Source organism: Solanum pennellii, chromosome 7 (assembly GCF_001406875.1).
Source record: "Solanum pennellii chromosome 7, SPENNV200".
Lineage (NCBI taxonomy): Eukaryota > Viridiplantae > Streptophyta > Magnoliopsida > Solanales > Solanaceae > Solanum > Solanum pennellii.
In genome coordinates, this window is record NC_028643.1 from 72,685,442 (window position 1) to 72,818,062 (window position 132,621).

At 31.8% G+C, this 132,621-nt stretch overlaps 19 protein-coding genes across 35 annotated transcripts in view; 9 read left to right on the forward strand and 10 right to left on the reverse strand.

The window, feature by feature from the left end:
• The first annotated feature begins 11,469 nt into the window (after window positions 1-11,469).
• On the forward strand, window positions 11,470-12,485 carry LOC107025404. Its single transcript, XM_015226191.2, has one exon. The coding sequence runs from the start codon at window positions 11,547-11,549 to the stop codon at window positions 12,261-12,263; it is 717 nt and encodes a 238-aa protein (XP_015081677.1). The 5' UTR covers window positions 11,470-11,546; the 3' UTR covers window positions 12,264-12,485.
• Window positions 12,486-13,710: 1,225 nt separating this feature from the next.
• Window positions 13,711-19,057, reverse strand: LOC107026496 (chaperone protein dnaJ C76, chloroplastic). The gene is made up of 9 exons (XM_015227476.2): window positions 18,702-19,057; window positions 17,588-17,716; window positions 17,385-17,514; window positions 16,738-16,858; window positions 15,866-15,947; window positions 15,108-15,161; window positions 14,691-14,729; window positions 14,131-14,230; window positions 13,711-14,057 (listed from the first exon to the last, which is right to left on the reverse strand). The coding sequence occupies exons 1-9, from the start codon at window positions 18,924-18,926 to the stop codon at window positions 13,930-13,932; spliced, it is 1,008 nt and encodes a 335-aa protein (XP_015082962.1). The 5' UTR covers window positions 18,927-19,057; the 3' UTR covers window positions 13,711-13,929.
• A 1,705-nt stretch (window positions 19,058-20,762) lies between these two features.
• LOC107024322 (probable endopeptidase p60) lies at window positions 20,763-22,132 on the forward strand. Its single transcript, XM_015225280.2, has 3 exons — window positions 20,763-21,140; window positions 21,246-21,350; window positions 21,765-22,132. Exons 1-3 carry the CDS (start codon window positions 20,874-20,876, stop codon window positions 21,843-21,845), a joined length of 453 nt encoding a protein of 150 aa, XP_015080766.1. The 5' UTR covers window positions 20,763-20,873; the 3' UTR covers window positions 21,846-22,132.
• Window positions 22,133-25,756: 3,624 nt separating this feature from the next.
• Window positions 25,757-26,263, forward strand: LOC107025255 (probable transcription repressor OFP9). Its single transcript, XM_015226050.1, has one exon. It carries the CDS (start codon window positions 25,757-25,759, stop codon window positions 26,261-26,263), a length of 507 nt encoding a protein of 168 aa, XP_015081536.1.
• Window positions 26,264-26,669: 406 nt separating this feature from the next.
• LOC107026569 (60S ribosomal protein L11-1) lies at window positions 26,670-29,048 on the reverse strand. The gene is made up of 5 exons (XM_015227583.2): window positions 28,912-29,048; window positions 28,708-28,815; window positions 28,575-28,617; window positions 27,491-27,686; window positions 26,670-27,139 (listed from the first exon to the last, which is right to left on the reverse strand). Exons 1-5 carry the CDS (start codon window positions 28,912-28,914, stop codon window positions 26,944-26,946), a joined length of 546 nt encoding a protein of 181 aa, XP_015083069.1. The 5' UTR covers window positions 28,915-29,048; the 3' UTR covers window positions 26,670-26,943.
• A 1,176-nt stretch (window positions 29,049-30,224) lies between these two features.
• On the forward strand, window positions 30,225-36,569 carry LOC107024262 (putative pentatricopeptide repeat-containing protein At4g17915). Of its 11 annotated transcripts, none has more exons than XM_015225208.2 (9): window positions 30,225-30,336; window positions 31,294-31,335; window positions 31,510-33,147; window positions 33,467-33,613; window positions 33,705-33,784; window positions 34,202-34,323; window positions 35,236-35,421; window positions 35,496-35,594; window positions 35,988-36,569. In XM_015225208.2, the coding sequence occupies exons 2-3, from the start codon at window positions 31,320-31,322 to the stop codon at window positions 32,700-32,702; spliced, it is 1,209 nt and encodes a 402-aa protein (XP_015080694.1). In that variant the 5' UTR covers window positions 30,225-30,336; window positions 31,294-31,319; the 3' UTR covers window positions 32,703-33,147; window positions 33,467-33,613; window positions 33,705-33,784; window positions 34,202-34,323; window positions 35,236-35,421; window positions 35,496-35,594; window positions 35,988-36,569. The 11 variants fall into 11 exon arrangements, with proteins under 11 accessions (XP_015080694.1, XP_015080691.1, XP_027774530.1 ...); XM_015225205.2 differs by adding an exon at window positions 33,270-33,344 and having other exon boundaries at window positions 30,226-30,336; window positions 31,294-33,147; XM_027918729.1 differs by having other exon boundaries at window positions 30,226-30,336; window positions 31,294-33,147; window positions 35,988-36,152; window positions 36,249-36,569.
• LOC107024263 lies at window positions 35,353-37,125 on the reverse strand. Its single transcript, XM_015225209.2, has 3 exons — window positions 36,662-37,125; window positions 36,305-36,489; window positions 35,353-35,534 (listed from the first exon to the last, which is right to left on the reverse strand). The coding sequence occupies exons 1-3, from the start codon at window positions 37,000-37,002 to the stop codon at window positions 35,353-35,355; spliced, it is 708 nt and encodes a 235-aa protein (XP_015080695.2). The 5' UTR covers window positions 37,003-37,125.
• Window positions 37,126-41,393: 4,268 nt separating this feature from the next.
• LOC107026389 (aspartate aminotransferase, mitochondrial) lies at window positions 41,394-45,710 on the forward strand. Its single transcript, XM_015227343.2, has 10 exons — window positions 41,394-41,684; window positions 42,045-42,130; window positions 43,238-43,444; window positions 43,568-43,673; window positions 43,795-43,899; window positions 43,970-44,142; window positions 44,704-44,863; window positions 44,965-45,060; window positions 45,155-45,249; window positions 45,364-45,710. Exons 1-10 carry the CDS (start codon window positions 41,508-41,510, stop codon window positions 45,434-45,436), a joined length of 1,278 nt encoding a protein of 425 aa, XP_015082829.1. The 5' UTR covers window positions 41,394-41,507; the 3' UTR covers window positions 45,437-45,710.
• Window positions 45,711-46,338: 628 nt separating this feature from the next.
• On the reverse strand, window positions 46,339-51,275 carry LOC107026341 (shaggy-related protein kinase eta-like). Its single transcript, XM_015227274.2, has 12 exons — window positions 50,991-51,275; window positions 49,999-50,091; window positions 49,781-49,840; window positions 49,433-49,705; window positions 49,282-49,356; window positions 49,149-49,205; window positions 48,531-48,671; window positions 48,379-48,429; window positions 48,200-48,295; window positions 47,983-48,066; window positions 47,783-47,884; window positions 46,339-46,833 (listed from the first exon to the last, which is right to left on the reverse strand). The coding sequence occupies exons 1-12, from the start codon at window positions 51,171-51,173 to the stop codon at window positions 46,738-46,740; spliced, it is 1,311 nt and encodes a 436-aa protein (XP_015082760.1). The 5' UTR covers window positions 51,174-51,275; the 3' UTR covers window positions 46,339-46,737.
• Window positions 51,276-56,775: 5,500 nt separating this feature from the next.
• On the reverse strand, window positions 56,776-59,275 carry LOC107025466 (peroxidase P7-like). The gene is made up of 3 exons (XM_015226253.2): window positions 59,041-59,275; window positions 58,376-58,567; window positions 56,776-57,607 (listed from the first exon to the last, which is right to left on the reverse strand). The coding sequence occupies exons 1-3, from the start codon at window positions 59,254-59,256 to the stop codon at window positions 57,056-57,058; spliced, it is 960 nt and encodes a 319-aa protein (XP_015081739.1). The 5' UTR covers window positions 59,257-59,275; the 3' UTR covers window positions 56,776-57,055.
• A 4,720-nt stretch (window positions 59,276-63,995) lies between these two features.
• On the reverse strand, window positions 63,996-67,975 carry LOC107024452 (probable serine/threonine-protein kinase PBL7). Of its 2 annotated transcripts, none has more exons than XM_015225440.2 (6): window positions 67,640-67,971; window positions 66,099-66,346; window positions 65,639-65,774; window positions 64,926-65,184; window positions 64,645-64,777; window positions 63,996-64,522 (listed from the first exon to the last, which is right to left on the reverse strand). In XM_015225440.2, exons 1-6 carry the CDS (start codon window positions 67,794-67,796, stop codon window positions 64,247-64,249), a joined length of 1,209 nt encoding a protein of 402 aa, XP_015080926.1. In that variant the 5' UTR covers window positions 67,797-67,971; the 3' UTR covers window positions 63,996-64,246. The 2 variants fall into 2 exon arrangements, with proteins under 2 accessions (XP_015080926.1, XP_027774061.1); XM_027918260.1 differs by having other exon boundaries at window positions 64,459-64,574; window positions 67,640-67,975.
• Window positions 67,976-69,812: 1,837 nt separating this feature from the next.
• LOC107025473 (DNA repair protein XRCC3 homolog) lies at window positions 69,813-71,289 on the reverse strand. The gene has a single exon (XM_015226258.2). It carries the CDS (start codon window positions 70,744-70,746, stop codon window positions 69,889-69,891), a length of 858 nt encoding a protein of 285 aa, XP_015081744.1. The 5' UTR covers window positions 70,747-71,289; the 3' UTR covers window positions 69,813-69,888.
• Window positions 71,290-71,454: 165 nt separating this feature from the next.
• LOC107024310 (phospholipase A1-IIdelta-like) lies at window positions 71,455-74,313 on the forward strand. The gene is made up of 3 exons (XM_015225270.2): window positions 71,455-72,576; window positions 72,729-72,949; window positions 73,926-74,313. The coding sequence occupies exons 1-3, from the start codon at window positions 71,605-71,607 to the stop codon at window positions 74,140-74,142; spliced, it is 1,410 nt and encodes a 469-aa protein (XP_015080756.1). The 5' UTR covers window positions 71,455-71,604; the 3' UTR covers window positions 74,143-74,313.
• Window positions 74,314-80,080: 5,767 nt separating this feature from the next.
• On the forward strand, window positions 80,081-85,502 carry LOC107024355 (plant cysteine oxidase 4-like). 2 transcript variants are annotated; one of them, XM_015225319.2, is made up of 6 exons: window positions 80,081-80,188; window positions 80,830-81,111; window positions 83,642-83,787; window positions 83,982-84,129; window positions 84,840-85,046; window positions 85,135-85,502. In XM_015225319.2, the coding sequence occupies exons 2-6, from the start codon at window positions 81,012-81,014 to the stop codon at window positions 85,251-85,253; spliced, it is 720 nt and encodes a 239-aa protein (XP_015080805.1). In that variant the 5' UTR covers window positions 80,081-80,188; window positions 80,830-81,011; the 3' UTR covers window positions 85,254-85,502. The 2 variants fall into 2 exon arrangements, with proteins under 2 accessions (XP_015080805.1, XP_015080804.1); XM_015225318.2 differs by having other exon boundaries at window positions 80,087-80,188; window positions 80,749-81,111.
• A 2,096-nt stretch (window positions 85,503-87,598) lies between these two features.
• Window positions 87,599-87,928, reverse strand: LOC107025256 (glycine-rich protein 5-like). Its single transcript, XM_015226051.1, has one exon. It carries the CDS (start codon window positions 87,926-87,928, stop codon window positions 87,599-87,601), a length of 330 nt encoding a protein of 109 aa, XP_015081537.1.
• Window positions 87,929-90,247: 2,319 nt separating this feature from the next.
• LOC107026481 lies at window positions 90,248-94,824 on the reverse strand. Of its 3 annotated transcripts, none has more exons than XM_027918600.1 (4): window positions 94,425-94,824; window positions 91,739-92,803; window positions 90,931-91,617; window positions 90,248-90,582 (listed from the first exon to the last, which is right to left on the reverse strand). In XM_027918600.1, exons 2-4 carry the CDS (start codon window positions 92,786-92,788, stop codon window positions 90,544-90,546), a joined length of 1,776 nt encoding a protein of 591 aa, XP_027774401.1. In that variant the 5' UTR covers window positions 92,789-92,803; window positions 94,425-94,824; the 3' UTR covers window positions 90,248-90,543. The 3 variants fall into 3 exon arrangements, with proteins under 3 accessions (XP_027774401.1, XP_015082942.1, XP_015082943.1); XM_015227456.2 differs by having other exon boundaries at window positions 90,931-91,620; window positions 91,739-92,865; XM_015227457.2 differs by having other exon boundaries at window positions 90,931-91,620; window positions 94,425-94,823.
• Window positions 94,825-103,263: 8,439 nt separating this feature from the next.
• Window positions 103,264-116,098, forward strand: LOC107026049 (probable serine/threonine-protein kinase SIS8). 2 transcript variants are annotated; one of them, XM_015226885.2, is made up of 17 exons: window positions 103,264-103,484; window positions 106,097-106,493; window positions 106,721-106,924; window positions 107,351-107,542; window positions 107,724-107,983; window positions 108,209-108,325; window positions 108,484-108,573; window positions 110,247-110,342; window positions 111,626-111,712; window positions 112,023-112,137; window positions 112,526-112,811; window positions 114,209-114,332; window positions 114,418-114,437; window positions 114,525-114,681; window positions 115,204-115,492; window positions 115,643-115,715; window positions 115,843-116,098. In XM_015226885.2, exons 2-17 carry the CDS (start codon window positions 106,245-106,247, stop codon window positions 115,923-115,925), a joined length of 2,442 nt encoding a protein of 813 aa, XP_015082371.1. In that variant the 5' UTR covers window positions 103,264-103,484; window positions 106,097-106,244; the 3' UTR covers window positions 115,926-116,098. The 2 variants fall into 2 exon arrangements, with proteins under 2 accessions (XP_015082371.1, XP_015082372.1); XM_015226886.2 differs by lacking the exons at window positions 115,643-115,715; window positions 115,843-116,098 and having other exon boundaries at window positions 115,161-115,381.
• LOC107026050 (F-box/LRR-repeat MAX2 homolog A-like) lies at window positions 115,835-118,564 on the reverse strand. Its single transcript, XM_015226888.2, has 2 exons — window positions 116,095-118,564; window positions 115,835-115,940 (listed from the first exon to the last, which is right to left on the reverse strand). The coding sequence occupies exon 1, from the start codon at window positions 118,429-118,431 to the stop codon at window positions 116,296-116,298; it is 2,136 nt and encodes a 711-aa protein (XP_015082374.1). The 5' UTR covers window positions 118,432-118,564; the 3' UTR covers window positions 115,835-115,940; window positions 116,095-116,295.
• A 10,285-nt stretch (window positions 118,565-128,849) lies between these two features.
• LOC107025409 (protein PATRONUS 2-like) overlaps window positions 128,850-132,621 on the forward strand; it is a 4,841-nt gene continuing 1,069 nt past the window's right edge. The window contains exons 1-5 of one of the 2 annotated variants that reach the window (XR_001457405.2): window positions 128,850-128,951; window positions 129,879-129,971; window positions 130,058-130,339; window positions 130,725-130,768; window positions 130,882-131,120. Coding sequence is in view for 1 of the 2 variants with exons in the window: in XM_015226196.2 (XP_015081682.1) it covers window positions 129,905-129,971; window positions 130,058-130,339; window positions 130,725-130,768; window positions 130,882-131,070 (582 nt within the window). In the remaining variant the exon portion in view is untranslated. Of the gene's footprint in view, window positions 128,952-129,878; window positions 129,972-130,057; window positions 130,340-130,724; window positions 130,769-130,881; window positions 131,326-132,621 lie in introns of those variants that run through there. The other variant, XM_015226196.2, reaches the window with a different exon arrangement.

Sequence of the window (132,621 nt, forward strand, 5' to 3'; positions counted from 1 at the left end):
TGTGATATGGGATCGTGATTTGTAATCAGATTGATTTGATGTAAAATTCTGTTTGGACATGCAATTTTAATTTTTTTTAAATCGTGTTTTTTCTTATAAACATGAAAATCAAATAAACTGTGAAAACTAATAAAACTTTTCCAATTCATAAATAATTTCACCGAATGAGTAAACTATAGGTTAAAAAAAAATCATATTTCAATACACAATTTAAAAAGTTCAAAGAATATAAACAATGAAACTCGAACTTTAAATCAATATGATTTCAAATCATGAATATTCAACCGACTTATTTCACTTTGACATAAAGTTCATAAGAAACATGGAAAAAACATGTAATTATTCAGTGGACAGATGAATCATTTTTGGAAGTTCTTGATAAGACATATACGTTTAGTAGGTCTAATCGATTCTAATGGTTGGGTAACAAAAATTATATAAGCATTATTATTTTTTCTCTTTGGAAAAAAATTATGTGAGACGTTAATTTTAATAATATGCTAATATAAATTTAAATTAATCGAATTTACTAAACGGGTTCTTTATAGTATAACAATCTACTCATTATTATTTCTTGGTATCTTGTTGTTTTTAATTTTGAGACATCTCTATTAGTATATATATATGTATATGGTTGTTATAACACAAATAATTAAGTTTTTAGGTCTGATAATTAGTGGCTTAAATTAATTTAGAAAAAACAGCCTAACCTACCAGACATATTCCAGCTAATCAAGATTTGTTTTAGACAGAAAAGTAGAGTTATGTATGCCATTTTTTGGTTTGATTTTGTATTATTCAGTTTTAATTTTTTCGAATTTAAAAAGATGTCGTTCAATTATCTAAACGAAAATACATTTTGTTTAGTTTGATTTTTCTAAAAATTCCATGTATTGGATATATAATATGAATTCAATATAATCGTTATACTTGAATGATGAAAAAAAATAGTTATTACGAATAAAGAAAAAATCATAATATCAAATATCTTAAATGTTTTTATTGATTTACTTTCAATTTGAATAATTGAAATAATGGACACTATTGATAAGATTAGATAGTAATATATATTTAAATAATGAGATAGTCAAATACACTACTCATAAGTATAAGCTTGCACACCTAATATATAATTAAAATATAATGTAGGTAGTTACTATGTGCTTAAGAATCAAATATGGTTTGGACAAAGAGAATAAGCACATATATTATATGCATATTTTTAATAATTCATTTTTTTAATGTTCACTAAATATTATTTTTTTTAAAAAAAATTCATCCAAATCAAATACTGCACAACCTAGAGAAAAGAAACATTCCATGTATAATAATTTATTAAGGCAAGTTATAGAAATCATGAAGTTATAGTTCACATTAAGTTTTGTCATTTGATTAATTATTTTGACATAAAGAGTCAAATTTTGATGACATGCTACTTAGAGCACAAGATTTTATTTTATTTTATTTTTAAAAAAAAGTTAGATTAAAGATGGGTCATTTTTGGGCTGATTTTTAATTTTTATCTCTTAATTTTTTTTTATTTTATACTTTAGCATTTTGAGTAATAAAAAAGAGACAGAAAATGTTGAAATCCGGACGAAAATGCTTGACATAAATATATATTTTTATATTATAATATAATAAAAATTATGTGGTGCAATACATACGAGCAACGACGAAATTAAAATTTTTGTTAAAGATGTTCAAGATCTAATTTATATACGAAAATATATATTCCTTATAATTTTTTCATGAAGGATGTACAGTTCACCATCTTTTACTAATTATGATCGTGTCACTGATAACAAGCACGATACTTAATTTCTATACACATTTTATGCTATTTCAGACCCTACAAATTATGTCGTAAGAGGTATAACTTAATTTTCTTTTAAGTACTTATACTTAACAAGGCCAAAGTTATGACACTTAATTTCTATATATTCATCTTATGCTATTTTGAGACCTATAAATGATGAAAGACCTATAAATGATGAAATAACTAATAGTAAACAGGGCAGAGTTAAGTGGAGGTTCGTGGATCGAATGAATCTATAAATCATGTATTTATTCTAGAAAATTAAATAAATATATATGTATATCAACTCATAAACCCCTAAAACTAAATTGATTGGCAACTTAGTGATAAAAAATAGATCATAAAAACGCGTTCGTGTTAGAGTTATGAGTACAAATTCTACAACTTCCAAACTCTCACTCTGACTCCGTCTCTTGTAAGAGAGAGTGTTCTCTACATTAATAAACAGCCAAAAACTAAACTAACCATGCTTCAAACCGTGTCTTATATGTGTGTCATCGTCTACGTGTTGAAATTGACAGTTTTTATAAATAAATTACAAACATCGACTAATTGTTAATAATAGTTTCCTTAATCTACTATACTATCATCCTTTAACTTATAAAATTATTTTTTATATATATATAAAGATTAAATAATAAAATTATCTTTTTTATTTATGATTTTGAAATAGTGTAAAATAAATAAAAAGAGTAATAAGTCTTTTTTTAATTGCAAGTTTAGCATATTTTTCCGATATTTGCGCAGATCTAATAAACAGCTTAGCTAAGATAACAAATTTTATTATTCATATTATATCTTAAAGTCAACTGTTCACAACATGCGCTTATTTATTTATTATTACAGATTTGGAACAGCCAAATACTTGAAGAATAATAATAAGGCATAAATATAACAAATTTCAAATTTAAAAAGATGTAATTTATTAAGGTTTAAAATATAATCAAATAAGATTAATTCAATAAAAATAAATGTTTTTTTAAAAGAAAATGTTACGTCATTATGAATCAAATAAAATGAATGAATGAAAGAAGGCAATCGTCGAAGATTAAATAATTTGATTAATAGAACATCAAATAAATAAAATAATATCCACCAATTACATATTTTAATGGTTACTGAATTTCATAAACATGTAAAAGATAACTTTATTAATTATAATATTAGGAAGAAGGTTGTTATGCGGCAAACTATTTTTTATAGAAGAAAAAAAAATTAAATTACAAAAAAATAGAAAACTATATATAATGGCAAATTAATAAATTAAATTAAATGCTATAAACATACTTTAATTTAATTATGGTCTGTAGCAAGTGTTTGTCAGTCACCTCTCTCCCTCAAACTCTCGCTTGCTCCCTTTCGCTTTTATAATTAAACACAAACGTATAAAATGTGTTTTTGTTTGTATAAAGCGAGACAAATGTATATATACATATATTTTCGTTCCCCTTTCCCAGATCTAGCTCGCCACCTTCACCTCTATCGCTTATACAAAAAGAAACGAAATGTATACATTGCTTTTCCGTTTGTATAAAGCGAGAGAAAATTGTATATACACATATACACATGCAAATACATAAATTTTCGTCCTATACACTTATAATTATACAATATAAATATTTCCTTGCCCAATTTTCTTTTGTCTTTCTCTCTTTCTCGTTTTATACATACACAAACTATACAATTGATCTGTATACAACTGCTTTCTTTTGTATATGTATAGCGAATTATATAATTGATTTCTCTGTATGTATAACGAATCAACTGTTTTTTTTGTATATGTATAGTGAAATATACATATTTACGTTTGCTATGGAGCGCAATTATGCAAAGTTTGTTACATACAAATATAAATTTTGTGTTTGTTATATATGAAAGTTGTTAAAAAAAATACATAATTAAATGATTTTTGTTTTGCAATATTTGTTAACAACCAAATTATTGGATGATTAGTTCTAGTAGGATCAAAATATTAGACTTGTGTCAACTACTTCATTCCAAAAAAATTACAAATTTTTAATAAAAAATTATCTAAATTCGATATTTTTACGTAATTAATAATTATATCATTCAACATAGTCAAGTTTATAAATTAAGGTGAAATTGTATATTAGTTAACTATAATTTATGACACGGTTGTATGTAAAGATATACATGGGGGGAGTCACCTTATGTTGTATTTATAATCAGAGGTTAGATACTTAATCATTATGATCGAAGACATATGTCATGTATTTGTTAGATTGATATAAATAACGGGTCTAAATAAATTTTTTTCTATGAATCTATCGATCTAAGATGCATTTTTCATGCCCTTCTACATTTTGTAACCAAAATTTTAGATTATTAAGAATTTGTTTATACAACTTCAAGGCCATAATAAACTTCTAAGAATATCTTTATTAATTATACAACAAATTTTTAAATGAAATATCTCAAAATTAAAGTACTAGATAAAACAAAATGTGATTTTAGCAACTAAGTGAAAGCATAAAATATTGTGGCTAAGTTAATTAATTAACAAATAAAAGATATTCATTAGAGCTTTCATGATGATAAATTAACAAGTTATTTTTCTAATTTTTTTTTTTGTTTAAGTTGAATTAATTAATAATTTGTTGGGTAAAAGTCAGAAAGACCGGTTCTTGCTCCGCTTAATACTCCCAAGGAGAGAAAAGACGTCAAATTATTATAATTAGCTAATTAATTATTTTTCATTATTCCTCAAAGAAAAGATTTGATCTTCTTCTTTTTAATAATAATTATATTATATTTTTGTATTAAAATGATTACCGTCATCAATAGCGATAGGATAATTCGATATGTTCAAGTCTTAGTCTTTCTTTAAAAAATTATTTTCATTCATGACTTGATATTCGTAATATTGGAGTCAGATAAAATTTGGATTTGTGATAGACAATTTCAACTCAAAGAATGAAGCATTTTTTTTTAAAAAAAGTTAATTATGTATTTAGATTTTAAACCTGAAACTTCTAATCGAAAATGAAAGATACTGACCTCTCCATTAAAAAATATTTCTAGACCTCTATTGGTATTTTGATTTGTTTTTTCGATAGAAATATACGTAAGCCGTTGCTTAAATTTATTAAGTACGTGTGAATTAACGGAGATGAGGATGTAATGTAGATTAGAATAATTAGATAGATGTGCGAATATACTAGGAAAAATATGATTAGGAACGAAATTTTACAGTGAGATGAAGTATGGTGTGCAGGGGTGGGGGATGATTACACAAGACATGACACAAATTCAGTTTACTATAAATATTACGAATAAAGATCCAGTCAAGTACAATTAGATCAAGTAATATTCAATGACCTTATAGATTCATGTCATGTGTACTATATAATAATTTATGGTTGAGATTCATTTAAATTATATACTCATCTTAATAATAAAAATAATAAAATTATCATCTATTTCACTATAATTCCTACTATTTCATTAAGTAACAATATTTTTATTCAAATCGTGATAGTAACTAACTTTATATTAACGTTCTAGAGAATAAATATTGATTAATTTTTCCCAACTTTACTTTTCGAAAGTTAAAAGACATTCCAAAAATACAACGAATTTAACTCAAAGAATTAGTAGAAAGCCAATGAAATAATAAAATGTTAATAGTTAAATGAGTACCTACCAAACAAAATAATGCATATTGAATTATAATGAAATGAGTTGACTTCTTTGTTGTTTTTATCATTAAGATGAGTATATAATGTAAATGGATTTCTATCGTAATTATTATATAGTACACATGACATGAATTTATAACGCTATTGAACATTATTTGACCTAATTGTACTTAATCAAATCTTTATCCGAATATTACTTATAGATAAAATAATATGAAAGTCGAAAATTGTGGTAGAACGTCAGTAGGTGACTGAGTGTTGTCGTAGGAGAGGCAGGGGGGCTAGTCATATCTCATCTCCTCTATATTAGTAGCATTAGTCAGAAGTCGTGTTGTTTCTTATTCTCCAATGTATATTATTGTTTCTTGCTTTATATTCTTCTATTTTGCTGTCATATTTTTTGCAACACTGCTTTAATAACTTCTCTGTTGAGTCGACGGTCAAGCAGAAATAATTTCTCTATCTCACAAAGACAGAGGATAAATAAAATTTATATACACCCCATCCTTTCCAAACTCCACTTATAAAATTATATTCTTCTATCGTCGTTTTTTATCGTAATTAATTTAATAAAAATAAGTACCACTTTTTTTTTTTGAGTAAATTAAACGTTTGAAATTGGTTACTTGACTTTGACTCTCACTAGAAAAGTAAAATTGTAAATGACAAAGAAAGGGATAGGATATTGAATGACAAGGGATAAAGAAGAATCGACCTAAATAATTGTCCATCTAATTCTAACGGATTAAATTGAAAATAATTGATAGGTGTATAATATATGTTTGTTTCTTTGTAAGTAATATATAATTTATATACCAATCGATTATTTGTGTAAAGATCCCGAAGAAAAAGTAGTTGAAATGATGGGAAAAGGCAGAGATTGGCTAATGGGCCAAAACAATCAGAAATGGGCTGATAACTTGGGCCTATAAAGTTGGAAAATGCCAAAATATGGTCATTTCAGGCCCTTTTCCTCGTGCTTAAAGCCCACTAATGTGGAGGAGTGAAAGTAAGACGAAAAAAATTAATCTATATATAAATGGACATTTAAATTTGTCATCGACTATAAGATAGACATTTTAACTACAACATATTCTTAGAAAAATCATATCTCGTATACACTTTATATTGACATGACAAAATGTATGAATTTCGTTTAAAATTAAGTAACTGAAGTCTTAAAAACTTATGTATTTCTTTTTTTTCTTACAGAATAGAACATAACTCTATTACCGTCATTCATGAAATAAATATTATTTCATATCTAACAAAACTAATGTTTGTCATATGATCCTTCCCATTGATTGACAAGTGACACTGTTTTTCTCCTACCAAAAGAATAGAAAAAAGAAATAATGATTTTCCCTTTATTTTTTATTATGAAATTCTTTTTCCGATTCCTTTAGTAAAAAAGGAGAAATTTATTGATATATTTATTGAATATGTGAAATTGTAAGATGTAAACACAATGTCTACAATGATCTTACCCTTAATAGGCTCATTTTTTTCTATACTACACAAAATATTGTCAATGTTTACTTTTTTCTAAGTTCTTCCTTTACTTATGTCCAAATTTTATACAAGTGTTTCTACAAATGTAATGACTAATCTTTGAAAAATAAACATATAAAAACTCTATTAATAATGTATCCTACATTGAACCGGCTCATACTAGTCCAAGTTATGTAGTCTATAAGGGTATCATTGTAATTTGGACTTTAAACTCGAATTTTCTTTAATAAATTACAAAACTTTGTTATTGGTCGATGCCTAATTAAAAATAATATTTACTAGCGGAATAACTTTTGATAAGGAGTGCTCAACTCAACAACAACAATAAGAAAATGATATATGCACCGTAGTTTACAAAGTATATTCAGTGTACGCAGATCTTATCCATACCTAAAAAATATAAAAATTGTTTTGTAGATCTTTAAAAAATATTTAACTTTTAAAAGAAAATTATTTAATATAAATTATATTTAATCAAATTTTAAATTGAGTATCGGACATTATATTGAAAGAAAATTTTGATGATGAATATTCATCCTAATAGAATAAAAGAAAACGGCACATTAAACAAATAAATAAATGAATAAATATGTAAAATTCTAAATTCGATTCGAAGTGTTTCTTCGACAGTTGGACTAAATCAGGGACAGTACATAAAAGGGAGAAAAAGTTAGTCTCTATCACGTGGTAAAGTTTAGTATATACTTAGATTTGAAAGAAAAAGAGAAAAAATAAAACGTGATAAATATTTTGAAACGAACGAAATGATGAGAATAAGGTTACTAAACCTCCTCAAAACGATATTATTAAATATGAATTTTATTATATTAATACTATATATATACACGTCACATGTTTAAATTTACAATTTATTTTACTCAATTTTAATCAATTAACATGAATTTTACTTTATTAAATCACATAATAATAAATAGAATAAGTTTTTTCCATATAAACAATGTATAAATTTGATTTCCAGAAAGTTACTCCTATCACATGCTTCACTTCTTTTTACATGCTACATGTGAATAATTATCACAGATTTACCTTGGCTTTAATAATTCACATGAGTATTTTAGAATAAAATTTTGAAAAACAACAAAAAAAAATATAGAGAATCATTATGAATCATGTGAATGATAATTTATATGTTACCTGTCCTCTTCACGTGAATGTCATTTATTTTGAAATATTATTTCATGTTTGTCTGCTTTTTGGTACATGATATTTAGCCTAGAGTACAGCCAATCAAAAAAGACATATAAAGTCAAAATAAATTAATATGGAAGGTGAACCTACTTAATTAATTTTAACTTCTTTAAAAGTTTTTAGTCAAATATACACGTTTTATTAGTGGCATTATTTATCTCACGTGTAGTATATTATATGGGCTCCTTTGTTATTTTTATTTAGAGAAACGTGTAAAAATATAAGTATAGTTTAAAGTTTAATTTTACGGGTGATTTAAATTTAATATTTTATAAATTTAACATAATTTGTCGGAGTTATTGTTTGACTTTTTTTTTTTTTGACTAATAACCAAATATTATTATAATCGTTCCATGTTGAGATAAAGATTAAAAATTTAAAGGGTAAAATAGGTATTTGGTCTATTGAATGACCTTTTGAAGTGATTTTTCTTGGTCACAAACAAAAGGCACATCATTTTACTAGATAATTTTATACAGTAAAAAATGAATATTGCGGAAATAAAGATGTATTGAAATGGATGTGCGAGTGCATATAGAGATGAAACTAGAAATGGAGATATCCGAAACAAGGTCGTGGGATGGGAGTGACCTTGTTGGAGGAGAAGATGAGGGAAATAAAATGAGATATATGATTTGGACATGTGATGAGGATCAGAGATGCAATATTGCTCCAGTGTGGAGGTGTAGGAGGTTGACTATGAATGATTTTAGGAGAGGTAGAGATTAGAGATAGATCAAATAAGTATTGGGGAGTGACATGACAAAATTTCTTCTTATCGTGGACATGATCTTAGATAAAAAATTACGAAGGATACAAAGGTAATAAATTAATTAGTAGGTAGTTGGGCATTGTCAAGCTTATATCCTTTGATGTATATACTACTAATCATAATATTATTTATGTAATTTCTTGTCCTTTGAGTTCTCGTTATAATATGTTGTTTTCTATACTTCGATTGCTCCATTATTTTATAATATATTTTTGTTCCTCTTTTCATATTGCTTTATCAAGCTTTATATATGATAATATCAAAGACTTTTTCACTTTTGTTTTTTCTTTTTCAACTAGTTTGTTTTGCTTTTTCTCGAGTAAAAAAAATTTATCGAAAATAACTTCTCTACCTTCCAAGATAAAAGTATAATCTGCATACTAAGTTTATTATATTTCTTTCGATTCAATTTTTTAAATTATATTGAGTATACTTTTTTTGTTTAGTTTTTTTATGCTAGGCCTAGACCCTAGTAGTGATTAAGAAATGTAAATTAAAGACTTATTCCATGACAATAATTGACATGCGGCATGCTTTCCATGCATTCTATTTGATAATAACAAAGAAGAAAATTATATTCTAATCATATTAGTTGTTTTGTTAATTGCTATTAATAATAAAATACTCCTAGTAGTACATTGTTTTAACAAATTTTCACAAACTCCCAATTTGGAATCTTACTTTTCAAGTATCTCAAAGGCTAGTTTTAATTTGATAATTAAAATTTTATAATCCATCGCGATAATCACCACCAACATTTACGATAGGTTAATTACCTAGTCTAATAAAAAAAATCTGATTTTAGTTTTCGTAATATTTGATTATGTGTATATTTAATTTTTCATTTTTTTTATATATCCTTTTTCTTATGAATAATCGAATCTATTTTGAAGTATTAAAAGTTTATGTGAAACTTGTATATTTAACTCTTAGAAGGCAATATATATCTTTTAAAACATTCTAAATATTTAATATCATTCTTACCTAAAAAGATCAAAAGTATATATTTTTATTCGTGTAAAGTTAAATATGTTTAATCAAACATGCTAAGGACCAAACAAGAATCAGTTTAGAGACCAAAATATTACAAGTAATATATATATTTTTATATTAAATATTAATTGTTCTATTTATTCTTAATGAAATGATTTATAACTACACAAATTTCTATTATTTTTCAGAGTTCAAGTTTTTTTTTAAAATTCTTTCATATTTAAATTTTATATTGAGTCAAATTAACTCCTATATAATTAAACGAAGAAAATATATTACTAAAATGAGAAAAGGAAGTGTTTACATTACTTTTTTGTGCAGCTTTATAGTATACATATAAGATCAAATATAGGTCATAGTATATATTACCGTTTGAGCAGTATAATGACTTATTTTAGTTATAAAACAAATCTTATTTGGAAGAAATATCACCAAAAAATACGTTGCGATGGATATGACTACTTCTTTCATAATTACAAATCACAGATTTAAGCCTTAAAAATAGAAAAATCCTTGATAGAAAATGATTCCTCTCAAATAGAATCCTCCTCCGTATAAATTGTAATATCAATATCTGAATGGGAAATCAAAAAATATATTTACAAATTTTGTGGATTTTTTTATTTATTTCAAAAGATTTATCCACTCTAAATAACACCAATAAAATGATCTATTAGTGATGAAAAAAAGTTAAATATGTGGATGAACTCTTTCCTTACCTACTCCCGCGCCACAATCCCTTTGAAATCATCAAAACTTAGAGGGAAAAAAAAAGAGATTTTGTAAAATAATATAATACATAAACGGGCTCTTTAAATTGATGTTCATATATATTCTTTTGATGTTCATATATATTCTTTGATTTTGTACGTAAATAAATAAATATATAAATTTGTATATAATTATATAAGTAGGTATGCGTATCCTACATAGCATAATACTGATCAATTTGAATATATCACATCGTAACATATATCGAACATTAATAAATACTCCATATTTCAATATTATTAGCTATTGTTGTTCGATTTATTTATTAATACAACAATAAGTCAACATAACAATTTCGAACATTACTAATACAACATATTCAATACTATTATTATTATATTTACGTTACCAAACATCCCAAAAAATTGTGTGGAATAGAAAAGGTGGATTTTCTTTTATGACTGTGACTTACGAGTCAACTTTCGTGCACCTTAATCAATTTCAAGAGACACTTGCTATCACCTATCCCCCACCAGCAATAGATATCAGATAACTCTATCCAACAAGACTAAAACAAATGGAAAAAAACACCTAGTATTTTTTTTTAAAATTTTTGTTAAATTTTAAACCTGAAACGAGTTCTCAATCTCTTCATTAATCACTACGCCACGATCCGAGAAAATGTGGATTATACTTTAATAAAGTGAGCATAATTGCAATTTGCTAAAGTTTGTTTTTTTTTTTTACAAAAAATAAAATAAAAAAGATACCCTTTATATAATGTTCCCCACTAGTAATTTACCATTTCATCAACTTCTAAAACCTATCTCTAAACCCCCACAAATCTTTTTCCTCCTTTGAGCCTCCATTAATGGACGTTGAAGAATTCCTTAACCTCTTTGATTTTCACTGGTTTGAATATCAAATTCTCAAACCCAAACACCCCTTTTCTACAACAACCCCAATTCTTGAACCCAACAAACAAATTCTTGAAGAAACCCCAAAACTTTCAAAAACTCCAACTTTTATGGTCAGATCTCAAAGTGACCTCTGTTTAAGCTCTAAAGATTACATCTTTGATTCTATTTCAGAGAAATCACAATCCCCATCTCCAAAATCTGTTCTTGAAGCTAAACTTCAGCCAATTCTGTCTGGTAAAGAATACAATGAACTCAAATCTTCCCCTGAAGCAGCTGTTAAAAACAGAGCAAATTGCAGAAGCAGAAAGAAGAAGAGTAATAACAGTAAAAGTTTATCAGAGCTGGAATTTGAAGAGCTAAAAGGGTTTATGGATCTTGGATTTGAGTTTTCAGAAAAAGATAAAGATTCAAATTTGGTTTCAATAATTCCTGGATTGAAAAGATTAGGAATGGAAAATGAAAGGGGTTTTGATGAAAATGATGAAAGTGGAGTTTCTAGGCCTCATCTTTCAGAAGCATGGGGTGTTTGGGAAGAACAGAAAAAAATGGAGGACTGGAAAAAAAATTCACTGAAAATTTGGAAGTTTGATTCAGATTTTGGAAATGAAATGGAAATTAAACATCAGTTGAAGTTTTGGGCTCATACTGTTGCTTCTACTGTTAGATAGTAACTCGGGTTCGACTCCTAGAAAAGTTTTGGTTGAGTATTGGCCTCAGCGCGATTTGAATTTAATTAGAACTCCAGTACGAGTATCGAACTCCGAGTTTGAAACCAAGAAATATCTTCAAGAAGATGAAATGGGATTACCTTTTCTTTTATTGATCTAACTGTAAATATTTGTTATGGCTAAATTTTTTCCAATTAATCATAGAAAGCTTTTTATTTACTAGATTGATTTGTTATCTAACATATCATCATTGATGATGATATAAATCGAGGGATAAATTCTAAAATTTATTGAGACAAAGCGAATAATGTATGTCATGTGCTTAAAATCATGACAAGTGCGATTTCAAGTAAAAGTAAATTAACATAGATGAAAGTGACTTTGATTTCCAACTAACTGGATAATGATTGGAGTAAATTAACAATAGTGGTGCCAAATTACTGTTTATATACACTAACGATATTTGAAGATAAAAAAGCTCACCAAACATAGGCATAAAAAATGATAACGATCATAGTGTAAAAAAGAATAATACTTTGATTTTTGATGACCTACGAATAAAAGTCTGTATATAACTTAAATTTCGTTTAAAATCGGAAGAAGAGGCTTTAACACATTATGATAACAAAAATATAGTTATAACCCCAAACCACCTACCCCCCACACACACACCAAGAAACACCAAAAGAGAGTATGAATTATGATGACAATATTGAAAATAGTTGCCAAACATCAACTAGGAGTATACAATAGTCAACTAAGTATTGTTTACATGGAGAATAATAAAATATGATGTAACAAACATTGATTAAAATAATGGTCATGCAAAGATTATGGATGAATTTTTTCTTATAATATATGCCTACCAAAGTTGTGAAAAGAAATTAGATTTGAAAAACATGTGAAAAAAATATAGAATAATTAGAAGGTACATATTATTCTCACCATTACCAACTTTTGTTTTCTATGCAAAAAAGTCAAGTTCATACAGAAAGCAAGGCTTTTTTTAAGGTATAGCAGAAGAGTAGGGCTGAAAATATACAATCAATTTATCATGTCAAATGTGCTTCAATAGTACTTATCATGCTAGAGTTGTGGTTTTCGAACCCCACGCCTCTGCGCGTGAAACAAGAGGATCAATGCAAATATGCCTCCAAACTCCTAATCATGGCTCTGCCTCTGCTGGTGAAACAAGAGGATCGATGCAAATACGGGGTTATGCAGAACACTGTTAGCTTACTGCAGACTAAAATAAGTACTTATTCATGCCACAAATGAGTTTCCTTTGTGCTATTCAGTTATCAAATCCCAGAGGTAACAGATAATATTGTGTTGTCACAACTCACAGGGGATTTTTCCCACTTCTGGTGCTAAAATGGAAGATCTCATTCAAATGCACTCTTAGGTAATCAGATAGAACCATCAATCATGAATATTAAACAACGAATACACAGGTTGAATAATTGTTTTCTCCATACAACTTTTATTGAATTATGAATGATCTTACATACAGATAGATGTACCCGAGGTCAATTTTTAGCTATATAATTACATTGATATGGGAAGGAACCATGACTAATAACGAATATACTATATCTAAATGTACCATATTTTACAAAGGGAGATGCATGTACCGTGCACTGCAAAGTCGGTTAGGAAGTATATGTCAATTGTCATTAGAGATGGCCTCGGGAAGTTTAAAGGTAGGAGGTTTGTCAGCACCTCTCCTTGAGTACTCTCTCCATTTTCGAGCAGCTGCTGCAGCTCGTTTTGATCTATCTTCCACTTCCTCCTCTGCAGAAACCGAATCAAATTAGCTACATAGATAATATGCATTTGCAAGTTTATCTAGGCTTGTTTTTTCTACCTGTCTTTGTGTAGTCTTTACGATCGCCCCATAGGTTATCCCAGTATGATTCAGTTTTCTCAGAATTTTTCTTCTTCATCATTCTGACTTTAGCTTGTTCCTGCAGTAACTTACATGTCATACAAGTTTTTTATCTAATCACAATGCTACAACTATCAATAGGAGGAAAATCGAGAAAAATATCCCGTATAGAAACAACTTTATGTATCCCTCTACCGTTAACTAACAATATTCGAAGCAATATCTAATGTCATAGAAATTTCTCTGCTCAAAAGGAGACAAAAATGAACAACGAATAGAGGAAACTGCAGCACCATGTCTAAATTTACTAGAACTTAAAACTTCTTAACGCATGAAAAGCCAAAAGAAATCTGGAACATGCATAAAAGTAAACGATTTGCAACACGTACCATGTGCGCTATGGCTTATATAAAATACCACTGTCCTAAATATTGTTAACAAGCGCTTCAATTTGCACATAAGCAAAACAAACCAACTGAACGACGAATATAATAAGGTAGGTAGACGTATATTTAAACACTTGAGCCAAGAGTTCATACCAGAACTTTAGATTGTCGTTTTTCCCACCGTGTGCTCGCCTGCATCATAAAGTATTTTGACATAATTCAAATGTGCGAAGGGGAATTGGAGAAGAGAAAATCATTAGCTGAACTTTATATGCAAAGAGCTTCACTATCAGAACATTTCTTAAAAATAACGACTTGCTAATTCAGCCGACTGTACAAATCATTCCGAGAGTGTGCACAAACCATCATTTCACTTAGAAGTCCAAATGAAGAAACAGAACTAATGGTGGTCTCGAAAAAATAAAATAACAGAATAGTTGTAGATAACATGTGGAACACTGTAAGCTGCAACAAAATTATGGACATCTCAAGGACAAAATATCATGATAACATCAACTAGAAATTAAACTCATACGGACAAAAGAGACAAAAAATGGAATTAGGGTTTACCATTCTGAATACATCCATGGCTCCACTGCCCATTCCTGATAGCATCAAGGCAACCTATTGACACATGAAATACACATGTTACACTCAATACCAAGCTAAAAAGAAGATCAAACAAGATTAAGGAATTTGTAAAGTTTAGCAGCATATGTTTTTTAGTTGATAGTCATTTGAAACTTGTTAACTCAAACTGAAGCAAATTTTTGGATAATCTAGATGGATCACAGAATACCATCTCCAGACACGACAAGAAGCAAGTAGAATCTATATTTAATTGAAAGCAATACATCAAAGCATTTCTCCACAGCTAGTGAATGTGTTATCCTTGCTGTAGATGGAAGATCATATTCCATTTATTAGGCCACCAACTTAGATAACTCTTCAAAGGAGTAGTCTGTCGCATACTCTTCTAACCCTTGGCCTGCCTGATTAGTTAAAGGCAGTTTACTACACTTTAAGGAGAATGCAAGGTACTTTGAATACTACAACTTTTTTGGTCGCGTAGAGTTCAGTCAGCAAAAAGCATAAATTTAGGTTATTGATATCCAAAGTACTACATGAATTATTAGGTTATTGATATCCATAGTATTACATGGATGTATTAGGTTATTGGCATCCGGAATATTCAGCAAAAAGCATACACTTAGAATTGATCTGGCAACAACTCGTGAAGTCGTCGAGCATTTTAGAGCAGCAAAAAGAATATAAACTGCATAAGTGATGGACAAAAATCACCAAGATAAATGAGAAATGTAGCTCACATTTACTCTTTCTATTCTTCGCATTTCATCCTCAAGCAAAGACAGCTGTGCAGCAGAAGTCCAATGTATGCAATCCACTGGGCTGCAAAGAGAAAGAACTAGTGATTTGACTAGCTATATCATTCGATCCTACAAATCCCGTGAGATGGATATAGCAGAAGTACAAGTTAAAACCAAATAAACAAATTGAAACGGAGGGAGCATGTAATTTTTTTCCAATGGATGAACTCAAAGTCATCAGATGATAAGACATAAATCAAGTTTCCTTTCCTCTCCTTTTGGAAATGTAGCCTTAATATAGCATAAGAATCTTTGATAAAACTAATAATGCAGATATTCCCAGAAGTTGAAGCAAACTTACTTACATCAGTCTATCACAAATGACACTCTTCCATACTCAGCTAAAGTTCAAGCTTATTTGACCAGCTTATAACTACTTATGGGAGGGAAAATAGCTAGAATAAACATTGCGGTCTAAAGGAGATACACAGTTGAACTATACTCTAGTGACTCAAGTCTCAAGTTGTTTTTTAGTCACACTTAGTATGTGTCATAAGCATCTGATAGAGCAAGAATATGATAGTTGAAAGATCTCATAGCAGCATGATAAAACAAATGAATGGAACATGATAACATAGGAAATGCATCACATATATAAGCTCCAGCATTGCACTTCAATTGCCAATCTGCAATATCATTTTTGCAACTTTATTTGCTATGTATCGTGGTTTTACCACATTGAGAGACCAGAAAGGAAATAATAACTGTATTTTCTTACTTGAAACTTTTCAGTGCAAAATTATATTAGGTCATTACCAGAACGGATATATAAGTTCGAAACAAGCAACTACATCTATGAAGCAAGAACCTACCAGCTATCTATAGCTTGTTGAATTAAATCAGGGTGTCCACATTGATCGTAAACTCTAGCTCTTCCAAAGTCTTCCTCAATCCCAAACACTTTTGAGCAAACATTGGCACAATTTTTGCAGCCTGTGAAGGAGAGAGATGTGTTCTAAATCATATTTTTTCAAGAACGATCTGCAACTTTTTTTTTATTTCAATGAATTGACAAAACATCCGTAACATAGTTCAACAAATTTCGAAAAAAATTAGAACTGGAAGTACATTGCTTTGCACTTAGACTATACAAAAGCTATGCACTTCTTTCTATATACTTTAAGCATTCATACACATTGCGACGTGAAACATTCTCGCTTTCTAGCCTTGTAAAAAAGCATGATTTGGTGAACACAAATGTGTTGGAGGTGATTAGATGACAACTAGCTTCTTTAATTAGTACAAACACGGCCTTTAAGAATTCAGCATCAGGAAAAAGGAAACTGAAACTATGGAAGATGTGTGTTTCAAAATATAGTTAACCAACAAGTTAACTAATAGATTATGGTTAACTATCAACATATTTTAACTGGAACTACAAAAAGGACAGCTACTTGAAAAAGACATGAAGTGGAACAAAAAAAGATTAACAAACAAATAAAATGTGAGACTATAATACCAATGCAGCTAAACTCGTCAACAAATACATGATCTTTCGGCGATGAATCGCTCAGGAAAGGGTTAATTGCTGTGGCTGTGTACCCATGGATCTCATCATAAACTCTCCTTTGCACTGGATCACTAAGAATCTACAGTATTATAATGATTAGAAATTGAAGTTCCAGAAAAAACACATGGATTGTCAAATTGTGAAGCACCTACCTCATAGACCTCATTGATAAACATGCAAAAATTTGTGGTCTCGGGATCATCACCACTCAAATCTGGATGGCAAGCTTTCATGCAACTATAGTATGCCTTCTTTATTTGAGCAGGTGTAGCATCAGGAAGCTAGCAACATAACGGACATTATAAGTTAACGAGGTATCCTTTAGCATGACCAAAAAAACACAGAAAAGAAAACAGACAAGAGAAAAACAAAACATACAAAATTATGCTAGAAATGTGCATTTTCATGTCCTGCGCCGGGCGGATTTAGAGGGTGATCTAGGGGTTTACGTGAATCTAATAATACACTAAATATCTGTAAATATTTTATCATGAAATCAATTGTTATTATATGTTAACTTGAGGTCATTATAGGAACTCATAAACTTTAAATCCTAGATCCGCCTCTAGATTCCTGCAAATCGAGCTTCTTGAATCTTGATAAAGTACAAACAACTGACATTCTTTTGTTACTATAAACTCATGGTGTATCTTCCTTAAAAGTATTAATGATGCTTGGTAGCTGATTAAAATTATGCACGTATTAGTTATTCCATCTTCTCCCTGCATAAGATTTTTACCAATTCCCTCATAACTTATACATGTATTAGTTATGCGAGTTTCTAAATTGCAAGACTTGCATCATATCAATTTTTACATGAATAACTTACTTCCTAACTAGCTACCGAACATTATACAACTTACACAAAAATATCATATCATTTTTCACATGAATAATTTACTTCCTAACTAGCTACCGAACATTATACAACTTACACAAAAATATCATATCATTTTTTACGTGAATAACTTACTTCCTAACTAGCTACCGAACATTATACAACTTATACAAAAATATCATATCATTTTTTACATGAATAACTTACTTCCTAACTAGCTACCGAACATTATACAACTTACACAAAAATTACTACATAAATGAATTAACTCTTTACTGAGAAATTCACTGCAAGTAATCACAAAAACAGAAACTACAACATGAAAAGCAAAAAAACAGCTTCAAATGACCTTACCCCATACACCAAGCAGCAATAAAAATTTGATCTTTGAGAAGTAAAATGCAAAAAAAAAAAAAGTTGTAAATTACCAAACCCAAAACAGCATAAAAATCATCAGCAATTTCCTCAGATGCAGCAGCAGAATCTTGATAAGCAACTTTAATTCTCCCTAATCCTCCTCTCTTCTTTCCAAAAACACCCATTGAGCTAAAATTATTACCCAAAATTGGAAGTTTACTTCTTGTATAGAAACACTGAACTGTGTTCTGTAATTTTAGTGAATCTGTACAAACAGGTGACAACAATTGAGCCATTTTTTTTTTACAGAAAAATCAAGAACTGACCAAATAATGGATCAAAATAAAAACAGAAATAGTGGATTTGGGATATTTTTATGTCAAATTAAAGAATATATGAGGAGGGAAAATTTTTGTTTTTTTTTTTGTAAAATAAAAATAATTAGTAAAAATGATGAGATGGTAATGTTTGAACCATTTATTTTGCAAGAATCTAGAGGGACCTTTGGCCCCTTGTGAGAAAGAATGAATCTTTGTGCAGTTTGGCGTATGATGGAACGTGAAATTGTAAGCAATGACACGTGGAGGGTTTTACTTGCACGCTTCATCTCTAATTTCTTTGTCCAAAATTAGTTTTTATCTTCGGATAAAATATCTTTAAACTATGTAAAAAAAAACACAACGTCATTCGTTTATAGTTTGACTCAATAATATCTTTATCGTTAATATTTTGATTTAAAAATATTCTTAAACTATACGAAAGGAATAAAAATGTCTTTCCATTTGTAGTTTGATCCAAAAATGCCCTTATTGTTATTTAATAGGTCAAAAGAGTTTATTTTCTAAATAAATATATTATTATTTTATTTTTGACACATTTTTTTTCAATTAATGTTTTTTTTAAAAAAATTAGCAAATCATCTTACTTTAATTCAGAAAAAAATAAAAAATAAAAATATTTTTTATATTATCATCAATATTTTTTATCGTTATATAAATATAAATTAATGATAAATATACAATGATCTTATATATATGACATTTATTATCTACGAAAGAGTATATGAAATTATTCTATTTTAATTAATAAAATGAGATTAAGAAGAGGAAAAATATTTTCTACATTTTTATTTGTTAAAGTGACTTTAGAAGAAAGAAAACAAGAATAGTGTTTCTTAATAATATTTTAATTAGGAAGAAGATGTGTTTAAAATAATAATAATATATTTATTCGGAAAAATAACATTTTTGGCCCATTTTGTAAATAGGGGTATTTATGGACCAAAAATATTGACTGCAAGTGTATTTTTTAGTCAAATTATTGACGATAAAGACATTTTGAGCCAAACTATGAACGGAGAACATTTTTATTCCTTTCACTTAGTTTAAGGGCATTTTTGACCCTTTTCCCTTTATCTTTTAATGACAGTAATCCATAGAGGAGCAGTGGCAGAGCCACCTAACGCCATTTGGCACTTCTCGTTTCATCACAATGGCAGAACATCGAAAGAGTGATCGAAATATATTTTCGATCAACTCTTTAAATAACATCCTGCTACTGATCGGAGTTCTTCGAAACCTCTTTGACGAAAAATTATATGATTAATGATAAGTATATACTAATATGTTTTTTATTTAAATAAGAATTAAAAGTACCCTTTTAATACTATTTCATTGTTCATTTTGCACTTTGCATGCCTTTAAAATATAATTATTAACCCGAAATATTTTATCAGAATATCTATTAATTGACGTCATTATATTTATTAAATATTGAAAATAGATTATTAATATTAAAAGTATAATAAAATTTTATATGCTAAAAGTGATAGATAAAAGTACAAAAATATTTTTATTCATATAATAATAAATAATATAAGTAAATATAAATGATGGGAGCATCATTTCATAATTATGTTATTAATGTATCTCCAAAATTGGTTACAAATATTGTAACCAATATCTTAAAAGTTTTTAGGGGGGCTACTTTAGAAATATTCAGAACTTAAAAGGGGAAGGGAGAGAATTTAGAAACTTGAAGGGGGAAATATTGCAATGAATCAACTATAAGGACCTTTTATTGCAAAAATAATTAGGTGACTTGACTTTTGAGAACAATTATGAGGGAAGCGCGCGTGATGCAAACGCGTGGTGATTTCCCTCGGAATTCAAACCTCAGTCTGAAATCCCTAAAACCCCTTTCCACTTTTCTTCTTCCAAAAATCGAACCAGATCGATCGAGCGATGTGGAATAATCGACGGCCGCCGGAAAATGGCTCCGGTAATGAGGAAGACAACTCCGATCAGGAGAAAACTATAGCAAAGGCAGCTGGTTTCGTGGTCGTTTCGGGAATCGCGATGAGCATTCTCAAAGCACTCAATCCATTCAACCATCAAGACATCAACAGTAAAACCAGTGAAGTAAAGGCAACAGTTTTCGAGTCAGCTCCATCTCAAACTCAGCCTCAAGTGCTTCAACAATGCCAACCAGAGCCTGAGCTCATAGTCAAGGTTGTGACTAACTTGCTTGTAATTGCATTTTGTACATTTACAAAAATTTGTGTTCAACCATTTTAAGTTTTTCGCATTAATGTATTTGCTTTGTTTTCTCTTTAGAAACCAAATTGTTGCGTGGAGAAAAGAGAGAAGAAGGAAGTTTCACCAAATGTGATAGAGATTGAGCGGGGAGACACTCTTTGGGGACTCTCTAGAAAATATGGGGTATGCATTCGCGCTTCTATTAATTTGACTTGATACTGAGTTTAAGAAATAAAAACTTTTTAAAAAAGTCTTTCTTTTATACTGACTAAAAAGTAAAAGGAACTGTATAAATTGGGACAGATTGAGTATAAAATTATGAATGATACCATTGATATTTGGGAAGTTTAAAAATAATACTTTTCAAATATTTTGATTAGTAAAAATGAGACGTTTATATCAGGAAATCATTGTCCAATTCCTTAGATGTTTTGATCTTTACACTGGAAACTCAATATTCTTTTCTGGACAAATGAAGTATCTTGTTGAATATTTGGTTTCTCATTACCCATGAAAAAAATATATCAGGAGGAAGTTTCTTCTTTTACACATTTAATGGCATGGTGATAAATTGAATGTATGATTGGATTTCATTAGGTGTCAATCGAGGAAATTAAGGACGCTAACGGGCTTGAAGGGGACACCATCTATGCTGGGAAGAAACTTGTAATACCCTAACGTGCTCCATCTTGTTGATTCTTGTTGTTATATTGTTGGTTATCCTGTGAGGTTTATATTGTTTTTTTTGTTGAAATATTGGGTATGTTGTATTAGGGGAGAGATTTTGTATTTTGAAACCAACGGTATGGCTTCCACTAGAGATACGGATGTGAGATTGGTTTGAGCTAATGTAAAATGGAAAATTTTAGCTGCTATGATGAACTTGTATCTCGTCTCGCAATATTCTATCATGTAGAAGAAATGATGATTCTCCAAATTCTCTATTGGTTAGTTGTCCTTTATCATGAGTATGATTCCAATTCTCTTTGTTTAATTGCGTCTTCCATGGAGTTATATTAGGTAGCAAATCAAGCTTCCAATTTCATTTCTGTTGCAGAAGTAAGGGAAATGTTGAAAGCAACAAGAAAGAACATTTTATTTTATAATGAAAGCGACGAGAATAAACTGAACAAACAACGTAAACAGGAATGAAAAGTGAAGGGTTACGAACTACCAGTGCAGCATGTGGTACAACTATTGCATGCTACAAATGCCAAGTCGTGCTAATCATTTTGTGGGGCTCTCCCCTCTTATCAGTTATCTACAACTTTTTCTGTACACAGCTTCTAATATGTTATTATGTGGGCTTAATGTTAAAAGTTAACATGGATTGGTCAACGACATTGAGGGTGGACTGGATGAAAGAAATACAGGCGTAAATCTTTCCTAATTTATGCAGGAATTAAAGCTTCAAATCTACTGAATCTCTCTCATATGGGAAAGCCTTTATTGCAGTTGCTCTGCTTTACCATTTGGTGCATGAACTTACTGAGACTTCACTTAATTGCAAATTGTAAAAGTTAGCTCATATGATTTCATTGTACAGTGACAGTAGGATGTTTATCATTCCAAAGTAGCTATTTAATTGCATTTTGCTAGAGGAGCGTTCTAGTGTGATAATAGGATGTTTAACCAGCAAGAAAAGTAAGTAGTTGTATGTCCTCAATCTTACCTATCTCAAATTCAAAAAGTCTGCATAATAATGCATTTTTCACCATATTATCATTTTTCCACTTGGCGACATCTATTACTATGTTCTGAGCTAGTAATGGCATGCTCTGCTTCTGCCAGACTAATGCTATTTTGTAGCATGGGGGACCTGTCAACATGTAAATATTATATTTTGCAGCATTTACCTAAAACCAGTGACTATCCTTGTTCAGATAGAGAGACTAAATGTATGTAAACTGACAGTATCATGGTAATTAGACTATGAAGCAAGGGATGTGTCTTCAAGTTACCTCCACTCTGTAACAGTGAAAGCTCATTATTTCTCATCGTGGAGTTTGAGATCTTACTTGTCCATGAAATAGTCGCACATGCATCTGCTCCTCTTCCACTTTACTAGAGGCCTCTTTTTATTTGGTGCAAGTAAGGCGCATTTCTTCTACTTAGTGTGGTTCTTATTTTTAATAATGTGCTGGCTTCTATTCCGGGTGTTTTTTCTGTTACTTGATTGAATTTAGCCTCTTAACTTCGTTTACTTCGTTGAGAATTTCTTAGTATGTGGTGTACATGATGATCTTGTATGGTCTTGAGATGTGAATTTAATGTGTCAAGCATCATGATTGTGTAAATTATGAGTCAGTCAAAATGGCATTTTCTTATAAATGCATATACTTAATACTTGTTTGAACAACTTTCCTGGCACCCTAACCTCCCAGGAAAAAACCCCTTTCCATTGAATGGTTTTACTCTCGTAAATTGACAGAAACAGTGCTTGATGAGCACACTGATCTTCCTTCTGGTTTGTCAATCTACTAATCAGTGGTAGTGTGAAATCAGAACATAATTTGTAGTTTTCCCCATATTTTAAAGTTAACTTGATCTCTTTTTGTCTCTTTTCTTATATTATATAACCATTATACAGTTTAAGATTTCATGAAGTTCAGTTCTTTTGTACCAAAAAAATGATAGTGGAGTAGTTTATGTTGTAAATTTTGGAGCTTGCATTATAAACTTAGAACCATAAATTGTGGATATCAGAATAGTTTATGTGATCATAAGAAAGACTGGAATGTTTCCCTCGCTGCAGAAGTTAACTTTATCTTTGGAGTTCTCAAATGGGGACCCATAGTAGGAACACATTGGAAATTTGTAACAATGAAAACACATTGGAAAAGGTTAACAAAAGTGAAGTAGAATTGAGTTTTGAGCTTTTCTTGTGGGCTACTCTTGAATTTCCTCCATAAGAGAAGGAGGATGTCTAATCATTAAAGGAATACCTATTATAAGAAGTCTATTATTTGGGCTATGCTTTGTAGTTTATGATTTTGCATTCACCAACTTGCTTTTAAGTGGATAAAGAAGCCTAATGCTTAGCATCATGCATACTATATTCCCTAGACTACAGATTAGCCTTACTTTATGATTGAGTTTATATTTTTTTAACATGATTTCATAGGCCCTACTGTTTTTTCATGCTCCCTTGCAATCATTTTGTATCACAGGTCCTACTTGCAAATTTATTATTTGTGTTAATGGAAAAAAGCAAACCTGAACTATCACATTTTTGCGAGTTTCATACCTCAACTATCACTTCTAACACCCCAACTTGGCAACGAATATGTTGTTCAATTCACACCGGCAGGGTGGTTGAGGTGTGTGTTTTGCAAGTTCTATAGTTTCTTCACACAACAAAACAAAGGTGTGACAGTATTCTAGAATCTATAATATATGTTCACTCTCTTTGTATTAAAGCGCACCTTGGTACTGAATTGACATATACTTTGTTGTCGATTGGAACAAATAATTTGGTCAATTCAATATCGAGGTGTTTTTTAATACAAGGAGAGTGATAGTTTAGGTAGGTTGAGAGAACAATGGATAATTGAGGTATGAAACTCGCGTAAAGGTGATTTTTTAAATATGTTTTGTCCATCAACTCTTATTATTGTGTCATTTCTACATAATTGGCGTTTATGTTGTGTAGAGAAAAGTTCTGTTTTTTTATGTGAGTTTTGCATTTGCTTATTGATCTAATTCTGTATTAACCATATTAAATTCACCCTGCAAGTCTCAGATCAAATCTGAAGTAGCCAACTAAGATGAGCTATCTAAAGTAACTGTCAATTATGGCAAAGAAAAGTTAAATCTGACTCACATTAAACTATAGGTTAAACCATATGCATTTTCTTCTAACCTGTTCCAAATGAAGACCAATCTTGCTTATATTCCAGCCCATAGAGCTTTAGTTTAGTGGTAAGAGCGTCGCAAGTGATGTGTAGATTAGGCACAGGTCAGGGATGTGAACCCTGTGGCCTGGTATTTAAACTGGACAAGAGTAGAAGGACGGGCCCATCTCCATCGAGTTTCTCGTTTACCTAAAAAAAATCTTATTTTTATTCCAATTGTGCAGGAGCTTTTTCATCTTCCATGATGAGTCCAAGTGGTTCCTACAACATAATGTCTTCCCTTTGTTTCATCAACTTGATATATAGCAGCCATTTCACTAGTACACCACCACCAAAGCTTTTCCAGATTCTTGAAATCAACTAGTACATAGGACCTGGCACCTAGCATGTGAAAACAATCAAAAGTTCTCACCTTTTTTAGCAACTTTTTCTGTTTCTTCAATCTTCTTTTTATGGTGTTTATAATTGTAGAGAAACGTGATTACTTATCTTCTCAACCACATCTTAAAAAGCATGACACCTAACACAAATCTTTAAAGAAAATCAAGAATATCTAATTAACATCATGATCACAAGTTTTTATGAGCTAAAAGAATGTCTCTTATATCCTTAGTGATCTTCATAGGTTCATTAATCTTGAGACATAATCATGATTAGTGAAACCCCACTTTCTAATTGCATAAATTATTTTCCCTTAAACATCTCTCCTTCAAATCATACATCTGTGCTCAAAGAATGCAGAACTCTAGGGCAGCAGCAGCAGCAGCAGCTAAGAAGCAGAAGCTTAAGGGATGCAGTGCCTTGTGTTGTAGCTGTAGGCTGAGTGTTTCGTCGTCTTCAGAAGAAGCTGAAAGTTCCAGTTCTAGTAGATATCCGACTATTTCGAGCCTAACACATGCTATGGTTCAAGAGAGGTTAGACAAGATGATTAGAGAAAGAGAAGAGGCGAAAAACGAAGAGATGAGGAGAAGGAGGAGGAGGGCGGAGCGAGATGAGAAGACAAAGTTTATAGTGATGATAGCTATGGAGAAATCATCTTATGATCCAAGAGAGGATTTTAGGGAGTCAATTGAACAGATGATAATTGCAAATAGGATTTGTGATCCTAAGGATTTAAGGAGACTTTTGAATTATTATGTTTCTATGAATGCTGAGGAATATCGTGGTGTTATACTTGAAGTGTTCCATCAAGTTTGCACAACTTTCTTCTTATCATGTAAACAACCTTCGTCTCAAGTATAAAATTTCTATCAATTCAAAGTTCATGCACCACCATAGCCACGGATCTTATTAGCTCAGTTGGTTGGTCGGTTGCCTGAACTTTCACGTTCACTTAGTTGGTAAGGGTTTGACTCTACCTTGTAATCCCCTGCCACATTTCGATGTACTAATTTTTTTTATTTTTTTTTTATAGAAGTGCACAAATAGCCAATTTTGGCACATAATTTATGAGAATGGTCTTGGAGGTAGCTAGTATCTTCACTATTTTTAGATAGTACATGAACGATTTGGGCTGAATTTGAATAGGGCAAATCAATTAATAAATCATTTAATCAACCTACCTAAAATTAGTTGGGCTGAGTCATAGTATATTGGGTTGCATAATTGCATTTCATGCCAGAGATGGAACAAAAACACACAAATACAATTTGAAAAAAAATGTTGAAAACAACACCATTCATCACCACAATTGGAAACCAATTAGGTATTCATAACATCTCTTGTGATACTAGATTGATGGTTCTACTATGATTGCAACAAAAAAAAGAAAAAAGATTTGAGTTCATCTGATAGACAAAATGGGAACTAACACATTCTCCCTCATACACCAACTAATAGAAATTCCACAAAACTTCTCTCTAGGAGTGATATAGATATCAGTCTACAAAATGCATAAACTTGCTAAGCTGGTTCTCAACTTATCACTGAATGTTTGAGGACTTGTTAAGGATAACACCTTCATATTTGACCTGGAACCACTTCATTGAATCCTCCTTTGTGACCCTGTGCTGGATCCCGACACGAGACTTGCACCTGCGGCGACGAGCAACACGGTATCCAGGACGCTCCAAGACAACATAGAAATCCATACCATAAATACCAGTTGAAGGGTCATACCTGTAAAAAAGAGAAGAAAAAAAACAAAATGACTCAACTTCAGAATGAAGAAGATAACAGTTTATATATGTGTACCGGATTCATAACCTACCGAGGTTAATATGGTAAGATGCAGCAAACATAAGAAGCAATAGAACATTTATAAAAGAGAAATATTTGTAAAATCATTTCCTTAAACTATGCATACTAAGTTTTATGCAGTTCCAACGAAACTCAAACATAGTTTTCTTGTTATGCATTCAAAAAGATAGACCAGTAACAAACCACCACCTAAGTAAAATAAAGCTAGCCAGCTAATTATGTAGATCGTGAAAGCTAAGCACAGAAATTACTAGATGACAATCTGCTTACTTAATTCCAAGATCAATGTGCTCCTGAATACCAAACCCAAAGCAGCCGGTTTCACTGAAGTTCCTTCTCAACAACTCATATTCCTTAACTTTCAGTCCACTCTCAAGCAGCTGCATAGCTTTCTCACCTCTGACAGTCACGTAGCAAGCTATTTTTTCATTACGCCTGATACCAAAGGACCGCACAGTATACCTTGCTGTTGATGAGAACCACACAAGGATGTAAGAAACTAATTAATGTCCACGGACAAAACTGAGATAAAGACAAAGCTAGTTGAATAAATGTCCACAAGCAAAGTAATCGGGCAAATCACTGGGTTGTAAATTCACCAGCCAATTACGCGCATCAATGTATGAACAGAAACAGGAAGCGAGTTAGGTAACCATAAGTCGTGGATAACATGGTTATTAAGTTATGACAATCTGGACAAGTTAGTAACACTAGCTTGAATAAATATCTTGCAAAAACACTTGTACATCTTACATTGGCTAGGAAAAACTACTACTGAAGGGAACAAATCCAGTACAATCACAAGAACCTGCAATAAACACTGCTAATTGCTTGAGGTTTTAGTTCATCAAAAAGAAAAGTCTTTACATATAATTGAGAAGAATGAGAATTACTCCCGTAACCTCACTTTTGAACTGTTTTAATAAGTCAATCAATAAATGACACCTTAATCCCAATACTAATTCGAGCCAGCTATACAATCCTTCTGTATTGACCCAGTATTTTTCAGTGCTGAACTGAATATGTAACTGATAAAAATAAAGCTATTTTAAAAGTCAGCCAGACGAGCAATATTGTTAACCAATAACCACAAGTCCACAAGCACGCAGCTTATGCACAGGCATTGATAAATGATTAATGCGCATATCTAATAATATTTCCAGATTAGACAATGTCCTAACTCCTATATTAGGTCTCCGGTTCAAATGTGATTTCTTTCTATTTGTTCTAGCCTTGGAGGAGAGGACAGAGTTACGTGGTGCATGTTGATGGTGGGAGGTAACGGGGAATAAGTCGAGGGGCGATTCAAACTGAGTATCTGATATTAAAATGCATAGAAGATTCAAAAATTTACCTTTGGAGAAAACAGGTGATTGGCCGCTAAGTTGCTCCAAGACCTTAAGTATCAAAAAACGAAACTTAGTTCAACATCAAAACAAAGGAAAATAACAAATTCATGAGATTTTGTAATAAAAAAAAAGTTTTACCTTTGCTGCTCTTGTAAGCCGATCTCCACTCTCACCGACGGAGATATTGAGGACAAGCTTCTGAACCTTGATGTCCCTCATGGGGTTGCTCAATTTCTTCTCTGAAGCCTGCTCTCATTATAACACAACAAGAAATTAGACGCCATTGGCGTATACAGTAAGAAAATAAGAAATACTGACGGAACAGGAATTGCAGAGCAATACCATTGCTGGACGAAATTGCAGCAGCAGCAGCAAGTAGAGTTGAAGAATACTGAGCCTAATGAAGAAGATGATGAAAAACCCTAATGCTATCTAACTTATGCGATTATGGGCCGTAGTTGGGTCGGGTTTAAGCCATTTGTTCACTTTTGCAACATCAACAATATATTTCGTGTAATCGGCCACTTAGACATTTTTATCCTGTTTTAAACGATTTTAAGCATTTGCTATATAAAATAAATAATTTTTTTTGCGAGATGTAAATTCATATTTTATATCATAATATCTTACAAATCATATCTTGTATCAAAAATTCAACTTATTTGTATAGCAAATTGTGCAATCAAATAAGTGTAATATCATAAATGTGATTTGAAACGATAATATGACTTTTACATCATATCATAAAAATAGAAAAATTATTTTTGATAACAACGTCAGCTCAACTAAACTAAAGCATACATATTGTTTACTTTTGCTAACTGAATTCAGTTTATATTGTAGCCTTTTGCTTCAATTTGTGTGGCATCGAATACATTTTGTCTTAAATATTAGGTATTTGTGCTTCCTTTATGATTTATCATCAACTAGTTATCAACACATATTTCAAAACTTGACTAGACCAAGTATTTGTATATAATTACTAAAAGACGCGTGATAACTTAATTTGCTCATAAAATTTCGTACGCGTGGCAACTGACTCAATACTTTTAAGATATATTTTGATAAATAGTGAATGATCATTTAGATAAAAAAATACAAACACCTAATGATTTTAATTTAAAAAATGGATAAATTTTAGGAATCACATAGTTTCAATATGAAATTTCAATCTATCGCTCTTTACTTTATAATTACATTAATCCCTTAAAAAGTAACACAAATCGGATATATATGTAGAGTATCTCGAATACATTATAACATAAATCGGATACACAATATGTAACTCAAATACATTAAAAACTAGCTCGTATACATTATAAAATAAATCAGATACAAAATATGTAGGTTACATACATTAAATACTGACTCGAATACATTAATATGTAACTCAGATACATTAAAAAAATAAAAGAATTTAAAGGTTTTTAAAAGTACATTGGAATATTGAAAATAATAAAAATATAAGACGTATATTTCAATAATTTTTCTAAAAAAAATACTCACAAAAATATAATACTTTAAAGTTCAAATTTATTATTGACCATTACATAAATACTTTTTTTTAGACACTTAAGTGGGTTAGTTTTGTAAACAATACGAGCTGAGAGAGAGAGCCCAAATGGACAATAACGCGGCCCAGCCCAAAAATGAAAAATGCTTACCATCATTACCCGAATTCAGAAACAGAAATCCACTGGTACTCCGTCGTATTGAAGTTTTCCGGTGGTGGTGTTGCTACCGGCAGAGTATTATTGTATATCCGAGGTGATTAACTGTTCGCTCATCTATCGATAATTAATTTTGTGAAGGTTAATGTTGTTTTACATTATTTTCATTTTGATTGTTGGCTCTAATCTTTTCTTTTTTTTTTCTCGAAAATTACTAGATTTCATTTTTTCCGGCAAATCATTGATGAATTGTATTGTTACTTCTAATTAGATATCCTACAATGGTTGTTAATTCATTTTTGTTTGTTTGTTCCTCGCTTTGTACAGAACGGACAATGGTTGAAAGGCTCATTTCGTTACTTGTGTTAGCTAATAATAGTAATGCAAAAGTTGTTATTCTTATCAAAATACAAGAAAAATCATAACTTTTATAATTCAAACTACATTATTGCTTTCTCCAAGTTCTGAATTTTTAAATAATTTGGCACTGTTTACATTCAAATGGACGATAAACTAATGCAATTGAGAAAAAGAAAGCACCACACTTGTGGTTTACTTGGAGCAGCACCAGTTTGGTGTTGTAAGTGGATTAATATAAAGGTAGATTGAGTTATAATTATCCTTGCTTATGTTGCTCCGACTCTCCAATAATGTGGTTGCACTCTTGTTGGATCCTTCAAAAGTGCATTATTTGGAAGGATCCGACATGCACTCGTTGGCATTTTTGAAGAGTCCGAGCAACGTAGAATTCCTCGCTGATAATGCATATGATTATTTTTTTCATCAATGAAAATCTTTAGTTCTGTGCCAATAGATGATTTCGTGTTTTGTGTTTTCATTTTGATGGATTTTAAGAACTTATAGAACTCCTAACAATTTACCAAGAAGAACAGATGGGGCTGCCTTTCATACAATGATTTGGTATTGCACTGTGCATGTCCATCTATGGATTTGAAGTTTTGAACTGAAAAATACTACTCTTTTGTATTTCCAAAAGGAAGAGTTGATATTTTTGAAAAGGATTTGCCTGATAGTTTGCTAAAAAATGATTCAGGTCACAGGTCTAAACTCCTGGATTAGATGTGGAGTATCAAAGGTAGACTTTCAACAAGGTTAATGAATATTTGTGTAGCATCTCTTTGTAAAGCGAAACAATTGGAGAAAGCTGAAGTTGTAATAGTTGATGGCATAAGAATTGGAGTACAACCAGATGTGGTCACTTATAATACACTGATTACCGCATATTGTCGCTTTGTTGGCATTGATGCAGGTTATTCCGTCCTTTATAGGATGAAAGAGGCTGGAATTTATCCTGATACTATTACATATAACTCTTTAATAGCTGGAGCTACCAGATATTGCATGATATCTCGATGTTTCGATCTGTTTGAAGAAATGCTTGAGATGAGTATTCTTCCTGATATTTGGAGTTACAATACATTAATGCATTGCTTCTTTAAATTGAGAAAGCCAGATGAAGCATACAGGGTTTTTCAGGATATTCTTTTGAAAAATATTTCTGTTCATCCAGCAACATTCAATATATTAATTAATGGTCTTTGTATGAATGGATATACAGAGAATGCCTTAATGTTATTTAGGAGTATAAAACGTCATGGATTTATTCCCCAATTAGCAACTTACAACATTCTTATTCATGGGCTGTGCAAGTCAGGACGGGGTAAAACTGCAAGAGAATTTCTCAACGAGCTGGTAGAATCAGGTCATATCCCCAATGCCATCACTTATACGACAGTAATGAAATGCTGCTTCAGATGTGAACAATTTGAAGAAGGCCTTAAGATCTTTGCAGAGATGAGAAGGAAAGGATATACATATGATGCCTTCGCTTACTGTACAGTTGCAAGTATGTTACTTAAAACTGGGAAGATGAATGAGGCCAACGAGTACCTGGGCTATATAATTACAAATGGTTTTGACCTTGATATGGTGTCTTTTAATACCATTGTTAATCTATATTGTAAGGAAGGTCAGCTGGATAATGCTTATAAATTGTTACACGAGGCAGAAAAAAAAGGGTTGGAGTCTGACAAGTACACCCACACTATCTTTATTGATGGCTTGTGCAGGACTGGTAATTTCAAGGAGGCCCAGCAACATTTGGACTATATGAGTATGATGGGTTTTGATTCTAACTTGGTTGCTTTGAATTCTTTTATTAACGGGTTGTGTAAAGCTGGTCACCTTGATCATGCTCTACGGATGTTTGAATCAATGGATGCCAAAGATTCTATTACTTACTCCACTATGGTGCATAGTCTTTGCAATGCCAGGAGATTCCGTGCAGCATCTAAGCTATTACTATCGTGTATAAGAGGCGGCATGAGAATTCTTAAATCAGATAAACGTGGTGTTATTGATGGCCTTCGTGGTTCTGGATATTCGCAAGAAGCAAAGAAGATCCAGTCTAAAATTCGATTGGCTAAGATACTGCAAAATTAATTAGGGATGATGTTCAACTTTGCCACCCAAGCGTTAACCTTGTTTAATTGCCTAAGGTTTTGCATTTTAAGTCTTTATGGAAGCTTTAAAACCTCAGGGATCATGCAACTGAGTATACAACCTACATTACCCAATTTTAAGTCAAGTTCTTAATCCTCTTGTAAGAGGCAAACACATGACACTGCTGTGAAGAGGTTGTGAATTCTATACCTTTCCTCGTCCAAAAGATAGTGATGACATGCTGTTGAAACTGTGAAGAGTTATTACAACAATAACAACAACATATACCTAATGGGGACCGGGCAGGGTAGATTGTATGCAAACCTTACCCCTACCTCATGGAGGTAGAGAGGAGGTTTCCGGAAGACCCTCGGATCAAGACTTATTATGCGGAAGTAAATGCATTCTTTATTACAGATGCGAAACAATTAGGTGGGCCAAAACTGTAAGTTATTTATACTTCCAGATAATCTCTGTCCACTTTTTCTTTTGTAATGTTTAGTATTGAATTTCAAAGCTAGATAGTAGAGTACAATCAGTTCAATTTAGGACTGCTCTTTTCTGCAGCATGTCATTCTGGGCTTTGAATCTGAAATCATTAAGCTGTCGTTTTTGGCTGAAGATAAATCAAAGGAGAGGATTGTACTGCTCTTTGTCCCTGAGTAGTTAGAAATAAAGTGTTCTTACATATTTGCGCCAGATTTATCTTTTCTGCTCTTTGAAGTTGTTTAAGATGTGTTGACTATAGCCAGTTCCTTTTTCAGGATCTTTTAAATGACCACAATTATTGGTTGCTATCAAATTTATTGATAATTGATGTTGTGGTATGCATATGATTACTTGCGGACTTTAATGTGGTTGCGCAATGGGTTACTACTTGAACAGAAGTTTGCCTATTGAAGCTTGAAGTTGTAAGTTCCCTACATCTACATCTTCATTTTCCGAATTGATCTTCATACCGGTTTCAGTTATGAATTTTTTCCTTGTCTGTCTCTATGACAGGAGACTGAGCAATTCAAAGATTTGGGACAAGTAAGATAGCTTCCAAAGCTTCTTCTATCAAATGCCATGAAATTAGTATGGTGAGTTTAAATTTATATTTTCTTTCTCGTTCACTTAGTTGAGCTTTCCTTGGTAGGAAAAGAAAGGACATTTATTTCTCTCAGATTTTGTTACTATATAGTAATTCTCCTTGACACCTGACATTTTGTTAATTTTCTCGGTAAGATAGCACTTTGCTATCTTGATTTGAGAAACTTATACACCTTGGAGTAAGCAAGTGTACAAGTATAAGTTACAATTTTTTTCCATATCAGGAAAGGAATTAGCAGCTAAATACAGTTAAAAGGGTCAGGTGTAATTTCCGCCTTCTTTTGTATTGCAATTTGCATGTCCTTTCCAAGCCAATGACTGAGTTTAGTAGTATTATATCAAAGCTTTTACATCCACTTACTCTCTAAGTTGATTCTTACATGCAACTTTGTCCTTAAATTTGCAAGAATGACGGTATTTGAGATTGAAAAGATTCAATAACACCAGGAAAGCCCAAGGCTTTAGGAAAAATTAGTGGGTTGGATCCACTTTAGTCACATTCAGTAGCAGCTTGCTGGCGTCCTTTCAGGTCAGTAACTCCTGCAATAGGCAGCTAGGTTACGTGAAACTTATTTTTTGGTTTTCCTGTCCTAATTGAAGGTGAGTGGAAAGTTTACCCTAATATGTCTTTTAAAAGCGTAGTATTACTTGTTGGAATATTAAGGGATAAAAGCAATAAAACACATTTCTATCTTCTTTGGCTAATTGCATCACTCTAGACTTGATATACCCGGAAAAGGTGTCTCTTGCGCAACTAAGTGCAGTATCCCTTCTCTCTTTCATCTACCTTTTACCTTTTGATGTTCTGTGTATGGTTTCACACTTTTGGCTATTCTCTGCTAAGCTTAAGTATAGAAAAGGTTCGGAAAAACACCTATCATTGGTTCTTTATTTGCCCCACATTTAGGGTTTTCAGTAATTTTGAAGGTTCGGAAGTAATTTTGGTTCTTTATATCATTGGTTCTTTATATGCCAGCTGTTAAATCGAAGGCCTAAATCCCAAAACATTAGTTAATTGGCTAATATTTCCATGTATATTTTCTTTGTTCTGTTTCACTTCCATGATCCTTTGCCTCTTAAGGTCCATGATCCTTTACCTCTTACGCTGCCTTTTTCAATATACGGTTCACATTATATCAAGCTGAATAGGCTTCTGAAGTCCTTAAACTCTTCCTGTCATTGTCTATATGAAATCGTGGATCTTAGGTTCAACTATTTACTGTTTGTGATTCTATTCCTGATATTGCCTTCTGCTCGTCTTTCCTTGAGTGTTCTTTTAATATGCTTGGATTAGATTCTTAGTATAAACTGTCCCTGTTTAGTTCACAAGGTAAGATGGCAGGAGGAGACATACGGCCGACTCATCTTTTTATCCTTTCTTTAGTGGTGGGGTGAGGAGTTATCAAGCTGATGCATCATCTCATCTTGTCTTTGGATGCAGAATGATCGTTAGAATGAGTCATTCTAAGGCCATTTTTATATCTAAATGGAAGGGATTATTGGTATTAATCATAGAGAAATTCATCCGAGGATGACTTAACTGAGATGACTCATCCTATCAGGCACAAATCAAACATGCACTTTGAGGTGGCAATTCGTAACCTGGGAACTTTGTGCTCTCTTTTAGGTACTCTCTGTTAAAATGTGTTCCACCATTCCTCCTGAGTTTAATTAATTTGCCTCTTATCATGCTTTTGCCAGTTCTAATAGACTCCTCTGAATCCAAGTGAAACCTAAGAGCTGTCAATGAAGCAGATTAAACAAATGAAGAGAGATGCTAGACTCCAGCCAGACCAAGAGGTGAGCTTCATTGTCGAAAATCTCAAGTTGCTTACAGCACTGGCTCAACCAAACTTCAGACCACAAATAGATCTTTTAGTTACAAAATCATACGACAGTTACTAAAATTCTCTTTTTTTGAAAAAAAAGAAAGAAAGAGAACGAATCATAATCTCCCTTTTTATATATTAAACTTCTATGATATGGTTTTTATCATTTTCCTGTTAGCCTCGGTGTCATCGCTTTTAGATGCAAAAGTTCGTCCTATTTTAGCACTAAAACTTCCATGATATACTGCTTAGTTGTTTCTCTGGTATTGCCTCGTCATTTACTTTTAGATGAAAAAAAGTTCTCTCTCCCTTAACACCATGACAGTGCTCAATAACTTGTGCTGCATCAACTTATTCTTTATAGGAAAAATTATGCAATTCATATATATGAATTGTTGCGGAAGGTGCATCAAGTTGGCTGTGTTGAAAATGACTGGAAGATTTCTGCCCATAATATATCGATGTGAATGACCACATCATGAGATTTGACTTTTGTCATACCAAAAACAGCTGTGAAACATTTCATTTGGTATGGCAAAATGAGTATAATTGACTAACAGTATTGTTCTATATATTACAACATGACAGAGAAATTTGAGAGTGTATTTTGTTATGGCAAATTAAGTCGGAAGAACCATGGGAGAGTGAAGGCAATGACGAAGCAAGCAAGCAGGAAATTACAGCAGGATTGTTGACATCTCCATCTACAATCATCGCGTGTTGCAGCTGAGGAACTGGTTAGATATGAACTTCTTCTGGCTTCTACTGCCCTTTGGTTCCATTCTATCACCATTATTCTGTTCTGTCTTTCTGCTAATGTTCTTGTTTCCACATTTTTTGCTGTCTTCCCACATATTTCACATGATCTGTAAAATCACAAGATAACACTGTTACATTCCTCACTATTCAATATGAATTCACTCTGTTCTAAGGTCGGTTTTATGAATTCTCAATGTTCACATAGATGTCCCCGTCAGTATATATAAGTTAAATCGTAGGCAAAGTATGAAGAACTTCAGAAATATAGAATGGTGTTACCTGTTGCCTCTCTGATTGAACCATGCTTCAGCACAATGGCGATGACAAACACCAAGTTCACCTTTACAATCACAACCAAGCTGCAAAATCTCTATAGATTCATCATTCAAATGACATATTCGACATACAATTTCTATTACTTGATTTTCATCAATACACTCTGTTTTTTTATCAATATCTATTACAACTTCAGCAGTTTTCTCCGTTTTTTCTCCACATTTAGTATCTAAATTGTCGCTCTCTTTAACTTCTTCGTGTGTTATCTCAGTTTCTTGAATTTCTGGATTATTTGAAAACTCCTCTGTTTTCGAGATTTCACTGTTTGCTGCAAATTCCTGCATAATTTGTAATTACTAATTTGTTTAGAGAAGAAATCTATCTTAGAAGGGAAATAAAGGAACAGAGAATAAAGAAAATGAATGGAAAAAGCATATCTTCTTTACAAAATGACGAACATACTTTGCTTCAAGTCGTTCTTTAGTATACAGGAAGCTTTATTTTAGTGGAGACTTTGTATCAATAGAATGTTTTGGTCGAACTTTTAAAATTTGCTTATTTTAAATTTTTCAAAAAATATTTATTTTTCGGAAGCAAATTGTATTTGATTAATTAATTTAACATTGTTTTATAATGTTAGAGCAACAATTTTGTAATTGATCAAAATTTCAAATACCCAGAAAAAATTTAATATTTCTTTCGATTTTTATTTTTGTAAAAAAAGAAAATAAACATAATTTCACTTTACAATTCATATTTGATTAGTAAATTTTTTTTTTTTTTTTTTTTTTTCCGCATGTTTGCCTACTCGTCAATCCTCATTGATAGCAATTATATTTTAGTGAAGTAAAGTTTGTTCCAAATGCTTGATTGATTTGATCATACACTTGTTCTTCTCTATTTTTGAACGAAGATAAGAGCGCAAGCTATTCTTAGTAATATACAATAATATTTTTGTATCTCTTTTTTTTGTGTTCAAGGATACAATGAATTTGGTGAATTTCTAGGATTTTTTTAATTAAAAAAACCATTAATATAATCGGGGAAATTATGCGGATAAATAAGTATATACTAGTTAATTAGCTAACATAGGTATAGGTCGAATAATTATCACTGGCAAGTCGCAACCTCTTTTTAATTATAATTACGTGCGATTCTCTTCCTCTCTCGTCTCTCTCCTCTCTTATACATATACTGATATACATATAAAATTATATGATAGATATACAAATAAAATTTGAATCTCTTCTCCCATTTTCAATCTCGTTCGCTTCTCTCCCCCCTCTATAAATATTATCGAAATTAGTTATTTCAAAATAAATAATAAAATGACAAAAATACCCTCTTGAGATCCCATTCTACTAAGTAAGAGTTGATATTTTGACAAGTCAATTTCTTTTTAGTAGAACAAATCAAATCTTCAATTCAATATGTAATTGGAAGCGCAATACAATATATAGGATAATTATTACGATTTCTTTCGATCTGAATTATTTTGTCATAATAAACTATATTATCTCACTTAACAGTTAACAGTCATAATTACACCTTGTTAAATTTTAAATTCCACACTAAACACTTATTTGACTTCCCAAATTTATTTGAAATACAAGAATCAATCAACTATATTATATTATTGAGTGTTTAATTAATTGATCAGTAATGTTTTTAGATTATCGTTTAACTTATTTCATAGGTAGGATATAAAAATCCACTAGAAATATTTAAACAATAAACAATTATATGCTTCATTAAATATTATTATCACATGAAGTTAAGGGTTCTTTAAATCATTTAGTGGAGGTGGCGATATCTCGTAGAATTAATTAAGGTGTGTGAAAATTGATTCGAACATCACAGTCACATTGATTTACGAGAGATGAAATTCAGATGAACCTCTCGTGATACCTTATCACCTTTTTAAACTCTCCAAAATCACAACCTTTCGTGATAATCAAAGGCTTAACAATGTTATTTTTGGGTGTCTTCTGTCCCTTCAATTCCTTATTGATCAAATGCAATTGCTAATTAACTGATTAGGGATAATATTTTACTAATTTATCTACCCTTTAGGGTCATAATAATTGTTGAACTTATGATTTATTTTAAGAGCCAAATAAGAATTTTGATTATGAATTTAATTCAAATACTTTTGGACGCATATTTCTTCATATAATTTTTATGCAGTTTTGATATTTAAAAAAATACTAATGTCTAAATTCATTTTAACCGTAAAATAACTTTAATTTTTAAAAGTGAAACTCAAAAGTTCTAGCCATCTATGATTGGGAACCTAAGTTCTAACCCTACAAGTTCCAGTCAACAGAAGTTGTTGTTTACGTTCCTATTTCAAATAAGACAAAATATCTCCGTGATTCAAATAATAATTAATTAATATAATAAAATTAAATTTTAAAAAAATTAAGAAAAAAAATATGTATGAGTCGCACCTAATTTAGGCGCTGCCCACTCACTCGGACAATGCTCTGAACACGAAAGTGTGCAGTTCCGCCCCCTTCTCCCATGCTGAGTCACAGGCAGCGCCTCGGAAAGCACGGGCGAGCCACATTAGGAAAATTAGGAAACTAATCGATTAATTAACAAAAGAAATATCTATGAAACAAATAGATTAAGTAAGGGTTCAAGGGATTCCGATGGGAAGGTAGTAAACGCTCTTCAAAATCTACATGTAAATCCCCGATAAATTCAATTTTTTTTCAAATTGAGGAGAAGATAAAAACAATATGTAAGTGTAATAAACATGTGATATATACAAATAATAAAATAAAAGAATAATATAAAAAACGATCTAAGATTTCCTAACGTCAATAACATACACAAAAATAAATATAATATTCAAACTTCATTCATATCGCTTCCTTGGAAATCAACTCAAGGGTACATGTAAATACACTTAAAATTGACGATAATTTTCTTCATCAGCTAATTATAATATAGTATATGAACTTAAACTAAATTCTCGTTATTTAAAATGAGGAGGCCTTTAAACGACTCGGACTTCTCCTCTCGTGTGCAATTTGAACATCTTTTTCCCAGTTCTAGTTGAATTTGGTCTTTTAAGATCATCTTTGTAGAATAAGTTTGTTGTGATTTGTCTTTAAAAAAAAAGGTATAATACATAAATATGTCCTTTAACTTGGCTTCAAATTATATTTATGTCCTTCAACTTTGGGTATGCACAAGTAGACACTTAAACTTGTATAAAATTGAACAAATAGACACACATATCCTACATGTCATTTTTGTTCTACGTGATGTCCTACATGTATTTTGTCATATAGGACTCGTGTTTATTTATTTAAAAGTTAGATAGTTAAAGTGTCTGTTTGTGCATTATGAAAATAGGAGGTCAAAGTTAAAATTTGAAGCTAAGTTTAAAATCTAATATATGTATTATGCCTAAAAAAAAAAAACTCTTGATCTAACACAATGCAGTAACCAAATTTGCACAAAATCACTGAAATTTTTTTTTAAAAAAATAATGCAAATCAATGTTAACCAAGATACTATCTTTGTTCACTTTTATTTTGCCTCGAAAAGCGTAACGCTGTGAAATTATTTTGATATGTCATCTGGTTTTTGTGGAATTATTTTAATTTTATCTTTTACCTTTTAATTGTGGGATTCAAATTGTTTTTTGTTTTGAATTGTGATTCTTCTTTTTTCTCTCAGTTTTATTCCACCAAGGTTTTATTTTGAACAAAGGAAAAAAGATTTCCTTTAATTCGTAAAAATAATATTTTTAATCATTAAATAACTAATAAGATATTAATAGTTAAATTTAAATAATAAAATAATGCTAGTGTAATACAAATTTTAGCAGATTGGGCAGATTATAGTTATAAGGGATGATTTCAAAATACAATATTACGTCTATCTCTCTTGTTTCTATTTACTTTTAACTACTTTTTAAATTTATTTAAGAGAAATATAAATTCTTGTTTCTATTTACTTCTAATCATTTTTTAAATTTATTTAAAATAAATATTAATCAATTTAGATTTGATTACTTTATCCTTTTTAATATTAATTTTCAATATTAATAAATATTATATAAAAAACAACTCATTTAATAAATACTTTAAAAATAAATCAGCATAAATATGTGTTTTTTATCTAACAAAAATCAAAGTCTTCATTCAAGCTGACTCATCATTTTCACCAAATATTAGCCCTTCTTCTCCATTTCCAATTCACGTAGATTTTTTCCCATAATAACCCATCATTTTCCGTCTACAATTTCTTCAAATAGAAAATAAAAATGAACTCCCAATTTGATAAGAACGATCAGATTTTGTTCTAAATAAACATTTTCACAAGCGAAGAAGAAACATAATCTACCGAAAAAAAGATAAATCGTTGAAAAACAGATCTAAACTTTCATATATAAGGATAAAATTGTCAAATCTAAAGTAATAATATTTATTTTAAATAGATTTAAAGAATGGTTACAAGAAAATGAAAATAAGAAATATAGACATAATATCGTAAATCATAAAAAGTGAGTTTTATAAGGCGAAATTTGAAATGACGTCTCTGAAATTATCCCTAATTATAATACCCAATTTCCTTTTGACTCTTTTGCCCCCTAACCTTTGAGCCAAAACAAAAAAGACACTGTCATATTTTTTTACTGTTTCGTCACAGCGTTACGCTTTTCGAGGCAAAAGCCATTAATAAACCATTCACTCACACTGACGGCTCGCTCAGTCCACACTACTCTTACGTCTCTTATTTATATAGTCCCATCTCTATCAACCGCCTCTACAAACACGCCATTTTCCTCTCCTATTTGGCCATTTCTCTATATCCTCTCTCCGTTCCGGCCATGGCGATCCGTGCCGCTATTTCCGGTCGTCACCTAAAATTTAGCTCGTCGTCGTTCGGAGCGCGATCCCTGTCGTCGTGGTGGCGAAATGTTGAACCGGCTCCTAAAGATCCTATCCTCGGCGTTACTGAAGCTTTTCTCGCCGATCCTAGTCCTGACAAAGTCAATGTTGGCGTTGTAAGTTCTCTGCTCTGTGCTTTGATTTGATTAGCTTTATTTTCTACCTTGCTTTCTCATTTTTTGTAATCATGGAGTTAGCTTCTTAATTTGGGAATTGTGTATGCTTAGCTCTTGTTTTGTTTTGTGTGAGTTAAGATTAATTGAATAGAAGTTTAACTGCTGTAAATCTTATAGTTAAACACATAAGTTGATATACTAGTGTAAAATAATCATCCGTTGGCGGAAAATGATGCAGAGGATTCACACAGTGGATCTCAATTGATTTGGATTTGAAATTCCTGTGTGATCTTATTACTTATGAGCTCGATCTAATTAAGCAAAAACAAATGAGTTTGTTTTTGTTGTTGTGATTTTAAGGGAGCTTACAGGGATGACAATGGAAAACCCGTGGTACTGGAGTGTGTTAGAGAAGCAGAGCGAAGGATCGCTGGTGGTTATAATATGTGAGTGAATCTCACCGTTTCTCTATTTTGTGAATTTGAATTTGTTGTTCACATTGAAAGGTCCTTTATTCATTATTTAAATTTGACTTCTGTTATTAAAATTTTGTTAAGTTTGAATGCATATATCATTGAAAAGTTATTGTAGGTGTATAGCAAAATGTAACAGTACAGATATTTGTCAATTACTACAAAATGTATATGAATTTATTAAAATTTTTAGCAGCAGCACCAATAATATTCATGTAACTGAAAAAAAAAATGATCAAACCTATATAGTTGATTTGGTTTTGATAAAACTGAATCAAACCGTGAATACGCCTACAGTGCTGACTGTTCTTTATTTTTCTTTTACTATAGCCACTGATTGTTGGTTATTGTGCATCAATGACTGTATGTGAGTGCATATTTGAATAATAAAGCATCTCTTTTTAGTATTCCATCCGTCAGTTCCACTGACCTGTTTGATTCTTTAGGTTTTCTTCCTTTCCTTCCGCATCTTGATGATATTTGTCCTTTCTATTCTCATTTTTTCTGCTATACGGATGGTGGAGATGGGTCCCTTCACCAATTCTATCTTAATACTTTTGCATAGCCTTTCTACCCAGATGGATTGTTTATATCAAATTTACTATTCCATAGTCTAATGGTGGCGTTTACTTTTGAAATGATCTGTTCTTGTTGTTTTACGAAGTTTGACTTAGATATGGAATACATTTTTATTTGACATGTATATTTTATTCATTGTGATAGAAGAATAATTTAAATAACGAGTGACTTTTTTTTAATGGTTTTGTAAATTGAAAGTTTAAATGAATTGACTTCATAAACTGAAAACTACTTCTGTCAAACATTTTGTAGTGTCCTTAAGTAAAAAGTATTATGCAACTTCTCTATGTAAATCAGTAAATATTCTGATTTTGTCCTCATTCTTTAGAAATCTATTGGATTAATTGACACGGAGTAAAATGCTTTATGTGGAAACATGGCAATGAATTTGAAAGTAAGAATCAAAATGTTTTCAGCATTGCTAAAAAAAGGCCAGGGTGGTTTATGTGGATATCTTTTATTTCAGTAATGTGCTTACGTGGACAATTCATCATTTACCAGGGAATATCTTCCTATGGGAGGTAGTGTCAACATGATCCAGGAGTCGCTGAAGTTAGCCTATGGAGAGAACTCAGACTTGATAAAAGATAAACGCATTGCTGCAATTCAAGCATTATCTGGAACAGGCGCATGCAGAATTTTTGCGGACTTCCAAAAGCGCTTTTGTCCTGATTCACAGATTTATATTCCTGTTCCTACATGGTCTAAGTAAGTACATTTGATGCATCATTGTAGCTTCTTGATTGTTTTTTGCACAGTAAAACATTAGTTTGTGAATGGCTTCATAAATTTCTGATGTCGTGATATTTACTAATATGAGATTCTTGACAGTCATCATAACATTTGGAGAGATGCTCACGTCCCTGAGAAAACATATCACTATTATCACGCTGAATCAAAGGGCTTGGACTTTGCTGCAATGATGGATGATATAAAGGTATGAAAACACACAGTTGAGATGTTTTTTTTAATGCTTTGGTTCTACTGTTTCATGATATGGTGTTTTTCCTCAGATTGCCATTATTTATCCTGACCTATTACAACTTTCTTTTACATAGAATGCCCCAAAAGGATCATTCTTTCTGCTTCATGCTTGTGCTCATAACCCTACTGGGGTGGATCCGACAGAGGAACAATGGAGGGAGATCTCGCACCAGTTCAAGGTAATGACTTGTATATTTTTATCCTCTTTCTTGTCATAAGTCTCATATTGAATTATTGCACTGGTTCTAGGTGAAGGGACATTTTGCTTTGTTTGACATGGCATATCAAGGATTTGCAAGTGGGTATCCAGAGAAGGATGCTAAGGCAATCAGGATATTTCTTGAGGATGGTCATCCGATAGCATGTGCCCAATCATATGCAAAAAATATGGGGCTATATGGTCAGAGAGTTGGTTGCCTAAGGTAAAATACTACTCCAAAGATATATTATTTGGCCTAGTTATATCTGGAAAAAAGGGGTAAGGCCTATTTAAATCTTGAGCCGAGGGTGTAACAGAAACAGACTCTCTATCTTCACTAGGTGTAGGGGTAAGGTTGTATAAGCACCACCCTTACCAAACTTCACTTGTGGGATTACACTGGGAACTGTTCTGTTAAGTTATAATCTGGAGAGTAATACTAATCTTTTATTAATCATAGTTGATCTATCTTTTAAAATTATCTTCTGATTCCAGAATCAGTAGTACTACCATCTTCATGTAGTTTCTAGATCTATTATTTTCTCTTTCGAATGAACAAAACTTCTGTTGAACTTCGTAAATACATTTAGTAATTGTCTTTATTATACCATATATCATATATTGTGTTATAATAAAACCTCATATTCATCTCTATATAGCGTGTACAAGTCTCTTACTAGTCAGAAAGGACTCCTGTCAAACACTGGTCTGATATTTTTAGTCAATAATTGATAAAGCTAAAAGACTTCCAATGTTTTTGCTGTGGTGCCTCAACTCGCTGCAGTGTTGTCTGTGAGGATGAAAAACAAGCAGTGGCAGTGAAAAGTCAGTTGCAGCAACTTGCCAGGCCCATGTACAGTAATCCACCTCTTCATGGTGCTCTTGTTGTTTCTACCATCCTTGGAGATCCAAACTTGAAAACTCTATGGCTCGGGGAAGTGAAGGTTAGTTAATGGTGCTCTGGCTGCTCTTTAGCTTGGTACTCGTTTTCAGAACATCATATGTTAAGCTTAAAATTTCAATGACTTAAAGAGTTTTTATCCAGGGCATGGCTGATCGTATCATCGGGATGAGAACTGCTTTAAGGGAAAATCTTGAGAAGTTGGGCTCACCTCTATCTTGGGAACACATAACCAACCAGGTATTTGAGATCAATGACTTCCTTCACTTTCTGTAGTAGTACGTAACTATAAGAATTCACCTATTGTCCCCTTAATGTTCGATACTTCCTACAGATTGGCATGTTCTGCTACAGTGGGATGACATCGGAACAAGTAGACCGATTGACAAAAGAGTATCACATCTACATGACTCGTAATGGTCGTATCAGGTATAATTATTGAGTCGTCAAGTTCAAGCTTGTAAGCACCTGTATTCATATGTACAAGTTTATATCTGATTATTTTTTTCCCAATCTGTTTCTTTTGCTTCTTGTATGGTGCAGTATGGCAGGAGTTACTACTGGAAATGTTGGTTACTTGGCAAACGCTATTCATGAGGTTACTAAATCTGCTTAAGCGTTAATATCATGGATTCAATAATCAGCTACATAAAGGCTGTGGAAATTCATTTTTTGTGATCGGAAAGATCACAACATGTTGTAAACTTGTAATAGTTGAGTTAAAACTATCGTACTGAGGGGAGGGGTAATAAATAGAGCCATTTTAAGGTGTAGAAGTCATTAGCAACGTTAAGGTGGAGTTGTAGTTATTTTAGGGTACATTGCAGACATTAATCATCTCTTGTGTCAAGTAGCTCCTGTTTTTCATATACAACAGCGTAGTTACATGATATTTATGCCAGCACTTTGAAGTATTGTTGCTGTTTTACAGCGTCATGGATGCCAACCATACTCATTACATATTTACATGTATTGAGCTAGCACAATATTTATTTTTAACTACATAGGAGTTCATCAAATATTCACTCTGTTGAGTTTTACTCCTCAAGAACGCAGTAGATAACTTAATCTACGATGTAGTTACATGTTTTCTTCTAAAATTATACAGAACGTACGTTTTTCTTCTGTATACTGGGCAAAATGGGAGTGACATCACAAGATGAGGGAAGTGAGACTGAAATTGTTCGAAAATGTGAAGAGAAGGTGGCGCTAGTATTAAATTATCATGAAGTCAGTTATTCTTCAATGTGTTTTATTTGTTGCTTTTATCTAGGTATTTTATTATTTATTTTCTTACAGTACTGCATCGGATACCTCACCAAGGTAGAAAGGTATGCATACAACCTACCTTTTTCCAAACCCCACTCATAGAATAAGGTATGTTGTACATTCTTTCTTAAAACCTTTGATTTCTATTGCTAATTTTGCTTTCATAATAAACAATCATGAAACGAGAGAGACAATTCAATGGATCCTTCAAAGGAGAAAAAAATTAAAACTAAGGTTGCACAGAAGAGATAATTCATATATGCCTTACATTAAAAAATAAAAATAGAGCTAAAAACAACTTGCATATAAATATAACTACAACCAAAAGCTACAAGTCCTAGTGCTCCAGAAGGTCTCTCTCAAGGAAATCTGCTTAACTAGACATTACAATATTTATCACTTTATACTCCTATCTGAAATCTTCTTATCAAAAACAATGTACAAAAGAGGCAACAGGTCTGCTATTAGCTAAAAGAGGACATAAGTAGAGACAGGATCACTTCTTGTAAGCCAAACAGCGGCTATATGCATACAACTTTTACATGCATGCATAGCCACTGGTTACGCCAAAATGCATGGTTACATTAATCCACAAGGACTCCCTATATATTTTCTCTGATACACCAACTCTATATTACATTAGTACAATTACGTCGCACCAGGAAATGGGAAATTCAAACCAAGTTGCCTCCACACATGCTCAGGGATCAGCTTGTTGACCAAATCAGGTGAAGTTCCAGTTAACTGCAAGTAACAGCCAGAACATAAACATTACTTTCATGATCCCTAACATCTTACATAAAGGGAAGTTTCGCCTCTGAATCAATTTAAGCAAGGTTCATATGCCAGCCTTACCACACAGAGTCCAATTGGTAATAATAACAATAAATATCTAATACAGCCTCATAACAACAGGGACCTTTGTAATTGGTCAATATATTTCTGACAGTAACTGAGAACCCAAATTACTGTCTAAAGATCGTGGAAGAAAAAGTCTAAAGATCTGCTAAATGTAGGGGAATGAGATTACTTTCTAAAACCACATTTTACTCGAGATGAAGTCTCATAACAGTCAATCACCAAATCAGTTCTATTAAATGGTTACACAATAATTGGAAACACAGTTAATATGATTGCTTGGATCCATGCACATGTAGACAATCTTTAAGTCTCACATTTTGAAGCGGCAGAAGGACAAAAGATTACGTGAGTGAGTGTTATTTGAGAGGGAAAAGACAATGGATTATCAAAAGCAACGGAAGAAAGAAGATAACCGACAAGACGCATGATGCATTTAAAGTACAAGAAAACAAGAAGAACACGAAGAAATCATGAACTAATATGTAACGCACCAATTTCTTGTATTATTCACTTTGAAAATCCTTCATCACAGAAGGATTTACTTTTAATAGTTTGTTTCTTGTATTTATCACTTCACAAGAGAACAAGATGTGCCGCTTCACCGGCAATACCTCCTTCCGTTTTCATTTATAACAAACATCCAAATAATGGATAAGGAAAAAAAATGCTCTAATCAATGAAAAAAATGTTCAGATGGGTGCATAGAGCTGCATAATCATAAATTCAACCAGTGAACCAACACTTACTAAACAACTCAAAAGATAACTTTCTCGATAATAGTTACAGAGAAACATAACAAAGTCAGTAAACTAAGAAGTTCCAAAAATTGTACCTCTTGTTTAAAGTTGAAAAGAGGTGGAAATGGACGTCCATTAGGGAGACGGGCATTGGGCTCACGAAGCTCATCAAAGAACGAATGTGCACATGCTTCTAGCTGCAAGGAGTAGAAGCAGGTAAATAGACTGATACAACAAACGGTTTTGTAGATGAAACAACATTAACGAATATCACTGGTAAAATGAGATAACTCACTGCAGTACAGCGAAGACTTGGTGAATATTGAAGAAGCCGTGAGGCAAGATCAATTGCTTCAGGAGGCATTCTTTTATGGAATACCTGAAACCATGAAAGTCTTTTAGCTCTCGTTTCAAATAAAACTGATTTCAGGGGTAGTTAACCTACACATATTTCAACAAGAAAATGATCTAGTGCAGAATAACTATCAGAATATCACAATAACAAACAATACCTTGTGCCAAGGATGAGCTTTTATCTGTGGGAATCTGAAATCTGTGTAGTTTGGGTTCATACATCGAATTTCTTCCCGAGTAGGAGTACCAAGGACCTGTGGCAAGGTTTCTCATTAGTAAAAAGAGATCCATGTAAAGTGTTGTCTGAGATTTACTACAATGAAATATAAAGACACACCTTGATGATCTCCACCAGTTGATCTACCGCATTTTCGCCAGGAAAGAGCGGCTGTCATAGTTTATAATTGATGAAAGCTCAATAAACTAACAATCTTCACTGAAATAATAGATGGAAATATCCACTTGCAAACAAAGATAAACAACACAAACCTGCCCCAGAAGAAGCTCAGCAAGGACACAGCCTGCTGACCAAATATCAATTGATGTTGTATACTCTGTGGCACCAAATATGAGTTCTGGAGCTCTGTAGTAGCGAGAGCAAATGTATGAAATATTTGCTTCACCATTTACCTGTGCGTCGAAAAGTTCATTAGTATCAAAATGAAATGCTTCAGTTTATGTTATGTGCTAAACAAATCTCCACGAGGAAAGAGCCATGCAAAAAAAAGAAAAAAAAATGCAAGGAAAAGTATTGCAGTTTTTGAGCAGAGAATTCAGAAATGCTAGAAAGTAGAAACTATTTCTGCTCTTGTTCCGACTGTCAAGAGTAATAATACATCCAAACTCGCATGTCAAAACCTAATTGTATTGGTTAAAAACTTCTCTTGTTCTGCAAACAAGAGATCTAAGAACCTGACAGCCAAGGGTAAAAAAAGTATCAAATGTTTATAAACTGAAATGTCTTCAGACAGTGCCTTAATCAGCACAAATTCGTGCAGTCAAGCACATGAAAAACAGACTACTATCATGACACTAAAGCACCTTCAAAGAAACTTTGCATAATGCAGCACTTATAAGGACGTAATAATTATGAAATAACAGACATACCAGGACTTTTGCACTTCCAAAATCACACAGCTTGACTTGATGAGTCAGAGGATCAACCTTAAAATGACATACAATAGAGATTTAGATTGATGTTCGCATACAATAGGAATGAAGTGGACTCCTGTTCACATACCAAAAGATTTTGAGGTTTCACATCTCTATGGCAAATCCTTGGAACATTATGAATGTAAGCCAGCCCTCTGAATATCTGACAGTAACAACTTATCAGAATCACATAATATCCAATTGCAGAAGAGGTATAAAGAGAAAGGAGATATGCAAACCTGATACATGTAAAGTTTGACATATATGAGTGGCATCCTTTGATTTGAATTGCTATAGTGCTTTAAAACCTTGTATAAACTTTCAGGGACATAATCCATGACCAAATTAAGAAAAAGCTCATCTCTACTAGTCGTGGAAAAGAAGCAGTGCTTTAGAGTAATGACATTTGGGTGATCCATCAAGCGCATCAGTTGTAGTTCACGATTTTTATACCGTTTGTCCTGTAAAACCTTCTTTATGGCCACAGTCTCTCCAGTTTCCAAGCATTTTGCCTAGAGACAACAACATCAGGTCTTGCAACGTAGAAGAAGACTGCTGCAAATTTACAATAAAATCAGCTCACAAACCTGAAACACTATCCCAAAGGACCCTGTACCGACAACTCGCTCTGCCATATAACTGATGGTCTGCAGAAAAAGATCACATCAGATTCTGTTACTTAATACTCCCACAAGTCACGACCATTGACGCCAGTGATCAGAATCATAATATCTAAGAACCAAGAAATTACAAAACATTGAATCTCCAAAATAAACAAAGAAACTGATATATATCAGGCACACACCCTTTTTGGTTCTCCATTCTTGCCTCCAATGGTGGTGGAAATTATGTGACCAGTGACGGCACCATTACCCTCAACAACAGCAGCTGACATTTCCTACAATGCAAACCAAGCAAGGTTAATTGCAGTGCCAAAAAGAACTCCATCTCGTTTAGAAAATAGTAAGAAGCTCAACTTACCATAACCTGTCAGAGGACCTTACAGGTTGTTCAACAAAAATAGAAAAGCAGCGAATGGCACTTAAATAGGCTTTAAGAAAGCATCAAATAATAGAGACTTGTAACTAAGACAAAAACAGTACTAAAGGAGAATCAGCCATCACAATTCACATGAAGCAAACCCAATAAAAGATTGAAGCACAATTTACCTAAAGATGAAGAAAAGCAGCTAAATAGCTTTTTCTGAAAGAGGGACTTGCAAGCTACCTAATCAACTCAAGAAAACCTGTCCCTTGTAATCCCAGATACACAAAGTAGATAACAGGATAAAGAAGTCACTACTCCACAAAAGAATCACATGGATCTAACTCTATACATGCAATCTATACCCCCACAATCAGCTACAGTAGAAACTCCAGATAGAACAAACACAAGCAAACAAAGAATCATTTTCTGGTAAATTAAACTAAAAGCCAGAAGCAGAAGCTACTCAAAAATAAATTCAATTTAAAATCTTAAGAGCTACAACAAAAATGTCAAAAAAAAAGGAAATCAAAACTAAAAACACCTCATACTCAAAGTCCACCTGAAAACTTCAAATATAGAGCGAAGAACACCTCACTGAAGCAACAAGCTCAAAAAAATTGCCTAGCCGGAAAATTCTCCGGCGAACTTTCCGATACCGGAGAAGAAATGAACACAAAGAGATCGAGCTAGATCGAAGCACAACGAACAAAAACCGATACTGTCAAACTTCATCAGCATATAGAATTGAAGTAGAACAAGAGTGTGCGACTCTTTAGTAATAGTCGGAGAACATTAAAGTAGTAGAACTACCTTTTCGGATTCCATTTCCGGTCGTGCTCCGGCGTTCCTTACTGCAGCTCCTCCTCCTCCTCCTAGTTCAGGATTCAAAGGCTGTTGCTGCTGCTGCACCAGCTGCGGCGGCGGCTGAAGGTGGTGGTGATGGTGATTTTCCGGCGGATTATGGTGCTGAGGTCCCAGCGGTATCGAGGCCATGTGCTCTCTTCTCCTCTGCTACTCTTCACTCTTTTTCTTACTTCTCTACTAAAATTAATAATTGCTTTATTTTTTTTTTCTCTCAACCCCACTACTATTTTCTCTCTATCACCAAATATTTGTATTATATATATATCCAAATATTTTGTCCCGTTCATATTATTTATCGTATTTCTCTATTATATATAGGATATAAATATAATTGGAATGAATGTTTAACTATTTTATACTCGTATGTTTATATGGATAAAACATACTTATAAAAGAATTTTGTATATTATTTGGATAAATATTATCGAATATGGATATAGAGATAAGTGGGTGGGTGGTGGGAATAAAGAGTACAAGGGTAAAATTAAAATGAGGTGTGTTGGATAATAGCATGTCATAATTAACGTAAAATGTCATTTATAAAACCTAGCTTGTTTCGTTACTTAGAGAAGTCATGTTTTAATCAATCTAATATGAAAATATTGAAAAAAAGAAAATCTTCCAACAAATATTATAAAAGGTGGGGGTAAAAATAATATTATGGATAGATGAGATAAATTAAAATAAGATACGTTAAATAGTGAAAGAACACAATTAATATAAAATGTCATTATATTAATTGTAGAATATATTTTGACTACATTTATTAGAGAGTATTTTTTTCTAGAAAAATCATGTATCAAAATATTTGACCAATAAAACATGCTAAAATTAAAAAAAAAAATTGGAGAATACATTTCTTTTTCATATCAAACACAACCATAATTTATGTTTATTGTATATTTCTCGTGGGTTTTAAATAAATTTTACCCCCTTTCATTGTTGTTAAGTTATTTAAATTTCATTTTTTCAACAGATATCATAAAAAAGGATTAATGTAAAGTAGCAATACAAATATTCTATTCGCTTCTTAAAACTTTAACAAAACTCGAATTAATTTAAATCATAATTATAATAAAAATATTTTAAAAATTACAAATCACCAATGAACATTAACAAAAGTCATATTCGTTATAATTTTTTCTAACGTAATCATTTAAGCATGCGTTATATTTATCCCCTTTTAATGTTTTAATTAAGGTTCCCTCGTATAATATATACTTTTATATATATATATATCTATTGAATTTTAGACGTCATTAGAGCACTCATCAACTTTTGTGGTACATATATTAATGCATATAGTACAATAATCTTTTTAAAGTTTTTAGCTTTTTTGACTAACAATAGTAATAATTATTCACCTTTTTTATATAATAAAAAGATAATTTGCTCTTTTGTTTGGCAGTGGCTGCACACTTTTTTAGCTTTTCAATATTTCAACTCCAATCATTTAATAGCACTATGCTAATAGTTTATCCCTAAAAATAATATAGGAAAATTGAGTAAATATATATTTCGTTAATGATTAATTGTCATGATTTTCTTTTTTAGAATCAAATTATAAGAATTTTGATCAATACTTTATGATGTATATATTTATCATATTGATATGCAAAAAATTGCAATTTATAATATTTTTTGTATAATTTTTAAATATTTTTTTTTTAAAAAATATCAAATTAATGTAATCTAATTTAATTTTAAAAATTAGTCAAATTGACTTCCAAAAAGTATAACATAACAATTAAAAATGCACAGAAAGAGTATATTATATAAAATATATAATTTATCTATACACCCGTATATATATATTTATGATCCGAAAGTATTAAATTTAGTTTCCAAAAAATATATTAGGTAGCAAAAAGTCTTATTGCAACATCTTTAAATATACTTTTTTTTTTCAATCATAATTTATGTTTCCTATTTTTTATTTTGGATTGTACAAATATTTTTTAAGAAAATTCAAAAAGAGGAAAGATATTTATAATGTAATAGTTGATTATTATTTTCAACCAAAAAATGAAAAACAATTGAATGGTAGGTAAAGTTTGATGCAACTTCTTTTTATGATTCAATTGATTCTGTTATTTTGATACTAAATATAAATATTATGCGATAAACCTTTAGCTTATATTAGCTACTATAATTATCACTTAAATTATAATTTATGACTTTAATTTTCTCATTTTTTTCTATTCGCTAGTTTGTATAATTCGATTCTTAATTGTATAATTCAGAATTTTATATATGCTTACTTTAGCTATTTTTATACGGTTTATGAAAAATCATAAAAAATTACCATGATTGTATATTGACAAACGAAATATATAAACAAAGTTCTAAGAAATTCCTAAATGTATATATACAATTTTTGTTTATAATTATCATATTTGTATATCCACAAGCGAAATACACATATAGACAGAAATATACAAACCAAAGCCTCCATAGTAAACAAAATTATAGCTATGAAGCGCAATCATCAAAAATATAAATATAAATCTACATATATCTATTATATTTGTTATTTCTAAAATTTTCTCTATTATAAACTTATAATTTTGAAAATACAAATATATCCAAATTAAAAATCTTAAGTGTTTTAGATCGTGAATTTTCATTTGATGATAACCAATAATAACAAAGTGCAATAGAATCATACGATGAATCTTTTAAACGATAATGAAACTCATATTCTTATGAATCTCAAATAATTATTGCACTACTTTAGTATATTTTCTTCTAACTTATTATCTAAACGCTTTTATATTTCACATATTTTATTTAAAGATCATTTAATTAAGCATATTTCACAGTTCTTCTCGATAGATCAGTAACTATATTTGTTAGAATAGCTAAACTATTTTTCAAAACTAAAATTAAGCTATCTTCTCAAAAAACAAGTGATATATTTGTTAAAGTGTCATAATTTGTCTTAACTAATTTTTGTTTGTAACTAATATTTCTCTAATGAATTTGGGTCAAAAACATTCCCAAGTACATAGGACGAAATTTTATTAGTATTGCATGTGATGTGTTTTTAGAAAAGTCAATAGTTGTTTAATTTTCAAATTTTCTTCCTTTGTTTGTTTTTCCATTTATTATTGGAGAAAATAATTAATGTTACTATGTTTCTTATGTGTGTGTGTGTTTTCCCTTTAAAATTAGAATTAAAAAAGAAAAGGAGACACAAAAGAATTTTTCAAAACATGTTTTTTTTCGATTTTATTTGAATCAATTTTTCTATTTCATAAAAATAACAGAAATAATAAAAATAATAAGATTTATTTATACCTCATATGGTTTAGACTCCAATTAAAAGAGTTATATAAAATTGTTACTTATTTTATACTATATTTATTCTGATCCTATATCTATTTTAGTGAGGTTAGCCAATACTTTAGAAGACACAAATAATAAGGATAATTTTACTTCCTTATTTGTTATTTGATCTTACATTAAACTAATTTATATTCTAATTTATATTTCTATAAATTCTATTTTTATAATATAAGATAGCTGTCATAGACTGATAAAGTTATGTGATTATCAATATAATACTTTTAAAAAAAATTATTACTGAGAGATTAAATATAACATAAAAATTTAGTTTAATTTTAATACTCCATAAATATGGTTATAGAAAACTCTCACTATTATATAACCTTTCCAAAATTAAATAACTATTCTCATGTTAAATTATTTATCATAATTTTCAAAAATAATTATCTTAAATTGTTTCTTATTTTAGAAGTTCAAGACAAAATTAATTATGATTTTCCATTTCATCCTTTATTATTTATTGTTCTTAAACACCATAAATACCTCAATTACATGGTGATGTTATGACCATTTAAATATTAATAAAGGGTAAAACAATTAAAATTCCTACTAATTAATATTACCTAATAAACTTATAAAAGAGAAATACAACAGATAATTTAAGACGAGAAAAATATGATACACGAACCATATATATATATATATATATATATATATATATATATATAATGAATTAGTAGGGAAGTTGAAGTGGATAAAGAGGAGGAGACAATATAGGAACAAGGAATTAAGAGAAAAGTATTAGAGGACGAGTGTTCTTTTAAGGTCCATTCCATGTGCCTTAACGTTGGGCATGGGACCTATAGTTGACAAAGAGTGTGCCTAGTTTTAAATATATAATTCTAAATAAAATCGTTCGGATTAATATTTGATTACAACAGTATAATTATATAGGGTGTTCATTTGAAGCTTTCAGTAAAAAGTTATATTGTATGTACAGTTATAGATGTTTGAATCCCTTAAAAATATGATTAGAGGTTAACTCGATGATTTATGATGTGAAACTTCAAATTCAATAGCTACGTTTTTATTTTTTGACGTTTCTTAATGAAAATTCTGAATTCATCATTATATGTATGTGATTTTAAAGCGGAGGTTGTAAATATGTGAAGACATCAATCATATTTATGATCAATTAGATTTAATATATATATTTTTAAATAACATAATCGTATATATAACTAGCTTTTAAGATATAATATCGATTTTCTAGTGGTCTATAGAATTGCCAAAAAAGATTGGGGGAGTAGTGATGGCTAGGATTTTGATACGCATAAAATATATATTAAGAAAAAAAAAAGTTCTTCCTAAAATCAACCATGTTATAACCATCTTTTTGTTTATTATATATGAATAAAAATGATGATACTCCAATTATTAATATTATTATATATATTCAGGGGAAAAAGGTGAAAAATATGCATTATTAATCCAATTATACTTTTTCTAATTTTCTAGTATCTTTTACCAAAGTGAACAAATAATGAGTTATGACCAAACATAAATAAATAATTATGAGTACCTAAGTATAATTAGAATCGAGTCACTAGTAAAATATTACTAACAAAAGGTCAGCAAAATAATTACTAATAGATCGCTCACGTAAATGAATTTCATAATATATAAATTTAAATTTAATTGATTCTAATATAAATATTCAATTCAAAATAAAAAATAAAATAAAAAGTTGAGTTTTGTTTATTCTATGAAATTCAACTATCAACTCGATGGACATGGTTATTAATTAAGATTGACTTAATCTTTTCAATTGTTTTCATGATTTAATTTAATTTCTTATTAAATTAGATTCCTAGTTCATCGTATCTAAATTAGTTGGCTTATCCTGTCTTAACTAACTATAACATCAGTGAATAATTATTTTAATACATAATATTTTATATTAATTATTTTTAGATAATATAATATTTTGACAAACCAAAACTAAATAGGCGGCTTATTAGTATTGGATTACGACATGTTTGTGTCCCTTTCATTTTAAACACTATTTTGGTTTCTTTTATTTAATAGTTTCACAAAATGCCTTGTGATTGGACAAAAATATGCTAGAATTATGTTGCTTAAATTTTTCAAAATTATTATTATTTATATTAAATTCTTTAAAATAAATTATATTTAAAATATCGGATGTGTATAAATATTTTACTTTTATCATTATTTTTTAATCAATCAATAGATTTTAACAAATTCAATATATTTATTTTCAAAAATATCCTTCATCTCTATACGTACATGTTATCTTCATTCGATATTCATAAATTTATAATATTAATGATACGCTGATTATATTAAAATATTTTTTTATTAAAAAAACTAGAAATAATGAAAGAAATATTAATACTTAAGTATAGATTAAATTGAACTATTATTGTCTAAATCACAACAACTGACATTATTATTATTATTCATACAAAGTTATTATCTTATTTAGTACAGTAACTAATACAACTAGCCGCTAGTAAACCAAGTCTAGAAGACAATTTTATTCGACTTAATACATAAATATATCTTTTTTAACTATTATGTATTTTAATTTTGAATGAGCACAAATAAATAAACACATTTTATAAAACGTGTGTTATTTGTACAAATTCAAAATTAAAAATCATATATATTATATCAAGTTAAAAAACACGTTTATATTATCAATTAATAGCCCTGCAGTTCCTTCTGATCTCACCATTAGTTCCAGTAAGTGGGCTAAGATTCCCCATTTTGACAATAGCAGATGCAAAATCCCTTCTAAAAGCTTCACCATCGCTGCTGTAACTCTTCACTAATGAATCCTGAGATCCGCCGTTAAACAATTCCTGATCCGATTGAAGCAATCCACGCCGAGCCTCTAAGTTGTGATAATATTTATTATCGAATTGGCTCGAAGTCTGGATATCTAACGGGGCTAAATTACTGTCGCCGCCAGATGCAGGGCACGTGGCCCTGAGTGTGGCGGCGAATTCTGAGTTGATGTTGGTGGCGTTGTTGACGCGGTTGCGGAAACTGGCGCATCGGGCTTGGCCGATTGTGTGGCTGCCGGAGAGGGCGGTCATCTCGGCGGCGTTAAGGCCTTTGGCGGAGAACATGGAGATCAAAGTTGAAAGGGTGGAAGTTGGCATAGGGATTTGGGCGTTGGCGGAGCTTAGGCTTGCGGTTCTTGCGTCTCTTCGGCCCAATTGCACGGTCCATGTTGGCCCTCCTAGCTGCGTAATTAAAATACGATGTTATAAGTATATATTTAAATTTGTATAAAATTAATTTTAAAAAAATACTTTATTTGATATTCTACGATGTTATAAGTATATATTTAAATTTGTATAAAATTAATTAAATAAAAAAATATTTTGTTTGACGTTCTATGAGGTAATTTATCTGGAATATATTCAAACTATTTTGTAAATGTCATGTACATACTTGTTGGTTTGAACTATATATATTTTAAAAGTTAGGAATTAACTTACTCCTCTATTCTATTTTTTGTTATATTTCGTGTTGAGTTTAAAAAATAAAGAATTTTTTTAAAAAATAAATAATTTTGAACATGTTACTTTTTGTTTTAATCTATTTAGCGATATTTAATTAGATGGGAAAAGTTTCAAAAAATTTAAAATTAAGATTAAAGTTAAATTGTTCGTAAGGGAGTTTTTAAAACATACTAAAAGAAAGTATGTCAAAGACAAATAATATCTCTGTGGCTACGAAACTTGTTATTAAGGAAAAAATAAAAGTTTAAAGTTAATTATTTATATATAGACCAAAATAAATAAAGTGGGTATTATATATATTGATAATGTAAATTAAATAACGTTTACGCAGTTAAATAGTTACTAATATGAAACGAAGGATATTCTTACACCAACATAAGTATAGTATGAATATTTAAACTTTTATGTCGTAAAATAGTAATATTGATATTTTATATGGAACGATGATTATTCTTGCACCAACATAAGTATAGTATGCATGTTTACCGATGCAACGCCTTTTTGAGCAGCAAGAGCGAGTATATCTGCACAAGAGACTACATTAGGACAAGCAGCTTCAACTTGAGTTTTAATGGTGTCTATCACTTCAAATCCTCTCAAAGAGTTCATGCTTGGATTTGCATTCTTCTCTCCTGTAAATGATGATGTATCATCCAGTAATATTGATGCATCACATCCCTTATTAAGTAACCATACAAAGAAAACAAAAACAATGTTAGAATACTATACACATGTGCATTAATTTGAAATAACAAAAATTAGCCTAATTTATACTTTTTTATTTATAAGTATAAGTCCATCCAAACAGGCAGTAGTGTAGCCACATAGTTTTATCGGAAAAAATTACTATATATATAAATAAAATGATACACGAAATGATCAAATAACATATTTTTGACACCCTTAACATAACAAGTTATATTTTTGAACACCCTTTGTTAAAATTCTGGCTCCGCCACTGTAAACAGGAGTGGGCCCACCCCTGATCAAGGGGTGTCAAACAACACTCCTTCATCGAAAAAATTATATAGTATATAGAGGTTAAATTTTCATTCAATAAATATATAAATATATATATATATATATATATATATTATTTAATCATTACTATTCGTTAATAAAATAATTTCGCTAAAAAATATTTAACTTACGTTAACAAAGCAATCATGGAAGAACAAACGAAGAACAGAGGCACCAAGTCTGGCCTCTCTATTCACAGCTTCTTTCATTGCGTTGCCAACAATTGTTTTTAGATTAGGGCATGAAGCCCCATAATAATTGGATGATAATTGGGCATTGCTAAAGCAAACAAAACCAAATAAAACACACAAAAATGCCAAAATGAGGTTACTAGTTAGGGATGCCATATGCTTAAATATGGATAATAACAATGTTGTTTTTTTTTACTACTAAATGAGAATGTGAATTGTGATGAGAAAGTAAGCATGCATGAGGCCCTTTATATACAAGTTTCTCTTTCTATAAACTACGTCATCGAGTTAAGATTTTTGATTCAAAACTTTCATGAAGCGTTCACACGAATTAGTTAAAGAGAATTCAATATTATATATTATATACATAAAAATAAATTTAATCATGTATAAGAAAATAAAGATTTTTCAATTTTGTAGGCGTAAATTAAAGTTATGTCAAATGTAACAAAATGTCTTTTAATCTTGTGATTTTAGACATGTCACGTGAAATCCTAAAATTTAAATGTTTCCCAAAAAAAAGATCATTCTTTTATAAACAGGCTAAAGAGAAAAAATAAATCACTCTTATTGAAACATAAATAGTATAATTTAACGAAAGAAATTTTGAATGAACCCCTAACAATAAATTGGCTCCGTCATTGAATACGAGTGTATTGAGAAACACAAAATGCTAAATCTGCTTAACTTTAAATTTTATAATTTACTTTTTTTATTAAGTACGTATTACTAGCTAGAGAGTAAATAACATGTGTACAAATTAAAAGTCTAGTATATATTCAAAATTAGCTGCCGAAGCGCGTTAGCGTGATCTCAATAATACATTGTATAGTATATATGTAAGGAACGTATTGAAGTTCTATTTTAACGTAAATTGAAAATAGACTGATTTGAAATTTGGACATATTTATTCTTTCTAATAAATATATTTTAAAATTTTTTATAAATTATTAAAATTATCCCCCCCTAATGCTTATACAGCTTTAAGTATCAATTGATCACAAAGCACAATTCATAAGTAAATTGTAGAGAATATCCTGAAATATATATATATTAATAAATCATGTATATCTTCATGTTCTTTTTATAAACAAATACTTATAATTGTAAACTATTAAATACACTAGTCAACAATAACAACAAAGCTAATTGTTCTTTTAACATAAATATTTCACATATGATATATGCGTAAAAACAATCTCTTCACATCAAGTATGAGTCTTTTTTACTTTTATTTTTTTTACAAAATTTAGAATGATTAGCTTTTTCTTAATACAAAACTTAAGAGGTTGGATGTAGAGAGTACGTGAAAAGGTAGTGATAGGCTGAAGAAGTACTGAGAGAGGTGATTAGTCATGACATAGTGCAACTTTATAACAGAGAACATGACTTTAGATAAGAAGAAGTGGAGGTCGCGTATCAGAATAGAAGGTTAGTAGGGGTAGAGTTTTATCTTACGTTGTCGAGGTTTAGTGTCTGTCATAGGACTAGTGTTGCATTATAAATTTTGTGATATGTTATTTATTATATTCTGATTATTACACTATTTTATTATTGTTAATTATTGTTTTCTCGCTTATGCATTCTTCATTATTTTCTTCTTTTTTTATCTGAATTTGATACACTTGAAATAAAATCGACTAATAATAACTTTTCTATTTCTACAAGATAATGATTACAGAGATACACTTTACTCTTTTCAAATTTCAATTTATGATATTTTTTTAGAATTGTCATGTATAAATCATTTATATATCCAAAATGATTCAATACATTATATTTTAAAATATAAAATTCATAACCTCAAAATTACAACTGTAATATGACTTTGAATTAGATATCACTACTTGAGTATTTAAAACATGCGACTCTGCATGTACCAATTATGTGTCTCTGCATGCAAGAATAGATCAAAGAGGAAGGGGCGGAGCCGCGTGAAGTTGATGGGTGTCGATTAATATTTAGTTAAAAAATTACACTTTATAGCTAGATTATAATTTTTTTTAATGCATATATATTACATATTTACATTACTTAACTTTTATGCGATAATATTATTTCATATTTTAATATTTTTTTGTTAAAATTCTGGCTCTGTCATCGCGGAGGTACATGTGTCCAATTACATCCTTATTAGAAAATATGTACATATAAGTAAAATGATATATAAAATGATTAAATAATATAATTTAGACATATTTAACACAACAAGTTGTTATATAGCCTAGTAATTTTAGACCCCTTAAATGAATTTTAGAAATCTTAAATAAATCAATATTCATATTCGAATCTCTTCTTTTTTCAAAAATTATTATAAAATTACTGAACATTTTTTTATGAAATTTCTAACTCCGCAATAATAATAGGGACATCAAAATTAACTAGATAAGGTAGGGTCCCTTATATTTTTATTTCTATCTTTGGTATAAAATTACAAATTCAGAAAAGAGTAAGGAAAATACATGCAAAAGAAAACAAAAGTTATAGCTGGGTCTCATTTTCTTGTAATTAATGACATGACGTTTTATTCAAAAAATTGCCTCTCCATTTTGATTTCTTCCAATTTTCGTCACTTTATTTCACTTTTTCAAAAAAGAAGTTAATGCAGATAGCCGCCCGGTGCGGTAATAAATTTTATTCAAATAATATATATATATTAAATATGTATTTAAATTCAAACGTCTTAATCTTAATGGAAACAAATGAGACCTTGTCACTACTTGTTAATCAAATTCACAAATAAAATTATCTTTATAATATTTAGGAAAAATGCACAAGTAACCCCTAGACTATAACCGAAATCCCAAAGACACACCTTACTAAGGTCGTATTACCCCATGAACTTATTTTTTTGGTAATTTTGTGTACCTCTTTGGCTTACGTGGCATTCAAATATTTTTGACGCGCCTCAATTGCGTGGAGTCACATAGAGTGCCACAGAAGACAAAAGGTGTATAAAATTACAAAAAAAAAAGTTCAAGGGTAATAGGACCTTAGTTTAGTTAAGGTGTGTCTCTGGAATTTTGGTCATAATCTAGGGGTACTTGTGCATTTTCCTTAATATTTATTAAGTTTTTTTTTTTCAACTAAAAGTATAAATATCTAAATAGAAATATTAACCTAATTATTTTGATTTTGGATTCTCTTTATTTTTAAATTTTAATATTATATTGTATTTTTAAATTAATTTTTATTGGCCCACGGGCCGATCCTACAAATATTTCTCAAGCCCCCCAAATGAGCAGGCTTATTCAGACTGGGCTAAAAAGCCCTTTTCTTAAATGGGCTCCAAAAATCTTAACCCAGCCCTATTAAATCCCGGATTAGGCCTGGATGGCCCAACGGGCCTAGCCCATATTGACAGCTCTAATTATTATTATAAAGTGTCGAAATCACGAGTGAGTTTAGCTAATTACATTTATATTTGTTAATTATTGTCATTTATAATTTATATATATAGTTTTAATATATGTGAAAATAATTCAAAAAAAATAAAATATTATATTTGAATTTATATCAAATCAATTTGATCATCGTATTCCGAATCAAAGCTACACAATTTGAAACAAACAAATGTTCTTAAGCGAAAAAGAGTCTATACTAGTTACTAACTATATATTTGACACAGCAAGAAACGTTTAAAATATTAGATCATTTTAAAAATAATTCTAGATAATACAATTAACTGTATTTTATAGTATTACTCCGGTAACATATAATAAACATAAATAACATATTATGATATAATTCTTATACTATCAAAACTTAAATCGTTGGAAAATGCAACATTATTAGGCAGCTAAAAGCACATTTAAACTTTACATGAATATTACATTGTTCATATATAGTTAATTGATATTTCAAAAATATATGTATATATTACTATTGAACTTTTTTTATATTTTTATACGTGAATTTTTATATTTTGACGTGAAAATTCCGACTCTATACTAGAAGTACATATATTTTGACAAACTCGTGAACACTACTTTTTGTTTTTAGGGACTTATTTATAATAATATATAGTTGGACCAAATCTATTTAATTTTATTATTTGAATAAGCAAATTGGATATGTTCAGTGTTAACAAACTTTTACCTGCTCAAAACATTTTCATACAAATTCAATTGTAAAGATATATTAGTAAAATATTTTTTGTGAAAGAAATCGTAACAACTAGACGTTTTCTTTGTAGTTTCTGAGACTCACTTTATTTGACGCCATTAATTATACTATTTTACATAGTCATTTGATTATGTTTTTTTCAAATATTTTTCGAACATATTTATTTGGAATATGATGGAATTAAGATATCATGTTTTTTTAATTAAATTAAATAAAGTTTGAAGTTTAAACCGATCAAAATATTAAGAAAATAAGTGAAGTAGAGTCGGATTCGAAATTTAAATATTATGATTTATGAGTTCAAATTTAGGATTTGCTACAACATATTTGATTTAGTGATTTAAATTTATTATTTATAGTTATTTAGTAGATTTTAACACATATACATCGTCCTAGAATTAGCATTTGTTAGGCTAAAATAATTAAAAAAATATTATTTGTTTTGTGTCAATCTCGATTTTCTCAAAAAAAATAATAAAAATCTCACACTATTAATTAAGATTATCCCCTATAGATTTCATAAGTAACTTTTTTTTTTCTTTACAACTATTAGTGTGGGATTTTATTCGTACAATTAACAAAAAATAAATTAAAATAATCAGCTAAATTTAGGACCGCTTACTAAAATAGCAACCAATTTTTCCAAAATTCCTCAAGTTTGAACTTCTCAAAACTTAAAAATATTTTTCTACTTTAATTTAAATTGCGTCAGTTCAAAATTGATTTTTTTAAAAAATTAAAATGGAACAAACTCCAAGAACTATCATATAGACTAAAAATATTTGACCATATAGTAACTTCAAATCGTTATAAGAACCATAAACTTCAAATCGTGAATCTGCTTCTAACCAGGAATACTCAAATACAATCCCCATATTAGATGGGAGCTTTAACATATTAGAAAAGATTACATTAGCTAATTTGCTCCATCAAATTTTGTTAAGACTAAAGTTACTCAATGAAAGGGTTCCATAAGCTACATGGTCCATAGATAAACTAAGTGACTATTAGTTATAGAAGTCTAAGCCTTAGGAGATTGTGTAGCATGGGGGGAGGGGGACTGTGTGGCGTGAAAGCTAGACGATCTACCAGGTTTCACAGTTGGTCGCGGTTGTTTCACTAGTGGAACCAATGACTGCACAACGTCTGCCATCAGTGGCCTGTAATCAGACTCGGGTTGTACACACATTGCAGCAATAGCAGCTACTTGAACAACTTCTTTCATTGAATACTGACCCTCCAGCGCTGGATCCATTATCTCTACGACTTTTTCCCTATCAGTGAGACGGGGCAATGCCTAAGAATAGGAAGAGGTCAGCTAGAGAAATGTTTCAATTCACTAGCGCGGCCTATGGGACATTAGACAGAAGAATGTCAGAAATGTAGGATAGTATGCTTACAACATTTACGAGAACCTACCCAAGAAACAAGAACGCCTTCGCCAGGAGATCTCTTCATATCAACTGGAACTCTCCCTGTCAACAACTCTAGGAGGACAACCCCATAACTGTAAACATCTGATTTGGTGGTCAAGTGTCCTGTTAATGCATATCTGCGATGGTTTAATGGAGGAAATCAACATTGCAACGTTAAAATCTCACATAAAAAGGTACTGGTAAGTTAAGAGAAGACATCACCTCAACGATTACACATGGAACTGCTATAATCTAACATAATTCAGCTAAATGAAGGGTTCTTACTCTGGAGCAACATATCCCTGTGTTCCCAAAACTCGGGTAGAGACATGTCCACCAGCTTTATCAGATCCAAGCTTGGCCAATCCGAAGTCAGAAACTTTGGCATGGAAGTTTTTGTCCAAAAGAATATTGCTACTTTTGAGGTCTCTATGTATAACTGGGGGATTGACATGCTCATGTAGATATTCCAAACCTTTAGCAGCCTCCAACGCTATTCTTAACCGGGTCTTCCAGTCCAACTTTGGACAAAAATTATTGGAACCTACAGATTGAAGTGCAACACTTTTATAAATAACTTGATGACTTGAAAAGAAAAACCCGAAACAATGTGAAAAGAAGGTATAAGAATAGGAAAAGGCCATTTGGCACAACTTGGAACAGTACACATTAAGCACGAATTTCACATGCCAGTAGAATTTCAGGAAAAGACTTCTTTTGTTTCCTTTGGAGTTGGTATTAACATATAATTTAGCGTGTGGTTTTCTACACGTCAGAGAATAATCTCAATTACTGACGAGGACACCAGAAATAATCACTCATTTTATGAGTATGACAAACTTTGATATGTCTCAGAATGTCACTTGATGAGGATATCCATTCATCACTGCCATATCTACGAAGTATTTTTTCCACATTGGCTTTTCAAGCAGAGAAGGCAGGCTGGTACTAAATTCCAAAAATGCCCAAAACCATATACAACTGAAAACCAAACAGACCTTTGATTGGATACAAGTGCTCCTGTAAACCACCATTTGCCATGAACTCATAAACAAGCAATTTATGGCTGCTTTCTGAACAATAGCCAATCAATGACAGCAAATACGGTGAGCGCAAGCGGCATAGCAACTCCACCTGATATTTGATAACAGCAATCATTTCACCAAAGTAAAAGAGAGGCAATAAAAAAACATGTAAAAGAATAATCAGAGTCCTTTAACTCTTCTTGGAGTTTTAAAAAAGGGTTCAACTGAAACTCTGTACTTTTTAACTGTTTGACACACGGTCGAAAAATCTTAGAAACTCATATAGCATTGGAAAGACAATTTGCTTTATATTAGATTACATCCTAACGTGAAATCTTTCGAAGATCAGGACTTTTGTGTATTTGTTTTCTTGCTAATGACGACAATATCACATCTTCTTATGGGATTATATTGAATTTATATTTGCAATTACCTCCACTTTGAATTCTTCCTCCCCCTGTTTTCCAGCCTGATCCATCAGCTTAATTGCAACCTTCCTACCATCTTGAAGTACTCCTCTATATACTGACCCGAAAGCACCATTTCCAATCACATTAGATTTTCCAAATCCACCAGTTGCTGAATGCAGCTGCTTAAATGTGAAAACCTGAAGTCCCTTCTCTGCAATAACTTCCAGATTGGAGAAACTATTGCCCTTGTCCTCACAAGCACTCCCCGTATCTGGTTGGAGTAACAAAAATGTATCAAGACTTTAGCTTTCCCAAAACATGGACTGATACAGAAAAACACAATGTGAAGGTGAAAAATTGTGCCTTAGGAAGCACTTCCTATACAGCACAAGCCAAACAGTTTGAGCTAGTTTTATAACAACTAATAGAGCACAGTGTCGAGGGTGAAAAACTTGTGCATTAAGAAACATTTCCTCAGTATAACAAGCCGGAAGATTAGTGCTAATTTTATCAACAACTACTAAAGCATAGTGAGCAGGGTGTAAATTTGTGCATCAGGAAGCATTTTCTCAGTATAATAAGCAGGAAGATTAGTGCTAATTCTATCATCAACTTACAACTACTAAAGCACAGTGAGCAGGGTAATAATTTGTGCATTGGGAAGCATTTTCTCAGTCAACAAGCCTGAGGATTAGTGCTAATTCTACTAACAACTACTAAAGCACAATGAGCAGGGTGTAAATTTGAGCATTAGGAAGCATTTTTTCAGAAAAACAAGTTGACAATCAGTGCTAATTAATCAACTACAATTAAGGCTCAATTCCAACTAGTCATGGTCAGTTAGAGAAATCTTCTCCATTAAGTTGAGGAAATTTAATATGCTTCCAGACATAAAGGCATTTCACTCAGAATTTCAACAATACTGTAACATTACAGCTTTTCCATTTGTCATAGTGACAATGCAAGTTTCTTCTTTTCTTTCCCTAAAAAAACTCGACCCCCTCCCCCAAACCCTCCATCCCATCTACCCTTACCTTTCTTCTTTTCTCCCTTAGCTCAGTGCAATCCCCTCTTGACCCTTATCTTCCTAAAGATCAAAACTTTCTGCAATACATTCAAGAACACAAAAACCACAACTCAAGAATATGTAATGCAATATTTTCCATTAGTCACATTGACAATGTGTGTTTCTTCTTTTCTTTTCCTAAAAGTGGAAAAAACTGAACCCTCCCCCCACCCCATCCTCCCATTTCAACTCTTATCTTCCTAAAGATCAAAACTTTCTGCAATACATTCAAGAACACAAAAGCCACAACTCAAGAATATAAAACGCAATCTTTTCCAATAGTCACAATAACATTGTGTGTTTCTTATTTTCTTTCCCTAAAAAGGGAAAAAAACTGACCCCCACCCCCACCCCACCTTCCATTTCAACCCATATCTTCATAAAGATCAAAACTTTCTGCAATATTCAAGAACCCCCCAAAGCCACAACTCAAAAAATGTACCTAATTCTTGAAAACACTAGTAACCAACTTACAAAAATTATAAAAACAATACTTACAAGTGCGGTTCTTGAGACGCTTGGCAACTTTATTACGGATATAACAATAGTAACTAAAGGCTACAAACAAAGAAGCAATGGCAAGAGAAGCAAAGACCAGTATAGTAACTGCAATGGCCCTTTCTTTCTTATGGTACTCATCATTTTCTGCTTCCATTGGTGCTAGCAAAAAAAAGGGAAAACACCCAAAGAGGGGTTATAGAGAAGCCATTAAAGAGAGAAGTTTAAGAAGTACAATACTAGTCCTGTGATGTTGACAAGACTAAATGGGACTGAGTCACAAAACAGTCTTTTTTTCTTCTTCTCTCTCTCCTCTCTGATTTCTCTTTTTTTTTTCTCAGGTGTGTATTTGTCTTCTTTTGTGCTATGCTCGCGGGGAACAGTGTACAAATAATGTACAATTATTTTTCTTGCTTTTAAGTCCCTAGACTCGTTGTGGCTATACAAAAGAATGTTTGTCTTTATTATTACTAATAAGAAAAATTAAATAAATTATTAAACTACGCCTTTTTTTCGCCTTTCGAGTTTTATATCTCAACTATTTTTTTCCATATATTAGCTTTTAATAACTCAAGAAAAAAATGTACTCCCTCTGCTTCAAGAATTTGTTGTTGGACTTTATTTTCGAGGATGGAGCTAGCAATGATCAATGAAAAATATATTATTTATGTGTGATTTAAATTACTTTTAACTAATATATATATATATTAGAAGTTGGATTCTTTTCTAATGAATCCCTAAGAAAATCTCCGCTTTTTCGCTAGTTTGAATAAATGTTTTTTCCTAATTTGATTACTCTTTTGTAATATTTCATATGACATATTTAAAATTATATAATTAAAAAAATATTTTGATATATTATACCTACTTTCAGTTGATCAATGAATTCAAAAATCATTTTTAATATAATTAAATTTTATGTCCAACCAAATTAAGATAACAACAAAGTGAATAATTAAAGTGATTTATGAAGTTGCAAATGGTTTAAGAGTTAAGACCTCTTAAAGGCGACACAAGGCCCCATGGATTTTATTAACCCTTTGGATTAGTTTGATTAACCTTTCTAATCCACTTTAGTTTTATTAGCTTTGTTGGTGTTTTCACAATCATTACATCACTTAATTATGTCTCAGTCACAAGTTAATTGATGTTTATTGTACGAAATATTTATATCAAACCATTTAAAGTATGATAAGTAAGTTTTTTTTGAAGAAAAAAAAGGTTTGTTTAGATATGATTGTTAATAGCTAGATCCTTGAGTTATTATCTTTCCTTTGGTAGCAACATATTTGTTTAGACCCATTCATTTGAATTCCTAGTGTTTTTCTTTATCATGCTTTCTTGAAGTACGATAACATGGATTATATTACAATAATCTTATTATTCATCAAACAATGACATTATTCCATTGCACAATACCCGTTTTGCTATTATCTAATTACGTGCCTTTTCATGAGTTTGTTAAATTACAATTTGTGCTAAATTTTGGCTTCCATTTACGTGTATCTCATATATATAAGATTAAAATTAAGTGTATTTGTTCCAAGTACATTGTATTTAAGTAGATTTTATCTCGAGTACACTAACTCCCGCTCTCACCTCTCTCGCTTCTCTCTCCTATGTAAAATGCATTTGATATTCTAAATAAATGTATTTAATGTGACACTGTTGTGAACCAAATTGACCTAGGAAGGGCTTATGGGCTATTAGAGAGTTTAGTTTGGCTTTGTTAAAAAGGACCAGGAGTTAGAAGAATAGTTATGCAAATTATTATGTCGAAGCTTTGGCTTTGTGTCTTCTCATCTTTTTTTTTTATGGTCTTGTATCTCATCTCTTTCTGGTTATTTTCTTTCTCGTCTCCTTAGTTAGAGTGTTATTACTTTGTTGCGTCTATTCTACATTGTAACTTGTATTCAATGATCTCTGTAACTGGGTTTCTGTTGGAATCGAGTTTGCTTCAGATACATATGCATTTGAGATAGGCTAAGTCATTTCTTGCTGGCCTCCCTCCTATTTCGCTCGCCTCTTTCCTTTTTCGCTTTCCACTTTCTCTACATGTGTCTATATTTTAGAGTGTATATAATAACCAAAATACATGTATTTAATTTAAGATCTAGTATGAGTTAATAGTGAGATAGCGTGTAACTATTTCAAACTATAGAGAGAATATATATAAGAAGCAATGGCAAGAGAGGCAATTTTTTTGCTGTTAAATAGAATATGTACATGGTTTGTTCAAGCCAATGATCTCATCTTTCTAAACCAAAAATCTTTTCTCTACTAATAACAAACTCACAGTAAGAATCAGGAAGATGAGGAGCAAATGCAACGCGTATAAATCTCCGCGTTAGTGTACCAAAGCAATCGTCTCCATTTACCTCTCGAGCAACTCTCTCTTCTTGCCTGGACAAGAACAATCTTGTATTAACACAATTTGCCCATGACAAGCCCAATGCGGCACATACTTTCCTCTCAGATGTATACCAACAAGTTGAATTCCCAATCCTCAGCCCATCAGTATCATTCATCACATCAACAACTTGATTAATCACCACTACAGCCAACCCAAACCGTCTAGCTTGCTCCTTCAATTTGCTCGAAATCCTGAAAAACAAACCCGATCTCTGTTTGAGATCACGCGGGTTGTTTTCAAATTCAAATCGAAACAAAGCCGCAATGGAGTCGATCACGATGAGCTTAATTTGGGAAGGTGAGTCAAGCCGGGAGGATAATAAGGAGTCTAGTTGAGACAATACGTCGAACAGGTGGTGAGCAGAGTGGAGAGGGTGGGTTAGGATCTTATCTAATGGGTTATGGAGAGTGGGGAAAGAGGAGGAGAGTTGGTGGAGGCGTCGGACGGGGAAGGGTGATTCGGAGTAAAGGTATATAGAGGAACCGGAGAGGCCGCCGAGTGAAGCGGGGAGTTGAACGGAGAGGAGAAGCTGGAGGGAGATTTGGGTCTTGCCACATCCACTTTCGGCGACTAATTCGGTTATTGAGTTGCAAGGAATGCCCCCGCCGAGTAAGCGGTCGAGAACTAGGCAGCCGACGGTGCATTTCTGGGTGTGGGTGGGGCTGAGACGCTGAAGGAGATCCTCTGGTTTCATGGATTTTTGAAAATATAGGGAAGGCGCCAAATTGGTAATGCCTCTCTTCTAGTGTTAGTATTAAAAGGTTGTTTTCAAAAAATACTCGAGTTTAGTAACAGACAATATAACAGTAGGAAAAATATAATGTAACATTCAAAACAATACGGAGCAATAATAATAATCAAATAATATGATAATCGAAACACAGAGTAACAACAATTGAAGGATAGATAACTACAAGAAAAATGTTGCTACTACAAGTATGAAAGGGGAATGGATATCGAGCACCAAACTATCACCAAGCTTATTTTATGTTGCTCAACTACCTACTAACCTTTTGATATAGTCTATAATCTTCGTAACCTTCTAACTATGATCAAGTTTTTGATAAATTAAAATTATATCATGACTTGTCTAATCACTTATCTCTAATACTTTCTTTATCCTACATCTATCTCTCAAGCAATCTCTATTACCTTCTCAATCAATGAGACATTTGCACAACTCGTATTCGTATGTCCAAATCATCATAATCTCCCTTCCTCTTTGTTGTCATAGAGGAGGCAATTTCCACTTTTGTCTCATATTGTATCTTCATTCTTAATAGTTTCACGAGGAATGTTTTCTTCTGAACGAAGCCTTATACAACAAATATAACGCTCGAATGTCTCGTGAAAAAAAGAAAGTGTATATAATATAACAGGAGAAGTCTCCGTTCCCAACCATACAATCACACAATTTTTGTCCAATCATTTTTTAATCAGATATTATACGATGTGAACTCCGATTAATTTAAATTATTAAAGATATTTAAAGATTTGGTTCCCTGTCTAATCATCTAACAAAATCGCATTCTGATAGTGGAAAGGCACAAAAATGGGGAAAGAACCAACATGGCATGAATTACTAGGAAGCAACAACTGGGAAGGTCTTCTTGAACCATTACACCTCAATCTCCGGCGACTCATACTCCGGTGCGGCGACTTTTGTCAAGCAACTTACGACGCCTTCAACAATGACGAATACTCCATGTACTGTGGCAGTAGTCGTTACGGTAAAAGTTCACTTTTCCACAAAGTCATGTTCAAACCCGCCTCAGATTACCAAATCGTCAGCTTCCTTTACGCCACTGCTCGTGTTGGTGCCCATAAAGCCCTCTTCATCCACTCTCTTTCTCGTGAATCATGGGATCGTGAATCCAATTGGATCGGGTTTATAGCTGTAACTAACGACGAAATCAGCGAACAACTGGGTCGTCGGGAAATCTACATAGCGTTTCGTGGAACAACGAGGAATTACGAATGGGTCAATGTTCTTGGTGCTCGATCTGAATCAGCTGAACCTCTAATCTGTAATGGAGGAAGTATTTGTAATGATGACGAAAATGCCCCTAGAGTGATGAATGGATGGTTGAAGATCTACTTATCCAGTGACCCAAAATCACCATTTACGAGATTAAGTATTAGAGCACAGCTTCAAGTAATGATTGAAGATCTAAGAGATCGGTATAAAAACGAGAATCTGAGTATAACTTTTACTGGGCACAGTTTAGGTGCAAGTTTATCAATTTTAGCAGCTTTTGATCTTGTTGAAAATGGGGTTACTGATATCCCGGTATCCGCCATTGTTTTCGGTAGTCCACAGGTAGGAAACAGAGCATTCAACGATAAGCTGAAAGAATTCCCAAATCTGAAAATCCTCCATGTCAAGAACAAAATCGATGTGATAACTCTTTATCCAAGTTCTTTGTTAGGGTATGTTAATTCAGGGATCGAGCTAGTAATCGACACCAGAAAATCCCCATGTTTGAAGGACTCAAAAAATCCAAGTGATTGGCACAATTTACAGGTACGAAAATAAACTAAGTTGAATTGAACCTGAACGAGTCAAAATGAACTGTGTTAGAGCTAAAGTTGTTCGTAGATCAATTTGGACTACGTATCAAATGACACGTCTAAACTTGAATAGATTATATTTTCATGAGCTAATTTTGTTCGTAGGCGATGTTGCATATTATAGCGGGTTGGAATGGGGAACATGGAGAATTTGAGATGAAAGTAAAGAGAAGTTTGGCTTTAGTGAACAAATCAAGCTCAATATTGAAAGATGAGATATTGATTCCAGGATCATGGTGGGTTGAAAAGAATAAAGGAGTTGTTCTTGATGAAGATGGAGAATGGATTCTTGCACCACCATTAGAAGAAGACATTCCAATCCCTGAGTATTCACTCTCTCCTCAATACATAGAATTGTTTATGTATCTTGTTCGTTTAGCCAAATTTCTTTTTATTTTTATGATCGTAGTGTTCGAGCTAACTTTCTCGTACTACCTCGGACATCTCATTGATTAGTCACACCTTAATACTATTTTGCCAAAAAAAGTTTTAGAAAGTCACAAGTGCTTTCTAATATAAAAATAATTTATTTTAGAGAGTTTGAGGCATTTGGTCAAATTTATAGGGAAAAAAATACCTAGTTCTTTCTATGTCATACTATTTTGCCAAAAAATGTTTTAGAAAGTCACAAGTGCTTTTTAATATAAAAAGAATTTATTTTAGAGAGTTTGAGGCATTTGGTCAAATTTTTAGGAAAAAAATACCTAGTTCTTTCTATGTCATAGATTTTAAAGCTAAAATTTAAAAATTAGGATTTGTAAAGTTGTGATTTTTGAAATTTAGAGTTGTGTTGTGTTAAGAAATTTCATATCGGTAAAAGGAATGAGAATCTAATCTCCTTATTTGAATTTACACAAATTTTTACTCATGAATTAATTTTTGGGTTTGAGTTAGGCGTAAGTGTCATATCTTTACGTATTAAAGATATTTACTTGAAGATATTTTTAAATTTTTTGAATAAAAAAAAAGTTTCTCTCAAAATTACGTATTAAAGATATTTACTTGAAGAAGTTTTTAAATTTTTTAAATAAAAAAAAAATTCTCTCAAAATTTAATTTGTAGCGGTTTTTGAAAAGTTGAAAATATTTTAAAAATACAAAAAGCAAGTGTCCTTTGTTCTAGAAGTAAAAAAGAAAAGGATTTAAAAACAATAGGTTGACAATTATTTGAAAACAATATTCTTTGCTATAGTAACGATCATGATAGGATGCCCATTTATGTCACGAAATAATTTATGTTATATACATCGATAATATAATTATTTTTTTATATCATCAATATAATTTTAATTTATGATGCTAGGGTTTATTCACTGGAAAATGAAGCCATAAGTAAATTACTAGAAGATGGAATAACACAAATTCATGAAGATGGAATAGAGGAAGAGGAGCACAGGCACATAGCTATTCTGAAAGAGAGTCGTTTACTTATCCACAGAACAAAAGCAGTGTTAAAACAGAGTTATAAAGAAGGGCACTTTGTGTTTAGACAGTTTGGCAAGCATGGAGAAACAAGTTGACATGAGCGGGTATCGGATATTGGATGGAAATTTTCGAAAATTTAGTTGGAATTCTGTGTTTATATTGAGAATTTGTTAATTATATAAGAAATTGATAGTCGAAACTCATTACTAAAAAGAAGATTTTGGAATCGATTTCATTTAAAGTCATTTTAATATTTTCTTTTCGGATTATTATTATATATTAATCTATTTAATTAAAATTGAATACGCTCAAAATTTTGAATATGTGTCTTGATTTGATTTTATTAGTCAAAGGAAGTGGATTAATTGATTCTTTGTTGATATTTTTTTTATGTTTGTTTTCTTAATTAATGTGCCCATGATAGAGTGATTTGGGAAGCATTTTATTGAACTTACATGAATGTACAAGTTCGATTTAATGATTAATGAAATGAATAAAAAAAATATGAAATTTAAAATTGTTTTAGTAGATAAAATATATTAGGCGATCTTTTTTAAAAAAGAAATTAATAGAAAAAATTATTGATATTTATATTGGGTGGGAGGTAGCAAGTAGTTAGTTGCATATTAATTTTTAAAAATATTTATATGATTTAGTTTAGCTCCGCAAATGAATTCATAAACAGTATTCAACTTTCACTTTATTATACTTTACCATTAATTAAACTATCTTTTGTAATGACAAAATCATTCAATTTTACCTGTGTATTAAAAAAGTCACTAAATTATTTTTGTAACAAAAGGTTATTATGCCTAATTATCACAAAAAGTCATTATGAGAGGAAAATAAACATTATGTATATTATTTAAGCAAAGTTGGATGATATTTTAATAACACAAAGAAAAATATAGAAATATATTTTTGTGATTATATTTTTTTGGGTAAAGTTGAATAAACTTTTGTCTCAAAAAATAGTTTAGTTATTTCCTATGATATAAGAGCAAAAGTGAGTGATTTTTATGTACATACTCGTATTGCTAAAATTAATAATTATTTAATAAAAAATGCTTATTCAAGTAAAAATTTTCTCAAAACTTTTCCTTCTACCATTAAAATATGAACCATTTTATTATGGTTCATTTTAAAAAATAATACCAATTAATTTTCGTCTTATATCAATTTTTGACTGAGAAGATAATCTTATATACTTGCACCTAATGATATAAAAAAGTAAATCATTATACATTTGAAATATTAAATTTAATTGCATTGTTCAAATTTAAAGTTTCAGATAAAATCTAATTATTTATCACTCGACAAAAACATCATTTCAATAATCAACAAACGGATTTTTCAACAATATCAACTAGTATTTTTCCTATAAAATATTTGTGATATTGATAATTATTATGCAATTTTAATACAACGCATATCATATACATTGCTTCAATAGAATTCGTGTGCAATACATATAGTATTTAAAACTAGTATTTCGTCAAATAAAAAATTCAAGACTAAAACGACCACATAAAATTGCTAAACCTTTATATCTTAAAAACTAATGTTATCTTTTTCTTAATCAATAATGCATGTCACATGTTTAAATTTATAGTTCATTTTACTTTATAAAATTACGTAATAGTGCATTCTGCATTGACTTAATACACTCGGTGCGAATAAATTTTTTTCTATTTTAATAATGAATTTAATAATAATTTTAATAATGATGTAAATATGTTAAACAGTTGTCGCACAATTAATAATGCCAATGATAATCATTATACTCACTGTACAAATAACATCTTCACTTATATATTATTCTAATCTTCTTAAAAAATCATATATCAAACAACAATAACAAATATTCTTACAAATAAATAATTGTTTGATTATTATTTTATTATTTACGTTAGTCTCCTTGTATTTTATTTTCGATATCAAGTAAATACATTCAACTATTTATTTAGTATCAAGATTTAATTCAATTAATTAACACTCAAATATGAAAGAATAATTCAAAAAACTTTTTCTTCTCCACTTAATGACAAACTTTTAGTGGATTATGGAGTAAGACATGTACTGAAGCATTTTTCTTATTATTATTTTTGTCCAAGAATTGTTTAGAATACTAAGTATAAGGTGCCGGGCTAGCGCGAGGCCAATATATGTTTTTTTTCCCTTAATTTTATGTCATACAGATGAAATTTGAATAGTTGACTAAATTTTTTGCAAGTGTTTTTATAAAAAAATTGTTTAAATTGTTAATTTATTGTGATTTATAATACTCTTTATGTTATTTTCAAATAATAAATAGTTCCGTCCCTTATTATGTGACACAAATGATTAGTCTCAAAAGAAACTCAATCTCCTTCATGATTTCAATCTAATTATCTAGGGTTTCGTATTATTTATTTTCTTTTAATTTATGTGACACAAATTTAATTTAAAAAGTCAAGTAATATTTTTTTATAATTTGTAAAATGATTCAAGTTATTAATTTCATTTAAAATAATTTATATATAATTTTTAGACACAAATTATATGTCATTCGTTTTGTCCCAATTTATGTGACACCGATAAAATTTTGAAGATTAATCAATTTTTTTTATGTGTCTTATAAACATTTTTAGTTGTTGATTATTGCGATTTATAGAACTTTCACATCATTTTAAAATAATACAAGTTATTCACATTGTCTCAATTTATGTGATATAAATAAATTTTTGAAAGTTAATTGAATTTTAATATTTTAAAATTTTTTGAATTATTAACTATTATTATTCATAGTATTTATTTATTATTTTAAGTAATATTAATCTATTTATTTCAATGTGTATGATATTAATAAAATTTTGTAAATTATTTTTTTAATGTGAAATACTAAGCTATATAATGCTAAGAGAGAGAGGGAAAAAAAAGAAAAAAAAGAGTTGTGAAATAGTCTGAATGAAGATTTTATGATTTGGATTTTGGCTCACTGGATTAAAGCCACATGGTTGCTTATATATTTAACATTTAAAGGAAAAATTACATAATATAGCGAATTTTAGCATATATTTAAATAATATAGCTATAATTTAATTTTTTTATGTTATATGATTATAACTATATAATAAATAACAAATTTAATTGTATATCAATAATCAGTTTTTTTATGTTTAATATAAATAAATAATAAATAGGAAAATTATTATTAAACTCATAATTAATTATGTATTCATACCTTCTCTTTCATCAATATCTTTATATTGCTTTTTTTTTTTTGTATTTTCCCCCCAATTCCTTCCAATTCAAGATCCTTTAGTATGATTGTAGGAGTGATTTTTGTGGTTCAATTCATTATACTTATATTTATACTTATATTTGTGGTTCAATCAAATGTCAAATGTTTATATTTAATAATATTTATATACATAGATTTGTATTGTAATATTAATAAAATGGTGATTTGTGAATACAAATATATTTGGATACACAAGTAATTTATCCAATTTGATTAGGCAACACAAGTATAGTTGGATACATCAATACTATATTTTTATAAATAAATACCTAAGCTAACGTCAAGCCTCAAGTATTATAGAAAACTTCACAAAAAATAGATCGACGTTTTGTTGGTGTTTTTAATTTTTTATATAGTCGAATAATTAAACACTTTGATACATACACATTCTATTGTTTTTCCATTTTCTTATTTAACAACAGTGTATTCATATTATATTATATTGGTATATTCATTTTTTTTTGTTAACAATAGTGTATCCATTTTTCAAATTGTTGTATTCATATGCTAAAATTGTACTACTTTACCTTGTTTGATGTATTAATACATTAAATTTTTATAAATACTTGTATCCTTGATATATTAATACCTAAAGTTTTATAAATAGAAACACCAATTTGAATTCAAAGTATTCATATGCTAATTGTACAAGTTATACATTTTCCTTATTTAGTTATTGTAATTACAATTGTATTAGTATATAAATAATAAAAAATAAAAAATATATGCAAAAATACAACGAGAAAATACATGAATAAACTTTTATATTTAAAATTTTATGAATACCTTTATGATTAGTATTTAGTGAATATATTGTATTTAGGAATCTAAATACAATCTTTTGTATTATGTGAATCAATCATATTTGCATACAATATGTAATTATAATTAGTTGGTAATTTAATAATGAAAATTTCAATTATTTAGGAACATAATAAATGGTTGGTATTTGAAAGTTATGGTAACATATCATACCTTATTTAGTGCATTGTATAAACATACAGCTAGAAATTGACATAAAGTGTAGTCATTTATAGTAAATAACATATTTATAGCTATTGAACTTTAATAACCCTATAAATGTAATCATTTTTGTAAGTTGCTCCAATAAAAAAGAAATTGAATTCAATTTTGTAGAAGTAAAATGAAGTTAGAAAAGTAGAAAACCATCTATACTCCTAAATCTCATCAATGCCTCGATAGTTACATGAACAAGAGAGCAGACGAAAAAGTAAATTAGCATCTGAATTTTAAATCACGAAAATTAAATTATTATTGGGAGATGAATTAAAACATGAAAAGTCAATCAAAGAGAATAAAAATAGTAGACAAAAACCAATAATCTGATTTTGGAATAAATTAAAAGGTTAGGTGAGATTGTCTTTATTGATTTTTCATTTTATTCATGATAAATTCATCTGAACCATTAAATGTATAATCAATCAGGTGACTTTAATCTAGCGCAATATTAAAAATTACCGAATAATTTATTACTGGTCTGAATCATTTCACTATGATTTGAGCAATTAAAAAGAGATCGACATTAATATTAGCATCTAATTAAACCTACATGTTAGGGCCACAAGACTTTTTTTCAAAACATAAATGAATAAATAAGTAATTATTCACGTTTCAATAGTATAATCCTTGAATAAATAAGTAATTACTTACGTATCAATAGTATAATACTTAATAGCATGTTGTACAAGACATGCAAAGCTATCATTTTTTTTGCATGTCGAAAATGGCTTTTGGTCTGCTAGCAACCAAGAGGTGATCTGCCTAGACTCTTAGATAGTATAATAAAATAAGGAAAAAAATTTGTTACGTAACTATTCATTTTGCTTTAGTAAATTGTTTATAGTCTTTTGTCACGTATAATTTATTTTTAACCTTATGTTCAAGGACAAATACTATTCAATTCTTTTTATTAAAATTGACTAAAGTATTCAGTTTTAATATATATTATACATACGAAATTAGTTATTTTAAAATAATTATTTTTATCGAAACAACATTAGGATATAAAAAATGTGTCAATAATATTCTTTAATAGCAATTAAATAGACATCAACCTAATATGATAATGTCAAAGATGAATCCACATGCCAACAACCTAGAAAAGATAAAAATGAAAATATATATATATAGAAATATTTTAAGAGTTATAGTTAAAATATAAAATATAGTAAACATAAAAATTATATTTGCATATTATAACTATAGTTTGCATAATTATGTTTCATAGTAAATTTAAAATTTGTCATGGAGCTTTTGATCTTATCCAGTTTTGTACAAATTCATTTATACATCATAATCTGTATAGTAAGCTATGCATTTATATAATTATAAGTGTGTATGATGAAAATATATATATTTGTATTTGTATATACATTTTTATCTCGTTTTATAGAAACACAAATGTATTTTATACATTTATATACCGAATAGGTAATTGTATATCGAAAATAACTGATTGTATATCAAACAAAAAAATTAATTGTTCTCTGCAAATTACAAATAAAATTATAATTATAACATTTAATTTAAATTAATAATTTGCTATTTTATACCATTTTCCCTATTATAATATAGAAGCATTTATTATTACACAATACACATAGAACAATGGCATTCATGTAATTTTTACTCAACTGATGGCGATAATTTCAAGTGGTCAAAGATGGGTCGGGTTTATCAGAACCATATAACCCGACCCATAGCGCAGAAACCGATTTTGCCAAAGGTTCCAAAGAGCATATTTTACGCAAACGCAATCCTTGTTCGTCTTCTTCCTTCTATAACAGTCTCTCTCTCTGTTCTTTCCGCTTTACCGTTCTCTCTGCTTCTGCTAAAAGGTATAATCATCTCATTCTCTGCTTATTTTCACTCACAATCCTTACTGTTAAACTGGAAAATACTCATTTGTGTATATGTATATGCTTTTGTTGTATGTGTTTTCATGACCAATTTTGTGTGTTTTTAACTCTATTTGGTGCGATTCTCATTTGGATTGTTGATCGTCAAGTTGTGTAAATTTTTTCCAATTGAATTACGCATCTACTGAAACTCATCGATTTCGCTTGGAATATATAGTTGTACATTCTATCCCTTTCAAGTTTGCTTCTGTTTCGGTGAGTTTTCAATTTTTTTGATAAATTGCATATCTAGATTTGTTGCCGGTGAAGAGTACAGTAGCTCGCATCTAAGGTCGGTTTTAGTTGGACATGGTTTTAATTGGAAATAGATGTTTTTACGTTGTAATCATTCAGCTTGGAGTTAGGGATCTAGAGATGGAATTTGGAAATGAAAATGTAATTTTGGACGGTATTTTTTCCCCAAATTTTTTGAGTACTGTTTCTGATTTTTTTGTGGATCAGAAATGTCGAGTTTAATGGTGATTTCTTCTGTTTGTTAGGTGGCATTGATAATAGAATGTAAAACTGGATCAGTTAAGCACTACATGGATGTGTGATCATTGGTTTGATTTGCATTGTAGAGTCCAGCTTGTGGCAAACTGTGTTCTGGAAGGGTCTGCTGCTTGAAAGGCTGTTCTTGAAGGGTCTTCGAGCAATAGAGGACCCTTCAGGCTGGATTCTTGGTTTATTCGAAGCGGTTAGTCACAGTAAGATAAGTTTTGTTGTATAAGCGGTGGGTATAGCGGTTGTCGGTTTGCTGAACATGCCAGCTGTACAAAAGCTTTATAACGCTTGTAAAGCATCACTTTCACCTAACGGACCGGTTTCAGAAGACGCTCTTGAGAAAGTTCGTTCCCTATTGGGTATGTATTTTTGTTTATTAATACTTAGCAAACGTTTTCATATTTACTTCTAGATTTCTAATCACATCATGGTTTAAATGGTTACTTAATTTGTCTTCTATAATATCTACTCAAGTTACTCATAGATGTGATAAAAAATAGTTTTCTGGAAGATCATGTGGTAAAATTTTATCTGTCTTCTTATGTTCAATGAGAATCTCCTAAACCTTTTGGAGTGACTATCATTTTGTCCATTTTGAGATTGGAAGCTATAGCTTCTCTTGAATTTAACTTAGGTTTGATAGATGCAACAGTTTTATGATAACAAGGCATTAGAAATATTTGATTGTAAAAGTAGGCATGATATTTTTTCTCTGAATTGTTGGCTTGTCAATTTTTTTGACTTTGTAACTATGAATAGTCTAGGGAGAAAATTTGAAGAAAGGATCAAGCTAGTTAATAATTTGCTGCTTCAAGGACCAAAAAATTACTTAATTGTTAAATTTTGATGAACATTAGAGTCATATGTTGTATGATGAATATTCAAACTAATAAAGTACACCATTTCCATGAAAAAAAGTGATTCCCTCCTTTTGTTCCTCCATTCCATAATAATGTATAGATATTGTTTACACTTATAAGCACTAGATCCAAAAAAGTATTTTTTACCGAACTAAGGACTATCATTAGGAATAAAAAGTTGTGTCTTTATCTGAATGATCATGTACAATTCTGTAGATCTTTTGGCAAGGATTATATGAAATTCTCGAGTGGCACTTTGTAGTTTGAAATCAGGAATATATGTACTTGCATGCAAACTCTTTATACCTAGTTTCTCATTTCTTGAGGAAACCAAAGGGCTGCAGCTTCTTGTTGAATTATAAATGTGTAGTAAAATAATGTTGATGATTTTATGTGAATGATAAATTGTAACAATCATATCATGTTCAACCTTAAAATTTGCAGAAAGGTCTTTAATATACTCCATATATATTGAAAAGAATTTGAGAGGAGATATCTCTAGTATTTATGGAATTGTGAAATAAATGAAAGAGAGTAATAGAAAACTTAAAACCATCAAGAGACACATTGATCACCAGTCAAACCCATGCTTGAATTTTCTGCCAGAAGCTGGTATTCTCACTGAAATCCCATTTTGTTTACCAAATGAAGAAGATATGATCTTTCAACTCAATATAATGGTACCAAATTGAGCTTTTTGAAGACTTCATAAACGTAAGCTTAAAATCTAATAAATAAACAATTATAGGGGAAGGGGGGAAAGTTGAAAGCCTTAGAATTAAGAACGCATATTATAACTTTGCCTTTTAGTCATTCAATTTTTAACTTTGTCGCTTTCCACTTGTAGAATATTATAGATATAGATAGATGTGTGATGGTGAAGGTTTAGCAACTTTGATGGATCTTTGTGTGAAGTAACCACATTCTATCTTTCTCCTCTGCCATTGGTGGATTGAGACTAATGGAGAATATTATCTATAAAATGTAAAGAAGCTTGAAGAATGAGTGTCTAACCATTGAATCACACTGTTTGATTTCTTTGTTAAGTTATGAATAAGATTGCTTATAGCTTATCTACAAGGTCAAGTGGAGAACATTTATGTAAACACTCTTTGAGGATGATATCCTCTTTTTGTAATGGTCCAATTAGATAATATATGTGGGATGTCGCCAGAGAGAGAAATCAATGCATATCATATTAGTGAGTAGATCTTAAAAGCATCACTGGATTACTTCATATCAGCTTCCAAAAGATGTGAAATTTTATGCGATAAATTCATTTCTCATGCATTTATCACATTTTGCAAAATACTATAATATTTAAAGCTGGCAGCAATTCCATGGAGAAGCTATTTGTAGATTGGATGATTTTTAATTTTTTCTTGATAGTTCTTTTGCGGTGGTGGTAGTTGGGGACAGATTTAGATTGGTTTTACCGTGGAGGTAAAAAATTGAGGTTTGTATTATCTAATCACTAATAGGAATTGAGAATTTGTCTGACATTAAATTACAGTAGTGAAGTGGGGAAAGCTTCAAGGGATTAACAATTTTAAATTTTTTGGAAAAAAGAGGTTGAGACTTCTGCACATGGGATGTAAATTTATCCCATATCCAGTCTCAATCTCAGATAGACAACTGAAGCAGTCAATATGGTTTTGCAAGCAGTCTTTATTTAGCGTTTAGCTTGTTCAGTATTTGATCATGGAGGGTGGGTTGGACAGTAATTAGGCTCAGTTTGAGGTGTACCTTTTCTCATGGATAGCACCGTACTACTTATAATCATATTTTTGTGTTTCTCCTCCTTTTTTTACAAAATAAATAAATAAGTATTGCATAGAACTGCAAAATTCATGATTTAAAATGATTTTGAATTTCTCCCTCAAGTCTCTAAACTCTCATTTACAGCAATTTTATTTGGGCCATGAGTTAAACTATCAATTTTGTGATCATTGGCCTTCCCATGAAATTTCAGGCTCATTTTGGCCTATGCTTCTACAAATGACTTATATTACTGACATTTGGGCTGCAGATAAAATCAAGCCTTCTGATGTGGGTCTTGAGCAAGAAGCACAACTTGTACGGAGTTGGAATAGTACTCTGCACGAGCGCAATGGGGGACTACAGCCATCGCCACCAATCAAATACCTGCACTTACATGAATGTGACAGCTTCTCTGTAAGTGTTGCATTGTGCTTTCACCCTTTTTCTTTTTCCTTTTTTTTTTTTTTTCTGAAGGAGGTTTAGGGTGGGGGTTGTAGAGAGTGCTGATATTTGGAGAACATGGATGATTAATATCAATTTGTAGGGGTTCCAGTTGTAGAGAAATGATGCATGATTGAATCTTTTATCTTGTTTGGTGTTATTCGCAGATGGGGATATTTTGCATGCCGCCTTCCTCTATCATACCTCTACACAATCACCCTGGGATGACAGTCTTAAGTAAGCTGGTATATGGTTCCTTTCACGTGAAAGCCTATGATTGGATCAATATTCCAGGTCCTTTGGTTCCATTGGAAGGTGCGTAGTCTTTTAATTGGATGTCTAGGATGTACTTGGTGGATATGCAATCATTCCATTGCAGAACATAGAGTTTTCGGACTAGATGTTTTTGATGTGCTTGTTTTCTGCTATATTATTTCTAATTGGGTGGCAAGTCCTTTCTCATCTCTGGTTCTGTTGGCATGGTTTTCCGGCCTTTTCTTTTTATCATATTTGTTTTGTAGTTTGTTTCATGATATGCCTATTTTGGCCTTACAAACTCCTCTTTTCGAATTCAACCATAAAACTTACTGACTGAGAGCTAGGTATAAAGATTACAACTAAGTTTGAGGGTTTAATTGCATCATCTGCAGAATTTGTGCTTGCTTGTACTAATAATCACTTTGTTGAGTTGTGTAAACTTGCAAAGTCGAGGGATCAGTTCCCATCTTGTGCAGAATTTTGTATCCCATGCACATAATTATATTACTTGTAAATAGTTGATTGCAACTGCGTGACCAAAGATTCTGAATAGAGAAATACTAGTTTTTACGAGTTTATTTTCTCTTTCTTTATTGGTTCTAGTTTATCTAAGGTATTATTTTTTGGGATTAATGTTCATCATACAGGATTCTACTGCTACTTCTTCTCGACCTCTTGAATTCATATACAGTTACATATATACATACAATATACACACATCGCAGTTTGCTATCTTCAGCTGCTCGCTCCTAATGTTGCTTGCTCAGGTGCAAGACCGGCAAAGCTCGTTAAAGACTGTGACATGACTGCTCCGTGTGGGACAACTGCTCTGTATCCTACTTCTGGAGGCAACATACATTGTTTCAAAGCTATAACTCCTTGTGCTATTTTTGACATCCTTTCTCCACCTTACTCTTCTGAGGATGGACGGCATTGCACTTATTTCCGGAGGTCTCCAGTAGCGGATCTACCAGGTAGTTGCACTGTGAGAAATTTTGACAGATATGAATTGTATTGAAAATCTGAAGTACTTTGACATGTTTCTTTTTTTATTTTTTTAAGGTGAACTCGAGGTAGATGGAGTGACATTCTCCGACGTGACTTGGTTGGCAGAGTTTCAACTTCCCGATGACTTTGTGATCCGTAGAGGGCAATACAAAGGCCGTGTCATCAAAACTTGACATGTTACATTTTTTTGGTTCTGTCCAACTTTTATGATGCATTCAGGTAAAATGAGTAACGTGTCTACCGCCGGTCTGAGAATAATGATGATGATTTTTATATTGGTGAGAAAATAGGGGCATTTGAGATGTACATATCATTATATACCATTACATTAATTTACTGACCTCACCTTAAAATAGTTAACGGTTGGTTAGACAGAGTATAAACGAAGTTTTGATCCATTAAAAAAGCAGCTCTCTTTGTGCTTGCTGTTTTGCTTCACTTCGGTGGATAATGAGTTCTATATGGTTTGCCTCACTATTTCTTTTAGGGGCTGGGGGTAAAGTCTAGAGCTTTACTCTGGTTATGGAGTGTGGGTAGCTGAGAAGTAGGTTCAAACTGGTTTGGGGGGGAGGGGGGGGGGGTTAAGTTCAGAGCCCTATTCAGGTTATGGAGTGCGGATAGCTGAGAAGTAGGTTAGCACTGGTGCTGGTGGGGTGGGGGGTTTAAGTCAAGAGCTATTCTGGGTACAGAGTGCGGGTAGTCAAGAAGTAGGTAAACAAACTGGTGAAATCGCTGAAGGGTGGAGGGGTAAGTCCAGAGCCCTATTGTGGTTACAAATTTGCTGGTGACCGACAAGTAGGAGTGCTGATAGCTGAGAAGTAGGTTAGCACTGGTGCTGGTGGTGTGGGGGGTTTAAGTCAAGAGCTATTATGGTTACTGAGTGCGGGTAGTCAAGAAGTAGGTAAACAAACTGGTGAAATCGCTGGAGGGTGGCGGGGTAAGTCCAGAGCCCTATTGTGGTTACAAATTTGCTGGTGACCGACAAGTAGGTTAGCAAATTGGGGAATGTTACAAATTTGCGGGCAACCGATAAGTAGGTTAGCAAACTGGTGAATTTGGGAGGGGGGGGGGCAACTTAGCTACTAATATTTTCCATGGATTAAGTAAAAAATAATGGAAACATTAAAAATTGTATAAATTACAGAAACCTTATACATTTCGGGGCTAATTACAAAAGATCTTGAATTTTTCATTGCTTTCATATGCATACCTTGGTTAATCGATGCATTGCAAATGATATGTTAAATGGGAGGGGTGTATCCGTATTCAAGAGGGATATCCCTCCTGACATCTATTGGGAGGGTACCTCCTTTCAGAGTAATTCGTTATTTCTTATGTGGTTAATTGCTATTAGGCTTTTTAGGGAAGTTCCCCTCTGTCATTCACGTTTATTAGAAGTCGACAATAGAGTGGGTCTACCAGCAAAGAGTCATATACGTTTATTGTAACATCGGTTGATGTACCTCGTAGTTGGGTTGTACCTTCCTTTGGTGTCAAATGTGATGTTGTATCGGGTCGTTTAAATTAGACCTCTATTTCGGTACAACGAGAAGGAGTTTACTATGGTCAGAGATTTGTGGAACTGTAAGCCCAGTCGACAAGAATCGTCATATAACCGATTATCCTGTCAGGACTAATCAGTTGACCTTACCTCGTAAGGCCTGATAGCGTACTCCTTTTGAACGGTTTCATTCTATTGTATAGGGAAGTATTTGGGAGGAAACTTTTGTATTTCTTTTTTTAAAAGATGGTAGGAAATTTTAGAGATTATCAAATCAAGAGTGGTGTATTTATGTAATTTTTTAAAAAATGCATTAAAAGAATTATCTTAGGATTGATGGTGAAGGATGACTTACAACCCTAAATGAGTTCTAGCATCTTGAATAGTAACTAATAAGTTACAAGGTATAATTAGATATTTGTCGTCGTATATACTTTAAGTCGTTTGGTTAGAAATAAGTTATCTCGAAATTAATTATTTTAGAACCATGCATATGAGATAAGTTATTCCATCACTATGGTATACATGGTTGGATGAGTGATTCTAAAACTATCTAATTCCTCCAACCAAATGTAGAATAAAATAGTGTTGTATTTTATCCTTGAAATTATTATACCATATGCATCATACCAAATGACTCCTAAAGTTTTCTTAATCTTAGTAGACTTATCAAAATCGTACGAAATACGTGTACTAAGTTATACGAGTGAGTCACATGATCTTTAAGAAAAAGGATGCTCAAAATCAATTGCATCGTAGCAATATCAAAGAGAAATCGATATAATGAGACGATTTCAAAAAATTTATTTTAACTAAAATAACCAATATGACATAAATTTTATAAAATAACCAATTGAACCATACTATTGACACCCTCAATTTGTGGGGATAGAAGAAACCATATAGTGCTTTTTTATATAAGCTAGCTTAACAAAAAGAAAACATAACAAAACACTTTAAGCCTATATATTCATAAGTCATGGAAGAGTAACATTAGAGTTTACATTTTACAATCACTCAGCAACCACCATAGCCACCACCTCCGCCACCACTACCGCCATAGCCACCTCCTCCACCACCGCCACCGGCACCGCTACATCCACAAGCACCACTAGCATACATGATGACTCCATTAGTAGCACCAAAATTAGAACCACAATTAGCACCAATAGACTTAGACTTGGTTTTCTTTTTCTTCTTAGATACTTTGTCATTTTCAAGATGATCAGTACATGAAAATGCCACTATTGACACCACTAAACAAGAGAAAATGATAACATAGAGCAAGAACAAGACTCCATAGTAACTAATCATAGCACTAGCTTTGCTAGAATTGTTATCCAACATTCAAAGAAGAAACCAAGAACCTAGCCATTATATTATTTACTTTCTCCTATATAGAGAACTCATAACTCATTTCCTAGGATAATTACTCCTTAATTTGCTTGTCTTGTTATCTTTTTTAGTCTGTTTAAAAGAATCTCTCTTTCCTTTTCGGCAACGGTTTAATCCCAACAATTCACATGATATGCTTTAGATTACAAGATTAATGACCATATAGGTACATTATGTTAGAGTTTTCTCTTGATTTTTTTACCTTGTTTGAAGTTTATTTTCTCCTTAAGAAATATCAAAATATTATCGTAAATGCTTGAACTTTTTCTGAAAGGAAAGTATAATTTTCTTCCATATTTGCTTTATTATTTCCTTATAGGAAATGTTTTGGAGATCTATAAATTAAAGATCTCGATTCTCATAACATAACACAATAGTATTCACTATGTAGTCATTTAGAGCCTTTTGTTTATGGAGTGATTTTCTTTTTACAATTTTAATGTTTTTTATTAGTTTTTAATATGCATGCCAATTGGCCAAATTTCATATAACAATATTTTGATTTTTAGTATAAACGTTTGTCATTTGATTTATCAATTCTATAATATACAATTGTAAGCTTCCGCATAACGTCCTAATCACTTTCAAACCCAACACATTACACATCTTCAGTTTAAAATTATTAGATTCAAAAGTTTATTTATTTTATTCCGTGCGATCCAGTCAAACTAGACATTTGTCCATGTTTCACTGTGAAATTTGAAAACAAAAAGAAGTAATTTTTGCTTTCTAATTGAAAAATGACATTCGAAAATTGGAGTTATGTTTAGTCAGATATACGGTAAACAAATTAAAACGAATAGAGTACATTATAACCGTTTGGTTAGGATCATGTCACATAAATTTACTATTTTTTCTAATATTTGACAAAAGGGCTAGTGTTTATTTTTAAAGTAATCCCTCATTAGAAATATTAGTACTTTTAGAAAATAAGCAATTTACATGATCTTAATACTGTTATTGATCGACAAATCTAGTAATCTTTGACCATAGTCTTCATAACTCTATTAACCATCAAGATTGTCAGGGATCTCAAGAATAGAAATTGCTAAGAAAGTTTTGGAGATTTCGCTAAGGGGTAGAGTCAGAATTTTTAGTTTATGAATTTCATATTATAATTTCTCAGCTTATTCTTCAATAAGCACATGGTCAGAACCCTGGCTCCGCAAACTGCTTGGAAGCTTATGATTTCATATTCCATTTCACTTCCTGGTGGGGGTTCTCTTCACCCTTCCCTTGCAGTACTACTTCTTTATCGGTCATCCAGGAGTATTTAGTCTTGCAAGGTGGTCCTTGTTGATTTATATAGAATTTCACGTGCCCCATGCTACTCGGGTCATTATTGAGTTTTGAAAAAAGAAACAAATACTTATGTGACAGAAAGAAGAATATCGTATATGTGATGGAAGGGGTCTAGACTACCTTATATGTATTGGGACAATCCTCCCTCTTGAACTAACTTCTAAAATTGAGTTATGTCGAATACCTATTTAAAATGGTATTAGAGTCAGACCTCCGAAGCGCACCTAGATAGATTGTCCATATAAAGTGGTATCAAAGTCCGAGTTTGATAGTCATCCTGTGAGTTTTTAGCCAAAAGCATTTTGAAACTTTACCTTCAACTTGAACTACATCCTTAAATTATCCTTCTTAACCGAAAACATTTCCCGAATATTTAAAACATAACCACTTTCATCTTTTTGTCAAAATTTTTGTCTAATAATTGATGGACTTTATACAAAAGCATGTGCAGGTCATAAATTATTTTGTATGAATTTTGTTATTGTTATTTTTTTGTCAAATTTTGATAAAAGGATGAAAGTTGTTAAGTTTAAAATACTTGAAGGGTGTTTTTTTGTTAAAAAGTAATTTAAGGATATAATTTAAGTTAGAGGGTATAGTTTAAGGATGTATTTGGCCAAAAATACTCATCCTGCATTGGAATCTTATGCAATGTGAGTTGATTTCTCTTTTGAAATAGTTATGACCTTGAAAGTGACTCTGAGATAATTAATTGTTAGTTGAGTGATCACGTGAGAAATCAATCAAATGAAATATTACATAGATTTTCCATGATGTAGTAGATTGTACAAGTATTCTGGAATCTGGACTACTTATGGACTCTTTTTTTCCCTTAAACCAAGGATCTATCAAAAACAGTTTCTCTATCTCTGAGGCAGACTCTATCGTGTCCGAACTCCACTTTACTAGATATGTCGTTATTGTTAAGTAAATTGTACAAGTAATTGATCAATCAGGAAACATGGAATGTATACATAAAACCAGAAAACTTTTTTATTATGAATCAAATCATATATAAGGGGACTTCAAGTTTACTCTTATAAATACCTGTACAAAGACTTCTATCACATGGTGTAAATAACAGAATATGAACTTGGGCACAAAACTTACATTTATAAACCCATCATAAACTGGAAATTGGTAGTGAAAAATCAGACAAAAACTGAATATTTTCAATCATCTTGCAACCAGTTGTATTGATAGTTTTACCCGAGGAACTTATTTCATTTACGCGGGGAAAGCATGGGAAACAACCTCTATGTCTTCTATTGAGCTTCTGGTATAGGTGTCAATGTCATCATTTCCTGGTAGATTCGAGATAAATTTTAGAAAACAGAGAAGAAGTTACACATAAATGTAGCAGACAATCAATCAAACCACTCCTAATGTTAACGAGTTTGAGGGTTCGTCTTTGAAAGAGAAGTGCACAAACTTGAACACTGTACAACAACAAGAAACCTAGTGTAATCCTACAGGTGGGGTCTGGGAGGGTATAGTAGAGCATACATAAACCTTACCTCTACCTTGAGAAGGTAGAGAGGTTGTTTCTAATAGACCCTCGGCTGAAGGACCGATAAAAAAAAGAGGCAGCAGAAACAACAAGAAGGAAAAAAGATGTCTCACAAACTTGAACACTGTGTGAGAGAATTTACCTCAGTATATCGCAAATGCTGTTGATGTCCCTTTGTTGTTTTAACAATTGTTTCCCACTTGGGATCACTACATAGTGGCTTACAAGATTGGTTGTTAGGACTTATTCCTGTCCCAACATATGATCTTGAAGATGGATTTTTCGTGGACAGTGAAGGCAAAGTACGGCAAAGCCATGAATCTGATGGAGATTTTGGTAAAGGAGGGGGAGCAGGAAGCTTTGAATGTGCTACGTGTGAGTTTTCTAACTTTTCTTTTCGTACTGTTTGCTTTCTGGTACTTCGTTTAACATCATCTTTGGGTTTCACTGAGATGACTGCATCCTGGTAATGAGCTTGTTCAGAAGCTGTCAGTGCCATCATTTCCTCTACATTGTTCCATTTTTCCGCTGATATTGGTGGAAAATAACTAAGTGAAGAATCGACTGAGGGCTTTTGTTCTGCCATCTTTTTAAGAACATCTTGATTCTCATCCTGTAAGTTAAATGGTCTCTCCGCTTTAGGAGGTGATTTCATAATTGGAGATTCCACCTTATGTACAATATCTACATGCAGAGTTTTCTCTGCCAGAGGAGCTGCTAAATCCCCTTCACCTGCAATGTTCTGATAATCAAATAATTCTTGAAAGCGATCATTTGTGTCCTCATGCGCATGAACTGTGACAAATCCAGCCACTGACTCAGATTTGGACTGCTGCAATAAGTTAAAACCATAAGTGATAAAGGAAATGTGGGAGAGGAAGTTAGCACAACATAAGCGGCTGCAGTAGAGCAACAGAAGTGACGGGAAGAAAGACAGTGGAAATTGATACCTCATTCTCTGATCCACTGCAAGAAGCGGTAGATGATGATCCAGTCTGTGTTCTACTGGCAGGAGACATGGGTACTCTGGTTCTAGCACTCATTCCAGGTACAGGATTCATCAGACAAAACGAACTTTTCAAGCAAAAACGAGGCAATAATCCACAAACTTTAGTAGGTAGATTTCCATCATAACAACTATCATCATCACTTTCTTCTTCATAGTTATCATGGAATTGGGAATAACGAAGTGCAAAACTAGGTCCATAACGCAGCTGAGGCCTCTTATCCCCATTTAGTACTTTCTTGAGTTGTCTTGGTTGCTCCTGAACAGCTGGTTGCTTCCTGGGAGCATACTGAGGCGTTTCTAAAGACTTTTCTGAAGCCATGGCCTTGGCTGCTGGCAGAAACCGATCAATCATGAAATCTCTAGCTTGTGGATCTCTTAAAGAAGTACCAGATAGTTTTGCTTCTGGTTCGTCTAATCCACTTAAGCCGCTTACACTGCAATTCACGAAGAATGATTCAGTTCTTGAAAGTGTATTGGGGGCATCCAAATATACTTCATCAGCATCTTCTGAATCACATTTTTCCATATCCTGTATCATATCTTTTGAGCAGTCAATACTCTCAATCTTCTTCACCTTTTCATCCAAATTCATGCAACTCGGTGTGGAATGTTGAGCATTTCCTGTTTGGCTTTCACTAACATTTTGACTTTCATGAGCTTTATCAGAATCCTGGATATCTTTCAGCTTCCTCCCTGGGGGAAGTCTCGGGGCAATAGGTGGTTTCTCAGTAGCACGAATTTGCCGTTTGCTTTCATACTTGGGTTTTCCAGGGCTCTGTTCCCAGCAGAAAGGCACAACTCCTGGATTCCTCACTGGACCTGACTTCAGTTCTGATTTGTAACGAGGAGGATGAGTTACGGAGGGGAGAGAATATTCAGTCTTCTTTGTCTCGTCACTCCCAGAAGCCACTGTTGGAGAGGCTCGTCTTACTGACAGAAACGGTTGATCCAAATTCAGCTGCTTGTCCTCCATGAGATTCTTTAGCAACATAGAAACACCTTATTTCTGCAGGTATAACCATCAATCTGTCAGACGAGACTCTTTAGCAACATAGAAACACCTTATTTCTGCAGGTATAACCATCAATCTGTCACACTTACTGCTAGTGCTATATAACAACACGAACAATATAACAAATGATATTTTCCTCAATAACAATGGATGAATAAATTGCAGATTATTGTTACTCCTCCGAACACTACATAACTGAGTCAATGCATGTTTATATTTGTCAGCTTCTCTAAGAGAAGCAATAATCATCGCTATCCCTAGTTGGGCTATTTTGGCAAACTAACGGTTCTTTAAAGCTAGAGATCTAATAGTTATCTTACATGGAGATATAACAATAACAACATACCCAATATAGTCCCACAAGTGGGGTCAAGAGAGGGTAGTAGATAATAGTCGTTAACCTGACAACAAATAAGTCCTGGCAGACACGAAACCCAGTACAAGTGCAACAAATATACTCTATTATCTAATTGCAAAAGCATTCGTCTAAACCTTTACAGAATTCATTTACATTGGATAAGATCTCAAAGCAATCAGCTTGTGCTTGCAGCTGGCACCAATAGTTAGACAAGAATGCCAACATGTAGGGCCTTAACAGCACAAACTGTCATGTGCATAGTTCATGAGTTTTTGCCACTAGCTTAAAATTTCTACCACTACCAACTAATCTCACTTGTGACTCTGCCCTCACCTGACCTAAATAGTGCAATCTTACCGTCAACTAGACGGTGACAGAGCCAGGATTTTCACTAAGGGTATCCATAAGTTACAAGTCCATCCAAATAGGGTCAAAGAAACAAACACACGAAAAACCAAAAGAATTTAGTCTATATACATAAAAACAGTAGTTTTCAGGGGGAAAGGAGGGATTTAGATGAACTCCCTTGCACCCCCCCTAGCTCCGCCCATGCTACCAGATACACACTCAACCATATCATACTTTAATATACTTGAATTGACTCATACAAATTGATATGAATAAAAAGATTTGAAAGAACAAATGAGGTAAATTTCTGGATCATCATATGGAAAAAACTTAGCTATAAGATTCGGAGGAAAAAAACACGGCTGCAGCTTCATACCAATCTCCACAAAAATTCCATTTACTTCGAAAACTACCAATAAAATTTTCAAAAAAAAAAAGAAGATGCATTTCCACAAGCCTAACCTTAAAATTTTGATTCTTGAGTATCCAATCTATGAACTCATGGAATCTTGATACTATTTCTATCTAAACCAACATGTTATCAATCCAAAATTTTCTTACCTTAATACATTATATCCCATTTTCCCCAATCCAATAATCTCCATTTCTACATGCAACATATCTACCAAAAGAACACACAAAAAAGATAGAACCTTTGACCCTTCCTAACCCCCACCCCCACCCACCACCCCCCACCCCACACCCTCTTCTTCTTCCAGAGTTGCAAGACAACAAAAAAGATCAAAACTTGGAACAATAAAGAACTCTTAGACATCAAATGGAAAATGAACCATACCAAAATCCAAGAAATCCCTTTCAACAAAATTAGCAGAACCCCTCTAAAGAAATCAATGCTAATACATCATAGACAGAAAAAAAATGAATAATACAGTGAGAAAGTTTTAGTACCTTTGGTAAAAAGATGATCTTGAACTGCAATCTGCAAAGTGACTTTCTTGGCTGAATGAATAAGCATAAACACTATGTATACATTAGCTGTAAAACACCCAAAAAATCAGAAATCTTTAAAGAAATATGAGCTAAGAGAGAGAGAAGAAAAAAATTAGATGGAAAAACAATAGAGATCAGCTAATACACAAAGACAAGAATAAAGGGCTAATTTCTTTGATTCTCCTTTGAGAGAACTTAAGCTTACCAACACTTAAAAAACTATATAACAAATACTGTACCAAAACATTTTTAAATTCAAATAAACAACTTGAAGTTAGCTAAAAAGAATCCATAAGTTCCTTTGACTCGTCGGGATCAGTAAGGTAAGGTCTAACCCTGTTATTAATAAGAAAAATAAATTAAAACGAAATAAGATCTAATTTTATTATTTATATTTATAAATTTAAAATTAAATAAGACAAATAAATTAAAATGAAACGAGAAATATTGTTCTAACTTTTTAGTCTTTTGGCTATTGATCATGTGATGGCATTTATTAGAATAGAGGTTAGGCCCCTCAAAAGTCATAGTCATACACATGCATCATTGTCATTCATTTATAAGTTGTGATATCTTGGGAAATAGAATTTTATTTACTTTATGAACCACTCAACTTGTCTTTTTTCACAATAATAATAATAGTAATAATAATAATAATAATTGGTTTATAATCATGCATCTATTATTCTAGGCTCTTCAATACCTCATTTTCTTTAATAATTATGGGATTACTACTTTTAGCTAAAAACACTCCCTTTTTCCCACTACAAAGGGTGAAAGATCAAATGATGAGTTAGTTCATTATAAATTTCTACTTTTATCATAAGTATTTCTATGCATTGAATGTTTGAATTAACATAATTTAACTTAATGATTTAATAAAATTAAAATATGTATAAACTTAATCACGATTAAATGATACGAATACATTTAACATATGTGTTTATATTTATTGATTTAATATAAATATTCAGTATAATTCAATTTTTATCCTACTATTCCATTCAGAATGTATTAATTTAAGGATGTAATTTACTCTATTGTTATTAATGGAACATTGTAAAACTAGCTTTAATTACTAATACTTTCAATTTATTTTGGAAAATTGAAAAAAAATCTTTTTTGATTTTCTAAGTAAGAAAATGAAAGGAAAAATATTTTTCAGTATATTTGACAAGTAAAAGGAAATCGAAGAAGTAAATCGTAATATTTTTCTTGAGTTTGGTGTTTAAATTGGATTAAGGCTATGAAGCAATTTAAAGGAAAGTTAAGGTACGTGTACTTAAGTACAATGGTTTTTAATAATTAGAGCATTAATTATTCTGGTTAGCTGGATCTATCCAATCTTAATTAAATTCATTAGCCGTCTGACTAAATGATTTAATAACATAGCAAAAATTATTCTGCTTAATCGATGCATGTGCAAAGTATTTTTATAATATTGTACTTTTGCAACTTTTGTAATGCACATATTAATAGTACTATCATAGAGTATTTTTGCTGCTATGATAATCCAATTCCCAATTAATGGGGAAAAAATAATTAAAATTCAATAATTTGGTTTCCTTAATTAGCAATCAATGGTTAATTCACTTAAGAATTAAATCTAAGGTATCTAGGGGAAGACTAAGACCGGATGAGTGAAATGTATGAGCTTGTTCATATTGTCGATCTTAAGTTTTGATTAAGTAAAAAAAAATCGAATTGCTTTACTTTTTTTTTTTACATTTCTTTATTTAAAAAATATTTTATATTATTTGAGAAAAATAAAAGTATGATAGAAAGAATTGTTATTTTCGTGGGAAAAAAAATGATAAATCATTTTCCTCATAGTTTCTATGAGAAGTACTAACAAAGGAAAATTAATGAATTTAATTAATACCATAAAAGAAAGATGTGAACGGCTCATATGGTATATTATACTTCATATGATATATAAATTTTTATTTTTGGATTATAAAAACATGATATTTGAAAGGAGTTTTATGTCGAAGAGGGTTCGTTATATACTATTGCTTTTTAGTACCTTTTGTATTATAAAAATATCTTTTTAATAAGAAAGATTTTAATGTTTAAAATGTCCCTTTCTTGCTAAAGTACCAATAATTTCCATCATATAACCCTACAGGTGACAGAAAATAAAGCTGTGGGATCCAAAAATAAAAATGAAATTTGAGGGACAAACTAAATAGGGAAAAAATTAAATATGAAATTCATAATATGAAAAGACTTTCTTTGATTATTTTTTTTTTTGTTTTACTCTTGTGGATAGATGTGAAATTCATAATTTGAATTAACATTAACACCTTGAGTATTATATTATGAGTGGAAATATATTGTTTAATCTCAATGAAACTTATCAATGAAGAGACCTCAAGAATAAATTCAAACACATAATTTACAGGATCATTAAAGTTGATACGATGTTTCACTTAAACAAAATGACAAAATAAAATTTTAAATGAGCTGTCAAAAATGAATAAAATTTAATTAAAATTTTTAAGTAAAAATTAATATCAACTTTAGAAGGTCATCGATAAATTAGGTCAATTTTATTTCACCAGTCATATTGTATCATCACATATAAAAATTTTCTTCAATAATTATTTTGCTTGAACTCCTTTTAATGAAAAGAGGAATAAAGAGTCCATATAGTTGTTCTCTCTTTTTTATTTTATAAACAAATAAGCATATAATATTAATAATAAATAATACATGAATCTAGGTTGATGACTTGATGTAGTCGTAACCACATAACACTCCGACAAAAACTAACTTTTAGCGATATTAAATGTTAACACTAATAAAGAGTGTTAACATCTTTATCAGCATTAGTTAAGTGTCATTAGAACTAATGTCGCTAAAGGCTTTAGGGACATATATAAAGAGTGACAATTGCTGCTAAAAATACATATTTAGCAGCAATTAATAATTAAATACCATTAATGCTCATTTTTGCTGTAGTGTAAGTACCCCGATTCAATTTCTTTCTTTAGGGAACTTCCGAAAAATAGCTTAATTATGTCTCACAATTATAGTTTTCTAATTACGATTTGTAGTTGCATGTTATAAAGAGGAGAGTGGCAAGCGAAATTCGGAGTGAAAGGAGAGAGGCGAGCGAGAGAAAGCAGGGAATGGAGAGATGCGAATTGTATGTGTAAATCTTTCAAAATAATTGTATATATGTAACTGATATACATATGTATTTGTATATTTGACGAGCGAGTTTGAGAGAGGCAAGCGAGAGAGAGACAATACTTTGTATAATTCACATCTCGTTTATATAATTTGCATGTACGTTTGTATAATTCACATGTTTTTGTATAATTAAATAATACAGAGTCTGTAATTATATAAATGATAAAACTTGATATAACGAAATGATACAAACATATACATATGAACTTTAAACAGTTAAATAAATTATATATAAATTTCATTATATAAATTATATTAAATGTGTTAAATAAATTATATATAAATTTCATTATATAAATTATATTAAATGTATATGGTGATAAAATTGAAAAATCGAAGGAGACGTCATATATAAATACAAAACAACGAAGAATTGTTAGTTGTGAATTATATAAATGTGTCAAATTATATAAACGAGGTTACTGTACAAACTCAAAGTCAACCCACGTAATAAAAAATTAATAAGACATCTTTATGCATGCGCAAAAGGCGATTAATCGAGATAGTGCAGAGGTGACAAAGCATGCATGAGGTTTCCTTCAATCTGGTGGTCTCAACAAAAAAAACATTAGAGCTCGCGGCCTCAGTTGGCAAAATCAGGGTTATTAATCGCAACTAATAATTGTAATAAACTATTATGATCGACTAATTAAATAGTATACATAAGTTTCCCTTCTTTTAACAATGTACAACACCATTCAGACATTTATTTACAAGGAATAAAACAAATAGAGAGAGGTTGATTTTTCATCAAGAAAAGATTTTGATATTTTGGATAGTGCACTTAAAGGACATGGAAAAAAAGTCTTAGAAATTTTAATCGCATTGCTTATGAATATTTATAAGTTTTTTTATGGTATCATAATTAGGATTTAATTTTTTAGATACGTCTTAATTAGTAATGTTATGCATCTTATCATATTTTGGTGCGTCAAGATAGCTATCTAGATACATATATTTTGGGATACATATATAGGATCATAATTAGATGTAATTTTTTTTATACATATATCTGAGATACATAACAAATCTCGTTGCTCAGCTCCTTCGCCTCCCTCCCATCTCGCTCGTCACTTTTCTATGTATCTATGATACATGCGAATCAGACTATATATATACTGTATCTAGTGTGATTCATATGTATATGAGATCTCACTCGACTCTCTCCCTATTTTAATATATTTGAGAGCAAAAATATTTCTATATAGATATATTTTCCTCAATATATGATAAGAAACTCATAAATAAGATACATAATATTTTGTAAATATACGTAATAATATGTAGAGATTAATAAAGTATGTCTAATCATGTAATTTCTCAACTTATTTTTGTTCATAACAAATAAAGATTAAAATTTAACGAACCAAAATCTAATAACAAGTCACAACAAAACAAGGACGAGCACGTTGTTTTGTCAATGAAAACTAACAAGAGGTGAAAAAACATAAATATCAACAAAAACAATATGGTAGGTCCGATTGAAAAATACATCTCATCGCAATAGCGATTTGTTTTGTGATGAAAGGTGTGTTCGGTAGGTAGGAAAATATCTTGCAGAAAATAACTAAAACTTTTATTTATTTTTTGCGTTTGATATATAAATAATAAAAATTATTTTTAAAGCATTTGTACATAATCTAGATAAATAAATATACTTTGGGAGGTGAGGGTGAGGGTACAGAGAGGGGGTGTGGGGTAATAACTTTTTCATTGATATTAATTTACAATCATTTTAGTGTTTATCGAACACGTAAATAAGTTAAATATACTTATAAGTCGATTTGACTCTTTATAAGTAGGGAAAATTGTATATAATAGCAAACTAATAACCTAAAATAAATGGAATAGCTAGGGTTTGATTTAATTGTGCTCCATAGCAAATGTTAGCTAAAATTTGCCAACGTCTCTCTCCCAGAAATCTCGCTAGCCACTCTCCATTCTCGCTCGCCTCTCTCGCTTTATACACAGAAGTGTATAATTCTGTTTCTGTTTTGTATAAAGCGAGAGAAAATTGTATATACACATACAATAATATATATCTTTGTGTTATACACTTAATTATACAATTTACAAACATTTTACTTCAAATATTGCAGAGAAAAAGGCCAACGAATTATACAATTGCGAATTATACAATTGCAGTGAAATACAATTTTCTCTAGCTTTATACAACAGAAGTGTATATATTGTGTTTCTGTTTTTGTATAAAGCGAGAGAAAAACATATATCTTCTTGCTATACACTTATAATTATGCAATATACATACATTTTAATTTGATTCAACTGTATGCAAAGTAAATTTTATAAAAATATTGCAGCGAAACTGGCAGCGAATTATACAATTGTGCATTATACAATCGCAGTGAAATAGGATAGCGAATTATACAATTGCAGCGAAATAGGCCAGCGAATTATACAATACAATTGTATATGTATAGCGAATTATACAGTTTTATGTTTGCTATGAAGCGCAATTATGCAAACTTTGCTATAACATACAAATATGAATTTTTTGTTTGTTATATGTGAAAGTTGCTCTTATAAATTTTAGCCGAATCATTTAAATTCTAATGGGCTTAAAACATTTTGCCCATCAAAATGACCAACGTGCACATATAGCCACTTTGAGGATCCCATTTAAGGAATAGTCGAAGATCTCAACCTTTTACAAGTTTAATCATTTTGAAATAAATTTTAGAATTTATGAATTAACAATTTTACTATTTTAAAGTTAAATTTGATACATTTTGTATATCTAAATTTTGAATATTAAACTTAACTTTACAGGCAGATGTCACATATCTATTTATCGACTCACTTAGTCTATAATGACATGACTATTCTACTATAATCAATTGTTTAATGAAAATGAGTAGACATACTTTCGCATGAAGTTTATGAATACTAATGATAAGTTAAATATTTTGAAAAAAAAATTAAAAAAATTCACGTGAAATACACTAAAACTAATTCATCGTAGGAGTCAAACTCAAAGTTATGAAATATCATTAATAAAGACTAAGTGAGTTTAGTAAAATTGCACATTTAATCAAATCTTTTTAAAAAAAACGACACTTATTTTTTTTAAAAAAAAATTCATACTAAAATAATATTTAATTTTAGACGAAGTAAATATTATATCTAAAATAAATTGCGTCCGGTGTGAATTGGACCCAATCAATTTCCTTGATCTCAAAAGTCAAAATTTGACTCTAACCCTAATTTGGTGAAGATCGAGGCTTCTAATTGTTCACGTTTTTTCCCTTTAAAATACATGATACACATTTGGCTACTTGTTCATGTCGGTCCATCATTTAGCAATTTTTGTTTCATTGGTCATAGCAACTTGGGAGAAATTAACAAATAAATAACTAAATTTTAGTCAATATTTTAAATTTATTCGATGTTTAGCTACCTTTCAATGTGGAAAGCAAACAAACTTCATAAATTGTTGTTGAAATTTAAACGGCTATATGACAAATTTAATGGACTATTTGAGAAATTTGAAATTTTTGTTCACACTTAACTTATAAAAATTTGATTTTTGTTAGCCATTACTATAATTGAACTGGTAATAGTTTGAACCGTTTATTCCTAAAATTAGAATTGATAAATATTTGAACTATAAAGTCTGAACTTTTGTGAATTATTTCTTGAGTTTGATTTGTCAATGTCTCATGCTCCAACATATGTGTTGAATTTGTTCATGCGCTTTAAAGCTATGTTAATTTTATTCAAAAACTATTTCAAAATTTGAAATAATCATAAAATATTAATTTAATTTATCATCACAATTTTCTTTTATGAGTAGCATTTACTCTTCCACGACTTTGCATGACTATATTCATTAATACGTCACTTAAATTGATGTTTTATACTTAGAATAAGTTGGTGTGATTTTTAATTTTTTTTAAAAAGCCTTTTCTTTTCAAAAGAATTGAGTGCTCCGCCAGCTGAGAGAAGATGAATATTTATCGAGAAGGGTCGTGATAGAGTGACAAGTAGTCTTTTATCTTTAATTAAGAGATTTTTAATTTGAATTGATAAGTACAAAATCATTTTTATTAGGAGTATTTTACCTTTGATGCGAAATTTTTAAATGCGAATTTGAATTTAATCAAATTTTAATGTGAGTATCGAATATTAAATAAAGAAAAAAATAAATATTTTAAAAAGAGAAGAAACAGTGCTTAAAGTTTAAAAGGATTCACGCGGATGAAGATGTGGATGTTGGTAAGCCACCCCCACTTTGCCAGCTGCCTTGTCGGAGTTAACAGGCAACCAAACTCCCCCTCCCCCTCATCACGCACGTGACTCACACCTCCTTCAAATCACACTTTTTGCCTTTTTTTTCCGTGGGCCGCCAACGTTTTACGTATTTTTTTTCTTTGTAATTAGAGATTTTGAGATTGAATTTTGAATATGAAATTATTCTTTAAAAAAAAAAACTTTAATCGTAATGTGAAATTCTTCAATGTAAATATTAACAAAGCTTTGAATATGAAATCATTTTTAAAAAAAAAATTACTTTAATCAAATCACACTTTAATTAATGATTTTACAAAGCTAGCTCGTAAGATCGTAATTGAACGGCTAATTCTATCTTAATATGGATTTAAATTTAACCAATCCTAATACTGATATCATATGATGTAACAATTTTTGTTAAAATATAATAATACTTCTTTCATTCAGTTTTGCTTGTCATGTATCTGGAGTTGACATAACTAATAAGAAAACAATACTGTTTGGCCAAATGCATAAACAGATCCCTAAACTTGATGGGTTTTTCCCTCGGGTACCTCAATTACGTCATTTTTCTATTGAATCATTGAACCACCCATAATTTGTTCATTTAAAACACTGTTGGTTGATTTTAATCGGCTTTTCTATTGTAAATGCCTTCAACTGTGTTCGAATTGAATCATTTTGATTGAAGGAACGAAGACAAACCATGTTAGTCTCATTTGTTTTCTAATGTGTTCAAATGACTTAAGTAAAACACAATTATTTTCGAACGTTTTTCACTATCAATTGGACCAATGAGTTGTAGAACAACATATGTATTCTCTATCAATACCCCTCATAAATATGGTTTCACATCAGACAACGGTGTTTGTTTAAACGGAACAAATTATGGGGATTCAATGATTCAATAGAAAAATGACGTAGTTGAAGTACCTGAGGAAAAAAACCCAACAAGTTTAGGAATCTGCTTATATATTTGGCCATACTATTTTATTCCTTAAAAATTGATGCATAATGCTAAAGATAAAACAGGAAAAATATAGTAATTATCTTTATCTGACGTATGAAAATAAAAATTTATTTTTAAAATAGTGTACAGATAAAAGTGAACGGAGTAGTAGTATATTCCTTAGTTTCCCGAAATTATGGAATTTAATTCCTAATTTCATTGACTGTTGACTAAAATTGAGCTACCTTTGCGCCTGCTGAACTTGTACAATACGATTCGATGCTTGTACCTGAATGCAAAATAGAAAGATCACAAGTTTAATTTAAATTAAATAAAATTAAAGTATAAATAAAACGCCATCGCTTTCTTGGTGGATGCATCAATATAACAATTGATACGAACACAGAGACCCAAAAATATAATCAAACACAATCCCCGCCTCCCTCTCTCTCTCTTTTTCTCGCTTTCTCTCTCTAGAGTTTGGTATCGTCTTTGTGAGAGGTGTAAACTGACGATTGCGACAAGAAGCTGAATCTTCAAGCGATGAAGGATTAGAAATGGCGATAATCGCTTTGTTAGTGAAGTAGCTCCAGATTCATTTTCTAAGATCTACTCTACTGGTAACTCTCCGATCACGATTTTTTCTTCTTCTTTTGATATTGCTGTTGTATTCATCAATTTCAGATTCGGTAAGTATTATTTGCATGTGTTCTTGTTGAATTCAGTTTGTTGATTGTCTAATTCTTGGTATTATCTTCCTTGCGAGTCTTCCGTCAGTTCTTATGAGGAGTGTTAATTCAATTGTTGTGTTAAGCCTAGTGTAATGTTCAATGTTCGGATTAGGAACTGTATTCGTGCTGAAATTTGACTATACGCCAGTTCATTAAAGATGAATTGCAAATCAATTTCTCGGTTGCTTTGGCAGATGGAAATGATATCAAACTTCTACTGAAATGATATTACGTTGTGTAGTTTAGTGTAGTTTGATGTGATTTGGGTAGTACATTTGTTTGTTTTGATAGGGTTGTTAAATTCAGCTTGTTGATTATCTAATTCTTGGTATTATCTTGCTTTTAGAGTCTTCCATGGGTTCTTAGAGGAGTTCTAATTAAATTGTTGTGTTAAGCCTAGTGAAATGATTAATGTTCGGATTAGGGACTGTATTGGTGCTGAATGTTGACAGCACTCCAGTTCATGAAAGATGAATCTGCAAATCAATTTATCTGTTGCTTCGGTAGTTAGAACCTAAATGATATCAAACTTCTAGTGAATTAATATTGCGTTGTGTAGTGTAGTATACTTTGATGTGATTTGGGTAGTACATTTGTTAGTTTTGATGAGTTTGACGAAAATTCATTTGCCAGCAAAGTAGGGTTGTTAAATTCACATTGATGATTATCTAATTCTTGGTATAATCTTGCTTTTGAGTCTTCCGTAGGTTCTTATAAGGAATTCTAATTAAATTGTTATGTTGAGTCTAGTGAACGGTCAATGTTCAGATTTGGAACTGTATTGGTGCTGAATTTTGACTGCAATTCAGTTCATGAAAGATGAGTTTCACATCAATTTATCAGTTTCTTCGGTAGTTAGAACCTATATGATATCAAACTTCTACTGAATTGATATTGCATTGTGTAGTGTAGTTTTGTGTTGTTCGATGTGATTTGGGTAGTACATTTGATAGTTTTGATGCTTTTGACGAGAATTCTTTTGCCAGCAAAGTAGGGTTGTTAAATTCAGGTTGTTGATTATTTATCTGTTGCTTCAGTAGTTAGAACCTAAATGATATCAAAATTCTACTAAATTAATATTGAGTTATGTAGTGTAGTGTTGTTCAATGTGATTTGTGATGCTTTTGATGAAAATTCATTTGTCAGCAAAGTAGGGTTGTTAAATTCAGCTTGTTGATTATCTAATTCTTGGTATTATCTTGCTATTCGAGTCTTCTGTGGGTTCTTATGAGGAGTTTTAATTAAGTTGTTGTGTTAAGCCTAGTGAAATGGTCAATGTTGGATTCGGACAAGTTCATGAATGATGATGTTGCAAATTAATTTATTTGTTGCCTCGGTAGTTAGAACCTAGATGATATCATACTTCTACTGAATTTATATTGCGTTGTGTAGTATACTTTGATGTGATTTGGGTAGTTACATTTGCTAGTTTTGACGGAAAGTCATTTGTCAGCAAAGTAAGGTTGGTTTGGGAAATAAATAGTAATGTTTGTAATTCTTCTTGTGAAGGTGTATTCTATTGGCTTAATGCATATAGTGTTTTTTTTATTACATCTGCTCTGGTGTAAAACTATTTGGTAAGCAGCAACACTCGGCACATTTTGTTGGTTAACCATGGTTCATTTCATTTGGAACATTGCATACTGGAGGGCAATCTGATGCAATCTCTTACGATTGAGATTTGGGATATCTTGTTTATATGTTGATCAATTCTCCAATGCACAGCACTTCACCACTTTAGATAGTTTAACATAGCAATTATCTAAGTTAAATCCAGATGAAGATCATTGAACTTCCCCTTTGGTTAATGCGCCCACACCTTCTCATATGTGGATTTCTAGTTCCAGTAGCAGCAAAAAGTACAAATTAAAGACACTAGAAACGCTGTACATTATTGTGGGATAAAGACATCAGAAGACAAACTGACAAAGTGAAAAGACTATTCTGGAAGCCAAACGCCCAAGCAACTTAGTAAAGTTGCGGTGTCACTATCTATTTTTCATCAGTATAAATTGGTAGTGTTAATTTTTTCAGATGTCATACTATTTGCTGTCTGAGAGCCTATTTGGATTGGCTTAAAAGTTGGTCAAACCTACTTTTAAGTCATTTTTAGATTTTGGGAGTGTTTGGCAAAGTTAAAAATAACTTAAACTAAGTTTAAATGACTTGAAAAAGGTTAAATGTTAAGAGTACGTACTCCCCTACTTTCTATTTTTTAACTTAAAAGTTACTGTAGTTTGACTTTTTAAAAACTACTTGTTTAAGTTAAGCCAAACAGGCTCTGATTCTTGAAATAGAGATTCTTTATCCACTTCGATTATATCCCTTATTTCTGTTTCGTTTTGAAGCAGCAGGAGTTCCATACTTTAGTGGCCCTTCAGTAGTTTTTGCTGTCATTCATGCTCTATCCCTTATGAGTCCTCTAACCTTTTAAACTTATCATATAGAGCCATCTATTTTAGAATCATGTTCGCTGACGTCCAAATATTTTATGTTTGCAGATTTTACGGCATCAAGCTTGGGCAGGTTGGAGGAGGAGAAGCTCCTTATTAATGATAGTCTGTTTTCTAAGAACAAGTGTCAGATGGATAAACTCTTTTATGGAGTAGCTGTCTAGGAGGTTCTATTGCAACTAAACTATCTGCTGGCATGGAAGAGAGAGGAGATGAAGTTGGGCCCTCAGAGCAGAGGTCCCCAGGGGCTGCATGTTGGCCTTCAGATTTTGTTGAAAAGTTTGGATCTGTTAGTCTTGATAGTAAAGAAGAGAACTTGAGGAACAAGGAACCAAGTGAAAATGAAATACATGATAGGCTTCCATGTCAGACTGCTTCACAGATTCTCTGGAAAACTGGAACACTGTCAGACCCAATTCCAAATGGTTTCTACTCAGTTGTTGCTGTGAGCACCATAAAATTTCTTTTAGTTTCTATTCGACGGTGCTTGTTATTTGATTTCCATTGAATAATATATAAATTTTTTTGTTCTTTAGAAGCTGAACTAATGGTTAATTTAGTATTCCATTTGTTCCTTCTTGTATCTCCTAATGTGGATGCTGGCATGTGTTTTTGACTAGCACTTGTTTTGATTTTATTTGAATGCCCTTTTCTTTATCCTTTTTGTCTCAGGAGAAAAGGCTCAAAGAGATTTTTGAAGATATTCCCACTTTTGATGAACTTCAGGCGCTGGACTTGGAGGGTTTAAGAGCAGATATTATACTTGTCGATTTTGAGAAAGACAAGAAGCTTTCTATGCTAAAGCAACTGATTGTCGCACTAGTGAAAGGTTTAGGCTCAAATCCTGCAGCTATTATAAAAAAGATAGCTGGATTGGTGGGTTTTCATATTTCTTTACTTTATCTTCACTGTGCTATAATTTTTGACACAGCATTTTCCTTTGCTTTCTTTTTTCTGCTTGTTTCCATGTCAAATTACTTGTTTTCTTTATGGCGATGTTTCTTGAGTGGCCGTCCTGTCAATTTAACTCTGTTTTCTTGGGTTGCACAGAGATAATTCGAACATGTTCTGGCACTTATTATTTTGTTGCTGCAGTTAGAACTTTTTCTTCCCCCCCTAAGAGCCCTCTTTGTTAAATTTTTTTCCCAATACACTCACAACAACCCATCTTGCCCACACCCCATGTAGGAATATATTCGGTATTTTCTTGTTGTAGTCAAAGATAAAGGTTGAAGTTGATGTTAAGCATCTTCCTTGGACATTTTATCATTTTATATGTTGTTTGAATGACTCCTTACATAGGTATCTGATGTTTTCAAAAGATCAAACCCTGAACTAAGTCCTTCGAAAGCTGCTCTTGAAGAAAGCTCTCACATTTCTGACATCCGAGGCATCCAGATGTTGGGTCAAATAAAGCATGGGTCATGCCGTTCTCGAGCAATACTGTTCAAAGTATTAGCGGATACTGTAGGTGTTGAAAGTCAACTTGTTGTGGTAAGCTTTTCTCTGAAGGAAAAACAATTGTAGTTCCCTTGTTTTTGTGAATTCCATGTTTGACCTCTAAACTCATACTGAAAAATGTTGTATTGCTACTTATGAATTCTCACTTCATTTTCTTTCTTTGCCAACTTTTCGTGAAACTTAACCTTATAATATTTCTGTGTTTCTTAATTAGGGGTTGCCTGCTGATGGAGCTTCTGAATGTGTAGACTCATCTAAACATATGTCTGTTATAGTTGTGTTAAATTCTGTGGAACTGCTTGTCGACCTTATGCGTTTTCCTGGTCAACTTATTCCTCGATCAGCAAAGGCTATTTTCATGACCCACATATCTGCTGCTGGAGAGAGTGATTCTGCAGAAAATGATTCCTGTGATTCACCATTGGAGCCTAATAGTCCTCTTTATGGGTTTTCAGAGAGAATTGATCCTGAGAGGTTAGATCAAAATCTCTCTCACTTTTTAATTAATATTGTTCAAGTTTAATTGCTATAATCCTTTTCATCTTTTTCTGTTGCATTATCATTGTCGACATTTTCTGTAGCAATATCATTGTCAACATGTTGTAATCTGCAGGAAGTTCGTTTTTGCGGGTGAAGATGCAGTTTCATTTCTTCTTTTCCTATCTTCATTTTTAATTGATCTTTTTATATATTCTACAGTTCCGAGAAAGATGATGCCCTTCAATGCCAGAGGAGACTAGAAGCATCTTCAAATGCCGCAGGACCTTCATTGAGGAATATGATGTTGCGGTCTACTTCCATTGACAGAAAATTGAGGTATTATTTCACTCGGCTAAGAATCATGCTTTTGCATAATAACATTGACATTTCATTGTATCCTCTTTGAGCAAAGGAAATTCGGAATGTTCATCTGTCTTTTTTCTCTTTCTGTTCTGTGGATCTTATTTCCTATTGGATCTATTTTTATGTATCAGTTTCTCGCACAGCGAACCCAATATTGCTACTGCAGCTTGGAGAAGGAGCCGAAGGAAAGTTATCACTGAACAAAGGACTGCTAGTTCAAGGTTACTTTTCTTTCTTTTTGAAGTCAGTTCAAGGTTTACTTTTTTTTTTTGATGAAGTTAGTTCAAGGTTTACTTTTCTATGGCCATGACTCCTATTTCAATTGATTTTGCCTTACATATGCAATGAAGCTCTTTATCAGTTTTCCAATTTTGGATGAGATCATACCAACAAAATACACTCTGGATCAAATCATTTTTCTGATCTTTACAGTTAACTTACTAAAATAAAATCATTTGAAGTCCTCTGATTGCAGTTTCCCCTGCGTATGTGTATATAATTGACATGCAAATAGGTGTACCGTTTTGATCTGGTGACCTTAGTTTTTAAATTCTGATTAGAACTTAATGAACTAAGAAAATGTCCTTGCACAAGCATGTGTATAATCAGCATAATGTGCAGGGCAAGCAATGTTTAGCTTAATAAAGTCTATTTATAATGCTGGGTAGCTTTAACTGCAGAGTTCGATGTGCCTTTGAAACATGGTATTTAAAATCTTTGTGTTACGAGATCTTGTATATAATGTGTGTTTTTGTTGGCGAATTTCAAGTGTCTCAAAATTACTTGGTTTGCATTACACAGTACTGAATTCTTTAGTTTAAAATCTGAACTTCATATCGTGATGCAATAGTATGGCTTTTTTCAAAATGATCCTGAAAATGGAGAACATGTATATGTTCATTATCACTGTTACTAGTTACTAGAAAGTGATATGAAATTTACTAGCTTCCTGGATATCTAAAAGTAGCTTGTTGAGAAATTGAACATCATGCTTGGTTTGGACTATTACAACAAATAGTCGGAAACAGCTTTTAAGCATTTGCTCTTTTCTATGATTTATATTTATAGGGAACAAATTATTTTGTTTTTGATAGGTAACAAAGGGAACAAACATGGCATAAGGTGTCATTCACCACTTGCACAAATTTGTGCGGTTGTTTACTTGTTTCTGAACAGTTAGCTTGGTTTTTTCTTTTTGAGCTGGTTCTAGTGTGACTAGTAGGATATTTGAATTGTTTTAATTTTAATCATTGGTCTTCTTCTAATTTATTTATTTACTCTTGTTACTGCTTCACTTTGTGTTTAATTTGTAACACCACTTTGAATAAGCTATATTGAACTGAGTTTTAGAAGGCTTGATGATTTCACTACTTTTTGTCATTTCAAACATGTCTTATGATCCAAAAATGAATCTGGCATCTCACATGTACTTGTATACCATTTATTTATTTACTTTTAACTCTGCTGCATTTTGTGGTTAAATGGTAACACTAATTTTGACTCAGCTAATATTGAACTAGCAAATTTTAGAAGGCTCTTTAAGATTTCCCTTATTTTCTTTGTTTTTTAACATGTCTTATAATCCAGGAAAAAAAAAATTGGCATCTCACATGTACATGTATAGCATCCTGGTTTGAATAAAGAGTCCTAGACGTGTAGTTATATCTTTGAAAGCTTCTCAGTTTTTTCTTATCAATCTCCGCAAATCAAAAGATATTTTTGTCATGCTAAAGAGGTATCATATAGGTTTCAAACAATGTTACGGAAAGATGTAAGGTTGCAATGTTTTCAACACATCAAGTGGCTCTCTTCATTTCCATTAAACTGAGCTGTTCATTTTACTGTAATGGATGGTTTCGTCTAATTATGTTCTTCTCTCACTTCAAATCTCTAGTCCGGAGCATCCTTCATTTCGAGCACGTGCCAGGTCTATGCTTAGTGGTGATACCAAAACATTCAAAGATTATTCAGATGATGTTGCTACATCAAGGTATTTAATTCTGGTCTTGTTTTCAGTTTCCTATGAGTTTATATCAGCATTTCAGCAAAACATTGACATACATAAAGCACTCAAATTGTTCTTTTTGTTCCTGCTGTTATTTTGGTTCATCTCACATGTTATTGCCATTCACATTTAGGGTGCCCACTTCCCAGTTCACAGTAGTTTGGTTCATTCGCTTGAGTTGACAATCAGAGAGGCTAATGTTGCTTAAAATGAACTGCTGAATGCAATATTTTGATGTTAATTAAGCATGTTTTCTGTAGAAGACACAAGTGCATACCTCAGCAGCCACCTCATGTGAAAATATTTCTGTTGATGAAATTCCATCAAGTTTAATAGTATCTTCAAACATGGATATTTGCCTTCCTGATCAGTTGTCTTAACTACTAGTTTTTTATGAAAGTGCTTAATAGCTATTGAGGATGGGTTTTGCATAGCTGATAGAGTTAGTACAAGAGTGCATATGCATACTAATTAGGATTTCAGTGTGTTGGTATTTGGTCCTATTACCCTTGTAATTTTTTATAAGTTATTCCAAACTTATAAGATACAATTTTGTCAATATTTCCCCTTGCTGGAAAGCTATTATTTGTTCTTTAAAATATTTGATGTAGTAATTATGTTTCTTAAGACTCTAATCTGGAAGTGTTTGATATTACTTGGATAATGATGACACATTTCTTTTTACAAATCATTAAAGAGAAAAAGAACAGATTGAACAAAAATAAGTCCTTTACAGTGGAACTAATAAGACGTAATATTGACTTGAGATGGATGGCGAATAGTTTTTTGGTAGAAGAATTCTGAGTACTGGGTGTTCCATACTATGTCTTTTTTATCTCATCTTTCTGTGGAGCGTCTCAGATTTAGAGTTAAAACGTTGCATAGTTTCTCCCTTTAAAATGGGATAATGGTCTAAACTTTGTTCATCTTTAGTCTATTTGACACAATCATTACCTTTTGATGTTTTATGGGATGGGTAACTCAGAGCTATATATATTTATGTGAGTTAAAATTTCCATAATCTCTTCTTTTCTAACATATGCACGCTCTTTAAATTTACCTGTTTAAAAATGGATCGACTTCCTCTTCTATGTGGTTTGCGAGCTATTGCATAGGAGCGGGGTTTTACCCCGTGCGCACCCAAAAGGGTAGCGGCTGCGGGTTTCCTTGTCGTCAAAAAAAATGGATCGACTTGTGAAGACTTTTGAGCATAATAAACCTTCATAATTGTCAGAAACTTGCTGAATTTTGACTGTTTCTATACACAGGTCAGAAGGAGCATCTACATCTGAACCACGCAGGTTACGAAGAAGAAGTATTAGTATTACTCCAGAAATTGGCGATGACATCGTAAGGTAGATATTGTAATATCATCATAAATGTCTTCACTTGTAGTTCATAGGCTCATCTTTTTGGTATTAATTTGTACAAGTGAGAATTTAACTAAATTGTGTTATTATCAATCTTTTGTGATATATTCCAAGAATGTTAGTAAGCACCCTATGTTTTCTGTACGAAAAAAAAAGAACTTAGTGCTTAGAACTTGTGCCTGGATATAGATGTACTTCATAACAATATGGACGCTGTCAGAGATGTTGTTAAGAAGACTTAACAACCATGTCCTTCGTTGACTTATGCCGTTTTTTGTTTCATGCACGAAACCAGGGCGGTTCGAGCAATGAATGAAGCAATGAAGCAGAATCGAAGAGAACAAGGGGAAAATAGCTCATCCCCCCATTCTTCAAATGACAGAGGCGGGACATTGGATCTTCAAAAAAATGTAAGCTACCATTTCTCTCTGGTTTTGAGATTCCTAATACTTTGATGTCTTTCACTCTGGAAATAGTTGGGTTTTTCTAACCGCCTACAGGTTAAAATGAGCGGCAGTATACACTCTTGTTGAATTTTTTTCTCGATTCTGTGGCTGTCCTTTTCTCTAGGGATCTTTCACTCTCTTAATTTCACCGGAATGAAGTTGCATACGAGTATCTTTTGGAGTTGTTTTCCTCTTAATAAATGAATGTTATTATCTTAGTTCATGGTGAAAAATAATGGGATCTCTGATTATTACAATATTCTATCTTAACCCTAATTGAATATACGAAACAGTATTTGATGGATTGTCTCTTTCTATCTCTGTGTGTTGGCCAAACGATTTGTATTTTTAGGTGTCTGATTTTCACCATGACGACCCTGAAATATCGCGTGGACAGTCTTCCATGTTTCCATTGTCAAGAGAACACATGAGCTCCCAGAAGGCAGTATCATTACCCTCGTCTCCCCATGAATTCAGGAGGCAGGCTCTGGAAGGAAGGGGGCAGATGAATGACAAAATGGTCTCAACCTGGAATAAGATTTTGGAATCACCGATGTTCGTGAATAAGCCTCTTCTACCTTTTGAAGAATGGAATATAGACTTCTCTGAGTTGACTGTTGGCACTCGTATTGGGATTGGTGAGTTTATTTGAAATCATTTTTCCAAGTGGCAGTGTTGTATTTTATGCTTCATTTTTTTTGTTTTAAATTCATTTGGTTGCACTTATTGCTTTTGTACCAACTAATGAGTCCACAATGAGCTGATTTGAGACTGTTGTCACTGCTCCTTGAGCTTAGCCTGCCAACTATTATACTAATACTGATTGATCATGCGCTGTGAACTTTGATGAGTGAGAAACCTTGGTTGATGTTTATCATAATGTGTTTGATCACTTTGTGCTTTGAGTTTGGCATAGAAAACAGCTTGGATTTTCCACTTTCATCAAGCTATCCTAGTAAGGTGGTTACAGGGACTTTATGCAAGAGCATGCTCTGAGAAGTAGAGATACAACGTAATGGTCTATAGGGTTGGTTATTTATGAGGTTACATAATCACACATAATAGTTTGTGGAACTGCATAATGAAGAGAAGTTCATTTTTTCAAAACTACGGGCTCTAAGGAACCGGAACATAATGTGGTTTTGTTGATATACGGTGTGGGCAACTACATTGAAAAGTGAAGTCCTTTATCGATTTTCCGCAAAGACTTTTTAGCTACAAAAATGTTTTCCTTTGGGTGGTGGGCGGTGATTAGTTATTTTGGTAATGATTTTCAAACCGTTTTCTGGAGAATGTATATGGCAAGACTTTTTTGGAAATCATCAATGGCACCTAAAAAGTGGTGTGCTTTGTGGGGAGTCCTATTGATGGCGATAACTTAGGAAGGAGATAATTGTAACTGGGTGGTGGTGTTCATTTAAGGAGCATGGGTAGACTGTTGGTCACCTTCTTTAGTTTTAGGTCCAACCCATACTTATGCTTTCTGGCAGGGATGATACTATATTAAACATTTGGTGGATGCTCCCAACTCCCAAGAATAATAGCAGATACGTGTCTAGTGGTAAGAGTGCAATACTTGTATTTATGGAATGAGAAAGAAATTCTTTGCTGTATAGATAGATTGTTAGAAATATAGGAGGGGCATACCTTTGTTCAGTTGAACACTATCTTAGTTCACCAACAAAAGGTACATAATGTATATAAGCAAAAAAGATCAAATGGAGCGCGCGTTGGAGATAATGCGCCACCAGGGGATGGTGTTATGCCTACACCACATGGAGAGCTAACTGTCTTACAACATTATATCCGAAATGATGTATATGATGTGGATACATATGGAGCTAAAGAATGGAGAAACATAATAAATTTAGGTTTGCTACTAAAAAAATTTAGAAGTCTTCTACTTAAATATATCTTCAAAGTGATCAAGGTCCAAATATATGCTCTCCTATGTTATGTTAATCTGCTTTTTCTTCCACCACTCTGAATATGTATTTGGGAGTTTGAGGTCTAAACAATCTGGCTATATTTGCAGGATTCTTTGGAGAAGTTTTTCGAGGAATTTGGAATGGAACTGATGTTGCGATTAAAGTTTTCCTGGAGCAAGATCTTACAGAGGAAAACATGGAGGACTTCTGCAATGAGATCTCCATTCTTAGGTATTGTGTCTTTCTAGGATTGGCCTAACTCCTTTTGACTTCGAAATGTTCTAACTTTGAGTTTTTTTTCTTTTTGATTTCTCAGCCGTCTTCGGCATCCAAATGGTATTTCTCTTATCTTTTTCTTTTCACGTATTGGCTTTTCTTTCTTACTTGGCTCTATAATATTGCTCCTTCCTTCCACGGTTGCAGTTATATTGTTTCTTGGCGCATGCACAACGCCTCCTCATTTGTCGATGGTTACTGAATTCATGGAGATGGGATCTCTATATTTTTTGATCCATTTAAGTGGTCAAAAGAAGAGAGTTAACTGGCGGAGGAGACTCAAGATGCTTCGTGACATATGCAGGTTGGTTGTTGTTGGTCTTTGGTGTTGCAAGATAACTTGGTGGTTCTTAATGCTTTTTAGTGATCCTCTTTTCTTTTATATTTTAATTAATGCTCCTGTTAATTTTTTGTTTTAAGCATCAATGATATGTCCAGGGGTCTCAAAACACAAAATCATATAGCAGGAAAGCTCTTCAAATGTAACTTGAAAAAAATGATTTGAAATATTTTCGGGAGGCATTCTAATAATACCCACATTCTGTTTTGCATGCCTTAGTCTTATGATGCTGATTGTTTAATTTGGATCCAATTAAATAATCTGTTGCATGATGAAATTCCATGTCCTTTCGAGACATTCTTCTTTTTCTATGAATGCTGATTACAATCCCTTCAACACACGTTAATTACATACAAACCATGTATTGTTTTTTTATTACATAATGCTTCAGAAGCTTCTAAATAAAATACCTCAACCATGCTTCTACTTTTATATTTCTCAAGGACGGGATTTATGATTAGTTTCTTGCTTCTGTTGGCAACTAAGAGGGTTGATGTGCATGCATCGGATGAAGATAGTCCACCGTGATCTAAAAAGTGCAAACTGCCTTGTGAACAAGCACTGGAGTGTCAAAATATGTGATTTTGGGCTCTCGAAAATAATGACAGATGCACCTATGAGAGATACTGCAGCAGCTGGCACTCCTGAATGGATGGCTCCAGAGCTCATCCGAAACGAGCCTTATACAGAAAAATGTGACATTTTTAGTCTTGGCGTGATTATGTGGGAGCTTTGTACCCTAGAAAGACCATGGCACGGCGTACCACCAGAGAGGGTACGTGCGCTATATTTAACCTCTCCTTTGTTATGCCAATATTTAACCTCTCCTTTGTTATGGTTAATTGTTTTTTCTTATGTCTTGGAAGTTAGTGTCTTATTTCCACGTGGCTACATCAAGTAACAACAACTGCCTTGTGCCTTTTAGGTAGTTTATATTGTTGCCAATGAAGGATCAAGGCTAGAGATACCTGAAGGACCCCTTGGCCAACTAATTGCAGGTATTTCTGGCGTAATGTATAACTAAATGCAATGGACCCATGTATTCCACCGTTCTTCTGTTCCTCTCCATAATGTTCTCCTTTTAGCTTTTTGACATCCCCTGACTCATCGTTTTTTCCATTTCAGACTGTTGGGCTGAGCCCAAGGATAGACCAAGTTGCGCGGAAATTCTCACCCGACTGTTAGAGTGCGAGTATGCAATCTGTTAGAGCAATCTGTTTTGTCTGTACAGGAAAAAACATGGTAGAGGTGTTAACAATGTCCGGCTCAAGTTGTAGTAACTGTGTGATTTTCCAGTTTTAGAAAAAATATCGTGTATGTAGAAATATAGTTGAAACGTTAAGCCTTTTTGTGAAATCAAATGCAGAGTTCGTTTACCTAATTCTACAATTCCACTCCTTGCAAGCAGAACAGGGACCCAAATTTGATTAGCGATCATCCTCTTCATCCCAATTTGAGCAAAGTGCATCAGATGTCAATGCACAAAACCATAATGCATATAAAGAGATCTGGATAATTAGTACATTATCCAAACCAAATAAAACTCTTTGAGGCACTGGACAATTAGCTCCCCTTGCATCAATCAGATATTGGGCGCCTGTTTAGGGCAGCTTCAAAGCGACTCAAGGAGTCTGCCCTCACCTCTGTACTCATTTCATTCTCTGGTGCGGGATAATAATCTTCTCTCAGTTGTACATCTCTTAAGTTTGGGATCCTAAGAAAGAACATCATGAAATGTTCATGTGCTGTTCCATGGATGAAGAGTTTCCTGAGAGTGACGCATTCTTGTAGCAGCCCAGCTGCTGGTAGGGATAGACACCTTTGGTTAACGTCCCTATCTTGTGGTGGCCAGTAATCAAGTTCAGTAAGGCTCAAATTCCCAATCCCTAACAGATAAAACCTTTCCCACAAGCTCAAATCCATCTGCCCTGATGGCGCGGTGTGTGCATATCCTATGGTATCTCCACAATCCAAATGCATCTTGGATAGCATAGGATAGTATAGAAGGGTGCTCAGTCCAAATTCTCGCCCCGAAGGTTTTGACCATAGCCTGCAATCTCCTTCCACTTTAATCTTGATCTCTTCTAAGTTAGGACAGTCTTCAAGACCTGCAGCTGTTAAAGGAGTCAGAAGCTCACCAACCTCAATCCAAAGAGAGAGGGATTGCAGCCGGTCCCATGATCGTCCACTATGTCCATTAGCATGGCTATTGACTTTCTCATACTTGCATCTTTTCTGCTGTTTAAACGTGAATGCATCTTCCTCGCATTCAAATGTGTCCCCAGAACCAGCAGAGTTGCTTGATCCCTGACCTCCATCGTTCACGTTAAGATCAAACCCATATCCATAACCATCAAGATCCTCAAATTCTTCAACACTATCCCAAACACAATCAATGTGAAGCCTTTGGATCCGATCCTGTATTGGTTCCAATGCTTTCAATGAATAAGAGGCTCCAAGATTCTTGCAGCAAGATATCTTGACATCAACCAACGTATTCTTAAGCAAAGAAGCTAGTGTCCTCATGCCCCTCATAGTAATCTTCTTACAACCTTGAATCTCAAACTTGGTTAACCTCGAACACCCTCTACCTATAGCTATCAAACCCATATCATTCAAATCCCCCACATTCCTTATCGACAACGATTGAAGCCCTTCACAAAGAGCCACCCCATCCAACTTTGATTCAATTGGCATAGAAACACCATGGAATTGCCCCAACTTCAACAATCTCAATTTGGGGCATTTCTTGTTCAAAATTTCCAACGCAGGACCGGTGTCTCTAACATTATTACAAACATCTAAAACAAACTCTTCAAGTAGTGGAAGACCAGAAAATACCTCAATCAAAGTTGAAGCACTAAACTTCGCGTCCTCTTGAGTGAACCCCTCATCATTTCGATCACCCCTAGCGTCTGATAAAGCTGAAGTATCAGCCAAATGAAGCACTGATAATTTAGGACAATTATTAGCTATGGAAACCAAACCTTCATCACCAACAAACCCAAAGTACCTGGGTTCAAACACACAAGCAACACGAAACTCCTTCAAATTGGGGCAAGCTCGCGTTATCGAGCTAATCTCATCAGACTTAAACCCTTCAGAAAAACTCGAATTCAAGAGATTTAAGCTCGTGAGATTAGCTGCAACTGTAGGATGAGATTCAAGTGCAACAGGAATATCATCGGTCCAGCAGTAAAAATTGGACAAATCTAGCGAATGAAGCTTTGGGCAATTCTCTGTAAATAGCATACTGAGCTCCTCCCCAGCTGATAATTGCGGACGTTGATGCCATCGAACAAGCTTGATTTCCTTGAGGTTTGGCCATAACGGAGGAAAGATCCTTAGGGTTAACGGGCTGCGCGTGTACAGAACGAGGGAAGTGATGGCCGGAAAAGAGTGGTGGAGGAGTTGGGCGATTAAGAAAGGGTCAGCAACGGCGGTGGGGGAGAGGAGTGGATGACCCCAAGGTGAGATAAGGGAGAGGTCAAGGTGAGTAACGGATCTGAAGCAAGTGGGTAACATGATGAGGTCACGGACGTTGCCACGGAGCGTGAGGGAGGAGCGCGTGGAACGTTCGAGGACCATCCATTTCCGGCAGACAAGGGAGGCGGAGTTGCGGCTGCGGACGTCGGAGACGACGGCGATGATGTTGGAGAGGATGACATCGGGGAGGTCGTTAATGGCAGTGACACAAGTAAGCTGTGCAGCCATTGATAGGCTTTCAGTTTGGGAACAGTGAGAATTTTTGGGTTTGTTGTAATTGGGAAGGTTTTTGGGAAATTGGGTTTAAGAGTTTGAGACGGGGATGAGGGTTTGTGATAGTTTTTTTTTTTTTTCGTTTGATATTCGGTATATAATTTTGATATTTAACATTTTGTATGGATGGTTATTACGTATTGTTATTTTGTCGTTATAATGTTATAAATCAATAATATTAGGGTACGGGATAAAATTACTAACAAAACCTAGAGCTAAATTCAGATTGAGTATTTTTTGTCGTTATATTATGTCATACATCAATAATATTAGGGTACGAGATAGAATTACTTATAAAGCCTAGAGCGGATTCAATCTTTGTTTGTTATTCAATTATTATGAGATTTACCTAGTGCAATTTACATTTCTTATAAAATATTGTAAACGATTGAAGAGAGTAGATTATACTCGCCACAAAGTGCTTCCTTAGGGTTTCACAAAATAATATTAAACAAAACCCCAAAAAAAAGAAAAAAACTAAACTACTGTTATAAAATTAAGCTTATAAGAATATAATCATAAAGAGAAGACAAGAGAAGTAAGATGGAAGATAAGACTTTCTTTTTATTCAAGCGTATATAACAAAAGGTGAATGATATCTCTATTTATAGAGTTGAGATATCACCCCAAAAGCCCTCATGATAAATGCCCAATTAGTAGGTACATAGTTATCCAAATGGTTCTTATCCCCTTGGAAACATGTATACATGAATACAATTAAGTCTTGAGTATATCTCAAGGACAATCCACACAATTCAATGGATTTATAACACTCCCCCTTGGATGTCCATAGATAATGTGCCTCGTTAAAACCTTACTAGGAAAAACCCTGTGGGGAAAAATTCTAGTGAAGGAAACAGAGTACACATATTTTTTGATACGCACTATTTGTTGCCTCATTAAAAACCTTGCCAGGAAAACCCAGTGGGAAAAAACCTCGGTCAAGGGAAAAAGAGTGCAACGCGTATTATACTCCCCCTGATTAAAACATCACTTAATTTCTTGTGATGATGTCTCCAATCTTCGTACATTGTGGTTGGTATATTCTTTTTCAAAGAAAAACCACACATTTCTTGAATATGGTGTGTCATTTATCTCAACCAGACGCACTTTCGACTTGCTTCATGGAGGACTTTTATTTCTGCATAGCAACATTTGCTTCATTGATCGCCAGGATATTATTGTGCCTCCACATGCAAACACATAGCGTGCTTGAGATAGAGCTTTATGCGGATCAGATAAATATTCTGCATCTGCGTAACCAATCAATTTTGTCTTGGATTCCTCGGAATAGAATAAACCCATAACTATGGTCCTTCGAGGATATTCAATCATGTGCTCAACACCATTTCAATGTCCTTTTATCGGGGAGAAACTGAATCTTGCCAGTAAATTTACTGCAAAATAAATATCTGGTCAAATATTGTTAGTAAGATGCACTAGTGCCCTGATTGCACCAAGATAGAGTTTCATCACCAAGAAACTCTTCATCCTTCTTTTGAGATCAAACTGAATCATCATTTATGTCAAGTGATCTCATAATCATTGGGGTACTCAATGAATGCGATTTATCCATATAAAATTGCATCAAAACTTTTCAGTGTATGTGCACTGTTAGACAAATATTTCATTTGTCAAATTATCAATCTGTAGGTCAAGACAAAATTTTGTCTTACCAAGACCTTTTCATAAAAATACAAGGACAATTAGGGTCATTCTTTTGTACCCTTTTTCTTCCTTGACTATTTCAATCCATATAAGGATTCTTGAAGCTTTGTTGGAAAAGTTTCTTTCAAACTCTTATATGCTTCAGACACCTCGATTGTTTCAAGGATTTTCATATAACCTTCATTGTCTAGCTAGACATTACAATTATTCATTACATGCATTCAAGTTTTCATATGTTGCCAGATCAAAACAAACCTCATTGCATCCACCAAAGGAGAAAACATCTCCAATAATGTCAGGATTTTTGCGATAAACCTTTATGCCCCAAGGCACAAACCGTATTTGATATCTTACGGTTATACTATCGCATAATAATTTATTTGTACCCCTCTGACATTATACCTTGATTTATGGACTACCAGTCCAAAATGTCACTTTTCTAAGTGAAACAAAATATACTTGAATTGTGCATTTTACTTGGCCAACCATTTATCTGTCCACACTATATGACAGATTTGAATTCAAGATCCTCGTCACAATTTATATCATTGAGCGCTACCTCATATCAAAGATACCGTCGACGGTTATTTGATATCGATTCCAACAAGACATAACTTATCGAGATCTCTTCATTTTTCATTATTTCAGGTACCTGAACCTTTTTCAAGATTTTATGAAGTGTTATGTCAATGTGCTCTTTTATAGCACTTGCCTCATTATCATGACCATATTGATCATTTGCTCCTTCCTTCTTCAAGGAATTTTATATTTGGAATCGATTGGTTTATTACGCTTCCGGCGTATCATAGACTCTGTCCTTCAAGGACTTCACATTGGAGCATTTGTAGCTGAATTATATCATTGGGTCAGTGCATTCATCTGGCAACTGATTTGCAACATTATGCAACTGAATTATCCCTTGAACTTTAAGTTCACATATTTATTTAACGAGGATCTAGATAATTCATAATTAACTTCACACATAATTTTCAGCTGTCAATCATCTCTCCCCCTAATGTTAGAAAATCTAACATTTATTCCAACCTTATTTGGAAGTTCATCTTTATGCGTGGTGGAGCAATTAAAATCATAACCGCACATTCAACATTTTAGATGAAAATTATATGGTTCCTGACCCTGAACCAATTTTAATGGGGAAACCTTGTTGGTTTGATGCATACATGTGTTGCTACATGTTAAATAAAATTATCTCATACCAAATCTTATTTGGGAGTTTTGTTCTCATAACCATGATTTAGCTATAATTGGAGGCATACAATTTCTGCTAATTCAACCAGCATTATCAAAATAATTTCATAGTTTGGAACTGTGCTCTTAATTTTAACAATTCGAGCAAACAACCTTACAATTCAATCATGTGCTCAACACCATTTCAATGTCCTTTTATCGGGGAGAAACTGAATCTTGCAAGAAAATTTACTGCAAAATAAATATCTGGTCAAATATTGTTAGTAAGATGCACTAGTGCCCTAGACATGGAGTGTCATCACCAAGAAGTTCTTCATCCTTCTTTTGAGATCAAATTGAATCATCATTTATGTCAAGTGATCTCATAATCATTGGGGTACTCAATGAATGCGATTTATCCATATAAAATTGCATCAAAACTTTTCAGTGTATGTGCACTGTTAGACAAATATTTCAGTTGTCAAATTACCAATCTGTAGGTCAGGACAAAATTTTGTCTTACCAAGACCTTTTCATAAAAATACAAGGACAATTAGGGCATTCTTTTGTACCCTTTTTCTTCCTTGACTATTTCAATCCATATAAGGATTCTTGAAGTTTATTGGAAAAGTTTCTTTCAAACTCTTATATGCTTCAGACACCTCGAATGTTTCAAGGATTTTCATATAACCTTCATTGTCTAGCTAGACATTACAATTATTCATTACATGCATTCAAGTTTTCATATGTTGCCAGATCAAAACAAACCTCATTGCATCCACCAAAGGAGAAAACATCTCTAATAATGTCATGATTTTTGCGATAAACCTTTATGCCCCAAGGCACAAACCTTATTTGATATCTTACGGTTATACTATCGCATAATAATTTATTTGTACCCCACTGACATTATACCTTGATTTATGGACTACCAGTCCAAAATATCACTTTTCAAAGTGAAACAAAATATACTTGAATTGTGCATTTTACTTGGCCAACCATTTATCTGTCCACACTATATAACAGATTTGAATTTAAGATCCTCGTCAAAATTTATATCATTGAGCGCTACCTCATATCAAAGATACCGTCGACAGTTATTTGATATCGATTCCAACAAGACATAACTTATCAAGATCTCTTCATTTTTCAGTATTTCAGGTACCTGAACCTTTTTCAAGATTTTATGAAGTGTTATGTCAATGTGCTCTTTTATAGAACTTGCCTCATTATCATGACCATATTGATCATTTGCTCCTTCCTTCTTTAAGGAATTTTATATTTGGAATCGATTGGTCTATTACGCTTCCGGCATATCATAGACTCTGTCCTTCAAGGACTTCACATTGGATCATTTGCAGCTGAATTATATCATAGGGTCAGTGCATTTATATCGCAACTGATTTGCAACATTATGCAACTGAATTATCTCTTGAACTTTAAGTTCACATATTTATTTAACGAGGATCTAGATAATTCATAATTAACCTCACACATAAGTTTCAGTTGTCAATCATCTCTCCCCCTAATGTTAGAAAATCTAACATTCTCCAACCTAATTTGGAAGTTCATCTTTTTGCGTGGTGGAGCAATTAAAATCATAACCGCACATTCAATATTTTAGATGAAAATTATATGATTCCTGACCCTGAACCAATTTTAATAGGGAAACCTTCTTGGTTTGATGCATACATATGTTGCTACATGTTAAATAAAATTATCTCATACCAAATCTTATTTGGGACTTTTGTTCTCATAACCATTATTTAGCTATAATTAGAGGCATACAATTTCTGCTAAATCAACCAGCATTATCAATATAATTTCGTAGTTTGGAACTGTGCTCTTAATTTTAACAATTCGAGCAAACAACCTTACAAAAACCAATTTATAAGTTGACAACAAAATACATGTGACCATCGCATAGATGCATCAATAATATAGTTGTAAATGATCCACATGACAGGTGAACAGACTCATATTCACCCTTTTATATGTTCCAAAAATATTAGGGGATTACAATCCTAACCTTAGCTGGTACAATAATCATTTTATCAAGAGAACAAGCAACACAAGAGAATTCTTGAAGAATCTTTATTTCTTCATCATATAAATCACCTGAATTCTCAATCATGTTTGCATCACATTTAATCAGAATGGTCAACCAGTCATGCCAACTGATATTTATTTTAGTACACTTATAGTTTACTTTTACATGTGATTTCATCAGCATGTACATGTTTGTATGGAACAAACAAGAGGAAAAGTGGGGTAATCTTTTACATAAACATTTAAACCCTCTTCGGTTGTAGTGATTTATAGTCTCAATATTTATTTTCAATTCATCCGAAACTTAAAAAGTTTCTTTTGAGACTTACTACAACCCCAATATTATTCCTCTGATAATAGCACAACTCGTTAGAGCTTGCAATTAATTTTGTGTACTATCACATATTGCATGACACCATCCCTATGGTGAGCATCTCCTTCAAGGAGGAAATTATATTATTATTGTCATGGTCAAAATCATTACGAGCAAGACGTCTTTCTTGCTTTACTTTTGTTGTACCATAGGTACACAACCAATGACAAATTTGTATTGCCACACAATAATGACTACAATCCTTATAGGCAAGAACTATTTCTTTCTTTTGCCCTTTCGGTAGTTCACAATAAACATACCATAGTGACGTATAAAACGTACAATACAATTAGCCATTTCTGCCAAATAAATTTATTTCCTCTCAAATCTCCCGTAGAGATGAGAAGTGACATATATTATTTTTTCTCAAACCTTCCATAGAGGTGAGTTGTGGCATATATCCAACCCATAATGATTTTATCACATCTGGACCCATTCTCTTATAGAATGGTCGAGCATTCACGATACTTATCACAAGTCACATTCTCTTCAAGGAATGAACTTTATATGTACTTCATAAATTGCATTATAAGCACATTGTCATGGCTTTAAAATTCATCATATTTCCATGACACACCTCAACATCACTTTGAAAGATCAAGTGTACCATCACTTTATCTTCTTTTATCATGATAGAGGATTTATAAACTTGTCAAATTATTGGGTTGACAACATTCACAAGTCTAATGACCTTTCATACCATTTTGATAATGAAAACTGCCTTCACATTTCGAAGGACTATTGGAGAACCCATAGTGTTCTTCCTTTTATAATTACCACAATGATGACTATTATAATTCCGTCCCTTCATGCCTTTTTTCATATCGTTAATCATTTGTCATTTTTCAGACTAACTATTTACTGCTACCACATTCATACGATAGAATGGAACAAGTGAACATGTGATTTTAAAATTATCATATGTTGCTACCACATTCTTTTCAAGGAATGGAGCAAATTCAATAGGACGAATTTCAAGACTTTTTATCAAAGCCTTAGTCATCATTATATCATCACTATGGTGCATTGACTCAAACTCAATGTCTTATCCATATAAGGCGTGTTACGCCATAATTCTGTGGGACTTGAACCCAATCACGGTGCATCAAAACTCAAATTGATGTCTTACCCTTTTGGTGCGATAGAACTTGAATCTATCGTCTTATCCTCAAATATTTTTCATTATGGTGCATCCGGACTTTAACCTGATGTCTTACCCTTTTGGTGCGATGAAACTTGAATCCATCGTCTTACCCTTAACCAACGGTATAATAAACCGAAGTACAACATGACTCACCCTTTGAGTCTTTCAAAACAATCAAAATAACATTCAAATTCATGCTATTAAAATTTTATACCTTCTTCTATTTAAGAAGTTTTGTATAGCATGTCATATTCAACCAGTATAGTATATGTCTTCGGTTCCTGATAATTGTTAGTGATTGAATACTATTTTATTCTAAATCATAAAATATTTTAGAAAATATATACCTGATTTTATGCATATAATACTTTGATCTTCATAACGAGATCAACCAAAATATGAGCTAAAGAAAAACAAGAACTCACTCTCAATTAGATAGAGACTCGTGCTGATAACGTGTTATAAAATTAAGCTCATAAGAATATAATCATAAAGAGAAGACAAGAGAAGTAAGATGGAAGATAAGACTTTCTTCTTATTCAAGCGTATATAACAAAAGGTGAATGATATCTCTATTTATAGAGTTGAGATATCACCCCAAAAGCCCTCATGATAAATGCCCAATTAGTAGGTACATAGTTATCCAAATGGTTCTTATCACCTTGGAAACATGTATACATGAATACAATTAAGTCTTGAGTATATCTAAAGGACAATCCACACAATTCAATGGATTTATAACAACTACTTAATTATTTTATACTAATCATTATAAAATATGACTTTTCATTTTATCTAAAAATCAAATTAAACAAACCAATATAATATATAATAAAATATAAATATTAAAATAATATTTAAACTAACAACACTCATCGAAATAAGAGACAAAATGACAATCTAAACAATTAAATTGACGCAATTTTTAATTCGATATCCTATTAAAAAATAAATAAATTTGGGGCTCTGTTTCTGAACTGAATAATGGAATTTTTGGATATAAAAAAGTACAGACAACATTATGAAGTGGAGTCTATTTTATTGGATTATCCTAAGGTATATATAATTATATATATAAAGGCAGAATATTCTTATATTAAAAAAATAATATATACTCAAAAACTTTATAAGGTACACGAATGAGTATCAAATTGTCTCCTAAACAGAATTTCTTTCTTTAATCAACTGTTTCATATAAAGCTCCATTTATTATTTCGTGTCTTTAATTCATAAAATGAAATTTCTTTTAATTAAAAATATCTTTAAATTATATAAAATTAGCAGAAATTCTCTTCGTTTATAGTTTAATCTATAATTAATATTTTAATTCAAAAATATCTTTATATTACCAGCAAATGACTTCATAAAATATGCTAAATGATTTTTGTGTTCAAGCACTAGTAACAAGCACATAAATTTTTTATTTTTTTTAAAAAGATGTGTAATAATAACGTACATCCAAAATTATTAGAAAATTATTGTGGCATTTTAAGATAGGATATAAGCAGGATCTAAAACAGGAAACACAGTCTATTTATATAACACTATCTTATCTTAAAGTGTGATAAATTCTATTTGGATCAGATTCTTTTTGGTACATTTGGGGTCCTCAAATAGAATTGTCATATTGTCTTTGATAACACCATATATATATATATATATATATATATATACTACGCGCATCGATGTTTGTGTTTAAAAGTTATTTTAGCTTATAAATGCTTAAAATAAGTTAATAATAAAGTCTGAGTCAATTGTTATCTCTGTTTATTTTCAATTGTCATAGTTTTTTTTTAACTCAAATAATAATAATATTGACTAACATTTTATAATGTACTTTTTCACCATAGTAATATTTTAAAAAATGAAATTTATAATACTTTTCATATAATTTTTAATATATAAACTTTTTTATTTAAAATATTCAATTAATTTAAAAATACTACTATATTACATATATTAATTTGATGGAACATTGATGTGAATAACTTCTTTTTTTAAAAAAAAATTACTGTTTATGGTGTGTCCTCATAAAAACCGTGGTTTTAATTGGGAATATAGGTCAAAATATATTAAAATTATTTTTAGTACAAATTAAATTTCGGCATTTTAGGATATGTATGGTATATATAACCAGCTGTGAAATTGGACGTACTCTATTGTACGAACTCTATAATATATACATTAAAAATAATTTTAACTATTTAAGAATAATAAAATGGTCCTTTAAATAGCGTTAAAATAAAATTTTCGACTTGACGTGATCCTTCTTTCTTAATAGGTTTAAGAATATTTTTTTAATAATAGAGTTCTTTTGAGATGATGATGATGATTTATTAAAAGAAAATTTAGGCTTAAAACATTCTCTTAAATTAATTATTATAAGCAGAGTTTAAACTTTTAAAAGTGTGCATTTTAAATGTTCATATCAAATAATTAATAAATTTTGGCTATTACAATTAGTTTAGTTATAGTACCTTAACAATTTAGCAAATTTTGATACAATTAAAAAAAATTCAATGATCATACATAAAATTTTCGTATTTATCTAAATATATATAGTATTCACTATTTCTACAATATTTCTTGTGAGATCCATTTGTTAATTTTATGGCCACAAATTAAAGGGTCACTAAAGAACTAGAGTAACAAAGAAGTACAATAGCATATCTTATCCACGTCTCCTCATTTTTTTCGTTTACGATTCGTTTGGTTTGTATGATAAAGATAGATATAATATGTCATAAATTAAGATATTTAATAAAAAAAATTTAATTTAACACAAATAATTTAGTCTATTGTTATTATATTTATAGAATTATAGAAGAAAACAATTTTTATTATTGAAGCAAAACGAAATAATTTTATAGATATTTTTAATAAAAAAAAATAATTATCATTATCTACTAACCAAACGAGCCGTTACATCTTCCAGTTTCCCTTCTAATCAAGTCATATCATGTACTACCTTTGTCCCTTTCATAATCCAAAGTGAGAAAAAAGAAGTACTAGCTTTGTCTTTTCCATTTGAATATTGTTCTCTTGATTTTTAAATAAGTACTTATAATTTTAATTTTATCTATATAAATCATACTTATATTTAATGGGCATGAATTTTAAAATATTATAATATAAAATTATACTCCATAAAATATTTACTTTAAAGGGTAAGAATTTAAGACCAACACAAAATATGAGCGGAAGTGCAAATGACCCGTGTTAACTGGTTTTACCAAAGGAAAACTATCTTATTAGACATATATGTGTACCATATTATACTTTATTACATACTGAGAGAGATATACCTTGATATATATATATATATATATTTTTTTACTACAAGATACACTAAAGACATAATATATAAATATGATCTTCAACTAAACGTCAATTGACAACTATAAAACTTAACTTTAGATGTTCACAAGTAGACACTTAAACTTGTTTAAAATAGAACAAATTGACACGTTATCCTACATGACACCCTACATGAAAAATTTATGTCCTACGTATATCATGCAATTTAGGACACGTTTTCTACTTGTTCAATTTTATACAAGTTTAAGTGTCTGCTTGTATATATCCAAAGTTAAGGGTCATAGTTGCTAACTAACGCCAAATTAAGGGTCATATTTATGTATTATGCCTACACTAAAATAGGGAGAGAGACGAGCAAGATGGGAATTGTGTATGTTTTTTAGATAGTGAATATGTATCCAAAACAAATTATATCTAATTTTGACCTTAAGTAACTTGAGATATATGTATCTGAACGTATCAAAATCTAGTACAATTCATAATATTATAAATTAGAGTGTACCTAAATAATTAGTTCCTAAATTAGTGTAATTTCTTTAAGGTTCTCCAAACATATTCAAATTTATATTTTTGGGCCCAATACTAAATTAGAAAAATATTCAATTGGGCTTCAACTTCCAGTTAAAAGTCGGGTTCATTTTCCAAATTTGAATTGTATTCATCTCCCGCCCTTGTCCTAATCGACACCACTATCCGCCGGGCGCCGGCAAACTATTTTTCCGGTGAAATCGAGTTGTAAGTTCCCTGCATTTCTTTTTCTCCAGTAATTTACTAGTGTTTGTTAGCTTCCATTTATGAATCGGTTTACTATAATTTCTACTTGAATATGTTCTACTTTGGAGTTTGGACAAATGAAATATGCAATTCTTCTTTGTTTTCCTTGTGATAATCGTTCTCTTCCACGTTGTGTTCCCGATTGATATATCCTAGTTCAATTTTTTCAATTAACTGGTATGAGAGTCATGAGGTATCGGGTTTAATCTATCCAAGCCTTGATGAACGGAGTTATCCTGTATTCGTGCCGGTGGGAGATAGTAAGTACCTTGTGAAATTAGTCGAACTGTGTGGAAGTGAGTCATGAGGTCTTGGATTTAATCTGTCCAAGCCTTGATGGACGGTTATCATGTATTTGTGTCGGTGGGAAATAGCAAGTACCTTGTGAAATTAGTGTAACTGTGTGCAAGCGAGTCATGAGGTATTGGGTTTAATCTGTCCAAGCCTTGTTGGACGGAGTTATCATGTATTTGTGCCTGTAGGAGATAGTAAGTACCTTGTGAAATTAGTCGTGTGCAAGTGAGTCATGAGGTCTTAGGTTTAATCTGTCCAAGCCTTGATGGGTGGAGTTATCATGTATTTGTGCCGGTGGGAGATAGCAAGTACATTGTGAAATAAGTCAAAGTGTGTGTAATCTAGCATGTACTCCATTTTTGTAAAAGAAAAACGGGTTTTAAGTTGTTGGATGTACTACTTTATTTTCCTTTGGGTATCATAGTCAAAATTTTGAGAACTAATATTATGGAAGAAGGGGACAAAGATGTTAAGGCCTTAAATTGGACTTTTTGTTTCCATATTGCGAGTTAGCAGCCCTTCGAAAGCAAATGTTGGTTTCAATAAGTCGATTACTGAATATTTCTGCTTTCTAATTGTGATATACTTCTGCAGGCATAATTTGATTGAGTGCGATAATCATGGCAAAGAATCTCATTCAGAGGCCTCTTATCTTTCAAGATGAAAACTCGGACATTTACTTCAAAAGTACGATATCATTTTACTTGTCTATCTGGAAGATTTGATAAACCGTGCAGCTAAGCTTACTGATTTTTTTCATTAATTATTTGTAGAGGGTTGGATATCTGGCAAATCAAAGAGTGGTAAACCTGAAGCTCTTAAAAAAGGTATCACAGGGCTTAAAAGTCGTAATGCCCTCAATGACATCACGAACAAATCAATTGCCCTTCCTGAAGAAGCAGCAAAGAAAAAGAGTTCACAGAAGGAGGTTAAAGTTCCAAGTGAGCTTAACATAGCAGAGGAGACATTTCAACATGATCACAAAAAATGTGTTGAGGCACAACGTTCAGGAATCACGCGAAAACATTTCATGGAATTGGTTCTGCCTGGTTGTGGTAATTTCTTCTTACTTCGGATGTGAATTCTGTTTCAATAGTGTTCGATTAATTTGGATTTTCAGTCTGTAAACATAATGATTCATCTACTGACAGGCCCAACTAGTAACACAACCTTAATCATTGTTATAGTTTTCTAGCTACAACTTGTTATCGATATTACTTGGATACGTTTTATTTCTTCAAGTTATCTTTTGTTTGGATTGTGATTACTCCATTATTTGGAAAAGACATACTTCTTCGATGCTGAAAATGAGTATTGCATTGGTGCAATATGATAGTCACCGCTATTTTCCTTTATACAGTTTTTGCTCTGTACTTACCGTGCTTTGAATCCAATAAGATACTGGAAGAAAACCTTATAGCACATTTTTTCCTGCTGCAGATTCAGCCTCTCATATTGACATACCAAAAACAGAACTGGGAATGGTGAGTCTAGTACTTCATTCTTCTGCATTTTCATACGGATAAGTATGGTCTTGAAGACAAAAATCTTAAAGTGTTGTAGTGTTCTCATACGACTAAACTTTTTGGTTCAACAGAATGATAAAGGAATCGATAACTCACACTGCTATCCCGTGCCAGAAGAATTGTCTATGTCAGAGTTCTCTTGGTTGAAATCTTTATGGGATCCATCTTCTCCCAAGAAGAGGGATTCTCCACCCTCCTCTCCTTCCAAGTGGGCGTTTGAGCCGGTCGAATTTACACTTAATGAAGAAAAAGATTGCTGAAATGGCCAGTGAGCTGCTCTATTTAGTCAATGACATGTATATGATATTAGGTAACTAACAATTTTAAATTTGGCACTAGTAATCCAACAGTTATGGAGTATTATTTACATTTCAGCTTTTTACTAACTGTGGGAGACTTGTCTGAAATTAGTTTGAGCTAAGTTGTGTGAGTTTGTAATCTGAAATGACAAGTAGTGTGTGAATTCATGATGTTTATTCTGAATTTTGCCCAATGCATGAACCTTTTTGTGTTTACACATGGTTCGGCGAAGAGCCTCTTCCAAGCGAGGTGTAAAGTAGGCAATCTACCTTGTGTAACGACCCGCTAGGTCGTTTTGAGAACTAGGACTAGTTTGACTCCTTTTGAAAAATTTAAAGGGGTATTTTTAAACTATTCGAAACTAAGAATATTTAGTTGATAAAATTTTTAGTGAAGAATTTGTCTAGTTAATAGTTAGTGGGTCATATCCATAATTCATTTAATACCTTTTTACTTGACCCATTAATTAATTTAGGTTAGTGGGGTTAGTTTATTTATTTCACTTAATTAACATTAAGAGGGCAGAAAACAAAAGAGGTAGAAACTGATTTTTTTTGGGCANATTTATTTTACTTAATTAACATTAAGAGGGCAGAAAACAAAAGAGGTAGAAACTGATTTTTTTTGGGCAGCGTAGATTACAGAACGTGAGAGAGCCAACGAAATCTTCAGGTAAGAAGCAATTTGAAAAATTTCTTGATTGTTATATGGATCCTAATGAAGTAAGGTAGATGGAAAGTTGATCCCTTGTTCGTCTAATTATTATTATGAGTTCGAAAATTGATAAGAAAATTAGCGGAGAACGATGTATATTTTCTCTGCAATAGCAGTTTAGAGTATGTCGTTCCTGTGACTATTACTAAAAGTTTATTTGTTACACTTAATGAAGTTGAGGGAAAATATTTAGATCATGTGATTATTAATAGGAAGAATGGATGGAATTTTTTTTTAAATTAAAAAGGGACGAGGATAAGCAGTGAGTAAAAAGACAATACTGCGTTAATATGACTTAGTCATATGCAGTAATGCCTTGTCATATTGGAGGTGGGAAATCATGAGAAAATCATGATCTAATGATTGACAATCAGATTATAAGCCAATCATTTGGCAAGTGCCAATGATTGGCATTTGTTATAAATTTTTGGGATTTGGTAGTCCTTTTTTTTTTGTTTACAGATTGTCACGTTGCCTTCCCGTAGTGCAGATATAACATTGACCTGCTTCAGTCAATTATCGAATAAAGATTTGAGTTAAATATATTGAGGTAGATAATTAAATATTATTTGAATAGTGTTGTATGAATACCATTAAAATTATGATTTTCTTTGGAGAGATTAAGGTTCAAATTATTGACTTGAAATTTAGCAAGTATGAAAAATTTGGCATACCAATATATATCAAGATTTGGAGTTTGGTTGAAAATATGAGTGAGTTTTAGCGTCTATGATAGACATATAATAATTTGAATGTCTACAAAAATTGCTTACTTACGAATATTGCAAAACTGGTAG

Coding starts and splice junctions, on each gene's coding strand:
- LOC107026389 (XM_015227343.2), top strand. CDS start 41,508: ATGGCGATCCGTGCCGCTATTTCCGGTCGTCACCTAAAATTTAGCTCG. Junction 43,445..43,567: donor CCTGTTCCTACATGGTCTAA/GTAAGTACATTT, acceptor GATTCTTGACAG/TCATCATAACATTTGGAGAG. Junction 45,061..45,154: donor GGGAACACATAACCAACCAG/GTATTTGAGATC, acceptor TACTTCCTACAG/ATTGGCATGTTCTGCTACAG.
- LOC107026496 (XM_015227476.2), bottom strand. CDS start 18,926: ATGGCTCAATTGTTGTCACCTGTTTGTACAGATTCACTAAAATTACAG. Junction 15,948..16,737: donor CAACAAGCTATAGATAGCTG/GTAGGTTCTTGC, acceptor TTCTCTTTGCAG/CCCAGTGGATTGCATACATT. Junction 14,058..14,130: donor TAAAGACTACACAAAGACAG/GTAGAAAAAACA, acceptor CGGTTTCTGCAG/AGGAGGAAGTGGAAGATAGA.
- LOC107025256 (XM_015226051.1), bottom strand. CDS start 87,928: ATGTTGGATAACAATTCTAGCAAAGCTAGTGCTATGATTAGTTACTAT.
- LOC107024263 (XM_015225209.2), bottom strand. CDS start 37,002: ATGCAGGAATTTGCAGCAAACAGTGAAATCTCGAAAACAGAGGAGTTT. Junction 36,490..36,661: donor TTCAATCAGAGAGGCAACAG/GTAACACCATTC, acceptor GTGATTTTACAG/ATCATGTGAAATATGTGGGA. Junction 35,535..36,304: donor GAGATGTCAACAATCCTGCT/GTAATTTCCTGC, acceptor CTTCATTGACAG/CTCTTAGGTTTCACTTGGAT.
- LOC107024310 (XM_015225270.2), top strand. CDS start 71,605: ATGGGGAAAGAACCAACATGGCATGAATTACTAGGAAGCAACAACTGG. Junction 72,577..72,728: donor GTGATTGGCACAATTTACAG/GTACGAAAATAA, acceptor TTTTGTTCGTAG/GCGATGTTGCATATTATAGC. Junction 72,950..73,925: donor GAAGACATTCCAATCCCTGA/GTATTCACTCTC, acceptor TTATGATGCTAG/GGTTTATTCACTGGAAAATG.
- LOC107024262 (XM_015225205.2), top strand. CDS start 31,320: ATGTGGAGTATCAAAGGTAGACTTTCAACAAGGTTAATGAATATTTGT.
- LOC107026569 (XM_015227583.2), bottom strand. Junction 27,687..28,574: donor ATCACCTGTTTTCTCCAAAG/GTAAATTTTTGA, acceptor TCTCATCAACAG/CAAGGTATACTGTGCGGTCC. Junction 27,140..27,490: donor CACATTGATCTTGGAATTAA/GTAAGCAGATTG, acceptor TCTTTTTTACAG/GTATGACCCTTCAACTGGTA.
- LOC107025473 (XM_015226258.2), bottom strand. CDS start 70,746: ATGAAACCAGAGGATCTCCTTCAGCGTCTCAGCCCCACCCACACCCAG.
- LOC107024355 (XM_015225319.2), top strand. CDS start 81,012: ATGCCAGCTGTACAAAAGCTTTATAACGCTTGTAAAGCATCACTTTCA. Junction 84,130..84,839: donor TCCTTTGGTTCCATTGGAAG/GTGCGTAGTCTT, acceptor TTGCTTGCTCAG/GTGCAAGACCGGCAAAGCTC. Junction 85,047..85,134: donor TCCAGTAGCGGATCTACCAG/GTAGTTGCACTG, acceptor TATTTTTTTAAG/GTGAACTCGAGGTAGATGGA.
- LOC107026481 (XM_015227456.2), bottom strand. CDS start 92,788: ATGTTGCTAAAGAATCTCATGGAGGACAAGCAGCTGAATTTGGATCAA. Junction 91,621..91,738: donor GCAGTGGATCAGAGAATGAG/GTATCAATTTCC, acceptor AACTTATTGCAG/CAGTCCAAATCTGAGTCAGT. Junction 90,583..90,930: donor AGCATTTGCGATATACTGAG/GTAAATTCTCTC, acceptor CGAATCTACCAG/GAAATGATGACATTGACACC.
- LOC107026049 (XM_015226885.2), top strand. CDS start 106,245: ATGGAAGAGAGAGGAGATGAAGTTGGGCCCTCAGAGCAGAGGTCCCCA. Junction 114,333..114,417: donor AATGAGATCTCCATTCTTAG/GTATTGTGTCTT, acceptor TTGATTTCTCAG/CCGTCTTCGGCATCCAAATG. Junction 115,493..115,642: donor ACGGCGTACCACCAGAGAGG/GTACGTGCGCTA, acceptor TGTGCCTTTTAG/GTAGTTTATATTGTTGCCAA.
- LOC107026050 (XM_015226888.2), bottom strand. CDS start 118,431: ATGGCTGCACAGCTTACTTGTGTCACTGCCATTAACGACCTCCCCGAT.
- LOC107024322 (XM_015225280.2), top strand. CDS start 20,874: ATGTGGAATAATCGACGGCCGCCGGAAAATGGCTCCGGTAATGAGGAA. Junction 21,141..21,245: donor AGCCTGAGCTCATAGTCAAG/GTTGTGACTAAC, acceptor TTTTCTCTTTAG/AAACCAAATTGTTGCGTGGA. Junction 21,351..21,764: donor GACTCTCTAGAAAATATGGG/GTATGCATTCGC, acceptor GGATTTCATTAG/GTGTCAATCGAGGAAATTAA.
- LOC107025466 (XM_015226253.2), bottom strand. CDS start 59,256: ATGGCATCCCTAACTAGTAACCTCATTTTGGCATTTTTGTGTGTTTTA. Junction 58,568..59,040: donor TCCATGATTGCTTTGTTAAC/GTAAGTTAAATA, acceptor TTACTTAATAAG/GGATGTGATGCATCAATATT. Junction 57,608..58,375: donor CTCAAAAAGGCGTTGCATCG/GTAAACATGCAT, acceptor TTAATTACGCAG/CTAGGAGGGCCAACATGGAC.
- LOC107024452 (XM_015225440.2), bottom strand. CDS start 67,796: ATGGAAGCAGAAAATGATGAGTACCATAAGAAAGAAAGGGCCATTGCA. Junction 66,347..67,639: donor GCGTCTCAAGAACCGCACTT/GTAAGTATTGTT, acceptor TACTCCAACCAG/ATACGGGGAGTGCTTGTGAG. Junction 65,185..65,638: donor GCACTTGTATCCAATCAAAG/GTCTGTTTGGTT, acceptor TTCAATCTGTAG/GTTCCAATAATTTTTGTCCA.
- LOC107025404 (XM_015226191.2), top strand. CDS start 11,547: ATGGACGTTGAAGAATTCCTTAACCTCTTTGATTTTCACTGGTTTGAA.
- LOC107025255 (XM_015226050.1), top strand. CDS start 25,757: ATGCAGAACTCTAGGGCAGCAGCAGCAGCAGCAGCTAAGAAGCAGAAG.
- LOC107026341 (XM_015227274.2), bottom strand. CDS start 51,173: ATGGCCTCGATACCGCTGGGACCTCAGCACCATAATCCGCCGGAAAAT. Junction 49,706..49,780: donor CCTTTGGGATAGTGTTTCAG/GTTTGTGAGCTG, acceptor TGTTGTCTCTAG/GCAAAATGCTTGGAAACTGG. Junction 46,834..47,782: donor TTTTCAACTTTAAACAAGAG/GTACAATTTTTG, acceptor TGTTACTTGCAG/TTAACTGGAACTTCACCTGA.